Genomic DNA, 144,179 nt, shown 5'->3' on the forward strand with positions numbered 1-144,179 from the left:
CAATGCTGAGCTTCACTCTCACTTACTGAGAGGCACAAGGCACGGGAAGCTTAGTGCTTGGTGGCCCAGCCAATTCAATGGTCCTGCCACTGCGATTACACCGCAATGAGGTCACTGGGTCCTTTTTTAAAAGTGTGATTTCAATGTGACAGATTTCTTGTTTAGGAGAGTTGCAATACAGTTCCCCATCAGAGACACAGCATGTCTTCTGGTTCAACAGCAAAATCCTCCCTTAATTTTCTGGCTTTGCTGCAGGTCTGGAAGGCTTCACTACATTTGCAAATGTTGACGCTTCTGAAGTTTGCAGTATGTTGTTGCCTTTAGTATTTGAGCACTTCACAAAGGGCCCCAATTCAACGGTGTCTTTAAGCACTTTGCCCCTACATCGTCTTGCAAGAAGCAGCCCATCAGAGAACTATTAATACTTCCCCATTGCTGGCTGAAAGTTCTCTCGTCTACCAAACAGGAGGCAGAATCTACCAGCACCAGTGGAAACTCCTGAAATGGGACATTTAGGGACAGAGACAGGATGATAACTGTGCTATCATCACGTGATGACAATGGGCCCAATCAGGCCTAGGAGCTGCTGCAGTATGGGGATTTGCATTTTCTCCTTGCTCTCTCCTCCTCCTGCCCTGCTGGGGCTGTGGATGCAGCAATCTATCAAATCCCACTTCTGCTGACCAAAGATTACATATTGTCCAACTTTTCCAGAGCCAAAACCAGGACACGCATCATCCAGGTGAGTCACGTGACCTGCACTATGCTCTGAACCCCAAAAATGCTTTTTCAGGGCTGTGATTGCATGTGATGCCCCAAAACACGTTTTTCCGATATTTGGGGGGGGGGGGTGTTAGGCTGCCATGATCTTGCATGGAAAAACAGGATGTCCCATTTTTCCCGGGGCACTTGGGAGATATAAGATCAGGGTTACGGCCTAAGCTAGTAATGCTTTAGTCCTATTGAGATCAATGGGGCCTAGGTTAGTGATACTTGGTCCAACAAAATATTATCAAATCCACAGCTGGCTCAAAATCAATCTGTTCAATTTTTTTTAAGCAGCTCCAAAGGTTTTTCTTCTTCTGAATATGGCAGGATCACACCATTTAATGAAGGAATCACACTCAGCCTTGGTGCAATTTGAATAACATGGGAAGCCCTTCTTAGGTTAGTTAGATAGAGCCAATTATGGTAAGTGCTTCCTAACATTCCTGGTTGTGTTTGGAGAAATCACAATGTGTTTGGATGTCTACACTAGATATTTTAAGACACAATAATTAAGACACAAACCATTTATGTATTCAACAGCTATGATTTTATTGAGCTTAACAGCAGACATTTAAAAAATGGGTAAATTGATTTCCTAACAACAAAATTTGAATTAGGGACCGATACACATTGGAGCTTTTGTGTGTAAAGAAAGCCTTCTTTGACTACCACTAGACCACACTGTAGCTTTATGGGTTTTGTTAGAATAACTCATTTTCTTTTTTTAAAAAAGCCTGCAAACTACAAGATTGAATGGGATGGGGGGAAAGCTGCTGAAAATAGAGCTTTTGCTTTTGAGGTTAAACATTTGGCGACTTAACCATTAAAACCCACGATTGTGTGGATATTTCATTACTAATATCTAGTGCCCAAATTCTGCTCTATTAATCCTATCTTTAATGTGATATGTTTGCAGCCTAGCCGTTTTCAACTGCTTTTGTATCACTGATAGCCACATGAGATCCAAGTAGCTACACAATCAATGTAAATGCTAAGGCGATTGTTCCATCAAGCCTTCTGCCTTTCCAGATGGCACAATGCAGCTTCTCCTCCCCTGCTTCACTGTTCCAAGAGTTCTTCCAACCCCCCCTAGAGCCAATTTCGCAGTGTGCCCTGGGACGCAAGCCCCATTGTAGAAGCCCTTAGGGCTTCCATTGACAGGACTCACTTGCTGAATCTAGATTTTAGGTTTTATTATATGCTCAGATGTTATGACTGAAAGGAAGAAATAACCACCTCACTGCATGGAACAAAGTTTATCCTCGGTGTGCTTAGCTTTCCATGTGCATTAATGTGTTTGACATGGGTGAGCATGAAAACATGGAATAGTACAGTTTCATTTGAGGTGGGTAAGTCCTGGGAGGACTGTACCACATACATTACACGATCTTTAGAGCTGGCTTTCAGACACATGGGCTTATTGGTCAGTGTTGATGGTGACTGTATTCCAGCAATATCAGGAGGTCTTGGGTCCCTACCCGTCACAATTCATTACGTATAGTGCTGTACGGCTGACTCTGCTTATCACTAATTTGTGAAGTAGGGGAGTGATTCTGCAGACCACTCCTGCATAAGATGATCTCCAAATCTAGACCAGAGAGGCTGCAACTGACTTTCTATTTTTGAGAATGTATTTGCTGTTTGCCCCTGGTGCATCCTTCCACCACTGTTTACACCCTTAAAGAATGAAGACTGGCTTGTCTTATTTAATTTTACTATCTCCCCCTCTCACACAATGCATCTAATACTTCCCTGCTCTCACGTGCCTTTACTTTTCCTACTTAGCCCAACTTTCCTTCCTCCTTCTTTGATCCCCTTTCCCAAGGGTTCTGGAATGGAATGCTTGCTTCCATTTCACCTTTGAACCCTCCAACTGCTACAGAAGCAACAATTCCCAGAACATACGCTGCTTTCTGCTAAGTAGACATCACTCGAGACATGCCATAGCCTAGCAAAATGGCTGAAATGCAGCAAGAACATATCCCATTCTTCACTCATTTAATCATTATTCCTCATGAACAAAAACCATCAAAATATTCAATATACCATTACATTATTAGACTGGAGAGGGAGAAAGAGAAAAGATGGATTTTTCCCCCCTATCATGTGTTGTTTCCATGAAAGCACACTTAATTTTGCCTTGCTAATAGCCAAACCATGTGAAAGCTTTGATTTTCTACATTGCTTAAAACAAGCCGAGGGCTATATTTGTCCAATAGCATTGGTGAATCTCAGTGAATATCCTGGCTTAGAAATACAATCTCAATGTGGAAATTGTATATGCTTTTGTCTAGCTCAGATATCACCCAGGAATGGATTTTAGTCCATGCTAACATCATGCATTATACAGACGGCTAAGCAGCTCTGAGTCTGGTCAGCGCTTGGGTGGGTGACTGCCTGGGAACGGCATAGCACCACCTTGGCTTGTGATCAGAATAAATAAATATTGTCCCAATTTTATTTTTTCTTACAAACAACTTTCCTTGAGTGGGGGATTTTGATGTTAGATTAGGCAGGGACTGATATGTCATTGGAAAAAAAGAGCATTTAAGCACTTGTCCCAAGTAAACATAGTTTTTACGTACAGTATGTTTTGCAAGTATGGACGAATATACTTTGTGCTAACGTTTTGTAGGACCCCTCTAAGACAAGAGGGAACACAGCGTTCAGAAAATAATTGACTCAGGACTAGTTTGATAAGAGAACCTGACAAAAAATGTGAACATAGGACTGCTAGTTTTTGCAGTTGTCACAACTTACCTATTAAGAAACATGCACGTTAGTTAAGAATCAGTGCTTTAATGTCTGGGGAGCAGTGGAACATTGTCTTTCAGCAAAAGCAATGAAACACAATACACAAAGTATCTCCCAAATGCTAATGTTTATTTCAATCACTCAATTCTGTGCTTTTTTTCATGAACAAGCTCAGTCAATAGAGCATGAAACTTGGGTGAAAGATTCCTGCATTGCAGGGGGGTTGGACTAGAACTCTGTGATTCTAAGAGTGCTCTGAATAAAGACAGCCATTGGGGCTTGTTTTAGTCAAGAGAGAGAAAATGTCTATTTTAGGCTCCTTACTGTACCTATATTTTTTAGCACTTGCTACATTTTCACTAAAGGAATTGCTCTGTGTAAGTTGCATACTGACCCCTACTTGTGTGGATTGTCCCAGCAACATTGTTCTTTATTCTAAATAACACCTACGTATCACTATCAGAGGATGCAACTGCCATTTCCCACAGTCATTGGCAGTACTGGTTCTCCTGCCTAAATGTTTAATAATCCACTAACCCCACAATCCTATACAGGTCTACTCAGAAGTCCCACTGAATTCAGGCTTTGTCCCAGATAAGTGTGTGTATAGGATTGCAGCCTGCATTTCCCCCTAAGCCAGGTGTGGGGGACATTTTGCCCTCCAGATGTTGTCCCATCATCCCTACCCATTGGCTGTGCTTGCTGAGGCTGATGGGCATTGTAGCTGAGTAACATCTGGAGGGCAAAATGTTGCCCGCACTTGCCCTCAGCTGAAGAGAAGGCTATTGAGTTGAAATGGCTGAATCCCCAGATTTCTGTGGGTAAGCAAAGAGAAATCATCTGAGCAGGATGGAATACAAGATTAGAAGGTGCTGGAGTGGAGCGAAACAAGGTAGAAAGCTGCTACAGGTATGATAGAATTTGTTCTGGAACCAAAGGTTGGGCAAACAGAACCACAAGAAAATCAGAAGACTTCAGACCAAATGAGCTTTCATCTTGGAAGACTGCATAGGAGATGCTACAGTACATTTTTGGGTGGTTATTCTTGCTGGAGCAGAGAAATTGAAATACATTCATGCAGGGCTTTTTTGTGACAGTACTGACTGGTTTGGAGCACCAGCACCTCTCTTTTCTTTGCTGCCCATGGCAGCCATTTTGTGCTGGCACCCACGGCACTTTTATCAATTTATGAATACTGGCACATCTTTTTTTAATAATAGTAAAAAAGCACTGCATTCATGGAACCAGAAAGAGGCAGAGGGCATGAATCAGCCAAACCTAAGCACTTATGTAATGATTCAATACTTAATTACATGCTTAAACTGCTCAGTTGTGTTTTTTGTTTAATACTCAAGTTTGGCTTGATTATGTCCAGGTAGATTAAGGCAATATGTAGTTGTGCTATTAACACTCTGGTGTTTACTTCCTATATTACGTATCAAGGTTATAAAATATGGAATGTTCCTTTTAGTTCTGGAACCAGGGGTTTCCAGATCCTCAGTAGAAATGCTATTGAATAAAGTATGGTAGCTACACATACTTGGCGCCAAGTAAGATTTATATTACCTGCCAAATAGTCAAGAGGCACTGAATAGGCATTAGAAGCAGAAATAATTGCAATCTCATTAACTTTTAGTTAGTAAGGACTAACCCAAAATTTCACTGGGTGTGGGCAGCAAGGTGTCTTTCTACTAATGGCCCACTGGCATTTAAATGTGGTCATTAGTAGAAAAAGTGGATGAACAGTGTACTTTATTTACAGCGCTAGAATTGTCGGCAGAAAGTATAAGATCCATGAACTGTGGGAAAAGTCCCAGAAACCATCTTTGAAGATACATGCCTCATTCACATATCTCATGGTTCTGGCCCATTGAGCTGGCTCACTGAATAAACTGGTTGCCCATGAGAGCACTCCCAGAAACCCCTGGAAGCACGTTCTCATGGGTGTATTTATTTATATCCTGCCATTCCTCCAAGGAGCTCAGGGTAGTATATGTGGGCTTATTCCATTTTCTTCCTCGCATTCCTGTGATGCAAATTAGAGTGAGAGAAAATGACTGGCCTCAAGTCATTGCTGAGTGAACCTAGGCCTCCTCCACTGTCCCAACACACTTAATTGCTGCCCCAAGAGTGACCTGGGTATTTCCACATATGACCAACAGAATTTTGCATGGATGGCAAGAGGCATGCTTCCTAAATATCTGAGCTAGCTTAACTGAGGTCATGAGCTAGACAAGGCTGCAAAGAAGAAGGAAAATCACCTAAGGTGGTTGAACTATATAGCAACACTGTACATGAGTTGCCTGGGATCTTGTCACTGTTAATGGATCCAGAAACAAATCTTGATCTTTAAAGCAAGTCGCTACCGGCTGTAGAGAGTACCTTGTTTCATGACAGACCCTCAGATATTACATCTGAGACTAGAGGCAGAATGCTCCTGTGGGCCCAGAATGCAGTGGCCCAATTAAAGCCCACACACACGTGCAGCTCTGAATAAAGCTAGTCAGCTGCCCAGGCTGGAAAAAGTGGGGGAAGACTAAACAGATGGTGCCTGCTTCTCATCCCGAAGCCCGGTCTGCATTTGCCCTGGAACTGCATATGCGCAGACCTGACTGGTGAATCATGCATGCAGCAGCCATTTAAGTGCACCATCCCCTATCTGGTGAGGAGCACACATTGGAAAGCCTGCTTCCTTGCACACGTGGTCCCTAGTTGGATCAGGCTAGCTGACCCAGGGCGAATGGGAACTACACCCCATTGCAGAGAATGGGACAGAAACGTCAAGGCAAAACAAGTACGGTATATGGAATTTTGTTCAAACAGTGTGGCAACTGGAGAGAAAGGTCTGCATACATGTGCATGCATACATGGAAAGGACCAGCTCTGAGCAAAGGAGACGGACCTGGCCTAGCTGCTTGGACCTGGGCTTTAGAGTTCTCCTTTTGAAAAAGCCGAGAGCAGAGAATCCCCCAATGTAATTCTCCATTAGATTGGTGACAATATTTTGTTACTGGGTGGTGGTTGTTGTTTTTCAGAAACATGCTTCTGGCATTTATTGTCTCAGCTGGAGGCTAACAAGAGTCAGATGAGATGATCTCAAATGTCCCTTCCAATGCTAAGATTCTATGTAAGCCTATGATGCAAGGCCTGTATTTTATCTGAGTTTTGCATTCAGAGGCACTTCACAAATAATGAATATTATCACGATGATTAACTTATCTTGCCTTCCCTCCTCTTGTTTCAGCATCATTAAGGGGAAATGGGACCCAAGTCTGTTAAAAAGAGCCAGCCATGATTGTTTTGCAATTCAAACATCTGCAGAAGCTTGACTGCTTTGAAAAATAAAATCTGTGTAGATGAATCAAGTACCTGAGAGTCTGGGACAGTAATAATAGTAAGTAGTAAGTCTCAGGAAGAGGAACAGGAGAGTATCTCTGCCTATTTGCTTCTTCACTCACCCTCCCTTCTCAAAATACCCCCCCCCCAAACCAACTGGGCCAATTCTCAGCCATCACGTGTTCAGATCAGCGTTTTCCGTTCAGATTCTATGGACATTAACTGACCTGTCTGAAACCCTCTCTGATTTTAAATAGGTCCCCTGAACCCACCCCAGCATCAATTTTAAAATACAGGAAATTCCCTTCAAGCTGTGTACACAAAGATACACACTGAAATTGGACGATAAGAATACATATGTGAACACCCCCAGCCCCCAGTCCCCGCCCCCTTTGCCTAACACCTTCCCCTTTGTTGAAACCCAGCTTCATTTATGGAGGTAGGCATCCAACCAGAGTGCTCCAGATTTCTTTAGGGACCTGTGGAGGAAGAAGAAGAGAGGCATGGCATTCCAGTGTTGGCATGGTCTCTAGAGCCATGTTCCTGCATTTACTTGTGCGTAGGATACTCGCGTGTAGCAACGGGGTGGGGTCATGCTTCTCAGTCCTGTCTCAAGTGTTGCATTCCTGTCGCTGCACCCCCCCAACCTTTTCAGAGGACTGGAAGGCAAACTCTTCACACAAAGCAGGGCACACAATTGTGTGAGCGTCCTCTTCACATGCAGCCCCTCTGCAGGAGCAGCTGCTTGCATGAAGAGTCTCGCTTTCAGACCTCCACAATCAACATGGAAAGGTCAAGTATGGATGCAATGTCAACGGCAGTCCTGCTCCTCTTGCTATATATGTGTGCCCTAGGTAAAGGTAAAGGGACCCCTAACCATTAGGTCCAGTCGTGGCCGACTCTGGGGTTGCGACGCTCATCTCGCTTTATTGGCCGAGGGAGCCGGCGTACAGCTTCCGGGTCATGTGGCCAGCATGACTAAGCCGCTTCTGGCGAACCAGAGCAGCGCACGGAAACGCCGTTTACCTTCCTGCTGGAGCGGTACCTATTTATCTACTTGCACTTTGACGTGCTTTCGAACTGCTAGGTGGGCAGGAGCTGGGACTGAGCAACGGGAGCTCACCCTGTCGCGGGGATTCAAACTGCCAACCTTCTGATTGGCAAGTCCTGGGCTCTGTGGTTTAACCCACAGCGCCACTCACGTCCCTCCTTGCATGTTACTTGCATGGGTGCCTTACATGCAAGTAAAAACATGAATAAGGCTACACTCATCTTCCTAAATCTGGATTTATAGAGCATGTTGATAACAACCTATACTTAAATTGTGAATTCCAATAGTTATTTAATGACCAAGGCACATTGTCTTCCTGGACTGTTCTTCCAATGGATTGCACAGGAGCATTTAAATGCCTGTTAAGGTGCCTGGCATTCCAGTGCTGCCTCCTTTTCTCCTTCCATTACCAGGTTCCAGCATATATTTTGTTTCATAAACGCTATATTTGTCAATTTCATCTCGCTCTGCCTTTTCTCTTTCACAACAACCTAGCAAAGCTGGCTGGCTTGAGCAATGGCAACTACTGTGGTTTAAAAGGAATAGGCAAGGTAATGTCCATAGGCCAAGCTCACTTGCAGAGAATTCCCAGCTCTAAACATGTCTGTGGCAAATGTCTGCACAGCAGTTGAGTTGGTTGAAGGTTCTGCCAAGGATATGGGCTACAGGCCTTGCGATGTCTTGCCAGATTTTCTAGATGCGCTAGGTGAACACACTGAAAACCCCCGCCCGTTCTCTTACCCAACAATGTCTGAGAATGCTTTCATGATAGGTTTTTCTTCATAAGGGACATTGTACTTGGCACAGAGGGACCTCACCAACGGTGCTATCTTGTGGTAGTTGTGGCGCGGCATCGTGGGAAACAGGCTATGGTAAAACAGAAAGGAGAAAGCTTGAGGAAGGCCTCCATAGACTCCGTCCTTGGGGAAATGCAATGCACTGCCTTGCACGTTTGCTTACAGGAATAAGCAGCAAAATGGAGTAGTGGAAGAAGGGACTGTACCCACTTCAGACTACAAGTGTGTGGTCTCTGCTGGTAGAAAACTAGCATTGTATGGAGGAGGCTAGGTTAGAACCCTAGACCCTGATGCTGGGTTTTACTTGCAGTAATTTTTTAAACATGGGAAGGCATTCAAAAGTAGCTTCCTCATCTAGTAGCTTGAAGGTGAACATCTCTGTACATCCCTCAAGGCTCTGCCAACCCACTCTGCTGCCTGAGTGCATGGCTGGTGCTGGTGTGTGAGTGTGTGTGTGTGTTGTCAGTGCAGACAGTCCAGCACTGAAACATTAGCAGAAGTCATCCAAACATCATGAGCAACTGTTTTCTGCTTTTTGTATCTAACACGGGGTTTCAATCATATTGTAATGTTATGTTCTTTTGCTGTTAGGCACTGTAGCCACTTAGTGTGCAAGCGTGGGACAGAAATAATGATTTCAAAAATAACAACAAGGTAATAATTACCCTGCTTTTAGCCCTTCCTTTTTATGGGTTTCCAGTTCCCCCAGGGGGATTCTATTGTATCTTAGGGGTCTATTCTTTCTAGCAAAGTTCCTTCAGGCCCAAACATTGCATACTTACTGGTGCTCTATTTGAAAGTTCAGGTGTCCACTGAACCAGTCGTTGAAAAAGGATTGTTCAATGTTGCAGGTAGCTGCCAACTGCAGAATTCAAGGAGACAAAACAGTGAATCTTAATGAAGCCCAGACTTGGAAGCAGATCAAGTGGATTTCATAACAAGCACTGCTCTTCTGTCACTGTCTGTGGTTCTAATGCCACTCTGCCATCTTCTACTCTAAAGCCACAATCCAAGGAAGTCTCAGATTGCACCTGTTTACACAGGAATTTCCTTGATCTCTCTACCAGTCTCCGGTTTTAATTGCTGTGTTGTTTTAAGGGGATTGCTTTATTCCCTCTTTTAATTATGAATGTTTATATTTTAAAGTTCGTGTCACTGGTTTTTATATTTTCAAAATTGCCAAGAAGCCCATTTTGGCACAAAGAGGTTTAATAAATTAAGAAATAATAGTCATTGTGCAAGGGCTTCCATGTGGCCCTCTTGTTTAAATGAGGGCCATCTAATTTAAGCAAATGTTCTTCCCATGGCCACTGCAATGCTTAAACAGGCCCATCAGTTTTGGAAGCCTGAACCAAGAAATCTAACATTGGAAATAGTTATAACATGTGGTCTGGAGGCACTTCAAATATACCTTGTATAGATGGCAGCAAAGAACTTCATGGAAGTCTGTAGTGCAGTTGTCAGAAATATGACATTCACCCATATATCAATGGGGAATGGGCTATCTACCACCAAAAATGTAATTTTAAGGGTTAGTTATGGCAGAGGGTCAGGAGCAATTGGAGGGTTGCTGCTGCTCTGCACATGGCCTACCAGTAGCAGTCACTTATTGGGAGGGGGAGAAGGGAAGCTGCTGTGTGCTGTGTGGGAGCATCGACAGAGACCATCTGCCACTCCCACTGATCTGCCTGCACAGCACCAAACTTCCTCAGTTAGCTTTATTTTTAGAAGAATCCCATGACACGCACACAAAGGCTTAAGTTTTTTCCAGCATGATTTTAGAACCCTCACGGTGCAATCCCAGAAATCCCACCAAGTTCAACGGCGCTTGCTGTCTCATTAAGGCCGTGCAAGATTTCAACAGTTCAGACTTTAGCAACCCAGTTTACCTGAGCACTGAGCCAATCTCTGTGCTTGTCATTGTCGATTTCCATTGGGATGTGATTCATCTGTGTAACCCATACAAACCAGTGACTTTCCATGAACCTTAAAAAAGGACAAGGGGGGTGGGGAGAGACAAAACCCACACAAATTAAGCCTTGTATATCTGGATAGATTAATCCTTGGACAAAACTGTGCTCCGTTAGTGCAGGGGAAATGGAATTCTTGCCTGAATAATCAAAGGAGAGCCTCCCCCATTCTGTACAGACAAACATCTTAGCGGTTGCTAGGTTTTCCAGTGGAAAGGGTAATTGGCATTTTGCTCTGCCTTTCTATATTGTGAGACACTTTCCATTTACTTATTTAATAATTTGCATATTCATTTTCTATCCTAAGAAGAGACAAGACAGCTATTCATTTGGGATAAAAGAATGTTGTTGGACTTCAGCTCCCATCATCCCTAGCCACTGCCCATGCTGGCTGTGACTAGTGGGAGTCCAACTACATCTATTGGCCATCAATTCCCTGCCCCTGCTGTAGCCAGGTAGCCTGTATTTTAAGCAGCTCAAAGAAGAAGTGACCTAGCTATAAAAACCCCCAAATAATAGGCACCCCAGCTTCATAGCAGACTGTGTTTCTCATTTTTACTCCTGGCAACAGTACTGGGGAAGGAGGTGAAACTGGAATTTTCCACTGGACTGCTTGACTTTTTCTGTGTCTTCTCCAAGGGATTTTGTCAGTGCCAATTATAGTAGCAGAAAGGACTGGTTCGTACGTGATTATTTTTTCACTTGATAATGGGAGCTTATCTGAACAGCCTAACACAGATACACTGCCAGATTCCCCTCAAGCACAGGGCTGCTAAATGGAGGGAGTTCACCAGATTCATAGGACTGTCATTTATCCAACGAGTCTGAAGATATATTTTTTAATATACCCTGCATACTGTTACCTTAATAATATTACTGTTTGTCCTAGGATCAATTCAGAAATGCATAAATGAAGACAAATGAATGGGGTTTTTTGGAATGAATGTGAGCTATTTGCAAAGATTATCAGAGGAACAGTTGCTGATGGCTATCAGAAATAAACAGGATTTAAAATACCGGAGTATGGGATGGCAACACATTCCTTGGAAGAGGAATGTCACATTTCAGGAAAGTTGTACTCATTTGCCTAGAGGTACCCCAGTGGGGGCATGAAAATCCACGCAAAAGAACTTGCATTCTTAAGAAGAAGAAGCACCATGGTGAGGGTGGCAATGAAAAGACCTTGGAATCCTGAGGCCTCCCATGCAATCCCAAAGCCTTCTAGTTCAAAGAACAGATCCAAACATGCTTTGCGACCGTCTCTGGTAACTAAATCCCTGCAGAACATGTGTGAATGTGTTGAATGTTTGAGAGCTCTTGAATAAGTAAAACCAACGAAGCACTTTTGAAAACTCTGCACTCCTGCTCCTCTGACCTTGGGCTGCATTCACGGCACAGCATTTGGTGTACAGTAAACAAGCACAGGGAAACTTGCCCTCAGAAAAAGAGAGCTAAAAAAAGGGGGAGGGATAAGTTGGGAAGAGATGGGGTGCAGCAAAGCCTGAGGTAGAACAAGTCAGCAAAGATAATACAGCGTAGTAGACCAAAGATGGATGACTGAAAGAGGTAGAAACAGTGTGATTAGGCTACTCTGAAGATACTCCTTAGTTCCACTGTTGGAAAGGGGAGGTTCAGCAAGAGGGAAACTTTACCTGACAAAGGTGAGGAGACACAAGGATCCCAGAACTCCATAGAAGGGGATATATAAGGTGAAATAGCGTAGGTAGTAACTGAAGGCCCAGGCCAGGTCCTAAGGAGAAAAGGAAGAGGTTACGTGTTGCAAGGGGTGATGCTGCCTCCCTCCTTCCACCAGTGCTCACTTCCACAGAATATGCAGAGAGATGCCTCTTCATTTCCCCCAGGAAGATCTCCTTGGAGTGGCCCAGGCCATTCAACTCCAATGGAATGAATGGGTTTGAATGAAGGCAATGCAGGGTGTGGAGGATCTTTCACTTACCGCCCAGAATTTGTGTCTGAACATGGTCATGAAGATTTGCATTTGGAAGTAAACTGGAATGAGGAGAGGTGGAAAAACTGAAAGGAAAACCAGAAGGCATTAGAGGAGGCAGGCAGGCATGAAACATAAAATGGCACCCTGCAGCTGGACAGTGACCTTAACATGAAAGTTAGGGTCTGGAGGAAAGTGCTATCATTCTGGGAAAACATGGCAAGAGATTCTGTTTTGGTCTGTGTTCTATCCAACATCTCAAGATGTTAAAGTGACTAGGATACCTCTGTACCGTTCCAGAAAGGCCCAGTGCTTCTACTTACAACCAGTTCAGCTATTTAGAAAACAGCAACCACCCATTTTAACTAGCATTCTGAACCACTTCAAAGTGCAGGTGAGTAATGCCAAGTTTCAATTCTCCACTAGGACAAATGATTCCCCGTATGTAGGAACCAGCACCTCAGTTTTAGAATAGCTAGCTCTCTGGATACAAAGAATTTTCAACATGTGAAATACTAAAAAATTACACTCTAAAATGCTGTAGTCCCAGGAGGGATCTCTTGATGCTTCTTCCTAGTTTAACTAGAGTTTATAGACCAATAACATTTATTCTTCACAATGCAAGATCCTGGAAAAATATATGATGGAGCTCCATGTTTTCTTTCATAGAGTTGTGTGGAGTTGCATAACAGCTAGTGTGGTGTAGTAGTTAGCAAATTGGACTAGCTCTCCCAAGACCTGAGATCAAATCCCTAGTCAGCAGTGAAGATCACTGGATGTAGTCAGTCACAACTTCTCAGCCTAACCTACATTGCAGGATTGTTGTGAGGATAAAATGGAGTAGTGGGGAGAAGAACCATGTATACTGCTTTGAGTTTCTCGTTGGAGGGGTGGGATAAAAATGAAACAATGGCAGAAAGGATAGAGTCAAGAGAGAAAATATGTGGCATGGTTCTGACTGGATTCTATGAGTTTCCAAATATGGAATACAATGAACGCTCAGAAGTGAATGAAAGGAGATCTACCCTATTGCTGCACATCAGAAATGTAGCAGGAGGGATCTTAATACCTATGCAGGGTGGGGCTTGTTAGGAAATAAAGAATAACTGTTTAATCACAAAGGAATTACAAGCAGGTTCCTGCCTGCACCTACACGTAGGAAAGCGAAAGAAGGAAATGGAGATACTCACCAAAAAAGAAGTATTCATGCTGATGGTTATATGGGAAGTATTTCAGCTTCTTCTTTCCATACTAAGGAAAAAGAGGAAAAAGGGGCCTTCTCAGTGGTAGCTCCACAATTGTGGAACTAACTTTCCAGGGAGATTTGCCAAGCTCCCTTTCATTTTAGGTCTTTTAGGTGTACTTTGAAGCCTTCCTGTTTCAGAAAGCTTGTTAAGGTTGCCTTTGTTTTAGTGAACACCTATTTAAATTGTCATTGTGCTTCTTGTATTGTTGTTATATTGATTTTTTATTGTTTGAAATTGTTTTTGTATCAGATTAATATTGTAAGCTTTTTTCTGACGATAGAGGATTATATTCACTCATTTAAGCCCACTAGTTATTACATTTCATTTCTGCTATAATTCCCCCACCCCACCCCTGCAAGAACCCCTAATACCATATTTACATGAGCCATCGAATCTAATGCGCACCTCGATTTTCAAAACCTTGAAACAAAAACAAAAAAAGAGTATATGCTGGCAAATGTAAATGCGCACCTTAATTTTTGCATTGTAATTTGGCCAAAAAAGGTGCACATTCGATTCAAGTAAATACGGTATTTACAGTCAGGTTTTTAAATATCCACTTTTCTTGTCAGCTGTGGTAAGTAAAAATTGCCATCAGGCAACAAGTCATCATCACCGCCACCACCATAATCTTATTATTTATACCCCGCCCAGTGTATGGGAGGGGGGAATGGAAGGGGGGCCAAGGGAGGAGAATGTGTCCTCAACAATCATTCTGGGCTGCCAAAACCATGGTTTTAGCAAGATGGGATCTTTACACCTAGGCTCTATGCATAGTGTGGATGGCAGAACTCAATTCACCATTCTCCACAGTTCACTGTATGGTGGCTCTTTCCTCAATTTTTTGAAAAACTGAAATGACACCACTTTCTTTTAAAGGTTCGTAGTTGGAAAACAGCACACATATTTCTTGAGCCTGCTGGCTCAAACCGATTGCTTCGCCTTCGCAAACCGACTGCTTTGCCTTCGCAAAGGTCAGATAAATGCCAATTTTCTGCTTAGATGGACTTTAGACAAGTGCCAACTGGATGATATGCTGACAGTTATGTCCATGAAAGAAAGGAAAACCAGCCTCTTCCTTTTCACAAGTTTCTGTGTGCTGCTAAATCATTTTTCAGTTTTTATTGCTGTTGTTATTATGATCATAATCACCATTTATAAATAATGATATTACTTTTTAAATGTTGCATGTTGTACGGTCGGTGCCAGCAGGCTCACAATCTGATAGGTACAATGCTAAGAAGACCGCAAGCAAATTCAGGCACCTGTTGATAAGGCTACAATTATCAGCTTCGAAATGGCCCGGTGTTGAAGGTTGGCATAGCTCCATTGTTAATTTTGTTTGAACATAACGAACCAGGCCAAATCAAGCGGTGTTCCTCGAAGGGCACGCAGCGCTCTAGACACCATGATCAAACAGCATTCCTCTATGACACAAGGTACAACCTGTACACAACCATGCCCAGTTTGCCCCATCCTCTGTTTACTTTGAAAATATTCAGTGCACTCCTCCTGGCTGAGGCTTTGGATTTAACGGCAAGCATCTTCTTAGTATGTGATGCAACAGCACACAGAGGGTTGCCGTGGCAACCATTTTGCAGAGCTCCGCTGAAAACTATGTTTATTTCTGGTTATTACTGGCTGAAGATCATTCTTTGCACTTCTGAACCAGAGCAAACGTGTGTTCCAAGAAAACAACCCATCGAAAGGATAACATACAGCTGCAGCGCCCCAACATTATAAAAAAAAAATGTATCAAAGAATAACATCTTATTGCCCCCTTTTCTTTCCCACCTATAGGAGGTCTATTTCCTGTTTTCTTAGAGGTGGTTCTCATATTAAAGGTGCAGGCGTGCTCTTGCAAGTCACATCTTTAGCTGAGGATAAGTGCACATCTAAGAGTGGGAGAGCATCTGGCCTTGAATGCAAGAGGTCCCTGTTTAAACCCCCAGCATCTCCAGGCAGGGCTGGGAATATCCCCCATCTGAAATCTTGAACAGCAACTGCCAGTCAGTGTAGACAATATTGGCAAGATCCAGTCCTCAAAGCAGGCAGTGAGCTTTCCCTGTTTAGGGAAGTTTTTAATGTTTGATGTTTTATCACATTATTATTATTATTATTATAAATCTGTTGGAAACTGCCTAGAGTGGCTGGGGAAACCCAGCCAGATGGGTGGGGTATGTATGTATGTATGTATGTATGTATGTATGTATGTATGAATAAATAAATTTATTAGTGCAGCTTCATTCTAGGTGAGTCTTCTGCAAACCAGCCACGTAGAGAAGCCTATCACATGGAAGTATGATAGTAGCAAGGAAGGCCTCACGGTAGCACCAAATGGCCAGTTCCATACATGAATGAAACTGCCTTCAACATGAGATGTGACTGGTTTTTAGGAGAACTCTAAAGACTCCCCCCCCCCGGTCAGCTTTTGGATGAAGATAGGTCAGTTTTATTCTGGTGAAGCTGTGCCAAACATCATGTTTTCAGATGTGCTGTGCTGTAGATTATGATTTTATGGTTTTAATCATCTGTGTCTTAATGTGTTGTGATCTGCCTTGGGCGGGCTAGCCCTGAAAAGCAGCCTATAACTAATATAATAATAAAACCATTCTGTTGTTATTGTTGTTTGTGGATGGTATCCGAGTCATTGGCTCCGTCATCCAAATCTAAGGTTGTGCCTAATGAAGTCATCCCATTATTAGCACAAGGGGTTCCATTATGCAACAGGACTTCCTCCCCCTCCTCTCTCCTTGCATGCCCCCAATCCTCCAGAGCCGATGGGGGCGGGCAAGAGACTTACAAGGAGAGGAAGTCCCATTGCATAGATGGAAGTCTTCACACTAATGAGACAGCTTTGTTTGATACAACCCATAGCATTTAATTCATATCCAACTGGTATGAAATTCAGAGTCCTAAAACTGGTAGGGTCAGTATTAAGCCACGGATTAGACAGTTTTTTCCTACAAAACTTGACCAGTCACAAAGTCCATATAAACTGGCCTGTGAAAGAGTTTTGCCCTTCTTGTTTGCTGGTCACTGAGGTGCCACATAACTGCGCTGGGTTCCCATCCCCCCATAAACATGCAAAGTGGGTTCCCAACTTTTGGAAACAAAGAACTTCAGTGTAAATGCAACTTGATTTCACACCCCCTCTTCTTACCTCAACAGGCTGCGTGTCTCCCAAGACAAAGAGGTGCACCATGTTCACGTCCGGATCCTTCTTGAAGATGTTTGGTTTCGCATGGTGCTGGAAGTGACGGTGATTCCACCAGTTTGCTGAGGCGCCCTGCAGGAAGAAAAGATTTGCACGGTACATGGGGAACTCTGCTTTTTCAATGCATTCGTGTACACAAAAAGATGCCATGCAATATTATAATAATGAAAGGGGCTGGGAACTAGGTACAATAGTCAGTTTGGCTCCCTCGAACTCTTAGCTCCTTTTTCCTCTTGAGGTTTGAGTACCAATTTAAAGCGGCGGACCAGAAGGCCAGCTTGCTGCTCATCACTGGCCTGGTAGGCAAGCTGGCTGTTGGGGCTGCTCCAGATCGTTTCCAAAAACTCAGGACAGACAGAAAGCCTTTGCTCACAAAGAAGCTTTCAATTCCAGCCCCAGGCCATGTTTAAGGAAAGCAAGTACAACACCCTATTCATAGACCCTGGAGGTCCCAAGAGGAAAGCAAGGAAGCCTACAGCTTGGGGCAAACAATGTGGGCATTATCGAGAAATTAGCTAGCCAGTCCCTAAAGCCTTATCTGGGTTTTATGTGGCAAGGATAAACTGCTCCAGCCAGCATTCCTTACTGCTCCATGGTTTGTGATCTTGAATGATAATATGAAAGGAGGCACTCAAAAGAATGGCCATGAATGTCCATTCCAGGTGATGCTAGTCTTGCTGCTCTGTATCTTTAACAGTTGCCTGGTAACTGCAGCAACAAAGCTTTTCCTGACACTTTATCTCCACACCAGGAAAAGCATAATCTGCTTTCCATCTGTGTGTCAGGTTGCTGCTAAAGGCACAGGAGCTGGGGGGGCGGAGTTGACAGTCCTAGGTGACATACTACTGATTTTCCTGGAGTATTTCAAGTTGGTGGTTCTTAGCTGTGGTTGGCTGGCTAGATCTGTTGAATTTCTGCCTTTCAGGCGCAGGCCCTCAGTTGGTTAAAAAGGTGGTAACTATTATTGGCTCGATCCTTATCTTCTGCCATAGCTCTTCAGCCTATTAATGGATTCTTGAAAGAACTGATTTCCTCATCCTGTGCTCTTGAGCCTCTAAACTCATTGTATTTATTGTCAAATCTCTTGGACTCAGATCTTCCAGCTTCTGAGTTCTGAATTTATAAAATCCCGCACTTTGGGGTAAAACAGGTGAGACATGCTTTGATCCTGAATGTCACACACTGATTCCATTATTTTTTCCAATTTTATACATTTAAATGATTTTACAATCATTTTAATATTTCAAAACATGACTTCCTTCCCCCTCTTTCTGCAGTTCCTTAGATTTATTTTTAATATTTTCTGCATATCCAAATTAACTTAATTTGCTCACTTATTCATCTACTTTACATGTATACTCTTATAAAACTGCAAGTTATTACAATAATAATGCCAGTGTTCTTATCTGCTTACAGTTTATTTGTAAAAAGTTTGGTTTTATCTTTATTAACCTTAAAACCTGCTACCTCACCAATTTTTTAAAAATCTCTTGTAATACTTTCGGGATTGACTCTGTTGGATCTTCTACAGATATCACGTCGTCTGCAAATGCTTTTAATTTATATTGTCTCTGTCCCACTCTTATACCTTTAATATCTTGATAACATCTTATTCTTTGCACCAATACTTCCAAAACTATTATAAACAACAAAGGTGACAACGGGTAGCCTTGTCTTGTTCCTTTAGTTATTCTACCATTCTCCATCAGGATTCCTTAACAAACTTAAAGGGAATAATATAGTCATACAAGTTTGACTGTGGCAAATGGTTCAGATTTTGAAAGGATTTTTTATATATATACCGGTATATTGCTTGAGACACATTTATGTCAGTTCACAAGCTATATCCCTCTGTGGGCACAACAACCTGTTCATCTAGAATAGATTCATTTCAGCTTATTCCTTGCTAAAGCAATCAGACACAAGAGCTAGAATTTACTGTTTTTTATCACTTGGAAGAGTGAAGTAAACTGGTTTCCAGCTAAGACTGTGCTCTTTTTGTCCTGCTCCCTGAAAAGCTGCATGACAGGCAGAAATCCAACAGGCACAGCACTTCCCAGTGATGGGGAATGCATGATACTTGGGATCTTTGTCAGTTCAGAGGTTTTTAAAGACACAGTCCTGCCAGGAGAAAGATGGCAACCTTAACCCCATCATTTCTGACTGCAGTTATTTCCTCAATGGGAAATGACCTTACCTTCAAGTGACCAATCACAAACTTATGAACTATGTGGTTCCATGTAGACTTCTTAAACACAGAGAGGTGTCCAAAGTCATGCTGTAGCCATCCAGCCTGGGCCTTGGGAGGAAATAGAATGATCATGAGAGAGAAAAAAGGCACCCCTAAGAGAAACTTTATATCAAAACCTAACTATAAGTGCTTTCTCTTCAGTTTCCTTTACATCAATGGTTCCCAAACTTCTCCCCACCCTGAACCACTTGAAAATTGTTGCAGGACTTTGTGGACCACTTAACGATTTCCCTGCCTGTTCTAGCTATTGTAATGTGCTGTGTTAGATGCTGTATGGTTTTTTAAATTGTTCTTTTATTGCTTATTTTATTTCTTACATACTGTGTTTCATTACAATACAAATTGTAGGTTTATTTTTTGAGGGTATTTGATTCAGTTGTATTATAATATTGTAATAGGGAATGAAACACAACACAGTATTAAAGATGGCCCACCCTTCCGGTAACAATTGGCAATTATTAAGTTACAAGTTGTTTCATGCTATCTTCAGTGCCTTTTTGAAGCAGTGACAGTATGCAACTTTCAAGGCATGGATGAACTAGGAGGCAGGTGACTGCCCATTCAATATCCAAGGAACAAAGTTTCACCTGGGAAACTGCAAGGATGATAGCAAGGAGGAAGGTTGTAATCCAGTTAGTACCACAGTATGAAACCATAAGCCAAGCCAGAGCCTCCATCACAAGGATATGACCCAAGTAAAGAGAAAAAAACACAGGATCCGCTTGGAATAAGTTCATGTCTTCTGCTGTCTTCCTCAGGGCACGGAAATCTTCCACCAATTGAGACTGCAAAGTAGAAAAAAAAGGATATTAAAAGAGGTCCTCTTGATACCAAAGGGACTAAGGCACACTAATTTTTTCTGGATTGCAAATGATGTAAAAGAAAATTATATGCCAGCACTTTTGGCAACAGCAAGATGGCTCTCCCTCTCTGTACAAATGCATCTTTCTCGATGAGAAAGAACACAAAACAGACCCTCCCACACACAAACATCTAGAAAAGCCCATCCATCAGTGAAGGAAGTGCCTGCCATTTCCACACACCCACCCCAATTTATTTTGCCTATTTCCCCCCTCCTTTAAAAAACAATAATAACCCAAAAACTACACAAGAAAGGGCCATTATAACCTTGGCAAGGGTACAATGCTGAAGTTTCCTAAGGAAACTGGGGCGAAGCGGAGGGGAGAGGAGGAGTCTGTAGACAGTTATGCAAACTCAGTTCCGCAAAACCGACTGTGAATGCACCCTAGAGTAAGGTTACCAGATGTCCCCGTTTCCCAGGGACGGTCCCCGGATTTACAAATCAGTCCCCTGACAAATTCCATTGAAGTTGAAAAGTGTCCCTGGATTCATTGAAAAAAATCTGGTCTTCTGCTTTGCACCTTGCTAGGGGAGGTCAAGATTTCTTTTACAAAACCTGGTCTGCCATTACAGTACTGAACTCCTCATGGAAGAGTCTCTGATAAGCTTTCTAGGAAACCCTGCTGCCTGCTGAAATGTAGTCTGAACTGCTATTCCCTTTGGCATAGGAAGCCCTGAGCTCTGCAGAGTGGTGTTCCTGAGGGAAAGCAACTCACGAGGCACCTGCAGGTTAATGTTTAGACACTGGCTGGCTGTCATCAATGCAGCCATCCCAGAACGAGAGGCGGCAGAAAGGGCTTCCTTTTGCAATCAGCCAAGTGGGACGAAGTGCCTGAATAATTGATAGCCGGAGCGTTTGGGCTTTGAGGGATCCTGAGTGACACGGCGACGTGAGGCCCGATGGGAAAGGCATCTGTGGATCCTGTTTGCAAAGCTGCCCTCCGGGCCAGAGCTCAAAATTTCAGATTATGAAAGATCCACGCATGGCTGGTTTCCTATCCGTTTGGAATATATATGGACGACTGGTTTGGTTATGTGGCCAGTTGTACTGGGAACAGGCTCCTTACAGGCCCATGAAAATTTCTCTGGACATTTTATGTTCCTTGGTAAATTTACATTCAGGACTCTTCGTTTCTTTGCAACACTCCCCCTGCTCCTCCCTGCCTCCTCTTCTATACCTAGTTCTTGTGTGAGGTTTTTCTTCAGAATATTGATTCTGTGACATAACAGCAACTCAGCTAATCTTTCTCTCAAGCTCTTGTGCTCTCTTTCTCTCTCTCTCTCTGTGTGTGTGTAAAAGTCACAGGTTTATTTCCAGCGGGCTCCTTTTCCTGTCTCTCGTCTTCGTATGTCGTCTCCCTCCAGCCTTCCCATTTTCTGGTGTTTCCCTTTTTATTTTCTAATAGTGTCCCCCGCCCCCCGCTTCTCTCTCCCTGCTTGTTTCTTGCAGCCTGCTTTCTTCAGGACTACATTTATCTTTATCACACACACACACACACCCCAATTGTATGGCATTTGCATATATTTTTGTTTAATGTTAAGTCGCTTGGAGACCTTAGGGTGACTAGCGACTAATAAGCTTAATAAATAAATAATAAATTATCTGCACATTAAAGGCAGTCAGAAGCACCCCTGAAGCCACATGTCTCTGGAGATGTGTCCCTCCCCCGTTCCTCATTAAGGCATCTAACAAAACAGCTCATCTAATAGCTAGGGATGGCTTTCAAATGGAAAGTTAATTGCAAACTTGTGTTCGCCTCATACTTTATTCTTTACCATTCCTTTTCTTTCTTTCTTTCTTTTTTTACAGCCTGTGTGACCTTGGGTGGTGGTGGAATTATCATAATAATTTTCCATCAAATCATTCTTGTAGTTATTTTTGGAGGATTCTAAGATACAGCATTTATTAAGCAAAGTCAATGTTGGTAGGTTGGACTTACATTGTCCTAAGTGCATTTGAGAAAAGGGAAACCTCTAAACCTGAGGTTTACTAAATATTCCACCTTCCCTAAAACCTTTTTTTTTCTTTTCACATACAGCAAAAGGAGGTAGCAGTAGACTCCAGGGGCATAGTACCTCAGTTCAAATAAAGCAAAGGCAAGCTGAAACCCAATAAGTCTTGCAGTATCAGTTCTTCCTATTGGCCTACAGTGTCAAATATCCACCGTATTACAACCCTTGATACAGTTCTGGATGGTAGTATTTAATCCTCAGATGAATCAATGTTCTATGCTTTCTTTGACACCTCAATCCTATAATGTATTTTATGACCCTATAGAAATGTCTACACAGAAACCCTAAATCTGGCGTTACGGCATAATCATTGTGCTGATATTTTCTGTGTTTTCTACTGCTATCCTGTTTTCTTTCTTGGGTATCCACAGACTAGTTTAAACTCTGATCAGTATATCTGTGCGGTCTCAAGGTGGATTACTTTGCAGGAAAAATTCGAATTTGTGCCTGCAGCCTCCAAGCGCATGCCACTGTCACTGGTTCATGCCTATCCACATACAAAGAACTCCCAGAGCTTGTGAGGTAGGACTGCACTTTGCAGAAGCCAGGCGAGGGTTATCATATTTCAAAAAGCAAATGGCAGCCCTACTAATTCATCCTCGCCAAGTTTCTCCCATGGGATAAATAATTTCAGCTTTTAAACAGATTTGCCTCGGATAGGCTGGATTGTCTCTGTAAGATACTCCCCTTCCGACACTCAGTGCAATTCTTCATTCTCCAGTGATCGTTTGTCCTCCAAAGCACCACTTCAAATATTGTGACCCACTTTACAGAACTAGCTCATGAGATACTAATGTAGAGTAAAACACAAAAAGGAAAATTGACTCTAGATCAGGGGTGCAGACCCTCCAGCCTGTGGGCCAAACTTAGCCTGCTAGGCATCCCTATTTGGGTGGCAAGGTTGTTTTGGCACTTGACATAATATATGACATTAGGTGTGAGGCAAGTAAGGACAGAGCCTTAAAGGAACAATGGGCACTTTAAGGAGAACTCCTGTTCGCTCCTTTGCTGGAGCTAGACACGCTTTCATCGTCCATCAGTTGATGGGTGGCGGGAACATTGCTCCAAGAGGGGAAAGTGGTTTCCATTGAAACCATGGTTATGAAAAGCACTTCTCCCTCCCAGCACTGCTCCTCGAATCTCTGAAAACCAGAGGGCTGTTTGAAAGCCCTTCTGCAAACAGCTCAGTGCCATCCTTCAAATATTCACTGAACGTATAGGGAAAATTGCTCTTACTCACGTTCTGGCCTCTGTCTTGGCTGGGTTCTCCTGGGGCAAGTTCTCCAATCAATAATGGCTTAAGAAACTTTCTCACAAACACAGGATCAGGGTGAAAGGCCTTAAATGCATCCTAGAATGAAGAAATACACAATTGCTGTTCAAAGAGCTGTTACCCACTCTTCCTTATCTCTCATAATCATTTTCCCCTTAGAATCCAGAAACTTCTTTCTACATGCAATAATCCTTACAGATGAGCCAGTGCAGAGCAAATTCCCAGAGTGGTTTGATAACCAATCCCTCTTCTCTGGGAATTGTAGCTATGTGAGGGGAATTCGGGTCTCCCAACAAGTCTCAGCACCCTTAACAAAATACACTTTAGGGCAGGCATCCCCCAACTCGGCCCTCCAGATGTTTTTGGGACTACAACTCCCATCACCCCTGGCTAACAGGAGCAGTGATCAGGGATGATAGGAATTGTAGTTCCAAAACATTTAGATGGCCAAGTTTGGGGATGCCTGCTTTAGGGGAAGCCATGACTTTAAGGTGGTGATACAAGTTTATATGTTTTGTGCAGACAGGGCCTTATTGTAGGAATCAAACAATATTCCTTCTGATTACACATTCCCAAAACACACACACACACACACACACAGTATATAACATTGAAAATCTCCATCTCCCAGCATAATTATTAGTAGATAAGCAAACAGAAAGCAACGTGATATTTTCACAGCCAAAGAGTGAGTGGGTGGCAGATCTAGGAATCCTAATCTTGTGGTGCTTTATTCCTAGGGACTGGTCTGACTCAAGTCATTGTCTCTAATGAGTCCTTTGTTGTCCTTGCTTATGGAAAAAAAGGAAACCTTAATTAGTAAGATTAGCTTCAGCAGCTTAATTCACTTGGGGAAAGCACTGGAACAGGGGACAAGGAGAAAATAAATTAGAAAATGCTGGAAAGGAGAAAACAAGATAGGAAATAATATACAGATAAGGATAGCTATTAAAGCATAAGTGTGAGGCATCATGGAAATTTTATCACCAAATGTGATCTCTGTGTGCAAGCTGCTACCTGAATCTGCAGTCATCAAGAAACGGACAAGCATGTGCATAAGCCTAAAGGATTTGTAACTGAGGGAAATTTCCAACTCCTTATCTTCCCCTAGAGCCATATAAAATCCCTAACTGCTTCCTAATTCCCAGCAGACAACACTCTTGCTTAAAGTTGTGCATTGCTAATTCACCTTGCGGCAACATAATCTAAGGCTGGGCGAACCCAGATGATGAACATTTTGGTGTGCTCATTAACTTCCATTAACTTTCATCTACATGAAATGAAGGCTTCACCTTTAATTGGTACCAAATTTTTCCATGTGGTGAACAGGCGTTGTTGGGGGTACTGGAGCACAATTTTTCAGCCTGCAGCACAAAACTCCTACTGTCACTGCAAGAGGATCAGATGTGAGAGAGCTATCTGCACTGTATAAAGCCAAACAAGGAGAGTGTAGACAACCAATTTGTGGGCAGGCCCTTTGTGCCACTCCCTGTCAAAACACTGGATGCAGCATCACTGGACTTCTTCCTCCTCCTTTTGAAACGAGTATAAACCTGAAAAAAGCGAAGGAAATAAACCCTTCCCACATACTTCAGCCCCCTCTGATACCCAAAACAAATGGTACGGTAGCTTGGAAGGAAAATGAAAGGTTGTGGGATGGGGGGGAGCCAGGGAAGCTTGCTGCTGAGTCACACAATGCCCACCAAAGAAACAGCTAAGTGTTTAGGGAGATGACAATTGGCCTTACAAAAGATGCTGGATAAGCACTGTTTAATGCTAGGGAAAATTTGAGCCTCCTGGGAACTGACTAATGGTCTTCATTACAACCCAGTAACTGTACCTTGCTAGCACTGGATTAAAGGACCTGGCAAGCCCTCTACTGGGATCATATTCTGGGGTCATAGGCCTTTCTTACTTATATGTCATATACTGCATGCACACCACATTTTCTTTGCAAAGCAGCCATGCTATTTTGTTGAACAGATATCCATCTCTTTCTAGGTTCTTGAACACATTGCTAGCAGATGGCAAGCAACAGTGGCATCTCCTTGGGAAGCACTAAATGGCTTCAAAAATGCACTGTGAATGAAGTCACACTTGCAGTAAGGGTTTATGGCTAAACAGGAGACAGTCCTATGGTCTTGGAATTGGCTGGCAGAAGCTTCAAGGGCTCGATGTGACTTTGGGGCTTGCACTATCAGCTTCCTTGCTACCTGCTCAAACTGTGTGTGTGTGTATATATACAAGGTACCGTAAGTCTCTATCATTGCCTCATCCAAAATGAAAAACTAGCTTGCAACATCCTAAAGAAGGTGATCAGGCCTGTCACCACACTCCTGAAGTTCAAACAGAATTATGGTGGCAAGCAAGCAAGCAATGGTCACCTTCAACAATACACTTGAAAGAACATGATGCTGCAGATTTGGCTCTGTGTGTCCCCTCCCCCACCCACCATAAGTACAAACACTTCCACATGTGCTGGTTCAAGAGACTGATAGCTTTGTAGTGGATGTACAACATTTGGGAGAAAGAGCATTCATGAAATCCTAGAAGGGATGAAAAGGCAATGCAGCTAAACCAGTGACAAAAGCTGGGAGCCATCAAACTTGCTTCTGCAAGTTGGGAAACTGCAGGGGCCAGATTACTGACTTGGTCCAAAAGGTCTGAGCACATTACACTGATTCTGGCCTGACTGCACTGGCTACTGATGAGTTTCTCAATTCAATTAAGTGCTAGTTTTAACCTATCAAGCCATATGCGGCTCAGGATCACAATACCGCAAAGGCTGCCTCTCCCAATATGAATCCGTTCAGAGCAAACAATCTTCATCAAAGACCCTTCTTTATGTGCCTTATCCAAGGGAGCTGTGGAAGGTGGTCACATGAGAACAGGCCTTTTTGGTAGCGGTTCTTCCTTGTGTGGAATGTTCTCCCCAGGGAAACATGCCTGGTGCCTTGGTTTTTATGGGCCAGGCCAAGACATTTTTATCTGCCTAAGCCTTTGGTAGTTATACCAGCTTCTACTGTGGTGCTTACCTTTTACTGATATGAGATAGGTTTTAACCTTATTGTGTTGGATGAGCATTTTAATTATTTTGTATTGTACACTGCGTTTAAATTTCCTGGCTTTTATTTGACTTCATATATATATATTGTTAAGTTGCTTTGAGACTAAGAAGCACAACAATACATAAAATAAAGGAGGTAATTTGTTTTTAAAACGTTGCTCCACAGAATCACACAATCCAGACATTTCAGCTCATTGTGTCTCTTCAGTCTTCTTTTTAAATGTTGCTTTGAAAACCCCCACTGTGATTTAAGTCAACAAAGACAATAGAATCACTGTGTGTTTCAGTTTGGGAAGTTCAAAGATGAGTGGGAAATGAAAATTACAATGTAAATGATTTAACAATAAAACTTGCAGATTGGCAGGACATCTGGACCAATTGATTTTAATACATGATGGCTGTGTTTCGAAGAATGACAAGTTGAAAGCATGTAGTTCTTCCCAAGAACACAAAATGCAGCGAGTGCTTTATAGACAGTGGACAGAAGTAACCACAGCCAGAAACATGCAGCCAAGGTACCTGGCCAAAAACATCCGTTCTGGCTACAATTCTTGTTCATCCCGTATGACAGACACACACAACCAATGGAGAAGCACAAGAGAGACTTAATGGAGCCATGACTCGATACAGATTCACGTTTTCTCTATATGTGAAAGCCTGTGGCTGCTTTTGATTAACACAGCTGTTTGCAAATACACTCCTAGAAGTTACTGGTACACATGCTGTCTGACATGCATGTAGAAGGGTGGAGAACAAAAGGCCTACTCACCTGCCACCTCTGAAGGTGGACTTTGCTGCATTACATGAATGTGTGATTTCATCCTCACTTTTGAAGATCTGTTTTAGATACCGGGGCTTAGCCTGAGAATAAAGCTGGGAACCTGTAGCCCTCCAGGTATGCTGGACTCCCATCAACCCCAAGCAGTATGATCAATAGGGATTATGGAAAACAATAATGATGCTCTGAGTATTGCCAGGGTGCTTCACTTTCCCATGAGTGATCACAACCAGCTGTAACACATTTAGGATTTGTCCTCAGTGCCTCTCAGGTCCAGAATACTTCCCCTGCCCTCAGTTTCAAAAATAGGATGGAAGAAGAAAGTAGAAAACAGTGCCTCTGAGCACATGCAAAGAGGCTTTCCTTCATCATCAGGAAATTCACCTGAGGAAAGGTTTCCAGAGCAGAAAATGCAGCTGGAACACATTGCTGAGTCCCACCACCTTCTACGTCCCACCTGCTGGCACACAATCTCCCTGCATTTCCTGCTTCTCTTAATGGGCATATCCAGGTGGTTGAAATGATCAAAAGACCTCATACACCTACAAAGGGCTACCTTTGAAGGTGACCCGGAAACTACAACTCATCCAGAATGTGGCAGCTAGACTGGTGACTGGGAGTAGCCGCCGAGACCATATAACACTGGTCTTGAAAGACCTACATTGGCTCCCAGTATGTTTCTGAGCACAATTCAAAGTGTTGGTGCTGGCCTTTAAAGCCCTAAATGGCCTCGGTCCAGTATATCTGAAGGAGCGTCTTCACCCCCATCGTTCTACCCGGACACTGAGGTCCAGCACCGAGGGCCTTCTGGCGGTTCCCTCACTGGGAACCAGGCAGAGGGCCTTCTCGGTAATGGCGCCCACCCTGTGGAATGCCCTTCCACCAAATGTCAAACAGAACAACAACTACCAGACTTTTAGAAGACATCTGAAGGCAGCCCTGTTTAGGGAGGCTTTTAATGTTTGATGTATCACAGTATTTTAATATTCTTGGAAGCCGCCCAGAGTGGCTGGGGAAGCCCAGCCAGATGGGCGGGGTATATTATTATTATTATTATAATACAAAAGGCCTATCTAGTTCAGTTTTCTGTTTCCCACTGTGGGTCCTCTTGAACATAAATGGACCTTGGTATCTAAAAGCTTGCAGGCTCCTGGGGGAAGGCCAGCAGAAGCTGGGGAAATACCCAGTTCAGAATGAAATACCCCCAAATGGAATGAGAGTTTAAAAAAAAAAAAGTTTCTGGTCATTCAGATAGGGCTGGGATACAGCAAGATGCTGAGCATCCAGTAGGCCGTGATAGCCCAAAGGACCATGGGAGGGGAATGACCATGCCAAGCAAATCCACAGAGGATGCCATGTGCAGATATCGTCTCTAAGCTAGGATAGAGGAAGTGGGGTGCTTGGTTTCAAAAGCAATCATAGAATGGTGGGCATAAAGGAAGTCTGGTCAAATAGACCAGACTATTGCAGTATACAATTATCTTAATGGGATGCAGTTAGGGCAAACTTCACTTGAGGGAAAGTGATCAGGGGCGCATGCAAGCGGTGGACAGGGCTAAAGTCAGAAGTGAGGAGTAGCACAGCTTCCCCTCCTCTTCTTCCCTCTACCCTTCATCTCTCTCTCTCTCTCTCTCTCTCTCTCTCTCTCTCTCTCTCTCTCTCTCTCTCTCACACACACACACACACACACACACAACTTGTTTCCCACAGGCATCTAGTTGGCCACTTTCCCCAAACCTTTCTTCTCCTGGCGTAATCCAGTAAACCAGATCCTGGGTAGACAAAAGTGCTTCTTCAAAGCTTGTATGGTTAAACTATGGAATACTATCACAACATGTGAGAAGGACCCCCAACTACGGTGGCTTAAAAAAAAAAAAGGATGGAGACAAATTCATGGAGAATAAGACAGACTCCCTCCCGGACCAGCGGGCCTCAGGAGTCCAGTCGCTAGGGAATAGCAGCTGGGGAGAGCTGCAACTCTTGTGCCCATGTCCAGCCTGTGGGCTCCTCAGAGACATGATCTGACTGGCCACTTTGGGAAGCAGGATGCTGGGCGAGACGGGCCTTTGCTTTGAGCCGCATAGTTCTTAACACGCGACTACCTTCCCCGCGCTGTGCGTCCTGCCCGGAGCTAAGCCTCCGCTGGCCGGCTGCTCCCCTGCAGCTTGCGCTTTCAGGAACCGCAGCTACTAATCTTGCAGAGGCATCCTGGTTTTGCTCCTTCCCGCCGCCGCTATGCCTCCTCTGCTGCCGTTACTGAAACAGGAGCCCGGTTTGGGGGGGGGGTGGTGGAATGAGGCTAGCCAACCACTAGCTGCAGAAGCAGCTGCCGGGCGAGGGGAGGACGCCACCAGCTCCTTTCCTTACGTGGGGGGTGGGGAGTCTCAGGGGAAAAACCCCTTGCAGAAAGAGCCACCCGAGCGCAGCTCTTTGGCCGGCCTGCAGGCAAACCTCTCTCCTCCCCGCTCTTGCATTGCTACAATGCTCCTTCTGCAGCCTCCCAGCCGCCGGCAACCTTCCAGCTTGCAAGCACCCCATTCCCTCTTTGCATCCAGTCCCCGTTTCATGTCAAACGGCGGTTCCTGCCGGCCCTGCGGCTGCAGCGAGCTCCGCGCTGTGGATTTGCCAGCCCTGCAGCGGCTGCCGCCGCCGGTTCCCTCCCTTCTTCAAAGCAGCAGCAGCAGGTGAGCGGCGGCGCAGGAGCCGGGCGGCAGCAGCCATTTGCGCCCTGCCAGCGGCACCGGCAGCCGGAGCCTCCCCCTTACCGTGGCATCTTCGCCGGCGTAGTGGCTGATCACGCGCAGCCCCCCCGGGTGTCGCTTGGCCCATTGGGTGATGTTGTACACTTTCCGCTCGATCACCAGCCACTTGTCCGTGTGCACGTTGTGCTTCTGGATCTCCTCCCAGGTGTACGAGGGGCTCGGCGCCTCCCGCTCGGCGCACATCCCGCCCTGCTCCTCGCCTTTCCCCATGACCGGCTTCGGCGCGCTGCTTCGACGGCTCGGCTTCGCGCTTGCTGGCGATCCTGCGAAGCGAAAGGCTCCCCGCCTCTCCGCTCCGGTTTAACTCACCGACTGCCCGCCCCCCCCTCCACGCCGCCCCCTCCGCGTGCTCTTTGTCTTCGCCTTGCCGCCTGCCAGCCCTTGTGCAATTTCTGCCGGCTCCGCCGCCTGCTCTGAAGTGCCCCCTAGGCTGCAGCGGCGGACTTTTCCCTCGCAAATAATCCCTGCGCCAGCCAGCCAGGGGGGAACCTCAGCCTCTCCATCCCATTCCATGAATCACCGACGAGGATTCCGGAGGGTAATCAGCAGAGCTCCTCCTCCAATCGCCGCTCTCCGCCGGCCAAGCGGGGCTCTGCCATTGGCTGGCGCTAATCTTTCGAAGGTGAAGGCCGGCTGACCTCAGCTTAAAATTTGAAGAAGCCTTGATATTGTGAAGCGGGCCGCCGCCGCAGTGCTTGCGCGGGGCTCGCGGGGCTGGCCCAGGTCTCTTCTCAGAGGCGGCCCCGAGGGCGCCACCGAGGCAGCATCAGGCACGAGGAGCGAGCGCGCGCCTCAAGGAAAGCTTCGCGCCTTCCGCCAACGCGCCTATCTTTGTCTCCAAAATTGGCACGAAGCTGTCGTAACTCAGGACAGCCGGCTTCCTGAAAAGATTCCACACACACACAAAACGAAGAAGAGTTTTTACAATTATGCAGATTTGCCTACCCGCTATCTTCATCCTAAGAGAGTCCCAATCTGCTCCTCATGTCAGTGTCTTATCTCCCCAACTAGGAGATCTTGGCAGTTCTCCCAGGACTGTCTATCAAGAATACCAACTTGTAAAATATATCCTGCAGGGGGGCCCTTCTTTATTCAGACCTTTAGGTAGGTAACTTAAATCAAGATTTAGGCAATTTCAGTTCAGGATCCATAAATATTTTCCTGTATGTTTGCATAACAAAATGAGCAAGGTTGGTTTTATAGACATTGTTTTCTGATTGCACTTACATGAGTGAAACAAAGGGGTTTTCCCCCCCTAATTTTTTTTAATGTCAAGTTGCTTATATCAAGTACAAAAAGTGATAGGGTGCTGTTTTTTTCTGTTAAAAACGCATGGCCACCAGAAGGCTGTCACAACCATACCCATTTCCATGTGACTGCAATGTTATGTATTTTGCCATAAATACATGTCACATTGCAGCACCTCATGCATGTCTTCCCTGGAGGCAGGGGAGACGTCATAAATTCGGACCTTTGCCACTTTCCCAGGAAGGTAAAACAAATGTTTTCACCATGGATCACCTTTCATTTGTTGTCACTGAAAAACCTTTCCCTCACTTATAAACAAGCTATGAGAGGTAAAAGTGTAGTTTTAAATTGTTGATTAGGCATTTTGATCCCCACAGGGTCTTTTTCACTTTGCAGCTCACAAGGACAGGTTTGTTGGGTTTAAGGCTATGAAACTTTGCAGAGGAATCTCTGGTGTTACAGGTTTAAAGCTGAGGGAGAAAGAGAACCTTGCAGGCATGGAACATGCCATTCTTGTTCCACAGATCACACACAGTTCCACAGAGTCACAAAAACAAAACAAAAAAGCCACAAAAACGCTAAATAAATAGCTGAAACAGAGAGACCTCAACATAACACTGAAACAGAAGTGTGGCACTCAAATCAGAAGCGTAACAGTCAAAACGGAGTGCCTCTTTCCAGGTATCACTCTTTTGACAGTAATGGCTTTATAGAGATCAAAGCAGCCTTACCATAGTGCCGCATGCTCTGATGACCTCTTGCATAGACCACTGGAATGTACTCTAGGTTTGGCAACCATTGAAGATGATCCAAAAATTAAAACAAGGGCAGGATGTAGCAGATAGAGCCTTAACTGACACCACTGTGCAATGTCACATCACACTTATTCTGCAGGATCTGCACTATATGCACTGTATGTTTCTAGGTGCCAGCACCGATGTAAAAATGACATGGGTTTTCTTAGCACAAGCCCTAAAATCTGGCAGTGTCCTATACAGTCATTATATAATCCAGCCCTCTGGCATGTTTGTACCTCTCTCTCCAGTGTCAAAGCCTTGGGTTTGGCACTCATCCTCAGCCACAGAAAGGAAGACTAAGAAGGGGAATGAATTCACTGTATTTACTTTTGAGGATAGTGTTGGTAGCCAAATAGGCAAAAGGCTGCACATTGTAACTGCGGCTTGGGAAAAGAGTATGGAGTAGCTTTGATTAAACAAAAGATCCTGTGTATTAGAAAGCAAGAGAGGGGCACCGAGTTGGAGGATTATGTGTGGGATAATTAGGCTGAGAATTACAAACAGAGAGAGAAAATGAGAGGAAGAATGAACATACAAAGAGGAAAGAAAAATAAGATAGAGGAAATCAAATGTGGAGGTGGGGGCTGGGAGGAGTATGCTTAACAGATTTATTTGAGACAGGTACATTTAATCTCTAGAATTGAGGAATATGCCTCATACAGCCATGCTGCCTCATATTCAGATAGGCATCTCATTTTATTTTATTTTAAATTAATTTCAGATAGGCATCTCAGTCCAGCAACAAGTCTACTGATGTCAGAGGTTCTTATATGCAATCACCATGGGTATTTGCTGTGGCCTTCATGGCATAGTTGGCTACAATGAAACATTATTGTCCTAAAACTAACAGCTGTAAAGCTAAAGGTTTTTTTAAAAAATGTTTGTTTGTATGATACAAACTTTGCACATATAGAACAATTTCCCAGTCCACGATTATGTGTAACATGGTTGCAGTGTAGCAGAAGTCAGTTAATGGTAATAAATTTTACAGTGTAGTCAAATAGCCAATGTTAGCGACTGATTGCATGTTGGAGAGAATACCAGTTCAGATGTACTGTACAGAAGTTCAGCTTTTTCACATCAGCTTCCAGAATTCCAAACAAGCAGAGCTCTGGCTATCTGTATTCCTGTCTGCTTCTCCTCTTAATAGAAAATGGGGACAGTTTTCAGAGTTTCAAATGTTAGTAGTCTGAAAGTAGTCATTCTGCAGAGAAAACAAAACTAAAAAAAAGAGAAAAAAAGGGAAAGAATATAGAGTGGCTGGCTTGATAAACCACATCTCTCTTTTGAGTCACAGTAGTTTATTCCTATCACCTACTTTTCTACTGTCCTAAAAATTAAATCAACAGTGAATTTACTCAGAAGTAAGCCTCAGAGAGTGCAGTTTACAACTGTTGTTTTAAGGGCTTTCTCCTCTCCAAAATAAGCCAGAAGCCCATAAGCAATAATGAATGCACAAACAGCACATAAGCAAAGATAAACAATAATAAATCCAAGCCACTTAATTAATTGGTGGCACGGTAGTCTGTTACTTTGGATAAAAGATAGATAAATATATAAATCAATCAAAAATTTATATAATGTGCCACATGGGCACTTGATTGCATAAATTGCACAGCTAAGCTATGAGTAGAAAACTGCTTGAGATAGTATGTTTCTACAGAATGAGTAAAATGTTTCGCTTTACAAGTTAATTGCCAATATGCAGAAGCACCACATGGGAAATAGCTCAGGTGAGAAGTTGTTTTGTGCAAAACATGACTAAATAGAAGACTACTATGTATTTAAGACTACACAGGAGTATCAGAATTAATTGCCCTGCCCTTCAGATTTTTATTTTGCTCGTTTCTCTTATTTATCACGTGTCTCTTACCACAGAAGGAGATGCTTCCACTGAGCCTAGGGCTTGCCGATCGGAAGGTTGGCGGTTCAAATCCTCGCAACGGGGGTGATCTCCCGTTGTTCAGTCCCAGCTCCTGCCAACATGGCAGTTCGAAAGCACGTCAAAGTGCAAGTAGATAAATAGGTACTGCTCTGATGGGAAGGTAAGCGGCGTTTCTGTGCGCTGCTCTGGTTTCATCAGAAGCAGCTTAGTCATGCTGGCCACATGACCCGGAAAACTGTCTGTGGACAAACGTTGGTTCCCTCGGCCAGTAAAGTGATATGAGCACCACAACCTCAGAGTCGTTCGCGACTAGACTTAACTGTCAGGGGCCCTTTACCTTTACCTTTTTATTTATAATTTATCCCCCAGAGCTGCATTAACATTTGTCAAAAGGCAGTTTATGCATGATGGACCTTTTAGATGTTGGGCTTGTCCCCCCCCCCTTTCCACCTCAAGTAAATTCTCTGACCTCCTACTTTCCTTTGCATTGTCCTTTCTCACCATATTTATTGGGTAACCTATATGTATTGGGTAGTTGTACATCTCTGCCTCAAAGTTAAAATATGATGTTTTTGTACGATCTTTCCTAACATGTAAAACAGAGGTGGGTAACCTTTGGTCCTCCTGATGTTGTTTACCTCAAACTCCCACCAGCCCCAGTCAGTATGGCCAATGGTCAGGTTTTATGGGAATTGTAGATCAGCAATATGTGAAGGGTCACAGTTTCCTCACTTCTATGTGCACATCATCCACATGGATAATTATTTCCTACATTTCAAGGATGGGAGCTATTTCTATGACACCCTGAAACCAGATTCTCAAAACAACTTACAACAAGAATAAAAGGAAATCTAAAGTACATACAAGCAAAGAGCTCAACAATAATACATATTTAAAACGTATACAAACTAATTCCAATTCCTTTCTTAGGCCAATCAAAATATAACAGAACTGTGTTGTGAGTTTTTGAGTTCTCCAGAACTCTTCATAGATAGTAAACAGAACAAGGGACGGGGAGGAAATATTTTTGTCTGATGTTGAAGCCTTAATGACATTGGAATTTTTCTAAAGTGCCAACACCACTACCTTTACATTTTATGCTACATGGAAAATAAATAAAAAATGGCAAAGATTAGACCTGGAGCAGATTGAAATATATCAATCTGAAATGCTGTCAGCCAGGTGAGCCTCTACTGCTTTTTAGCATTTTAATGGAAGCAGCCATGGGAGTCCCATGATGGGTCAACTTTTCCTAAGTGTAGGAAAAAATAAATGTTAAAAATAGTTTTTAAAACAACAACATTGCACGGTGTAGTAAATGTGTGGGCACTCATTCCGCCACAGTTTTGATTTTAATAGGAGAGATTTAACACATCTTTCTCAATGAAATAAATGGTGTTTGGGTTGGAAAGTGCCAAATGAATGAATGAATGAATGAATGAATGAATGAATGCAGTCGGGGAATTCGGTTGTTCAAATGAGATCAGGCAAATACAAACGAAGGCATGAACCCCAGGATTTGAAGCTGGAGATATGATAATAATGGGAATCTGATGTTTTTCTGAGGCTTGTTCACACATCTTGTCAGATAGCTAATCATGGTATTGTGCTTGTTTTAATCAGAATGTGTCACAATGCAAAACATATGTGGTCTGTAGCAGCCATTCATCCTAATATTGCTCAGAAAATGTACTTTGCAGCTACATGCAACATTTTATAGATTTTGTCACATCGATGAAGTTATTCACATAGAAACTGAAAAAGTGTGAGCAACAGACTAGATAACAAGGCAATCAGACATTTTTTTGGAATAGCAGAGTTCAGTGAGTAGTCTGTTCGAGTATGTTTCTGTTAATTACCTTTCACCAGAGATGAACTCACTGTAAATGCAGATGGCCACAGCTGGATGCCAGTGAGCATATAGTAGCAGCTGCTTTTGCTTCTTATGTTGCTTTCATAACAATGACCTTATTCTTGGCTGTGTCAGGTCCTTTAGAGCTCGGTGTGTATTAAGTGTGAAAGAATTGACTCTTTGGACCAGTCTTACGAGTGTCTTCAAAATCCACTACACCTTTGGCAAAGGCTGTTCTCCAATTGGAGCACTTGCAGGCCAGTGTTTCCCAATTGTCGGTGCTTATCCTACATTTTTTAAAATTTGCCTTGAGAGAGTCTTTAAACTTCTTTTGTTGACCACCAGTATTATGCTTTCCATTTTAAAGTTTGGAATAGAGTAGTTGCTTTGGAAGACGATAATCAGGCAGCCAAACAACATGACCAGTCCAACGAAGTTGATGTTGAAGAATCATTGCTTCGACACTGGTGATCTTTGCTTCTTCCAGTACACTGGCATTTTTTCCAGACACACTGTTGATGGAATCTTTCAAGGAGTTGGAGAAACGTGCTAAGAGGAAGGCAGATTTGGCAAACCTTCACCATGATCAACTATGTTCCCACTGTGGAAGGACGTGTGGGTCCAGAATTGGCCTCTACAGTTACTTACGGACTCACTGTTAAGACTGTGTTCATGGAAGACAATCTTACTCGGCTATGAGTGATCGCCAAGAAGAAGAAAGAAGGAAAGAAGGAAAGAAGGAAAGAAAGAAAGAAAGAAAGAAAGAAAGAAAGAAAGAAAGAAGACTAGTAGCAAACTGCTCTAGATTGCCTACTAATCAAGGCCACTGTGCAATTTTCTCCTCCAGCCACCAGTTTAAGCACTGTTTATTCTGGCTGACTACTTACAACTAGCACCTGACATCTAGGCTGGGCACCTCTTCTATAAGGGGGTGCTGGCAAGTCTACGAAATGTAACATTTTCTCTCTGTGAGTGATATATATTTTCTGTCTATGCAAAGCAGTGTTTTTGGGCGTCATGCAGCAGATGCCAGCTACTGGTTTGTTGCAAGAGAGAAAGAGATTGGCTGCTGCGAGGAAATGAGAAAGAAGTCTGAAGATTTTGCAAGTGTATAATAGCCTTTTTGAAAATCAGGTGATGCTTTAGAACCAGCAATGTCACTCTAAGGTCAGTGCTTGCTTGACTCCCTCCTGCCCAGGCCGCAGGGATCAGGGTAGAGAAAGGAATTGCAGGGTAAACTTAATGGGCATCGGTGGAGGTAAGATTTGGATCAGCTGCAGTGGGTGCACATTGGTTTGCCATCAGATCAACTGTGCTGGCATTTTTTGTTCTGTGCTGCACATTGTATTGTTGCATGCCACCCCAATCTCCTAGTGGTGTGAGATTTCAGGGTTCTCCAGGCGATATAAAACAGTCATTGAAGCTACTGAAGGACTATGGACTTTCGTAGAAGCCACCCAGCCAGCAACCAGTTCTCATTTGCGCGCGCACCATCCCCCCCCCCCCCGCAGTCCTTTTTTATGTAACGTCTTGGCAAAGGCAAGGGCTTGCTAAATATCATCCGGAACGGGACCGGCACGAACAAAGACCATGGGATTACGCAGCCCGGCATCTGCCGGGGCACAGGCAGCGGCGAGAGGGGGGAGCGGGCATCCAATGCGGGCGAGGGATTTCCTGCACAATAAAGCCGGAGCTCTCTTTCTCCCAGCGAGCCGGCAGAGCCAATAGGCTCTCGCGAGCCGGGCGCGCAGGGTGCGGGGAGGCGTGTCCCGGGCGGAGCGCGCGGCCGGCTGGGCGCTCGGGGGTGGCGGCTGCTCGGCGCCGCTGGATGGGCAGAAGCGCTTCGGCCGCCCGGGGGTCACTGACTGTGGCATCGTGACAGCCGCCGGCGGAGATGGCAAAGGCCGAGATCCCCGCGGCAGCCCCGCGGCTCTTCACGTGGGACGAGATCCAGCTGCGATCGGGCAGGACGCCGGAGCGGTGGCTGGTGATCGACAGGAAAGTCTACGACATCAGCCAGTTCCACAAGCGGCACCCGGGGGGCTCCCGCGTGATCAGCCACTATGCGGGGCAGGACGCCACGGTGAGGGGGCCGAAAGAGAGCGGGGGCGTCAGAGGGGATGCCCCACGCAGCGAAGCCGGGGAGCTCCTTCCCGGGCGAGCGGTGGGGGCGGAGATGTTTCAGGGGCCGGGCTGGAGGGCGAGAGATGCCTGGAGGAATAAGGTTACTGGATAGGGCGGCATGTGTGTGGTGTTCTGCGCGGGCTTTACTGGAGAAGTGATCATTGTTGCGACCCGATCCTACACGTGTTTACTGGGACGCAATCACCGAGACTTAGAATCGTAGAGTTGGAAGGGACCACGTGAGTCATTTAGTCCAAGCCCCTGCAATCCAGGAATCTTTTGCCCAACGTGGGGTTCGAACCCGAAACCCTGAGATTAAGAGTCTCATTCTCTACCGACTGAGCTATTCAGTGCAAAGCCATGCTTGAAATTCCAACATCTGGAGCCCACTCAGCCACACCAAGGGCCCTGGAGTGGCCTAAAGATCCTGCAGGGATTTCTTCATGGAGAGGCTGTGCTTTATACTCAAAAGGACAGGAGTTGCCATAGGCAATGATGAATATTTAAACATAAGAAATAACTAACTGACCAATCACGTCGGTTCTGCACCCCCAATAAAGTCCCTAGCTATGCCCATGAATATATGGTGAGGGATGGAACCTGCATTACACTTTCTGACTGGAGGTAGAGAAAGAAAAATAACTCTGCACATGCTCAGAAACACTTATTTCACATGTCTCACAGTGATCACTTTTCTAGTTGTAAGAACATGCCGTACATTCACTATGCTACAGGGACAGATCACCTGTGGACCTCTGGGTGTTGCTGGCCTCCCAGCCTTCTTCAGCTTTATGCAGCATAGGCCATGTGGTCTGGGGTGGAGTTGGGAGTCCAGCAATGTTTAGAGGACCACAGGCTCCCCATCCTTTTTGTAGGACTCGTACAAAAATGAGAAGGCTATGAATGAATTTATGCCTATTTGTGTGAGAGAGCAGGAACTCTGGAAGAGAGGAAAGCACGGTGTCTGGCCTGTGTGCTTTGCTAGTTTGTCTGTCTGTCTGTACTATGTCTATCTATTTGTTGGTCTATATGCCTCACTCTTCTTCCCAAAGCATGTTCAAATAACCCCCATAGAAAACTAACATGGTCAGGGAGAGAGCTAGGCAGACCGTTTCTCCCCAATACATTTATTTCCCATGTGTACTGTCTTGTACAAGTACCAACTTGAGAATGAGGATAACTTTTCAAAATGATGACTGCAACCTATTAGGGCTGACCCTACCATTAGGCAGAGCAAGTCAATTGCCTTAGGTCTCAGAGGCTTGGTGGGGCAGCAGTGGCTTCACGCATCCAGCCATTTCTCTTGGACATTTTCCTCTGTTAGAGACCAGAGCTATGTGTGCCCCAGGCCAGTCATCCACCCCCATAACCATCCTGCTACTCTTGGTTGCACTGGAGGATGCTATCCTGTTGCAAGGATTGAAGTAAGATGCAGTTGCCAGTCTAGTCAGTATCTGGGTGTGTACGTATGTGGCAAATTATCCTTTGCTTCAGGCAGCAAAATGTGTTTGGGCTAGCCCTGCTTATTAGGCATCTATGCAGTGTTCTATTTGTGTTCGCATTAGAAGTGGCTCTCCTGATGGGGTGGAGCTACAGCACTAGCCTTCTGGCAGTGGGGGGGGGGGGGGAGGTGGCGGGGAGAATGGTGTGCTGCAGGCACACCGGTGGAGTCAGTCTGGTGCTCCTGCCGGTGGGTCTGCACCACACTGACCTCCACCCCCCTTCCTGGCAAGTGGCAGTGACATCTGGTATTGTGAATCTGCCCCACTATTTGCACGTACTAAATTTAAGTTTAGCATGACATATATGCAACCAGGAATCAGCCATAGCAAGCCTAATGTGCCTCCCTTTTGTCCCACCCCCTTTGCATAACCATAGCTTACCACGCCATCCAGACTTGGAATTATGATTAATAAAAACTTAACTTAGATAATTATGGTGTGAAGTTGATTTGCCTGGAACCAACCCTTAACCATAGTTTGGACCAGCAACAAACCATGGTTAACCATAAAACGGGAGCTTCCAAACCTTTCTGTGGAAAGAGAAGTGGGGAGCATTTGCTTATCTGCAGGACATTTCACACTTCATACTAAACTGTGATAGATACAATAAATACCTGTTAAGAGTCCAAGTGCTTGTTTATCTACACAAACTTGTTTGTAACTCCATGGGAGCGCTGTACTGGGGGAAATGGAGAAGCAGTAGGTTTGATAAAGGTTAAGTAGTCTCTGTGGCCTTCTGCCCTATCCCATCAGCTTTCCACCCCAAATCTCCTCCTCCAGAAATGGCTTCTGTCTAAAAGGAAGATGAGGATTTTGTTGCATGCACTGTGTGTTAATGTTAGTTAAGCTGTAAGTGTCAAGTCAAGTAATGCCATTTTCTTCTTGCACATCCTCATAACCACCTTGTGGGGCTGGCTGCTATTCTTTGTATTTTACCTTGGAGAGCTGAAGTGGAAAACCACAAGTATTTGATCTGGGTTTAAAACCCAACCACAGCATAGACTTATTGCAGTCATGGCTAAGCTCTGATTTGAACCTAAGTCATTACAGTACTGCACTTCACTGATGGGATCCCAGAACAGCAGAAGCTTGGATTAACGGACCTCCAGTTTACGTAGCATTTACGTGGCTGTACTTTTTATGGAACTCAGATAGTCCTGTGCTTACAGTGAGGTTTCTGTCTGAACCACTTCTCACAAACTCACATTTCAACCGGTCGTGCAGCCACTCTAGCCTTTTTAGAAATGATAGTGGTGGCATACTAAACGGCAATTTGTGTTTGTGATGAATGGCTCAGCTGTCTGACTCATCATGTACATAGCACAATCCAGACAGAAAAAAATGCATCTGGCAATGTGCATCGTGGCAGTGTGAATTGACTCTGAATAAGCCGTGTATTTTAGTCTGGATTTAGCAGCCTTGAGGACATGCTGAAAGCTTAACACTTGTGCAGTTGGAAACAAAGATGAAATACTGTTCATCTGGCAAAAAAAGCTGTTATAGGTCATATATATATATATATATATATATGCTTTCGTAGATTTTCACGGGTACAGGAATGCAGGTTTTGGTGTCCTCGGGTGTCTTCCCACCCCAACTTTTACACGGGAAGACACCCGAGGACACCAAAACCTGCATTCCTGTACCCGTGAAAATCTACAAAAGCAAATATCTCACCTCTACGGGGAGGAAACCTTCCAGCTGCATAGACACCCCAACTTTTACACGGGAAGACACCCGAGGACACCAAAACCTGCATATATATATATATATATATATATATACACACACACACACACACACACACACACGGAAAATCTAAAAAATGTAAGAAAACGAGAGGTTCCCCTTCTGCTTCCTGCTGCCCAGCTAACTATTCCAGTTCCAAGAAGGTGATTTACAAGGTCCCTCTCTATCGCCTCCCTCCTCTCCCTTTTTCATTACTGCCGGGTTTTTACAACAGCCATTGTGAGGATTGGCTGAATCTTATGGTACCACCGTCTACAGATCAGCCTACGAACCACCCCCTTTCCCCCTTCCAATGAGAAAACTAACAGGAAAATACCGTTCCCCACTCCCAGGATTCAGATAAACTTAGGAACAGGATACAATCTCTCTCTCTCTCTCTCTCTCTCTCTCTCTCTCTCTCTCTCTCTCTCTCGTACATCCAGCACTGGAAGTAGTTACATCAGCAGCATTTTAAAGCACTTTCCTGGCCAGCCTTAAAGGGCCAGCACCATCGAAAAGCACACAAATTAAGGATAGCATGTGTTGATCAGTATCGTGGAAAAGAAGGAAAGAATAAAAGCCAATACAGAGATTTTTTAGAAAGGGGACATTTTCGGTCTGAGGGGTGTCAACAGCAGAGGCATTATAGTAGACAAGAAGAAACCAGCTTCTTTCCTGAGGTCCTCACACCACTTGAACAGAAGAGCAACTGAGACTATGTCAGTGTGATATAAATATGTTGTTGTTGTTACTATTTATTCGATTTATATCCTGCCCTTCCTGCCAAAGGAGCCCAGGGCAGCAGACATGACAATACAGTAATAATAAAACAGCTTAAAACATGTTTAAAACATGCTATAAAAAGTGGATTATGCATCAAACCCAGGTCTGAGCACAAACTGGAATGGTTCCAGACAATCTCTTTCCTCCAATAGTGCTTTCAGCTGAACTAAAAAGACCCTCTTGAGCATTTGAGGCAGATTTAGGACAGTATGACCTGTTCTCCCCCACTGGGCACTGAGCCTAGTGAGTGCCACAGGGTGTCACAACTATGACATAGTGAATTGAGCAGAACGGAAGGCGAGAGGCGGGTGGGGTGCTTAATTTTGGCCTTGTACATGGCACTGCTGAAATTTGAATGACCAAAGTCCACCCCTGTGAGCACTTTTACCTCAAATGTGGGATGTTAGAAGTCTGGAGTACCCCCTGTCTACAAACCTGTTTCTTTGGGGGGAAGCGCACACCTTCCCTGGACATTGTGGGTAGGAGGTAGTGTGTCAGACCAGGGTTCAAATTCTTATTCAGCCTGAAACTCAGTGGATTGTTGCGAGGGGAGTGGAAAACTGTATACGCCACCTAGGGCTCCTTGGTCAGGTTGTGCACCTAATTATCACACTGACTTGAGGGCACAGGCTTGTTTAGGTGACACAGGGCAGGCCATGTGGTACACACAGCTTTGCCTACTCCCTACTCAGCATTTGCTGCCTGAGGTAGCTGCCTCACTCTGCCTTATGGTAGGGCTGGCGCCTTGTTATACAGACAAGCTAAATAGCACATGGAGAGGAATGTGAGGTTGCAGAAGTTTTGCTCTGCCTTCTTATATGTATCTGAATCAATATTAGATTAGGGTTGGGAGGCCTTTCAGTGACAGCCAGGAAAATTCACATGTTCTTATAAAACAAGGGTTATTTGCTGGTATTTCTACACAACCCGATCCCCAGCTTTGTCCTGTTTATAACACTCAGGGACTGAATGGATGGTTGGCAGATATCTATCAATTATTTATTGTATTTGATTAAAAGCCATCACAAATTCAGTTACAGGTCCAGCAAATGAAATAAAACCTATTAAAAGAGATCCAGAAATATACATCCATTTACATTAAATCAAATTAATGAATCCCTGCGCAATCTACAGAATTGTCTTTTATGTAGCCAGCACAAATACTTCTTAGCAGCTTTTGCAAATAAGGCTGTTTTATATGTGACAAGCGGGTCGCAGTCAGATAATAGCCAACATATTTTCACTTCGGGGTTCTGTCCCTGTAGCGGTGCCAACATCTGTTCCAAAAATATATCTCTGGGGTTTAGATAGAGCTGACAATGGAGTATATAATGGGGAATATCTTCTATTTCACCTACCCCGCAAATACAAAATCTTAAATGCCTTGGGAATGATGTGGGCTTTGTTTGAAAGCAGAGAGCTGTAAATGCAGTTCTCAGGGAGGGAAAGGTAAGTGTCTGGTTTATAAATGCAAACACATTTCCAGAGCGGCACCTAGTGGCCAGAAGGAATAACTGTTACCCAGGACTTTTAGTTGTCTTCTTGAAGCCCTTCAGAAAGTCTTGGGAACAAATGCCTCAAATAAAAATAAAAGCACAGGAACAAGGAAACCAGTGTCCTGGCTAGAAATCAGTCGAAGGACCATCAGTATCTGTGCCAATGCTACATGTGCCAGAATGTGAAGCTGCAGCCTTTAGAAAAACTCAAGTCAGAAGGTGAAAGAGGCTTTTTGGAAGAGGAGACAAAAGAACATTATTTGGATATGAGATAATAGTCAGGATATGACCGGCAGGTCTTTGTTTAGAGCAGGGATGGGGAACTCGTGGCCTTCCAGATGTTGGACTACAACTCCTGTCATGACTGGGCTGATAATTAGAGTTCAGCAACAACTGGAAGGCCTCTAGAGGAAATGATGAGAGGTTCCTACGCTGAAAAACTTGACCAATTCAAGGAAAAAGTTAATGGAAAAATGTGGCCATTTTGGATTGGAAAGTATATTTTAGGAAGTTCAGAATGGGACCAGCAAGCTTCACTAGCTAGATTTCCCCACATTGACCTAGGGATGCCAATATCATCATGCCTATTTCTTGACATTTTTTAAATTAACATTTAAATTCTGCTTTCTTGAAGCACCACTAGTTTACTCACTTCATTCCACTGTGGTTTTTCAGGATCCCTTCACAGCATTCCACCTGGACAAGACTCTAGTAAGAAAGTACATGAAGCCCTTGCTCATTGGGGAGCTTGCAGCAGATCAGCCCAGTTTTGAACCCAGCAAAAATGTAAGTTTCCTTTAAAAACAACAACAACAACAAAAGATATAGTAATAACATTACTGTGGAGATATCTATCGATCTTGCCTTATCGATGGGGCCGCGACCGGGGACAGCTTTACGATCCGCATCAATCACCTACAGCGGTTTATAACGGGTCCGGCACACTTCTTCACAGCTGCGCCACTGTTGCTCCCTTCAGGTCACGGCTTAGCAGAGTTGAACACAGCGTGTAAAGCAGTCTTGCTTCTTGTAAGCACACATAGACAGGTTCGTCTATTTACAGCTCTTTATTAAAACATTACAGCAAACAAAGTCCAGGGCTTCTTTCAGCCATGTCTCCCTCACAGATACACAGAGGGAAGAAGTGAAAGTACAGGGAAAAACTCCTCCTTCTGAGCTTCTAAAAGCTTCTGTCTCCGCCCAGCTTCTGTAAGCTGACGTAAGCAGGTGACACACACCAGGGGAATTTAACCAGATAAATTCTGAACCATAACACCCCCCCTTGTGTCCCTGCGTGATACCTGTGCAACATCTTCAGTAACACCTTGTGAGATCGATCCCTTCCCCAATGCCTTGTGCCCTCCCTTGGCAAACCTGTTTGGCATTTGTGAAACCACCTCACAGCTCTCAGAATCGCACTGTGCGAAACTTACCCACGCACCTGTGGCTTGATACCTCTCTGGTGGGATACCCTTCGTTGTGCGACTGGACCTCCTAGGCACAAACTCAGGTGTTTCCTCTGACTCACTTTGATCAGCAGGTGTATCCTCTGCATCATGGAACTCACCCTCTGACTTAAAGCGTCTTCGAATCCTCTCCATTACACTCACAGGAGAACTAGGCGCACTCTTGGGCAGTCTCTTAACAGCTTGTGGAGATGCCACATCCTGCTCTTGACCCTGGTCAGTGACCTGGTCGTCATCAGCAGCCTCAGCCCCTTCTTCCTCTGCCTCATCAGAACTGTCTTCTGGGTCAGAGAGACAATCTGAGAGAACATCACGCCTGACAGGAGTCTTTGACTTTACCTCCTCCTCTAAGAACTCAGCGTGTTTACTGATCAGCACCTTACTCTGATCACCTGATGGGTAAGCAAAACGCCATGCACGGGCATCTGGCTCATACCCACAGAAGATCATTTTCTGGACTTTGGCTCCATCTGGCCCTTGCAAAGCCTTAGGCAAAGCGACAAGCGCAGGAGTCCCAAACGTCCGCAGAAAGTGAACCTGGGGTTTGCGGCCATTTAACAAAGAGAACGGTGTGTCACCTACCAGTGAATTGTAGACCCGATTCCAGGTGAATGACACAGCCCTAGTAGCCTCCAGCCAAAACTCAGGAGGCAACCTGGCTTCTTTCAGCATCACCTGTGCAGCCTTAACCAGAGCTCCACTCCTCAGCTCTGCCACCCCCCCTTGCTGGGGTGAATTAACTGTGTGGCGTATCCCTCTCTTCTGCAAGAACTTCTGCAACGCAGAACCAGTGTACTCAGCATTTCTGTCACTGATGATCTCTTGAACCCTGGTGGAGAACCTCTGTTCCACCCCCTCAATCCAGCTCTTGATCAGCTGTGCTGCATCCTCCCTGGATTTGAGACCATGAGCCCAGGAACTCTGCGAGAAATTATCCAAAAAAGTTAGGAGAAACCTGGCCCCCCCTAGACTTGGTTCCTTGACAGGACCGGCCAAATCTATGTGTACCAACTCAAAAGGTTTAGTGGCCACACGTTCCACCTTTGGGTAACTGCACCCTCTCACCTTTGCTTGCTTGCAAGTGTCACAATCAATGGCACTTCCACAATTTTGAATCCTACACCCCGTGGCAACCTCGGGCAGAGTCTGCAAGTCCTCTACCGACCCATGAATTGTTCTCTGATGCCATACGCATGCACATGTAACATTATGAGCGGGAATTGTAGCACGCTGGTTGGGAACTGTAGCACGCAACGCTTGTGCTTTCTCAACCTTCCCCTCACCCCCAAGAGACGTCTTAAGAATGAAAAGATCATTCTGTCCCTTCCGCACTTTGGCTAGTAACCTCCCTCCTCTGGAGATTGTGCAGACATCATTTTCAAAACAAACTTTGAACCCCTTACTTAACAAATAAGGCACAGATAACAAACAGTGATGAATCTCTGGAACAATACAAAAATCCACCGTCTCCTGTAAAACAGAAAGAAAGACATTAGTGCATTTGCGAACTCTAGTTTTCTGTCCATTCGCGAACTTAATAGTTTGCCCCTTCGGAACTGCTGTGCAATTCCACCTCTCGACTGCAGGGATCTCTGGAACCATGTTGCGGTTAGCTGCAGAGTCAATTACAAGGCTGAGCTGGAAATTTTCCACTCCGCCGTCTTCAAACACTGCCATACTCGCAGAAACTTGATAAGACTCTTCCTGTTGTTTACCACGACCACCTGGCTCAGTTCCACGCCTGCCTGTCTTCCCAGGCCTGTTGCCATGGAAACCTGCCTGATTCCCATGGGAAAAATCTTTGCAAACATCCAGCCTTGGCACTCTGCTCCGGTGGGGGCAACTGCCACGCCGACGTTGAACTCCAGTGGAAAAACACTGCCCGGGGCTCCTCCCAGCTGGCCTGGCCTTCCTCCTTCTGGAACGGCTTCTCCCAGCAGCGTGGCCCCCCCTGAAGCTCCTCTCTGCTTCAGCACAAAGGGAAAGTTGTTTAAACTTGCCTTTGGAACTCTTCGCCCCCCCGATCTGCTCACTAGCGCTCCTAGAGGCTAAGACATCGGGAACAGGGCCTGCCAGTCCAGCCTCTCCAGGGCTTCCTCCAGGACTCTGGCCTTTCGCTAACGCCTCACACAAGCACGGTGCAGCATTAGTACAGCTGCCAGCAATAGTCCCTTCTGCCCCCTCTGGGGGCCCACAGCTTCCCTCAGCTGTGTGTTGACTCTCAAGAATGTGCCCAGCGCCATCTTGCCTCTCCCCTTCTGATGCAGCCGCATCTAGGCCATGGCGTTCCACTCCTGCTTCACAAGCCTCACGGAGTGCTAGCCATGCAACCCCAGGCCTCTCAGCATCTAGGACAATAGGCTTCAGCGCATCACTTACATTCTCTGCCAGAAATACTAGCACACACTTCTCAGCTTCGCTCAGCTCTGTTGCTGCTCCAGCCGCTTTCTGTAGTGGCTGGACTGCCTCCCAAAGGCTTTCTCCGACCAACAACAGTTCTACGTGGAGACTCCACGTCCACCAGCCTTCGCGCGTCAGCTTTTCACATGGTAGCTTAAGCTCAAAACCATGCTTCTGGAACTGCGCCATCTTCTCCCGTTCTCCCAAGGTGCCCCAAGCTGTACTTACTCCGTACCAGCTTCCTCCGGCCTTCCCTTCCGTGGAGAAACGATATTTCAGCTGCGTCTCAGCCCCCAGCTTTTAGCTGCTTTTTCAGCTCCAGCTCTCTGTGTATCAGAAGCTCTCACTGCCTCTCGGAAGCAGGCAATGAATCATCTGCTCTCCGGCACCCACGCTGACTTCAAAGCGTTCCTGGAGCTCACACCGACTGCTTTACGAGCGTTTTCTGACACTCCATAACCTGTTCGGAGATATCTATCGATCTTGCCTTATCGATGGGGCCGCTACCGGGGACAGCTTTACGATCTGCATCAATCACCTACAGCGGTTTATAACGGGTCCGGCACACTTCTTCACAGCTGCGCCACTGTTGCTCCCTTCAGGTCACGGCTTAGCAGAGTTGAACACAGCGTGTAAAGCAGTCTTGCTTCTTGTAAGCACACATAGACAGGTTCGTCTATTTACAGCTCTTTATTAAAACATTACAGCAAACAAAGTCCAGGGCTTCTTTCAGCCATGTCTCCCTCACAGATACACAGAGGGAAGAAGTGAAAGTACAGGGAAAAACTCCTCCTTCTGAGCTTCTAAAAGCTTCTGTCTCCGCCCAGCTTCTGTAAGCTGACGTAAGCAGGTGACACACACCAGGGGAATTTAACCAGATAAATTCTGAACCATAACAATTACTATTATTGTTGGTGGTGGTGATTTATTTTGAGACCACCCATCTAATAATTGCAGGTTGGTATACTACAATATCTAGAACCTTACATGATATTAAAATACTTAAAATCTTAAAACATCATAGGACATATTGGACTGGTCAGACTGATGGTCAGTCACTAGAACATATAATATATATAGCTTTAAAGTCTCAGTTAGCCCCCTTATAAAAATATGTGTCATCAGATGGAACTGAAAAAGGGTACCAATGGTATCTGCAATGGGACAATATCTCATAGTTGTAGTGCCACCACAGAGGAAAGCCTTCCACATGTTGCTGCCAAAGAGGCAATAACCATTGGTGGTACCACCAGTATGTAAGCAGGCTGTGAATTCCCTTAAGCATTGATGTTATATGATTCAGGCTATGATTGCTGTATAGCAGCCAGGCTGCAGCATTTTACACTAGCTGTAGCTTTTGATCCACATTGAGCGCATTACAGTAAACCATGGGTAACCGTGGCCAGGCTGTTATGATCCAGAAATAATCATAGCTGGTGAACCAGCTGCATCTGTGAATTAGCACTCCTTAGAATCCATGAGTGCTTTCAATTTACACACTGACTCTGTTGAGGCGAGGGCAACCCTATCTAGAACAGGTGAATTTCTCCTTATGCAATAGACTATTCTCCCCATTTCTTCCCTATGTATGTCTCCTAAATCTGTTCTGGGAGATCCTGCATCCCTCTGGAACAGATTTAAGGATGGTATTGGGGGGAACGTGGAATTCACATGGTTGTGCATGTGCAACTATCTCATTGAATACAGCCCATGGGTTTGAAGTCAAGCAAGATCAGTGAAGCCAGTGGAAAGGCATCTGGGTGGCCTATCAAAACAAGAGATACAGGAAAAGGATCTAGTTGGGGGTGAGAGAGGCAAGGACTAGTTGAAGGGCACTGCCAGAACACAAGAAAGAAAAATAATCACTACTGGCAAAGCTACTACTATCAAAATGGTAATGAAATAGTTTAAGAAATTATAATAAGAAGTATGAAATGTCCAGAGACATGTAACAATTTTTTAGAACATACCTTCTTCACGGGAAAAGAAATAGAACTTGGTACCTTATTTGGGCATAATTTTAAAAAGCACCGTGTCTCACTGCATGAAGTATCATACTTCATTGTATTCCTTTGACTTTGAAGAACATGTATCTTGAAACACGCGGCGCATTTCATATGCTTTACTAAAGTTTTCTATACCGCAGCACAGTTTTGAGGTTCTGCCTCCATATCTTTTGTTGTTAAGAACTGGTTTTTAACATGGTCGTTAAGTGTGAGAATATAATATGCTGAATACTGAACGGCCATCAAAACAATGGTTCAGCACCAGTACCCTACCGTATTATGATTTTTATAAAAAGTATACATTAGCACATATGTAGACAGAATCTATACTACATTGACCTTTCAAAGCCTTTTTGTTTACAACTGTTTATGTGTGTATTTTAAAATGAATTGTGAGACTATCTAGGTTCTGACAATAGGCTCACCTGGGATGGTTCTAGAGATAGAAAACCTGGACTTCAACATGCTCTCTGTAGGAGGTTGGATGAGGTCCCCTTCCAGAGGAGAGAAAACTGCAATGTGGTCTCTCTCCACAGAAACTGCATGTAGATGATTTTCGTGAGCTCCGTGCTACCGTTGAGAAGATGGGACTTCTGGATCCCAACCGCCTCTTTTTCTTCCTGTACCTCATGCACATCTTGCTGCTGGATGTGGCAGCTTGGCTCAACCTCTGGTACTTTGGACCATCCTTGGTGCCTTTCCTCTTCTCTGGATTGCTGCTTGGCACTGTACAGGTAACCCACAGATCAAATACAACAGAGCAATGAACAGGACAGGTGGTGGGACAGGGTTGACTACAGTTTTAGCTACATTAGGCTGCACAAGAGGAGGCAAGATACTTCTAGAAAGTGCCTATTTTCCTCCTGGCTTCTTGTAACCATTGCTTCTTCAGCTTACCACCCATGGCTGCCCAAAGGTTTCCTACCCTCAAACAATTCTTTCCGCTCACCCACACTCTGCTTAAGCCAGGAACTCTTTAAAGCACCTTGGGGATGCTATCTCACTCTCTTCTTTGAAATCACTCCATCAAGCTTTTGGATTAATTCCTCTGCCTTCGTCTCCAGTCACAACGAAGTCTATGCATATTGTTGTTTTAAAAAAATGTTTAGTGCCCTTCAGCTGAAGATCACAGGGTAGTTCACAACATAAAAACAAAAAATGAGAACACAAAAAAATACAACAAAAAGAAACCAATTATCCCCCACTCCCACAAATACATTTAAAGGGACATAGAACGTTAATCAACCAAATGCCTGGTTATAGAGAGATGTTTTAGCCTGGCACCTAAATATATGTAATGAAGGCACCAGGTGAGCCTCCCTGGGGAGTGCATTCCACAAACTGGGAGCCATCACAGAGAAGGCCCGTTCTCATGTTGCCAACCTCCAGACGTCTTGTGAAAGAGGTCTCTGATGATCATCACACAGAGTCTGGGTCGGTTCATATGCATATTAACGGCACTTTCTCTCCATATTGTCCTAAACCTCTCCCAGCCTTTGCTTTTCCCTTCATTGACAAACTTCAGTCATTGTGCCATTGTGTTTGTACTGATGTTTTCCAGGCACAAGCTGGCTGGCTGCAGCATGATTTGGGACACCTTTCGGTCTTTGGCAAATCTAAGTGGAACCACTGGGTTCACAAATTTGTGATTGGACACCTGAAGGTGAGTAATGGAGCTGGGGTTGTTCCTTAGCATGACTCCAGTGGTAATAAATGACAGAACCCCTTTGGCTGAGACTTTGCTGTGTGCTTTATTTGGGGCAGAGTATAAAGGTTCTAGTTTTGACCTCTTATTTATTTCTCTCTTCAGGGGGCACCAGCTAGCTGGTGGAATCACTGGCATTTCCAGCACCATGCTAAACCTAACTGTTTCCGCAAGGACCCTGATCTCAATATGCATCCTTTGCTTTTTGCACTGGGAAAGAAACTCTCTGTAGAGGTGAGTCTTGGAATATTTTTGAAATGGCAGGGGAATGGGAAGCATTGAAATTAGATTGGTGTCTCTGTGCATTTTTTGGTACTGTGTGAAAGGCCTGGGTAAGGCAGATTCCTTGCTTAAATTTAATTGAATCGAGGCAGAATGAGGTCCAAATGTTAGGGAGAGATTAGAATAAGTTTATAGTTTATATTCCACAGCCAAAGTGACATTCCTTTACGTATTTTTAAAGAAGTTATATGCATGCTCTTGAAGACAGGAGTGCCTGGCATCCTCTGGTCCATGGGTCACGAAGAGTCGGACACGACTAAACGACTAAACAACAACAATATGCATGCTCTAGCATTATATTGTTTTGAAAGGTTCACAGTTTTGCAATCATTAGCAGATTTATGGCCTGTTTCTAAGTATATTGACTCAGAAGTATATATTTGTTTCTGCATTGGGAAACAAGTTCTGGACTTGAGGCAGAAGAGATTCTGCTAAGCCTTGAGCAAATATGTTAATCCTGGTTAAGTGTTATTGCAATTTGAAAGGTTGAGTGACTTTTATTTGACCCCCTTGTTATGATTCAGAAGTTTCTACTCAATCTCATTTGAATAGTGGCTTTTTGGAGTATTTTTAAAATAAAAGTAGAGCAGGTAAGATTTTTCATAATAACCTATGCTGGGCAAAATTTTGAAAATCATCTGCCACTTAAAACCGAACTCATGCCAAACACGATTCTCTGTTATTTTACTGGTAGGAAGCCCTTAGTGAAATAAAATGTCAATATAAATACTTTTACAAATCTAATGGAAGCAATAGCAATCAGTATCTGGCTGATACATTTTGAAGAGTACATGATACATTGTCCATTGCATAACTCTACTGCAGAGCTTTCCAAACTGTCACAAAACGTTAGTGTGTCAGCTTCAGTGTCAGATAGGTAGCTGTGTTGGTCTGCCATAGTCAAAACAACAACAAAAAATTCCTTCCAGTAGCACCTTAAAGACCAACTAAGTTAGTTCTTGGTATGAGCTTTCGTGTGCATGCACACTTCTTCAGCTTCAGTGTGTAGCTGTGTTGCAGGACTACTCCCTGCGCTCCTCCTGGGGCTGGAAAAGGGTTAGTTTAACCTCCAGTTTGCTAGTTCATCTTGTGTTGCAAGATGATGCATGTCTTAAAAAAGTGTGTCACCAACATGAATAGTTTGGAAAGCTCTGCTCTACTATTTCTAGGATGCAAATATTGCACCTCTGATTTGGGGTACCTGTACCATCCTTAATTTCTCTCTCCCCGCCTCCAGAGTTTAACCACAACTTTGGGTTGCACGATTGGGTTAGACTGGGGAAATAACATGAAGAGGAAGGTTTAAGCACATGCTGCCTCCCACCAGTTCTGTACAAGTCAAAACTGAAATCCTCCGCAGCTGGTTTCAAGTAAACAAAAGTCCTGAGAAATCTGATAATTCGTGGATCTCTTGTTTGAAGAATCCTTCTTTTTTGTACGAAATCTGCAATACAATAATACAACAATACAACCTGTGCTGTGAGGAGCCTTTTAAATCAAAACACTATTTAACTCCTTGGGAAGTTTTAACTATTTATAAAAATGTAGTATCACATGTTATAACCAAGCTTGTTCATTTTGTTCCTTATCTTCTACTTAACATTCCTGGTAAAAACATACATACTGTATTTTCCTTTCTTTTCCTCCTAGCTGGGATAGGTTTTAGGCTTGAGACATAAATTGAACCAATGTACTAAAACTTATTCATTTTTAAAAAAACTTAGGAGAAGTATTAATAGTTGGACTATATTCAAATAGGCCTTGTTCAGTATTTGCTTAATTGATACTATAATCTAGGAAGTTGGAAATCATCTTGAACTAGGTTGCTTCCCTAATTAACAGGGCTAACTTTGTTTAAATTGCCTGACCCCTTCTCTGCAACTTCCATCATCCCCAGCGAACTTGGCCAATAATCTGGGATAATGTGAGTTGGAGTCCAACAACATTTGGAGGGCTACGGATTTCCTATCCCTGCCTTCTGTTAACTTGTCCACAGTTCGAACTCACTGTTTTGTTTGGATGCTATTGAACTGAAACCTTTCTTCTGGTCAGGACTAGACTGACAAAGGTTCAGAACAGAAGAGGTTTACAAGCTGACACTCTCTGAAGACACCACAGCTTCTTGAGTTCACCTTCTTATATGGAACATACACCGACTCTCTTGAAGTGCCACTTCAGAAGTCTTCCTCTTCTTCCAGGTCTTTCCTCATGAATTTCTACCTACATGAATTCTTTTGCCATCCTTTTCACAGTCTGAGCTCAGTTGTCCGTCTGCTGTCCCCTTTGACCCCTTTCAGATTTTCCAGTCCAGCTTTGCTTCAGCTTCTTCTTGACCCCAAACTTTCTCTTTTTAATATTCTCTGATATATAAGTGTGGCTTTTTATTCACTGCAACCAACTCCTCTCCCAATCAAAACTGTAGCCTGGCAGACTGATGGTTCAGTACACCAATAAGTGGCAATGGAATGCCCACCCATTCATCTCTCGGTGACAGACTTCTTATGCCCTTTTCAATGTCCACCTCCTGTATTACTAGAGGACTCTTACAGTCTCCCCTGACACCAGTGTGTGATAGCAGTTCCCTTTTCCTCTCCAGCATTAAAACATATTTGCTGCTTGGCAGGCTGTCAGCTGTGAATCTCACTATGACATTTCTATCTCAGGATTTTTACTGTTTCTCCAGGGGGAATAAATATAAATAGGATTGTTGACATAGTCTCATAATTTTTTATCTTAAGTGGCTTATTCACCATTTCCTTTTACTTCCCCTTGACCAAAAAAAGCCCCTATTAAAAAAATTCCTGTTTTGTTAGTGGTTAGATTATTCATGAAAGAATTCACCCAAATCTCTATTCACAGTAGCTCTATTCAAGCCCATGTTGCTTTGATTACGGTACTTAGGTACATGGTAGTATTTCAAAAGGCTCCCTTTGTCTGAGACATTCCTTTCATCCATTAAACTTGCTTGCTTGCCAAAGAAAGAAACTTCATAGCAAAGTATGCTGGTTGCTAGCTAGCAATCACCTTATTTCCAGTATGTGTCTTACTCCAACAACAACCAATGATATTATGCATTCCCCTCTTCACAGAACAGCAGAAAGTTCTACAGCCTGCACTGCTGTATTAACTGACTTTGATGAGGGAGACCTGGAGATTAAGGACTGTACTCAACACTGCAGTTCTGTTTGTGTAACAGACTTCTGTGTGTTCAGTGGAACTTCCCCTTCTTCTCCTGCCACCTGTAGCTATCGGTGCAGTCTCAAAACCTGCTCCAGAAGGTTGGGAGACCCTCCACAGCAAATTTTTTTGGGGGGGTTGCAGGGGGAGAAGAGGAAGTTCTGTTGCTGAGCAGAAATCCTCTTGCACAGTGCTGGATAGAGTCCTTTGGATGTTTTTGTAACATTTGCTTTATATGAGCAAAGTGGAGGCAAACAGGAGCTCACACAAGACAGACGATCCCCCAGAGGGAAACTTGTTCCCCCCTATTCCACTTTACAATCCCAGTTTTCCTCTATTAATAATAATAATAATAATAATAATAATAATAAAATTTAAATTTATATCCCGCCCTCCCTGGCCGAGGCCAGGCTCAGAGCGGCTAACATCATAAAAACAACACAATATGCATAAAAACAGACACCAGTGAATTAAAATATATCTTAAAATTAATTCAGACAAGTTAAAATTTGGGCAGGTTGCAATTATCAGGTTGGAACTGAGAGTGGTTAATACTTGCCAGGACCAACTTTCCACTGATCATACAAGGACCTGCGAGCAGGCTGTTGGGCCTCCTTCAGGCTTGTTTTATCCTGATTCACTCCATCTTGACCTTATCCATTTTCGTAGCTACTTCAGTGTACAATGCATTCTTCTCCTTATTTAGTTCTTCCCTACAAGTGCCTTCTGAGGTGAATCATGAATATTCCTAGTAATAACAAGCAGCAGCAGCAGCAGCAGCGGTGAGGGAGTGGGAGCTTGCACAGGCTAGGTGAAGAAACTGGGGAAGAAGGAGTGAGTGGTGAGGAGGGAGCCCAAGGGCCAGGTTTGAAAATGCAAAGGGGGATGTTGCAAAGAGAACAGAGCCTGATGCTCTTGTGCTTTAGGTTGGAGGTGGAGAGAAATTGCAAGCAGGGTTGAATGCAGAAAGGCTTGAAGTGAGCAGCAGGTGGAGCTGCTGGACAGGCACAGCAAGGGCTCAGCCATTGATAAGGTTGCCAGAATGTGGCAGTTAGATAGAAAGACTTGAGGAATTGGGCCAATGAAGAGCAAGCAATTAGCCAGTCTGACTCTCGGCAGAGCCTCCTGGGTTGGGGAAAGTGGCACAGTCCCATTTTGGAAGCCTATCATCCACTGACTCATGTAATCTATATTGAACTTGCAAAGGAAAACATCGCATACTGAGCCAGATCTAACTCACTACAGTATTACCTACTCTGATGGGCAACTGTTCTCCAGGATTTCAGACAGGAGGCTTTTCCAAGCCTGGCTGGGAAATGCCAGTAATTGACCATTTTGCTCACTTTACTACTGAGCAAGGTCCCTTCCCTTGTATCACTTCAAACTATAGGTGAGAGATTGAATGTTTCAGTACTTTCCCATAGAAAAAGCTCAGTGCACGCACAAAATTAGCATATAGTTGTACCTTGGTTTTTGAACAGCTTTGTTCTCTCTCTCTTTTTTAAAGATATTTATTGAAATTTTCCAAGGAAAAAGAAAGGAAAAAAAAGATACAAAAAAGAAAAAAAAGAAAAAAAGATTTAAAAAATAGAAAAAACAGTCAATTACAAACCTTATTTTCAATAACTTATTTCCATGACTTCCCCATGCCTCCCCTTCTTGCATTCCAATTCCAATTTTTTGTTCAACAAGTTCTTATCCCTAATTTTTTAACCTTATTATATTTAGTTCATTATTGTATTTCGTTCATTTTATATAACCAGTTTTAACTTATAAGCATCAATCTTGAAATCTTTTTCTAAGGTCGACCTCAATTCCCTTCCACGAATTCCCCAATTTTTATACTGATAACAAACCCCCACAAGAAAAACTAAAAACTTGATATAATTGTATACCCTTTGGATTCCCAATCCTCACCCCCCCTTTCCCGGTTTTGATCCCCAACAAATGTTCGTCAATCCAACTGCTATCAGCCTGGAGATCTCACGTCCGCGGCCCTTAATTCTCTCTCAGTTCCTTTCTGCCGGTTTTTTTGATAGTCCTTTATATTAAACACCAAGTCTCGGAGAAGCTCTGTCCCCATAATGTCCATTTTTCTTCCAGCCAGACCTCCATATTTAAGAGTGGAGCCCAAATGAACAGCTTAGTTCTCAAACATTTTGGTTCCGGTTTGCGAGCTATTTTTGGAAGCTGAATGTTTATCGTGGCTTCTGATTTGCTGCAGGAGCTTTCTGCAGCCAATCAGAAGCCGCGCTTTGGTTTCCGAATGTTTTGGAAGTCAAACGGACTTCCAGAATGGATTCTGTTCAACTTCCAAAGTACGACTGTATTGGGAAGAGGGGTTCTGGTATATGCTGATCATGTGATTTGATTTGGAATAAGGATGCTTGACAAATTAGAGACCTGTGAATTCTGTTGCCCCTCTGCACCTCCTGGATTAATATGTGGAACAGAACTTTGTTCTCCACCAGCTTGTGCCCTTCCCAAATGTTTGAGCATAGCTCTCAGCTAAAAAAATAATAATCAGCATAAGTTAACATGTGTTTTGAGAGAAAATATATTTAGAAATGCACATTCAAATAAGTGTTTGCATGTATTTTTTTGTGTATTTGAGAAGACTAGAGTAATGCAGAAATGGAACAGACAGGGACGAAATCATGCAAAAATGAAAGTGGAAATACAGTCATACCTCATGTTACGTTTGCTTCAGGTTGCGCATTTTCAGGTTGCATTCCGCGGCGACCCAGAAGTACTGGAAAGGGCTACTTCCAGGTTTTGCCACTCGCGCATGCGCAGACGCAGCAAATTGCGACCCATGTGTGTGCAGACATGGGTTGCGTTCTTTTCAGTTGCGAACGGGCTTCCGGAACGGATCCTGTTTGCAACCAGAGGTACCACTGTAAACTGATTCATCCATCTATAGCACTTTTTGTCACCATTTTCTCCCTCTTACAGCTTGGTGTAAAGAAAAAGAAGTACATGCCTTATAATCACCAGCATAAATACTTCTTTATCCGTGAGTATAATTTCTTTTCTGCAATGGCTTTTGGGATAGCTTCAGAAATGGTTTTAGGCAAATTTATGGACGGCAAGGCTGTGTGCTAAGTCCAGTTCTAGAGGCCGTATGTCTGCCAGTTTCTGGGGAGCGCAAGTGGGGAGCATGCTGTGTGTGAGAACAGGATGCTGGACTAGGTGGCCCCTTGGTCTGATCCAGCACAGCTCTTCTTAGGATCTTACCACATGATTTGTTATCAGAAGTCCACAAAAAACCTGCCATCTCACAAGAAGTTTTAGTAGTTTGCTTTCCTGTAGGTATCCAAGCTAGTCATCTGCAGAATGCAGAAACAAGGAACAAACCTTGCAGTAGAAAAGAAAGTGTTTGTGCTTGGTCACTTGTAGGTGATTCTTACTCTCTATAGGTGACCCAGGGGAGTGAAAATTTACTACAACTGAGCCAAAGTATTGCTCACAAGGGGGGGAAACTTGCAAAATTTAGAGTTCCCCCTCAGTGCCTTTTTTTTTTTTTAGTGTCTTCTGTGGTTGTTTGCCGTTATAATGATTAATTTTGCTTCCAGTGTTTCCCAATAGGGTGGGAGATGCTTGCTGTCTTTCTGTCTTGTGCCACAAGACTATCCCAACACGACCAATGCTAGCTCTTATTTATTTATTTATTTATTTATCTATCTATCTATCTATCTATCTATCTATCTATCTATCCATCCATCCATCTATTATTTTAAAAGGTGTATCTTACCTGTCAGTATTTCTGCTTCCAGAATGGTTATTGGGTAATGAAACGTAGTTTAAAACAAAGTACCATATTAAAAGTAAAGAGGGGAAAAAACACAGAATAAAGAGGTAGTAGAAGATGGCTCTGTGGGTTAAACCACAGAGCCTAGGGCTTGCTAATCAGAAGGTTGGCGATTTGAATCCCTGTTGCTCGGTCCCTGCTCCTGCCAACCTAGGAGTTCGAAAGCACGTCAAAGTGCAAGTAGATAAATAGGTACCACTCCAGCGGGAAGGTAAACGGTGTTTCTGTGTGCTGCTCTGGTTTGCTACAAGTGGCTTAGTCATGCTGGCCACATGACCCGGAAGCTGTACGCCGGCTCCCTCGGCCAGTAAAGCGAGATGAGCACCACAACCCCAGAGTCGGCCACGACTGGACCTAATGATCAGGGGTACCTTTCCCTTTCCCTTTTAGAAGATAAAATATAATAGGAACATCAGAAATAATACAATTTCAGACTATGAGGCAGAAGGAAAATATGGGGAAATAAAAATGCATTCACCTGGTAACGAAAAGCAGCAAGAGTGGGTGCCTGTCAAACCTCTTGGAGGAAACTGCCGTCAGGAGGGGTTCCACAACTGAAAAGCCCCTTTCTCCTACCCCTTTCAAGACTGCAGGGGCACCTAGAGAATATGAGCTGAGTAGGTTTGTGTGGAGAAGATGGGCCACTCATTTCTTTTGAGCCAACTAAGAATGTTTCTCTGAATTCTTCCCTAGTTGGACCACCAGCTCTGGTGCCTTTCTACCTGCAGTGGTACATCTTCTACTTTGTTGTCCAGCGCAAACAATGGGCGGTGAGTATGCCAGAGCCCAGCTTCCCCAGATCAGCTGGCCTGGCATCAACGGAACAGGATTGTTCCATGAGAGCTAGGAGCCCGTTGCACCAGACGTTTGTCAACGGGACACTTTGTAGGACTCTACATCTCTCTCACGCCCATACTTAGTTTCCCTGTTTCCAAAAAAATATATTGTCTTTCAGTCTGAAAAAGAAGAAGGCAAAACTATGGATTTGGTTTGTAAACTTGCTGTAGAGAGGGGAGATCTTTAGCACATAGCCATGTCGCTAAACTCACACAAGTTGCTTAGCTTACCTGCTTTCTGTTTTCTTAGCCTCTTTGTCGCTGAGGCTGCAACGCTGCACTTTCATTCTTTAAAAAGGAAATGAACTGGAACTGAAGACTTAAAGCTACTCTTCAGTGTTTATGCTAACATTTCCTCTACACTGGGCGGTTCTCAGTTTAGGTTTTTCCTCTTTCTAAATTAGTTTGCCGCTAGGTTTTTCCAGTTAAAGTTTAACCTCGGAAAGTCAAGGCTTAATTGCTACATTAGAGCTGAAGAACTGCAATTTCGCAACAGAATGACCTCTTCAAGAGTTATGGTTCAGTTCCTGAGATACAGTGCCCCTTTTCAGCTCTGGGTTATAGATTTATATAAATGGATATTACCTGATCACAGAGATGGACTCTCTTGAAATCCAGCCCTATTAAAACCTATTATAGCAGTAGTTATCACAAGGGTGAGCAAATCAGAGGTGTGGATTGCACATTCTTACAGTGTGGGCAATGGGATTAGGGGATTGAATTGTCCAAAGGCCACAGTTTGTTGGGTAGTATAGATATGCCTGCCTGCCTGCCTAAATAAATAAATATTTATTAAGGGAAAATAGTTAGGATCCTCTGGGAGCCAAAGAGTATGACCTGCTTTAAGCTTGGCTAAGCTTGCACTTTTCTAAACTTACACTTTATTACTATTGCTATTATGATTTATTAAATTGATTTACCACACTTCATCTGAAGATCACCGGGCAGTTTACAACATAAAAACACAAAATTCATAAAATAATAGCACAAAACAAAACCCCAACATATTTAAGAGGCCATAGAGTGTTTAATTAGCAAAAGGCCTAGTTGAAAAGGAACATTTTCGCCTGTTACCTAAAGAGATGTAATGAAGGCGCCAGGCAAACCTCCCCAGGGAGAACATTCCACAAGTTGGGAGCCACTGCAGAAAAGGCCCATTCTCATGTTGCCACGCTCTGGACCTCTCATGGAGGAGACACACGAAGCCTTAGATGATGATCGCAGGGCCTAGGTCAGTTTGTATGGGGAGAGCCAATGCTTGAGGTATTTGGGTCCTGAGCCATTTAAGGCTTTATAGGTCAAATACAACACTCTGAATTGGGCCTGGATGGGCAGAAAGAGGGCAGGATGTGGGAAGTGAAAGATTAGATGAGGAATAACAGGAATGCGTATAAGAAACTTCCTGACCGAGACAGGTTTAAGCATGTGGATATTTAAAATAGCTTTGGGAGATGTCTGGGCTGTTGCCTTTTCAATATATCAGACTGAGGGCGAGCACAGGTTTAGTGATGGGAGACTGCATAGGTGGCCTCTGAGACTGGTGCCCTACATGAGCAAATTGGTGGGGCAGGTCTGCAGCACTATGACATGGCCTTCTGCAGAGCATTCATCCTTTCCTTTGCGACAGGATCTGGCCTGGATGGTGACTTTCTACGTCCGTTTCTTTTTGACTTACTCATACCTACTGGAACTGAAGGGTCTCCTTGGTCTCTTCTTTCTACTCAGGTGAGTTTCATTTGGATGCATACCCTCACCATAACTGATTATTTGGGGTTACCATATAGTCTCTGCAAGTCAAAGATCTTTGTTTGCACTGCAGCGCCACATTCTGGCATGGTCAAGAAACAGAACTTTTCCAGGATATTGAGCCATGCATTGAGAAGGGCCCCATGGTGTGTGCGCACACAGGCATGCACACTGTGTTTCTGCATGCACAGATGCATTGAACCTTCCCCAGGGTCACAGCAGTCTGGGCTCTACCTGTCCACATCCCTCTGCCCACCATAGCAGCAGGTATTTTGTTCCTGCAATACTAACTTGAAGTAGCCACCCCTCCCAGAGGCCACTCTCACAGTCAGTTAGATTGCACTCACAAGCTTGCACCAGAAGAATGGACCCCACTGCCATACGCCAGCCATAAATAAGGTTTAAGATTTACTGATTTGTATCGACTAATGTTGAACATACATTCTAAAACAACAGCAACAAAACCCCTTTCTCGCTAAGAGAAAACTATATAGTTTTACTCTTCACCCTTCCTCTCTCTACTCCCCTTCAAGGTGTGTGTGTGTTGTTGTTGTTGTTTTAAAAAACAGTTTCAGTCAAGCATTGGTGCTTTTCAATAGGTTCAATACAGAGGCAAGTCTTCCCTCTGAAGAAGCTCAGTCCTGGCAAAGAACTCTTAATTATTGGCTCCGTCTAAATTTAAATCCACCCGGTCTGCTGCCCTTATTGACACAAGATCCCCATAAAAGTGCGTGGTTTAAAATTGTGCACCAAAAACTCCTATCCTGTGGACTCCACCCACATCAGCTTCTCATGATGGGTTTTGTTAAAGCAAAAAGGCTAATTGGACAGCATCTGAAGGACTTAGAGCAACAGAACAACCTGGACATTATAAAGAAATTCTGTCCTTGGTATGCCTTCCCCCCCCTTCTCAGTTTGATTCCCTGGCACCATATTTGTATAAATTAACTATCCCAAAATACAGACGTGCCTTCACACTGGCCAGATTGGATGTGATGCCCTCTGCCGCACTTGAGGGCAGATACCAAAAGATTCCAACTGAGAAACACTCTGCCCCTGTGCAGATGGTAATCTGGAAAGAGTGGCTCATGTTCTCCTGTCCTGTCCTCTTTATAAAGATCTGAGGAATGAAATCATTAACCCACTCTTACTTACCCTCCCAGGCCACCCATCTGAGGCCACATTGTTCTTTCTTTTATCAGCTCAAAATGATCCGACAACAGCAAAGGTTGCTAGGTTTATTGAGGGTGCAATGAGATTAAGGGCCACTATCTGAATGATAATCTTGGCCATTTGATTGCCCTTTTTACCCATTGCTGTCTTTTTTATTTGTATATATTTTATTTTTATATATTGCTTGTTTTATGTTGCTATGGCCGTTGGCTAATGCGAATAAAGTTTATCTTATCAATAGGTTGTGTGGGTTTGGTTGGATGGAAACACAATAATTTACTTCTGTGCTTTGTGCAGATTTATAGAGAGTCACTGGTTTGTCTGGGTGACACAAATGAACCACATCCCAATGAACATTGATTATGACAAGAATGTTGACTGGCTTTCAACCCAGGTAATGTGCACAACGATCCCAGCAGTTATGATCATGAATATGAGATTTATACAGGAGGTGTCTAGCATCTTAGGAGCTGAAGTATAATTGAGTGCCCGGAAGGGTTGGGTGTAACTGTATGTAAGAACTAATTGTGGAATACTAATAATGGGTTGGGGTGAAAAAGGACAGACTGTGGGAGTAAAAGAAGATTAGAAAAGGATTAACATGAATGCTTGCAAGTGTCTTCTTCTATACCTCTTGTGTAAACACATGGAACTCCCATCAATTATTGCTGCTTGAAGGCCCCATCAGGTTGAGTCCCATGTCCAGTGAAATCCTAATCCATCCTTCCTACCGCTCTCACTGCATTCATTATTTTGAACATGGGATTTTGTTATGGGTGGGTGGGGTGGCTGCTCACATGCTCCACATTTGGGCCCCAGAGGTCAGGCAATAATGGTGTTACTCTCTGTGCTGACCCTCTGTGGTTGACATGGGAACTGGGAAGGCACCGTATATTTCGCTCTATAAGACGCACCCGACCATAAGATGCACCTAGTTTTAGAGGAGGAGAACAAGGAAAAAAATATTCTCTCCCTCTCTGCGCAGCGCCTCTCCAGCAAAGCGGGAGGAGAAACTGAAGGGGCTCTGTTTCTCCTCCCGCTTTACTGAAGAGGCGCTGTGCAGCTTTCCCTCTCTGTGCAGTGCCTCTCCAGCGAAGCGAAGTCAGAACAGCAAGAGGGATCGTTGCTCAGCGAAAGCAGCGATCCCGCTTACTGTTCTGGCTTCTGGGATAGCCGTGCCAAGCCTCTTCAGGGCAGGGGGAGCGTTCCTCCCATTGCCCTGAAGAAGAAGAAGAAGAAGAGGAGGAGTTTGGATTTGATATCCCGCCTTTCACTCCCTTTAAGGAGTCTCAAAGCGGCTAACAATCTCCTTTCCCTTCCTCCCCCACAACAAACACTCTGTGAGGTGAGTGGGGCTGAGAGACTTCATAGAAGTGTGACTGGCCCAAGGTCACCCAGCAGCTGCATGTGGAGGAGTGGAGACGGGAACCCGGTGCCCCAGACTACAAGACTACCGCTCTCAACCACTACACAACACTCTAAGAGAGTTCGCGTGGCTATCCCTGAAGCCAGGAGAACGGAAAGCCTCCTGAGCGCAGCGGGAGGAGCGCTCCTGAGGCTTTGCGTGGCTGTCCCTGAAGCGCACTGATCCCTCTCCCTCTCCTGGCTTCAGGGATAGCTGTGCAGCCTGCATTCGCTCCATAAGACACACACACATTCCCTCTTACTTTTTAGGAGGGGGGGAGTGCGTCTTATAGAGCGAAAAATATGGTATATGAGGTGTGGAAGTTTTTTGCTAGCGTTCACACAGACATATATTGTACAGCCCTGTGCTCAAGCGGGCCCATGTGGGGCAAGGCGATCTCATAGGTAAACTGCTCCCAGTTGTTAGGTCCATCTATTTATTATTGTTGTTCTTATTCTAAGGACTAGGATGGGGAGATGAGGGTATGCCACAGTTCATTGGGGTGCCTAGCTAGAACTGAAACATGAATATCCTCATGTGGTGCCTTTTTAAATATATTTTCTCTCTCTCCAGCTCCAGGCAACATGCAACGTAGACCAGTCCCTGTTCAACGACTGGTTCAGTGGGCATCTCAACTTCCAAATTGAGCACCAGTGAGTATATTCTTCTTTTTTCACCAGTTGGAAGGTGTCTTGAGGATATCAACTAATATGAAGCCTAGAAAAAGAATGGGATCTATTTCCCCAAGAGGCTTATTTCATGCTGTAGTAATAAGTGACCTTGTAGGGGGCTGAAGAGGATGGAGGCCTCATGAGAAACCTAACAGTTCAAGAGCCTGGAGTCTTTTATGGTATACGTGTGATTCAGTAATGTGGACAACTGAGCTTGTAGGGGCTTCACGTGCTGCTGCTGAAGCATCATGTGGGTAGGCTTTTGGGTATACAGTGGTACCTACCGTTACGAACTTAATTCGTTCTGGAGGTCTGTTCTTAACCTGAAAACGTTGTTAACCTGAAGTACCACTTTAGCTGATGGGGCCTCCAGCTGCTGCAGCACCACCGCCACGCGATTTCTGTTCTCATCCTGGGGTAAAGTTCTTAACCTGAAGTACTACTTCCGGGTTAGCAGACTTTGTAACCTGTAGTGTTTGTAACCCGAGGTACCACTGTAATGAGGAAGCAGAGCTGGACAAGGGATATTACGAAGCTGAATTCCTGTGTGAAAACAGCCTTGGACCAGGGAGGCACCCAGGACATGATTAGCTTAAGCTGGCAATGCGAGATGACACAATTCTATGATTATAATTTTAGGATAAGGCCCTCTGCAACAGTTGTTTACAGAATAAATCATTAAGCTTGTAAGTGATTATTTGGCTTGGACAAGCTTCACAAAGAAGTATTGCACACACTAATGAGATTTTGGGAGGAAGAAGAAGGCTCTCCAGAGCTCCCAGGAAGCCATGAGATCTGGCAGCTGCCTCTCTCCCTCTCTCCACAGCCTTTTCCCCACCATGCCTCGACACAACTTTCACAAGGTGACCCCCTTGGTGAAGTCCCTATGCGCAAAGCACGGCATCGAGTACCAGTCCAAGCCTCTGCTCACAGCCTTTGCAGACATTGTACAGTAAGTATCAGTGAATGTGAAAGCACCAGCACCCCTTGCAGTTCCAGGAGGAAGGACAGCTCTCCTGTAGGGGGAGAGACATCAGACCGACATCTTGTGAAAGGGCACAAAAAGAAAAGGGAATTGGGGGGATAATATGGGACCCCCAGCCTCCAGCCGTTGCTTCCAATAATGTGAACTGGGAAGAATGCTCTGAGAAAACAATATTTGTTAATGTTCAGAGTTTCCAGCACTCTCTTAATTGTTCTAGAAATCATAATCAGGGCTGCATACATTCTGCTTGCCCTCCTCCTAAAAACACATCAAAACATTTCTGAGCCAAGTTTATGCAAAGTTTATGACATAAGTCAGGGATGGGAAACGTGTGGCCCAGCAGAAAACTCCCATCAGCCTCTGCCAGAAATAGCCAATAGAAATAGATACTGGAAACCACTGGAATCTAATGCCGTTGTTAAAAAGCACCTTGAACGCAGGTTGGGGGAGTTGGAATATGTTGGCACTGCCCGTGTTTTGGTTCTCCCCTTCAGATATTCCTGACCATAAGGCTTAGAAACAACAACACAGAGATTGGTGCATGATTAGAGCATCACTCCTACGCAGTATGCAAGGAGGTCTGTAGAATATGCACATCCCAGAAAAATGGACAGCCTTCAATGAATGAGCACAGAGTAGGTGGAAAGCTAATTGGGAAGGCTGTTGATATTAATGTTAATTTATGTACATAGTGTAAGTCTCTTTGAGTTTACTTTTAATAAAAAAGCTAATAGTCAATTCAGTAATAATCATAATAATAATAATAATAATAATAATAATAATAATAATAGCAGCTAGTGAAAGTAGTTTGCCTGAGCTTTTGCAAGAGCATGGTGGCAAAGTCAAAACAAGCATTTGTGGATTCTGAGCTCTGTGGGTTAGTTCACACATACCTACTGCATCTTTTGACTGCTTGGCTCCTCAAAACTTGCAGACAAAGTGTGCAGACTGAGCCCACTGAGAAGAACTGCTCTGAGATGACTTGAAAGTTCTGTCCTGTCTCACCTGGAATAGCTCATTCGTACAGCATTTGCTGCAGCAATCAGGTGGTGAGCCTGCATGTGTGAACCAGCCCTGTGGCTCTCTCCATGAGAGGGTGCTGCATCCTTCCTTGTGCTTTTAATGCCACCCCCCACTTGCTGCTCTATTACGGGTTTTTTCTTATCGTAACATGCTCACTCAATGACTATAGTGCCCTGAGAATTCCTGGCTCAATATCGAATCTCTTTTTCTGGTTTGTTTCTTCATGTTTCCTGACTTGACCCTTTTTATCCTCGTTCCAGTTCTCTGAAGGATTCAGGAGAGCTCTGGCTCGATGCGTACTTGCATCAGTAAGAAGCAGCTGACATCTCTCACCCTTGCTGCCTCCTGCCATTGGCATCTTGAAGAGCGCAGAGGCCTGGCTTAATCAACTGGCTGAGCTGGCAGCTGGCTGAGCTGAATGCTGGGACTGAGAATGATGTTTCAAGAAGTCTTGTTCCTTCCTCTTCACTCATGCGCCTCACTCTCCTTCTTTCTGCTCTTGGAAGATACTGCAACCTTTCCAGATGTGCACGTTCACCAGGGAGAACTCTTCAGGACCAGGAAACGATGCTCATTTATTTGCCGCCTTTTCACTTGCTTTGTATGTAGAAGGGAAATCTTACTTAGGGATCTCTTAAGGCTTCTGTCGCCCTGGGGCTGAGTTTGCCTGGCTCCCTCCTAGAGTAAACAAGGACCGAGGATGTGGATGTAGTCTGATGAGCGAGGTAGAGAGGAGAAGGCCTAGGGAAGGAGAAGAAAATGCAGGATCTGAGGAGCTGTTGGTAGAAAGATTAGGACACGAAAGCTTGAAGTTGGGAAATGAGGCATAGCCAGGATTAGAGAAGACAACAGATGCCAAACTGCTGTGCAGGTGATTGTGAGAAGAGAGCAGCCAAATACTGGTACAGGCACACATTCCGGGGCCAGGCTAGAGAATGGCCAGCCTATCTTAACTACAGAAAGCAGTCTGGGCTAGGCTTTTTGAGCTCAGGAGTCCAAGACATTCCTGGGTGTACTTTTCACAAAGACAAAAAAGTGCCTTAATTACAGACATGGCACTACTACCGCTCCACAGGGCCATCTTTTGAAAGGGGGATAATGAATGTCTGGTCTGGCTATTGCTCAAAGTTCCAGAGGCAAATTGGGAGTACGAAGATGCTCAAGTCTCTCAGCTTAGCTACTGATATGCCTCGAGAACAAATAGTATATACCTTCGCACAACTGGAACTGCACTCTTTCTGTATTGCTCAGTTGCTAAGGGCTGTTTCTAGATCACATACCTGATTAGACTAATTCTGTTCTACAAATAGGGCTAAACCTCTGGGGTGTTTGCTGCAACAACAGAGGGGGTGACAGCAACTAAAGCACAAGTCCAGAGCAGGCATTCTCAAAGTTTTCATAGTCTTTCCTTGTCTCTAAATCAGCCTTTCTCAACCTGTGGGTCCCCAGATGTTGTTGAACTGCAACTCCCATCACCCCTAGCTAGCAAGACCAGAGCTCAGAGATGATGGGAGTTGTAGTCCAACAACATCTGGGGACCCACAGGTTGAGAACCGCTGCAATTGAGAATGAGGGGAAGAAGAGTTTGAATTTTCTCATGCTTATTTCACCTGGTGTCTGATTAGAAGAGTTTGGATTTGATATCCCGCTTTTTCACTACCCGAAGGAGTCTCAAAGCGGCTAACATTCTCCTTTCCCTTCCTCCCCCACAACAAACACTCTGTGAGGTGAGTGGGGCTGAGAGACTTCAGAGAAGTGTGACTGGCCCAAGGTCACCCAGCAGCTGCATGTGGAGGAGCAGAGACGTTCCCCAGATTACAAGTCTACCGCTCTTAACCACTACACCACACTGGCTCTCTTAGTTGCGCAATTAGTTTTTATGGGGCAAAAGTCACCATGAGGTGTCTGTAATTCCTTCATGGCTTCTTATTCACACAGATGTCTTCCCTTATGGTGAAACTGGGAAGCATAGCCTTATCAACTTTCTCTAACAGCTAAGAGATGCATCTGCTGGATCATTCTGTTCTTCCTGTTCCAAAGGCAGATAGTAGGAAGGTTCAGATGCAAGTTGTTGCCTTGGGCTTCTCCAGGAGGAAGGGCGGGATATAAATAGAATAAATAAAAATAATAAGAAATAATTTAGTGAGACTTTGATTCTCCGAAGGAGAGACCATATGGAAATGTATCTCCCCACAAAATGGGTTTTGCCATGCAGTTCAATGATTGGGTTTACACAGTGCTATTTTTCTAGAAAAAGAGGTGCCAGAACTCACCATGAACGCCTCCCTTGTTCTCTTATAATGGCAATGGCAGCCACCTTAGAGGTGCTAGAACTGAGTTCCAGTGAGTTCTGGCTGGGAAAAAAGCCCTGGGTTTATATGCATAGCAGTGATTAGGAAAGAGGGACCTAAGCTGAGAAGTAGACCAGAAATCCATTCATAATGAAAATCTGTTAGAATGGAGTTGCCAAACCTCCCAGCGACTGGCTATTAGCTTTCCATATGAATGCCTGGTGCTTTGAGACAAGACCCATAGCTCTAGAGAGGAGCTGTCATCCACTGATAAGCTTTAAAACGTTAACATTCCAGCCCAGAGAGAAGGGTGATGCAGCCTTCAAAACAAGCCAGTATATCGCCTCTGGTTCTTTCTTGTATAATGTGCCTCTTAGGAATGCTTTTGGAGAAAAAGCATGCTGCCTTGGATTGCCACCATAGCCTTATGCTGCCATTTGATAGAATCTGTAGAACACGAAAAAGCACATTTGCCGAATTAGACATGTGGGGTTGCTCCTGGCATTATGTTCCTTTGAAAATGAAGCCCTAACATTGAAGCATCTTTCTTTTCTCAAACTCTAGTCTTTCCTTCCGTGAGTTGATGCCAACCTTTCTTCTTCCAATCTTCACTATCTGCTGATTTTATATAGGCAGCATGTGATGGCTCCCTTCCCTTCCCTTCCCGTAAACCTTTCCTGATTGCACATGTTGCCGTCTGCCAAAAACTGCCAATGACACCAAACTAGATGTGGTGGTGGAGAACCAGAACTGGATCATCAGTTTCTTTAAATTTTGACAAATAGGAGCTGCAGGTGTTTGTGTCCAAAATCTAAATGGGGGTCCACCCTTCACTCCAGTTGCTATTTGCCATTAGAGAAAAGGTAAATGTGCACAGGCTGCACCCATAAAGGGGCAATAAAAGCAACTGGAATGGCTTAATTCAGTGGGAAAATAGCACAAGTATTAACTTTTCAGGTAGATGGCTGCTATTTGTCAGTTTTTAAGAGGCATATCTCTGCTGCCTTGTCTAGTTTGGCCCTGCTTATTATAGAAGTGCCCTTTGCAGGGTTGTGGCATAGGATAAAAAACACCACTACCCCTGCGCTTATTATTAAGAGAGGGTGGAAAGGCTGGAGGCAGAGGAGTGTTTGTCTCCCCCATGGATGAAAACTCTGGACATACAGTATTCTCTTGCGTGTGAATTTTTTGGTGGGGATAACCATACTGTAAAAAAAGAAGAAGAAACCATAATGTGAGTGTTGAATAAATAAGAGTAGGTGAAGCAAACAGTGTGTGCATCTTTTTATCTTTTCCACTGTTCTGTTCATTTTCCTTCTTCTCTTGCTTCATACCATACACCCCGCTCCCCAACAAACACATGCGTTCATTGAGTGTGTGAGGAGGTGGGGCGATTGTGTCTCCTGGCCATGATCCTTTGGCAGACATACATGCATCACTAGCAAGAAAGGGCTCCTTTCTGTGGATGGTTTTGCCACTGGTCCTTCTGACCTGAGCAGGCTCTCTGAGAAGTTTGGAAAGCAGTATTTTCTGATGTTCACATTTGGAATGGCATGATACCATGGGCGGAACTGGAATTCAACATATCACTAAGTGAGGTATGCACACAGGGAACAAGGTCTGCTGATGCAATGGGACTTTCCCCTTTCTACCCCTGAGCTCTCCTTGATACTGTTCTGTGGTTCCCCCCCCCCCAAATGCCTAGAGCGGATTTAGGGGTCGTGGGGCACACATGGGGGGAAGAGAGAGAGGAAAGCCCTATTGTATGAGCAGACCTTATTGCGCGCATGCAGCAACTTAGTTGAATCCCATCCCACTCATGTGGGTTTGAAGCTGCTTGTGCCTATGTTTGTTTGTTTGTTTGTTGAGGTGTCCACACAACACCCTCCTCTTAGTGGCAGCCTGCAGTTCCCCTTTGCTAAATTTTGATTTTCCCAATTGTAGGATAATCTGATAAAGGAATAAAATCTAATATAAAATTGCATGTCACCTGACTGGACACACTGAAGTGCATTGTTTTCCTAATAAATACGTGTCCAAAAAGAGGTCATGGACATCATGCGCAGACAGTTTTTCTGGGTCATGTGGACAGCATGACTAAGTTGCTTCTGGCAAACCACAGCAGCGCACGGAAACGCCATTTACCTTCCCGCCAGAGCGGTACCTATTTATCTACTTGCACTTTGATGTGCTTTCGAACTGCTAGGTTGGCAGGAGCAGGGACCAAGCAACGGGAGCGCACCCTGTCGCGGGGATTCAAAACGCCGACCTTCTGATTGGCAAGCCCTAGGCTCAGTGGTTTAGACCACAGCACCACCCATGTCCCTAACTGCTACTCTAGCTGAGGCAAAAGATGTCTACATATTTCCTTAGAGGAACAGCTGCAGGAACCTTCCACTTTGAAATTTTGAAATTAACTATATGAATGCTGTTGCTGCTATTTATTTATATATCAACATCATACTCAAACCATCAAAGTCCCAAAGTTGGACTGTTCTCCAACAGAATGCAAAGGGGACAGTGCTGAATAAATGTCCTCTGCAGCATCCACATTTATTTGTATATTTCAATCTTTCTACCATTTAACAAAAAATAGGGTACATAGAGATTCCAAGCCCTCTCCCATCCAGGCTCTGACCATATCCAGACCTTGTAATACTACTACTACTACTACTAATTTATTTATACCCCGCCCACTGTGGGCGGCTTCCAACAAAATATTAAAATACAATAGTGCATCAAACATTAAAAGCTTCCCTAAACAGGGCTGCCTTCAGATGTCGTCTAAAAGTCTGGTAGTTGTTTTTTTCTTTGACATCTGGTGGGAGGGCATTCCACAGGGTGGGTGCCACTAGGGTGAGAAGGCCCTCTGCCTGGTTCCCTGTAACTGGCTTCTCGCAGTGAGGGAATCGCCAGAAGGCCCTCGGCGCTGGACCTCAGTGTCCGGGCAGAACGATGGGGGTGGAGACGCTCCTTCAGGTATACTGGACCGAGGCCGTTTAGGGCTTTAAAGGTCAGCACCAACACTTAGAATTGTGCCTGGAAATGTACTGGGAGCCAGTGTAGGTCTTTCAAGACCAGTGTTATGTGGTCTCTTTGGCCGCCCCCAGTCACCAGTTTAGCTGCCGCATTCTGGATTAGTTGTAGTTTCTGGGTCACCTTCAAAGGTAGCCCCATATTGAGCGCATTGCAGTAGTCCATGCAAGAGATAACTAGAGCATGCACCACTCTGGCGAGACAGTTCGCTGGCAGGTAGGGTTTCAGCCTGCGTACCAGATAGAGCTGATAAACAGCTGCCCTGGACACAGAATTGACCTGCGCCTCCATGGACAGCTGTGAGTCCAAAATGACTCCCAGGCTGCGCACCTGGTCCTTCAGGGGCACAGTTACCCCATTCAGGACCAGGGAGTCCTCCACACCTTCCCGCCTCCTGTCCCCCAAAAACAGTACTTCTGTCTTGCCAGGATTCAACCTCAATCTGTTAGCCTCCTAGCACCTTGTAGCACCTACAAGGTTTCTGCATGTTAACCAGGAAAAAACACCACTCACAATATTGAACTTAATTATTCGGCTCACAAAAGGCTTCCCATTTTATTCCACTTGGGTGTCTGAGAATGTGAATTCATGATACACTGATCAGGGGCAGAGGAAGGGGGGTGCGGTGGGTGCAGCCCACCCTGCGTGTCACCAGTGAGGGGGGTGACAAAATGCCAGGTGGCACTCACTGCGGGGCCTGCAGCGCTCCCGAGCCACGCATCTCTCTGCCCACCGCCTCCCCCCCCCAGCTGTAGGGCGGCTGAGTCCAGAGGCCCCATGGTGTGTCCTGCCCCTATGGGCAGCTTGCCCCACCCCTGGGCGTGCCTCCCCAGGCGCCTGAGAGGCTTCCTCTGCCGCTGACAGTGATCACCTAATGTGAACAGTCCCCAAACGCTGTCTGTTTGTGCACTTTCTTCATACTTTCTTGAGAATGTAAAAAATCACTAGTGTTCATTCATTTCCTCTATCCAGCCCACATCAGCCATATTATGTCTTAGTCCTCACTGAAGTATGGCTCCTTATCTTGAGAAAGCATGGTGTTTGCCATACATTAGGGAATGCTCATTGGGGACAGGAAAAGAGCTTGACTTTGAGTGGGGAAACTATGGTCCTCCAGATGTTGTTGGACTGCAACTCAGGGCTCAGGAGGTTGCGAGCCGAGGTTCCAGCAATAGCTCGAAAGCCACAGGTTCCCCATCCCTTAACTAAATCCCCCCTTCCTTCTGATGAGGATGTGTGTAATTTCCCAATATCCTCACTGGGGGCTGATTTTCTTCTGTGCACTTCTGTCCTGACATGGGTCACCTTAGAAACCTAGCAACCAAACAAATTGCTTGTATGGAATTAACAAGCAAGTTGGGTTTTTTTATGATGTAAATAAGAACTATGGGGAAGCTGCTGGATGAGGAGAGATTTAACACTTTCTCTCTCTGCCATGACAAAAATCTCCTGCTGAAGCTGCTTATTTGCATTTCAAGGGAAGCTCCATTGGAATTTTTGTAGGGACCATGGCAAAGGGAAGGCTGCTCAGACTTTCCTGTGCCTGCTATTCACAGAACAAAAACATGCACAATTGGTGCATTCATGTAATTGAGGTTGCATCCAGGGCCGGCCCTCCCAAGAAGCGGGATGAGGTGGTTGCCTCAGGTGGCAGATGTGGGCTACTCAGATCTTCAGTTAAAACAATTGTAGTAGAGGCCCTGTCTCTGCTTTGTATCTGGTGTCATAGCCAGGAGTGGTAGATTGGCTGCCAGTGCAGAGGTCACAAGACTACTGTAGTCATTGTCATTGATCACATGATTACGTTGACTATATGAAGCCATTGGGAGCATGTTGATGACACACAGCTCTATGCTCATATGAATCAGGAGAGGGTGTTGGTGCCTGGAAGCAGTGATGGGCTGGATGCCGGTCATTATTCTGAGGTAGAGATAGAGGTGATTTGGACAAGCTGTTTTGGACAAGCTGTTTTGAACGACCTGTTCCTTCAAAGTCATTCTCACTTCTGGGATTAGGAAAATGATCTGGATTAAAAGGATGATCTGGGAAGGGTTGCACTTCCTCTGAAGGAACAGATCTGTGCTTGTCTACAACTTCCTTCCAGCTACCTATTTATCCAGCTGCCTAGTGTGATCTTCTGTGAAGGTCAGCAGCTCTCAAGTCTCTTGGGAAGAGATATTTCACCTCATAACTACCTGATCCTTAAACTGGAGCTGCCAGGCCTTGAACCTGGGACATTCTACATACCAAACATGTGCTCTACCACAAAGCTAACATCCCTCCCTACAATAATGTAGTATATGATGTCATATCATATAAGAAGCACTGTCTTTACCACCCATGAAATACTACTTCCTCTCTAAATAGAATCAACCAGATGAACACATATTTATTCTTGGTATCACTAGTGAAAAGGGAAGATGTCTGGCACATAGCACCTTACATTTGGAAACCTGATGTTGCTAACACATTTGCAGATGACCTGATTTTCAGTCAGAGTTCCATATATAACAAATTAGTTCCTTAGCTGCGCAAGCGGTGTTTTGTTTTTTATTTGGGCAAAAGCAGAATAAAAACAGGGAGGTTGGCAAATGGCAAATAAGCTTTTAGACAAAGGGGGGGAGAGAAGGAAATAATGTATTTAAATAATACGTTTTGGGATATCTGTTTGTTTTATTGTTCCATTTTCTGTGGATAGTTTATTGTTTTTAAACAATTGTTTTGATGTTTGAGTCTGAACTACCACTTCAAGGCGATTTTATATTATGAAGCACCCTGATATCTGAGGACGAAGGGCAATAAACAAAGTTAGTTAGTTAGTTAGTTAGTTAGTTAGTTAGTTAGTTAGTTAGTTAATAATACAGCCCAATCCTATGCATGTTTACTCTGGTAAATCCTATTGAGTTCAAAGAGATTTGCAGACTGATCCTACCTAGTGACTCTCCTCTTTTTCCCAGCCTCCTCTCCCCTCCATCAGTCCATCCTACTACCTCCATTGTCCAGTGTTTTCCTTCCCTCAGTCGCTGTTCCTTTAAGGCTCTGCCTGACAGTGTGTGCCTCCCAGTGCTATTTTTCCAGAAAAAGAGGTGCCAGAACTTTCCATGAACGCCTTCCTTGTTTTTTTAGAATGGCAATGGTGCCCACCTGAGAGGTGGAAAAAAAAGGCCCTGGTGCCTCCAATGTCAGGTTGCCAGTCAGGACAGGAGAAAGGAGGTGAGCTAGGACCTTAATCTGCCACCTCTCCCAAATCTGCCACTGAAGTGTCCAACGTAGGCCCATTGTAGGCTCAAAGCAGTTCCTCTGTCATCTTAAACTTCCCCAAGCTGTTTAGAATATTGTAGTTCATTTCCTTAAAATATATTCTGGGAGTAAATGTAGAACATCCTACATTGAAATGCACAGTTCATGATGAAATCCTTAGTCTCAAAGCAGTTCCTATCTCTTTAATGAAATACTTGGGCCTGAGAAGGTTGCTCCTATCGAATCTTTTTAAGAGTCAAGTATCAGCTTGCAAGTCCATGTACCAGATTTCAGATATTCTCCTCTGTTTGCTCACTAGCTTCCTGCCTTCCAGCCACAGAGAAAATATATTTGCATGCAAGTATAAAATGAAGCAATGGCTTTTATGATAACTGAGTTGCAACACAGTTACTGCATTATAAAAGCCATTGTTTATTTTTTAAAAAAAGAATTAACAAACTTTATTAAATCTCATACATAGATATAGTGTGTAACATAAGATAGCAAAATACACACATTTAATAAATGTTCATATTATAATTATGTTATACTTAATATTTTACCACACAGAAAAACTTACGTATATTCACCCACATTTATACTTTATTTATTCTTCATAAATTCAATAAGAGGGTTGCATGTAATTTTATTTCTCTTTCTTATCTGCTTTCTCTCACTCTAATCACTTCCATACTGCTACCTCCCAAATGTTTGTTGCCCATTCTTTAACTCTTGGTGGTGACCTATTTTTCCATTTTTGTACAATGAACATGCAAGCAGCTACTATCAAATTCCATATTGACTCCTTATGGTTTATTTAATAATAAGTTACAATAACAATTTCTTATTTATACCCTGGCTGGGTTTCCCCAGCCACTCTGGGCGGCTTCCAACAGAATACTAAAAACACAAGAAAACATCAAATATTAAAAACTTCCCTAAACAGGGCTGCCTTCAGATGTCTTCTAAAACTCAGATAGTTGTTTATTTCTTTGACATCTTATGGCAGGGCGTTCCACAGGGTGGGTGCCACCACCAAGAAGGCCCTCTGCCTGGTTCCCTATAATCTCACTTTTTGCAGTGAGGGTACCTCCAGAAGGCCCTCAGTTTGTGGATCTAAGTACTCTAATAATAGGTCAAAATCAGCTCTTTGAATTGGTCCTGCAAACAAATTGTCAATCAGAGCAGTCAGGCCAGGATCAGTGTAATATTCTCAAACTACCTTGCTCCGGTGAGCAACTTGCCCGCTGAATTCTGCACTAGCTGAAGTTTCCAAACCATCTTCAGAGGCACCCCAACATATTTTTCATACATAACCACCCTTATGGGGGCAAGAAGACCTTTAACAGGATCCGCCAGTGAGACTGACAACGCACACCTGCTCTTTGCAAGAGTGCAACAGACCAGCAACAAGGTGAGCCATAGAACGCTAGGGAAGAACAAAGCATGTGGAACAGCACCACCCAGCAACACGTGCTGGGTACTCCCTTACTTGCTATGTATTCAGCAAGGCAAAAACAAAACCTCTCACTGCTCCCACCCCAGCACTAAGAACAATTCAAAACCTGGATGCCAGTAGTGAATGTCATTAGGGTGTTCAATGGAGAATAGTTGTGCACTCTGTACCTGCTGCAATTCTCTCTTCCACTCATCTGTTAAAGGTACAGGAGCACTGGCCTCTAAACTAGCTATTATAAATGTTGTGCTGTCACTGACCCTCCATGAGTGTCACCCATGGCTCCCTGTGACTGCATTTGTTCCCCCTTTTGGTCTATGGACCACAATAAAGCGCTCTCTCTGTGTGTGTGCACTGTTAGGACAGCCCCCCTAATTTCCATTCAGGTTTCACCTTGGCTATTATTTACATAAAGTTACATAGAACTTGGCCTGAAAATACAGTCCTCCAGAATTTTTTCCAGGAGTTCAGTGTTGCTTTATATGATGTACCGTCTAAGTACAGGGGTAGGCAACCTAAGGCCCGGGGGCTGGATGCAGACCAATCGGCTTCTCAATCCGGCCCTCGGACGGTCCAGGAATCAGCGCGTTTTTACATGCGTAGAATGTGTCCTTTTATTTAAAATGCATCTCTGGGTTACTTGTGGGGCCTGCCTGATGTTTTTACATGAGTAGAATGTGTGCTTTTATTTAAAATGCATCTGTAGGAGTGCAAATATCCAGAGTGTGGGGTCAGGTGGGATTACTATGAGGAATTATAAAATATGCATCAAGCCATTGTGTCCACGATGAATGCATTGTGTTGACTGGGTTTGATACATTGACAATAGTTTCTGATCAAATCCCACAATCCTCTGCATCTCTGGCCATTTTCTCTACTGCCCATTTTTCTCTCTTCATAAGTCACGTACACAGCCCAGTTGTGTAGACAGGCAGGCATCCTGGGTCATCAAAGATAGTGGGCAAGTTTCTTTGATGTAGCTTTCTGATATGTTATTATTAGGATGTTAATCTTAGGGCCAGGAAACAGATCTCACATGAAGGTGATAATGATCGCTATCCTCCTGGCCATCCTTCTTATCACATGTATTGCTTGTTTATCACCTCCCGGGGTTGCCAAATGTCCTCCTTTGTAGTTCGGTTATTTGTTTACCCCAGAAATATGTGTGCTTAATTAGTTTAACTTGTCCCTACTTGGGGTTTGTTGAAATGCTCAGAAGAAATCTGATTGGTTCTTACGAACGCTCTGTAAAAAGTTCTTTTGTGAATAAAACGACCTGGGCTGAGGGGTAGAGAGAGACAGACAGAGAGAATATTATACGCACCCTTCCCAGAGTCTTGCTGGTTCAAGTCTCTGTGTGTATTCTTATTAATCAGAGTTCAATCCTTCCTTTACTTTGTGAACGCCTCATGCATCTCTGGGCTATTTGTGGGGCATAGGAATTCATTCATTCCCCCCCCCAAAGTATACTCCGGCCCACCACATGGTCTGAGGGACGGTGGACCGGCCCACAGCTGAAAAAGGTTGCTGGCCCCTGCCCTGACTTAGTGGCAGGGTTATTTCCCCAAATGCCCCCGGGAGAGTGCTTTGGCTCAGAAGCTGAACACATCATTTGCATGCGGAAGTCCTCAGTTTCACTCCCTGGCATCTCCCGGTTAAAAAAAAATAATCATAGGAAGGGTGTAACTTATCCCTTTTGCAAAATCCTTGGCACTGAGATCAGAAACAGTGAAGTAATCACATTCTTCTGTTGAAATGGACAGCATTGCATAGGAAGTTTTGGTACTGCTAGGAAAATGAGCCAAGTAGTTTACAAAGTAACATGTGGCAAGCCTCCTTTCCATTGGCTGGGGCTGTTGTAGTCAAGAACTCCTTGAGGGAGGCACCAGGTTAGGAGGCACCCTCTCACTTTATATTTTTTTTATAAGATATTTATTAAAGATTTTCTTAATACAATAGAAAAAACAAACAAAATAACATATAACTTTACAATAGCCATATTTTCTTCGCTTCTTTGGACTTCCTCACGTCTCTCGTTCCTGCGTTCCAAGTTTATCAAACTTTACACAGCAATTTATCACCTTATTTCAATTCTTATTTTATAATTTTCCAATATTGTGTCCTTAATTTTAGATAATTTTACCCAAACCTTAAAAGCTTAATTTTAGCATAATATTTATCCAAAATTTATCTTTTCTTATATTTTCACTTATCTTCATATTCCTTTCAACTAACTTAATGGTGCCATATTATTTATAATCTTACATCTTTCTTAACACTCATACAATTTGCAATATTTTTGTAAATAGTCCTTAAATTTCTTCCAGTCCTCCTCCGCAGCCTCTTCTCCCAGGTCTCGGATTCTCCCAGTCATTTCTGCTAGCTCCATATAGTCTATCAGTTGCATCTGCCATTCTTCCAGTGTGGGCAAATCTTGGGTTTTCCAGTGCTTGGCAACAAGTATCCTTGCTGCTGTTGTTGCATACATAAAAAATGTTCGGTCCTTCTTTAACACCCTCTGGCCGACGATGCCTAAAAGAAAGGCCTCTGGTTTCTTAGGGAAGGTATACTTAAATACCTTTTTCAACTCATTATAAATCATTTCCCAGAAAGCCTTAACTCTAGGGCAGGTCCAACAGAGGTGAAAGAACGTTCCTTCAGTTTCTTTACATTTCCAACATTTATTGTCAGACAAATGGTATATTTTTGCGAGCTTGACTGGAGTCATGTACCACCTATATATATCATTTTCATAATATTTTCTTTCAAGGCATTACATGCCGTGAATTTCAAACCGGTGGTCCATAACCTTTCCCAGTCAGCAAACATGATATTTTACCCAATGTCCTGTGCCCATTTTATCATAGCCGATTTAACCGTTTCATCTTGTGTATTCCATTTTAACAGCAAGTTATACATTCTTGAAAGTACCTTAGTCTTAGGTTCTAGCAATTCCGTTTCCAACTTTGATTTTTCCACCTGGAATCCTATCTTTTTATCCAACTTAAAAACCTCTTTAATCTGAGCATAATGTAACCAATCTCGCACTTTATCTTTTAGTTTCTCCAAACTCTGCAGCCTCCAATTATCTCCATCTTTTTCTAATATTTCCCAATATTTCGGCCATTTGGCCTCCATTTTGAGTCTTTTACGGGCCTTAGCTTCCATTGGTGATAACCACCTTGGGGTCTTGTTTTCCAATAAGTCTTTATATTTTGTCCAGACATTAAACACTGCTTTCCTGACAATATGGTTCTTGAAAGCCTTGTGACTTTTAACCTTGGCATAGCACAAATATGCATGCCATCCATAAGCATTGTTAAACCCTTCCAGATCCAAAACATCAGTGTTTTCAAGAAGCAGCCAATCTTTCAACCAGCAGAAAGCTGCTGATTCATAATACAACTTTAAGTCTGGCAGGGCAAAGCCCCCTCTTTCTTTAGCATCAGTTAATATCTTAAACTTAATTCTGGGCTTTTTGCCCTGCCAGACAAATTTGGAAATATCTCTTTGCCACCTCCCAAAACACTCCATTTTATCCACAATCTGTAAAGTCTGGAACAAAAACAGCATTTTTGGCAATACATTCATCTTTATAGCAGCAATTCGGCCCAACAAGGAAAGTTTCAATCTTGACCAGCCTTCTAAATCCCTTTTAATTTCTGACCAACACTTTTCATAGTTATCCTTAAATAGACTCAGATTCTTAGCTGTTATGTTTACCCCTAGGTATCTTACTTTTTTAACCACGTTTAACTCTGTCTCTTTCTGAAACCTTTCTGATTCTGAAGATGTCAATTTTTTCCCCAATACTTTAGTTTTCTGCTTGTTGAGTTTAAATCCCGCCACCCAACCAAACTCCTGAATCAGTTGTAATACCCTTTTCATACTAGATTCTGGCTCCTGTAGGGTCAAAACCAGGTCATCTGCAAAAGCTTTAAGTTTATACTGTTTCGCTCCGACCTAAATTCCTTCCACCAACCGGTCCCCTCTAATCATATTCAAGAGCACCTCCAGGACCGAAATAAATAACAAAGGAGAGATAGGGCAACCTTGTCGTGTTCCTTTTTCAATTTTGAACTCTTCCGTCACCACATTGTTAACTATCAATTTAGCCTTTTGTTCTGAATAAATTGCGTCTATTCCATTCTCAAATCCCTGTCCCACTCCCATCCCTTCCAAGTTTTTCTTCATAAACTTCCATGAAATATTATCAAAGGCCTTCTCCGCATCTATAAATATTAACACTGCTTTTGTATTAATATTTGTTTGCAAAAGTTCCAAAATGTCAATAATGTTCCTTGTGTTGGCAAACAAATGTCTACCTGGGAGAAAGCCTGCCTGGTCCTTATGAATTACTTCATTTAAAACTTGTTTACGTCTACTTGCTAAAATGTCTGCAAATATTTTATAATCCACATTTAGGAGGGAGATGGGGCGGTAGTTCTTAAGTTGTGTCTTTTCAGTTTCTAGTTTAGGTATCAATGTGATGAAAGCTTCTTTCCACGACTCCGGTGCCTTCTTCCCCTCCATAATTTCATTGCAAACCTCCATTAATGGATGTATCAGATAGTCTTTCAATGTCTTATAGTATTTGGAGGTAAGCCCATCTGGCCCTGGAGACTTGCCCAGTTGCATATTCTGAATGGCTTCTTCAATCTCTTGTTGTGTTATTTTATAATTCAGGATTGTTCTATTTTCTTGAGACAGCTTTGGTAGACCATTCTTTATCAAAAATTGTTCTATCTCAACCTCATTTTGCGGCCCTTGAGTGTATAGTTGTTTGAAATATCTCTTTCTGATACACTTTCTGATCTCCACTGGATTCTGAATATTTATTCCTTCAATCTCTAGATTTGTGACCGTATTTAGTTTTTGTCTCTTTTTCAGCTGCCATGCTAACAGTTTTCCACATTTATTTGCCGATTCAAATGATCTTTGTTTCATTAGCTTAACCTTCCACTCCACTTCCTGATTTATCAATTTAGAATATTGTGCTTGATAAAGTTTAATTTCTCTCAAAATCTCTTTTGACTTCGGTCTCGATCTTAACTTCTTCTCACATTCTTTAATTTTCTCCAAGATCTTGTCTTTTTTCTCATTCTGTGCTCTTTTCTTTATAGTATTCTGTTGTATCAGAAACCCCCTCATAACCACTTTACTTCTCACTTTAGAACACTGTATCCCTGAAGAGCCTTTCTTGGGGTTTGGGGAACACTCAGGAAAAGTCTGGGTGACTGCTGTGGGAGGTAGCAGCGGTCTTCTTTATTTTTATCGTTTTTCAGCTGAAATGTTCACAGCTTAGTATCAAAAGGTTCTCACGAGTAACATCTCGTTACATTTATTTCACAATATTTAGCTTTCAGCGAAAGTGTGGGCAGAAAGTAGGTCTACTGCTAGATATCTGGGTAGTTTGAAGTACATCAGGGAGTAGAACTGATTCCTAACTGTTTAGCAGCAGAAACAATAAAATTAATCCCCTTCGTCCCTTACACTCCGTGATGTTAGTTGACTACGGCTGCCAAATTTCAAAAGGTGAAATCCAGACACAAAAGTTGAGGTTTTCTTTTTATTTTGCAAGCTATCAATAAAGAAAATGAAGTGTTTGAGCTATTTTAGTCGACCCACTATGCAACAGCCATGGAAAAAGCAAAATTCATGTTAGGGTCAAAAGGACTGAGAATAAAACTGCCGATAATCATAATGCCATGATCAAGGCTGAATCGACCCTGACCTGTTTAACATTATTAGAATGATATTTGATATATCTTTCTAAAACATCACAGGGTGTACTTGTAATTTAGATTGCTTTTCTTACCTCGTTGTGGGTTTATTTTCGTCAAAACGCTGCTGGTTGCTCTTAATAACAGATTAAGAACATTAAGAGCAATGCGTCCTTTGTCCTTCTGTGTTACCACAACCCTTCCTTAACTCTTTCCTAACGTTAAAAACATGAGTTTAGATCCACCCCAAGAACAACTCCATGAGGAAATGTTACAACATGGGGTAGTTTAGGAAAAAGGGCATGTTAAAGGCTTACTGGATTATGCTGAGAAGGTGGATAGGGAGACAATTCTCTCCCTCTCTCGTAATACTAGAATCATTCAATGAAGCAGAATGTTGGAAACTGAGGCGTTCTCAAAGTAAAGGAAGGATTGAACTCTGATTAATAAGAGTACACACAGAGGCTTGAACCAGCAAGACTCTGGGAAGGGTGCGTATAATAATCTCTCTGTGTGTCTTTCTGTGCCTCCAGCCCCTGGCCCAGGTCGTTTTATTCACAAAAGAACTTTTTACAGAGTTTTAGTAAGAACCAATCAGATTTCTTCTGAGCATTTCAACAAACCCTATGTGTTGACAAAGTCAGATCAAAAGAAATTCTTTTAACTACAAAGACTACTCTGAGTATGCATACATAATCTGAGAGTAAATAAAAGAGGACTAGTGAAACTCCGGAGATCACAAACAGGAGTAAACAGGAGAGGATGGAAGGATGGCAAGGAGATAGGCATCTTTATCACCTTCCTGGGAAACTATTTCCAGGCCCTAAGATAAACATCCTGAGATTAACATATTGGAAAGGCTACTTCAAAGAAGCTGCCCACTATCTTTGATGACCCAGGATGCCTGCCTGCAGTACGTGACTTGGCAAGAAAGAGAAATGGAACAGGGATGCAGAGGTGTGGCTTGATCAAGAATCATATCAAAATAGTTTAAACCCAGTCAACGCAATGCTTTCATTGCTGACACAGACGGATTACTCTATATTTGCTATAGTTCCTCATAGCAATCCCACCTGATCACTACAGGAAACCTCAGAACAAACAAAATAATTGTGTTGCTTCACACAGCACAGAATGGCTGCTGGTTGCAGCTGGCCCCATGGAGACAATTTACAACAATATTACATAAATTAATAATATAATACAATAAGACAATAGCAGCGACATTCAAAGAGCAACAGAGTTGGTGTCATTGGTTGCCCAAAGTATACATTTTTAATTTTTTTGCACCTGAAAGATTTTTTTGTTTTAAATAAGAGTATAGGAGGGAGTTTTAATCAGGGTTGCCTCATGGAGAAGGGCTGCCTCTGCCTGGTTGTTTTGCCACCATCTAACCTCTGAAGGCAAGTCCACCCAGAATAGGGTCTCATCCAATTATCTTCATGAACAGACAACTTCATATGCTAAGCTGAACTACATTATCATGAGAAGCAAGAACTTTAGTTTGGGAGAAATGGAAAATGGCTTTGCTTGCTGAAGATGCCTGCTTAGGACTTAATGGAAAGATTTCTGATAACCACAGAAAATTGGATCTTGCTTAATCATTGCTCCCTTTATTATGAAACTTGAATGACAGAGTGCTTATCAGTTTGGAAGCTAAATGTGGCCGCCCCCAAAATAAGAAAGTGTTTGATTTGTGCCGTGAGTTGTGTCATTGTGTAATTTGTCCCATTATTTGGAGGCAAAACCTCTGGGTTTACACTGTCTCCCCAAAACAGCAGCTGTCTTCAGTGCTTCGTGTCTTTGTTTCAAAGGAGCAGGGTGCTGCTCCAGATCAACAAAAGCTATGACACAATCCTGGATTTCTCCATTGAGGAGGAAAAAATGGAAAGGGAGGGCAGGGGAAAGAAGAGATTGGCCTCAGAGCTGGAAAGCCTACCAGGCGAGATGAGCGCCGCAACCCCAGAGTCGTTTGCGACTGGACCTAACAGGGGGTCCCTTTACCTTTACCTGGTGCTACTGCCTCACTCTGCCTGAAAGCTGGGCTGGCTCTAGGTCAACTCAGTAAATGCAAACCATGCTTTTGTTTGAGCAATCTGTGGAGTTCATTCAGTGGAACGAAGAAGATTCAATCTGGATGTTCAAATCTGACAGGAGCCTGAGACATTTAAAGGACTGTGCCAAGTCTACTAGAGGAAAGGATCAGGGTGTAAGGACTCAGAATGGTTGGGAGACTGCTTGTCCTAATATACCTTTGAAACTGTTGTTGCAGGTGGAAATACAGAGGAAGCAAAGCACTGTTTCCCTTTCCCTATCTCTTCATAAGGTCTCAAAGTAGAACAAAGGCTCTTTTTCATTTTTCATTCCCCCACAACCAGAAAGGGGCAAGACGGCAGAGAAGCCACCCTTCTCTCTCTCACTCACTCAAGTTCAGCTCCAGCCCCACCTCAAATTCCTAAGCTTCAGAGATCAGCAGCTCAAGGTGTGTGCGCCAGGGAAGAGGAAGAACAGGAGATCACAGTTCATCCCGAGGTGATTTGTCTCCAAAGTCCTCTCTCTCCTTAGGCGTGGATATAAGCGTCCAGCCAGTGTTCCCCAGACGCCTTCAGCGTGCTGCAGAGGAAAAAAGAAAAGGGCTCTCATTAATCCTCAGCTTAGTTTCAGCTCAGTGCTCGTCTTTCTTCCTTGCGCTGTTAATTTCACTTTTAATTTGCACACCGCCTTTCTGTATTACCGTCGCTGAGATTAGCTGAGATTCCTGCATTGCAGGGGGTTGGACTAGATGGCCTTGGGGTGCCTTCCAACCCTACAGTTCTATGATTCTCTATACCAGGCAGTGTAGAGAAACAAAAGGCAGTGCGAAGAAGCAACAAAGACTGCACACCTTATAACACAGTCTGATCCAATACAAAAGTGTCATAATAAAAACATAAAGCATAAGCAACTTAAGCCAAATAAAGTGATATTCGCTATTCCGTTAGAATATAATAGCATACAATATAATTAAATATCAGCAAATAATTATTGAACAGAAATTCACTCTCAGCAATTACAATAAACAATACCGTATTTTTCTGTCTATAAGAAATATCTACCGTATTTTTCGCTCTATAGGACGCACTTTTTCCCCTCCAAAAATTAAGGGGAAATGTGTGTGTGTCCTATGGAGTGAATGCAGGCTCCTTGGCTTCAGCAATAGCAATGCTAAGCCTCCAAAGCGCAGAGGGAGTGCTCCCTTCGCGCTCCAAAGGCTTTGTGTTGCTTTCGCTGAAGCCTGGAGAGCGAGAGATGTCGGTGGGCACCGACCCCTCTCTCTCTCCAGGCTTCAGGGATAGCCCGCGCAGCCCCTCCGGCAGGGAGAGGCTGCATGTGGCTATGGCTTCAATTGGCCCCGCACAGCCTCTCCCAGTAGGGAGAGGTTGCGTGGGGCTAAAGAGGAAGCCAAAACAGTGAGCGGGATGTATCCGCTGGCTGCCTTGGCTTGTGCCATAGCCGCCCGCAACCCCTCCGGCAGGGAGAGGCTGCATGTGGCTATGGCTTCTTTAGCTCCGCGTAGCCTCTCCCGGCTGGAGAGGTTGCACACAGCTAAAGAGGAAGCCAAGACAGTGCAGTCTTGGCTTGTGCCATAGCCGCGTGCAACCCCTCCGGAAGGGATAGGTTATGCGCAGCCTGTACGCTGCTCTTTGGGGCTGGGAGGGAAATAAGATTTTTTTTCTTGATTTCCCCCCCTAAAACCTAGGTGCGCCCTATGGAGTGAAAAATACGGTATTCTTTATGTACTCATGTATAAGACACCCCCTATTTTGGGGAATTTCAAATTAAGAAAACTTCCCTCAGCACTACCCGTGTATAAGACGAGCCCCAATTTTAATCCTAATTTTTTGGTAAAAAACCCCCTAGTCTTACACACGGAAAAATACGGTATCTGAACTATAATCAATAAAAATAACAGCAGACCATAGCCCGTATAACAACACAATACAAATTGAGAATCAATTTACACAACTTCTCTCTTCCCAGCTGGTTCTGTTGTTCCTAAAGTCAGGGTTTCGAAAAGGCTGCTAGGGCTGGAGGATGGGGGGGGAGTTTACAAGGCAGGTGGGAAAAAGCCATTAATTGAACTTACTGCAATATATCTGCAAAAGCCGTGAGCAGGGGCTTGCATTGGTACTTAATGCCATGCTTAGCACAGAGGGATTTTACCAGAGGAGCGACCTTCCAATAATTGTGGCGAGGCATCGTTGGGAAAAGGCTGTGGAAAGAGAACAAGAAACATGGGGAACCAGTGTGGTGTAGAAGCTAAAATGCCGCACCAGGACTTGGGAGACCAGGGTTCAAATCCCCACTCAGCCATGCACCTCGCTGGGGGAGGTGACTTGAGTCATTCTCAGGCTCTCAGCCTAACCTACCTCACCACCTTGAGCTCCTTGGATGAAAGGTGGGATGGAAATAATAAACAATAAACCAGTGGCAGAGCCTTCAGTTAGCCAAGCCATCCCACCTCTGTTGAAGTTCCCTAACCCTTTCCCACCCAATATGAGTGTGGGCTGTCATTTACATGAAGGCCTTTTCCAGACACATTCACACTGTGCCAGCGTCTCTCTTCCATATGTCACATACTCACTGATGCTCAATCTGGAAGTTCAGGTGTCCCGTGTACCAGTCATTGAACAGGGATTGATCCACATCACACGTCGCTGCGAGCTAAGTGAGAACGAGAAAGGAGACAGGCTGTTAAATGGCCCGGCAAAGGGGAACAGCTGCCTCCAGAACCAACCCCACCAGAATGTGACCATGGCGACTGGGCCATTTGAACCACTCTCTCTTCGACGGAAATGTAACCTTGCCCTTTCTAAGAAGGCCATGCACTTGAATGGATGGCCAAACCTATCAGATGAAAGAAAGTCATTGTCTCTGGGAGGAAGAAGTACATATTAACTCACCTGAGCAGACACCCAGTCCAAATTCTTATCATAATCGATAGTCATGGGAATGTGGTTCATCTGTGAGACCCAGAGAAACCAAGTGCTTTCTAGGAATCTGGGTAGATCAACACAACAACAACAATCACCATTCTGTCAGAGATTGGCCAATACCACCTCATACAGAATGAAAAGGGCTAATTCTTTCAAAGCAAGTTTTTTCTACACCCTCCTTCCGCTTACAAGGCCCTATTCCCTTTCTGCTCCTGTAGGAGTGATGAGAGTAAGTGAATAAGAGGAGCAAATGCCCCATGGGCCTTCATTAGGCTCAGCAGACTTACTTATGGGAATTTTCCAGTTCAGATATCTCTGGGATTTGTAGTTTTACCAAGGTCTCACAAAGAGCCTGGAAGACCTGGGAAACTACAGGATCTTTGCCTTGGAGCTGTCTGTTATTGTTTGTATTTCATCGAATTGGCACTGCTAACTCTAGAGGAGTCTATTAATAGTTAGGCAGCCTCTTATGTCACTGAATGAACCTTTTTGCCACGGAAGAACATTGCATGGATAATAAGGAAGCTTCCATTTTTAAAAAAACAACAACCACACACCAGATGATAAATATAATGCTGGAAACATATAGGGTGAGATCTCTTAACAAATGGAACAAATTTGTGCAAGGACGTCTGCTTGCACAGCAGCCCTTATGCCCCCGCAACATTAGCTGGGGGGGGGGTCAGAGGTAGGCCCAGAACAGCATGTGGGGGGAGGGGATTGTTCCATCTCACAAGGTGATGTACTTTGTGCAGACAAAATGTCTGTAATTGCATGGTGCTGAATTCCACCTATTTCTGTATTTTACTTTTCCACTATCTGAATGCAGAGTAGGGGGCAGAGGAATAGTTTCTCTTGGAACTGATGGACACTTTCTTGGACTGCTTTGCTAGGCCAGGCCAGGGGAGATCATCTGCATGACGGATCTGTTCACGCTGGTGGGATAATTTGAGATGCAAATACAGCACTTTGTACATGCACAGCCGCCCCCGCCCACCCCATCCATGAGCGTTTTGCATACAGATTATTTACCTGGCCAGCCAGTAGAATGCCATGAAGGTCTTAAATCCCATTAAAGGAACAAACATGAGACAAACGCGGATGTTGTAGAACACGATGAAAAAAAACTCCTGCCAAAGAAAACTGGGTTAAGGCAATAAAAAAAGATTGAAAACCGCTGCCTTTGTATGGTGCAATTATCATGGCTTCAAAGGCCATGATGCTATGTGACTCAGAGCAATGTTTGCATGTATGGAAACACCCTGGGAACTGCATCATGTTAAGAAGAACTGCCTCCATGGTATGGAAGGGGATCAGTATCAGTGCAGATGGGACACATGTTTCTGCACCGGGGTGGATATTATGAAAGGCCGTACAATTAACAAATCAAAGGAATGAACAAATGAAAATCTCATGGACATTGGTCTTCTTGATTACTGTAGATCTATTCTGCCCTCCCCAAACTGACATTGGCTCCAACATACACAGGCCAAGTGGATTTGTTTACTCTGTTAATTCACAAAAGTAAACTCATCCTTCATGTGACACAGGAATAAAATAATGATTTCTCCAATGCAACTCTGGCGGCTAGCTGCAGGCAGTGCGGACACAGGACATCTGCATTCCACCATTACATTATTATCCATAGGGGAAACAGTGCAGTTACAAGTTCACAGATGACTCACCATCCATTTTTTCCTCTGAATTGCGAAGCGTATTATAATCAGCTGCACAAATACAACGAAAGTCATCGGGGCTAAGACTATGGAGAAAAAGGAAAGCAAACATAAAACAAAGAGGAGTATTTTCCTTCAGTTGTAATAACCAAGCTATCCAAGCCCCTAGGTATTTCTGGGTATTTCTCAACTCCCAGGTAATTCTGGAGCAATCATACTGAGCTAAATTTAAGTTGGAGGGGGTGTCCATTCAAGATCCCTTGCAGCCCTGTGACTCTATAGCTGTCTGATGTGCATTTGTAGAAATGGACAATTTTTTAAAAAATGAAAATGGTCAAGCTTGGCATAATTAAAGAGCTGGCCTAGAGCAGGTGATTTGTTGCCATAGGAGCTCAAGGGTATTTGACTTTCATCCCTCCTGCCCTGGCTGGAGGTGAAGTCAGGAAAGTGTGTATCTGAGAAAGAGAACCAAAACAAAAACAAAAACCTCCAGAGTTTTGAAACTGAAGCTGAAAAGAGATGGAGCAGCTTGACTTGCTTTGTGGAATTGGTCCCCCCCCTTCTAATCTGCTGGAGTTTTGATGCTGTTAAATTTCTTTCTTATGCTCAGCTTGTATAAATGTGTGGGGAAATGCTACTCATCTCCAGGGATCTTCATTCTGCAGAAACAAACCCTAAGCTGGGAGTCTGAAGTCTCTCACTGCTCAGAGATTGGGGTTTGTGTAACACTAGTAAAGATAACATTTCTTCTATCTATCCATTTGCCTCTAGCATATTTTTTTTCAGAACCTCCAGCCTCTGATCTAACAAGCTTCGGTCCTAATCCCCAAAGAGACACAGCCTTGCTGATGGTAGCAGACAACTGAGAGAGACTCACGGATGAAGTATTTGTGCTGGTGCTGGTAAGGCATGTATTTCTTCTTCTTCTTCCCAAGCTGCGAATGGAGAGCAGAAGTAATGCGTTTAAACATAGGTAACAACTTTGCTGACCTTTTGTCACTGCACAGATTTTTCTTAGAGAATTAGATTCAGGAAAGAAGCCTGCGATATACGTTTGCAACATGAAATCGGCTTCCATGGCCATGTTTGCACGTAAGGCAAAACCAAACCATGGCTTTAACCTACTGTGCCTGTTATTCATGGTGTGCATTCCTCTGTCTACTCACCTCCTCAGAGAGCGGCTTCCCCAGGCTGAACAGGAGTGGATGCATGTTGAGATCTGGGTCCTTGCGGAAGCAGTTGGGTTTGGCATGGTGCTGGTTATGCATATGGTTCCACCAGCTGGGGGGCCCTCCCTGCAAACAGAATAAAAAGAAAATTCCACCAATTTTTCATTATTCATGTTGGTGGTGTTGGAGCAACTACGTTATGTGCTTATTCCTGACACACAAATAGGGGGGAAAAATTGTCCAAAATGACAACGATGAGAAAACAGAGAGAGACAACTTCAGCCTCCTAGGGCACTCTGATGCATAGCTGTCAACTTTTCCCTTTTCTTGCGAGGAATTCTTTTTGGAATAAGGGAATTTCTCTTTAAAAAAGGGAAACGTTGACAGCTATACTCTGATGTTGACCTGAGAGTCACAGTCATTTAACAAAGTATTTGACGAGAGTATCAAGAGTGAAGTTATTGAACTAGAATTTATCAGGAAGTTTGATTCTATTCCTGCTTAGCTTCTATGAGTTCTAAGCAGGAAAAACCCCACTCTCAATACTGGGCTCTTACTTTAAGTATTCCTGCCACAATGTGGTGAGCCAGTCTATTCCACTTGGGCTTCTGAAAGACGGAAACATGCCCAAGATCATGCTGAAGAAAGCCATACTGGATCTGGAAAGCAAAAAAGCAATATCAATACATGTTGATAGGCTATTTTCCACAGATGGGTTAGTAGGAACAAATGGCTCACTCTTTCACTAAGACTTGGGAAAAGCAACAGCAGCTATCCTACGCACTCTGCCCCTGTTTAGTTCTCCACACATTTGCAACGGAAATTGGCAGGAAGCCTGGGCACTTTCATCAGAAGGACAACTGGTTCCCATGAAGTTAGTACTATAGAAAAGGGCACTAGGCCTTCCTGCATGGGTATATAGGTTTTCTTTAGATCAAAGAAAGGTCAGGCAGCATAGTGCGTCCTGGCTTCCAGGCCCTGTTGCCGAACTTGCCTGGCTGTTTAACTTGCTTTGACACTTGTCCACTGGGGCTCCCTGCAGCTTGTGGAGCTGGCTCCTTTTGCTAGGTTGCTCTAAATCAGTGTTTCCCAAACTTGAGTCTCCAGCTGTTTTTTGGGACTACAGTTCCCATCAGGGCTGAACACTGGTCTTGCTAGCTATGGGTGATGGGAGTTGTAAATCCATAAACAGCTGGAGACCCAAGTTTGCTGGAGACCCAAGTTTGGGAAACCCCACTCTAAATTTATATGCCTGGCTAGTTCCTCCCAGCTGCTGTTGCAGTCAGTAAGGTCAGGTGCATGACTGAAATTCATGAAAGTGGGGATTTCAAAAAGGGAGTAGTAGTCTGGAACAGTGGATGTTGATTGACTGGACAATGGGCAATAAGATGACTACAAATTAGCTCCTTTGGGAAATTTTCTTATTATAAATCTTATTTTAATAAAAAAAAGTAGCTTTTGCTTGTTGCTGAGCAGAGCACGCTTTTAAAAGTGCAAGTTTAGCTGTAGTTTTAAGTGGTACCTTGAACTTCCACTATGACAAACTAGACCAATTTTCAGCTGGTAACATTAAATTTGTGTGTTCAGGTTCCCAGGTTTGATGCCTGATAACTCATTTAGTAGGGATGTGAAAGTCACTGTAGGCAGTATTTAGCTAATCACCATGATATGCTGAAATTCCACAAGCTATGCCAAATGCTTAGGGGGATGAGGATATAACAAAGCACTAAGACAGGTAACTGGTCCAGAATAGTCCAGACTGAATCCTGTTGCACACAGTAATGCAGACACATTTACCTGTGCAATGGTGAACAATGCTACACCAATGAGGAAAGGGGTCCAGGTTTTTCCAAAGTACCAGATGACGAGCCAGGATGCAATGTCTATCAGGAAAGCATGCAGGAACATGAAGGCGAAGAAGGGATAACTGGCCTTCAGGAGTCCAGATCTCTTCACTGTGCTGTGCAGCTCACGAAAATCTTGTATCAGCATATCCTGTGAGAAATGACGATGGTTAAGTTCCCCCTTCACAAAGTACCGTACATGAATCTGATTTGAACTGTAGCATTACTACACTTTCTCTAGAGAGATCACGATGGTAACAGAGAAGCCAAGCCAGCTGCTCAGCTCTCCTTCAACAGGGGGCGGGATGGGACAGGACTCTAAGATAAGAGGGGCGTGATGGTTTCAGGGCATTGTCTAACCAGGAGCAGTGGAAAACCTCTCTCTGTTCTTTCTCTCCACAGTAACTTCAAGGAGTGCAATGATTTTCTGTAAGAGCTGAGGTTTTTCTACCCAGATGCCTCCTGTGCTGTTGTTGGCATCTGTCTATCTCGAAAGACAATGGAATGCCCAGATGTCAAGACCCTGACTTCTCAGCCTCGCTGATGTGGTCCAAAGGAAAGCAGAGCAACACACTTGGCACCAGCTTGGTTGCTGGAGTTGCCAGAATGAGGCATCTAAGACACCATCCAACTATCTTAGGGACTCCACTCTGGATCTGTTTAGGGTTTACTCCTTAGCCTTTCCTTCTAACAAAGATATCCCGCAAGGCAGCAGAGGTTTAGGGCCAGAATTGCCCTTCTCTGCCTTCTTGACCATGAGAGCCACTTGTCCGTTCCATCTGCCAGAGCCTGTCTTCGCATGCAGGGGAAGTGCACTTGGCATGCTGTTGTTGTTGTTTAGTCGTTTAGTCGTGTCCGACTCTTCGTGACCCCATGGACCAGAGAACGCCAGGCACCTCTGTCCTCCACTGCCTCCCGCAGTTTGGTCAAACTCATGCTGGTAACCTCGAAAACACTATCCAACCATCTTGTCCTCTGCCGTCCCCTTCTCCTTGTGCCCTCCATCTTTCCCAACATCAGGGTCTTCTCCAGGGAGTCTTCTCTTCTCATGAGGTGGCCAAAGTACTGGAGCCTCAGCTTCACAATCTGTCCTTCCAGTGAGCACTCACGGTTGATTTCCTTCAGTATGGAGATGTTTGATCTTCTTGCAGTCCATGGGACTCTCAAGAGTCTCCTCCAGCACCATAATTCAAAAGCATCAATTCTTCGGCGATCAGCCTTCTTTATGGTCCAGCTCTCACTTCCATACATTACTACTGGGAAAACCATAGCTTTAACTATACGAACCTTTGTTGGCAAGGTGATGTCTCTACTTCTCAAGATGCTGTCTAGGCCTGTCATTGCCCTTCTCCCAAGAAGCAGGCGTCTTTTAATTTCGTGGCTGCTGTCACCATCTGCAGTGATCATTGAGCCCAAGAAAGTAAAATCTCTCACTACCTCCATTTCTTCCCCTTCTATTTGCCAGGAGGTGATGGGACCAGTGGCCATGATCTTCGTTTTTTTGATGTTGAGCTTCAGACCATATTTTGCGCTCTCCTCTTTCACCCTCATTAAAAGGTTCTTTAATTCCTCCTCACTTTCTGCCATCAAGGTTGTGTCATCTGCATATCTGAGGTTGTTGATATTTCTTCCGGCAATCTTAATTCCAGCTAGGGATTCATCCAGCCCAGCCAGCCCAGCCTTTCGCATGAACTTGGCATGCTAGTTGCATGTAAATCCTACAAGGAAGCAGGGCAATCTCACTAGGCTCCAACTCTGCTTTGCTATCCTCATCTCCTTCCATGAGGATGAAATCCAAAGTGTGGAATGCCTTTGCTCCTCACATGATCTAGATCCTCAATTTTGCAGGGTTCTAAATTGTGCGGGAAATCTCCCCATTTTAGACTTCACCCTTCAACTCATTGACGTTTATGGACAGGGCCATAAACACAACTATACTGGTGACCAGTGAAGAATGGGGCCGGTGCTTAGTAAAGGATCAAGGCAGAGAGATTTAAATATCCAACCAGATCCCACCACCACCTACCCAACTGCACAAGTTTATGGTTGTCTCTTCCATGGTGGCTGTGTGCAAAGCCATTCTCCTTCACATCTCTAACATGGGGACAGGGGGTGAGGAGCAATATCGAGGTTCTAAAGCATCATGAAAAGTGTACCTTTAGGGATCCATGGGGCCTAAGCCACCAAAGGGAAATCCAGCAGCTAAGTTCTTTGGTATCTACAGTGTGCTTTTGCTCAATTAGAACATGTAAAGCATTTTAGTCCAGCGGCTTTTGCCATGCACACCACATGGAAAACTTACTTTTTTGGTGGGTTCACAGCTTGGTTGATCAGGTGCCAGCTCCCCAATTAGCAGTGAGCTCAGGTATTTCTTTACTAGGTCCTCATCCTTGTGGAAAGCGGTGAAGGCATCCTAAACACACACACACACACAAACAAACAACAATGTAAAAGGATGTAGGGGTCTTAGTACACCACAAACTTAACATGAGTCAACAAAGTTATGCAGGAGGAGGAGGAGGAGGAGGAGGAGGAAGAAGAAGAAGAAGAAGAAGAAGAAGAAGAAGAAGAAGAAGAAGAAGAAGAAGAAGAAGAAGAAGAAGAAAGAGCTGATGCTATTCTAAGCTGGATGAACAGAAGTATAGTGTCCCAACCAAGGGAAGGAATAGTACTGTTCTGTTTTGCCTTGGTGAAACCCCACCTGGAGTACTGTGACTAGCTCTGGGCACCAGAATTTGAGGATGATATTGACAAGCTGGAATGTGAGCAGAGGAGAGCAACCAAGATGATCAAGGGCCTTATGAGGCAAGGTTGAAGGAGCTGGGTATGTTTAGCCTGGAAAAGAGCACACTGAGAGGAGATATGATTGCCATCTTCAGATAACTAAAGGGTTGTCACATGGAGGATGGTGCAAGCTTGTTTTCTCCAGCTCCAGAGGGTAGGACCTGAACCAATGGGTTAAAGTTACAAGGAAAGATATTCTGACCAAACACCAGGAAGAACTTTATGACAGTAAGTGATCACCAAGCTCATTCTGGGATGATCATTCCATTTTTATTTTTATTTTTGGACATTCTAGAAAGGACTATCTAGCAGGATATTCTTCACTGAATCCTATGATGAATTGAGATGCTTTTAATGAAAGGGCTGGTGCTGTGCTATTTATATTGTAATTATTGGTATGGTTTTAATAGATTTTATATATGTATATAGTTTTAATTTTATCAATGTTTTATGGTTTTTTAATTATTGTTTTTTCTATGCTTTTAGCGGTTCTTATTTTTTTCTTTAAGCTGCCTTGAGTTCCCTCAAGGAAAGGTGGGGTATAAATACATATACAACAACAACAACAGCAACAACAACAACAGCAGCAGCAGCAACAACAACAACAAATGAACAACTATATTTTATTTCTGATAAGTAAGTTTCATGTTTTGCTGTAAGTACTTGTGAAGCCAGTGATTCACAAATCAAGACTGGTATACAGTTCCTGTTAAATGAGTTAACAGAAACTAGAGGTCCAAGATTGATAGTAATGATCACCCATTATGATGTCATTTGGTCTGATCTTCAGGAAAGCACACTCTCCTTTTTTTATTTATTTTCCATGGGCCTCCTTGATTTTTGGTTCGGGCAAACTATAGTTTGCCATAGAATCCAAACCACGAACAATGGTTTGCGGTAGTCCTCTGGAGCAACAATTTGCAACCAAAGTTTGCTCATTCAGATGTAACAGGAAACTATGGAAGAGAACTGAAGTATACAAGGAGAGAAAGAGGGAGCACATCAGCCTAAGGAAGGTCAAGCCTTTGTCTAGCATTACATTTGAATTAGCCCTGTAAAGAGACTACCCTAATTAACTGCATTCAGAATTCAGCATCAATAGAATCTCAGTGGTCATTCAAAATAAACAAAGCAAGTGCCTTGACCTTGTGGCTGAAAAGAGCTCAGAAACATGTGTGCCTGGTGAGGTCTCAGAAGCCAAATGGGCTGAGCACAAGAAGCAATGCTGAGGGTTGAGGATGTGTGTGTGTGTGTGTGTGTGTGTGTGTGTGTGTGCGTGTGTGTACAGAGGCTGGATCTAGACACATCAAAGAAGCATTTCAGTTTGAACAGGAGAAACAGGTAGAGAAAAACAGGACTCCAGGCCGCTATCTGGTGGCAATATCACATATACAACGCATACAAATAACTTTTAATGTAACAGTCCAGCTGAGTCCAAAAGCCTTCAGGCAGTGACTCTTTGCTTATGACTGTGAGTTTCATAACCAGCAAGAAAGCTTCCACCCACAGATGAAGGTTTCTGTAGACGCCAGCAGCAGAGTTTACACAATTTCTCAAAGGAGCTTCCAAACATTAGAATGAACTGACTTTAAAATGAATCACATTTTATTGTACCCAATTCCTTTCTCACGTCACATTTCAGTTTCATCAAACACCTTTCCAGCTACATATATTACCAAAAGTTCAACAGATGGACAGGCAAGAAGTCTTTCCGTGTTTTCTTATTCCCTCAGAGGAGGAGACATGAAAATCACAGCTAAAGACAGAAGGCACTTGAAAAATCACTGAAGGAAGAACATACTTAGTTATTATTTTCTTCATAAAATGTATATACTGCTTGATTGTAGAAAAAACCTAAAAACCTCAAAGCACCCAGCAATGCCCTAAATGGCAAACCCTATGTTAGTTATAGTTTTGGTGGGTGCAGAGGCGTTCTGAGCACTGTCCCCTGTTGTCAACATGAGTCAGTGCACATCAATATCTTTCCCACCCGCATTGATTAAAAGGCCGATTTCTGATTTGGGGTGACAGCAGCAGTGATGTAAACATGGGTTCTCCTACCACACATGCTTCCTGCTTCCATCGGCCCATTCTTGTGGAGTACTCTGCCAATAGATACAGCAGTGTGTCTTCTGTGCCAACTTTTGAATACTTGTTCAAACCTTTTCTATTCTGCCAGGTCTATGCGGGCAATTCAAAACAAATCCTTTCGCAATGGTTGATGGATGTTTAACTTTTTATGGTTTTTACTGTGTGGTTTCATTTTTCGTTGCTGGAAACTGCTTTGATTTTTTTTTAAAAAATCACATAGTGGTATATAAATATGTTTAGAAGTAATATTCAAACAACCCAACACAGCATGCATCACCAGTCAGAAAACTTTTCCAGTGTTGTGCTTACGTGGCACATCAGATGGTGCCGTGATTCCATTATAGCCGCTTGCACTCAAAAGTGGTGCCAGGAATACCTTCTCCTATGTTACGTTGTGCCATTAAAACAGTACATTCCATCTTGACAACCCCTCCAGATGTCATTTCGTGATGATTTGTATTCATGATGATATTGGGGCACTTTTACACAGTCCTGCTTTCAATACTGTTTGTGCCTCCAAATGGTTTGGGGGCAGATAGCCTGTTTCATTTCCAATCAACACACACACCCTTTAACCACCTGCTGTAATCCTGGAACTTTTTATGCTACTGATGTTCTGGGTTTATTCTTTTCTCCCTCTTTTGGTGGTGCACTATAGGGTAAGCATATCCCTCCAGGTGGCAGTAATATAGTAACACTGGTGAAGCACTGGAGAACAACTAACCAAGTGGCATGGCGTGTGGATAGTCCAGTGTAAATTCACTACTAATGCACTATTATTGCATCAAGGACATGTTGAAGAATATACCCACAAACAACAACAAAACAGTCTGGAGGGGCCCATAAGTCAATTCATTCCAGCTTAAGACATATCAGACTAAGAAATGTCTAGCATGACCAGATGTCATAATTATGCATCAGCCTCTTGTTTATGCTCTCAGAAGCGATAAAATCTGTAAGCCTGGATATGGCCCAGGACATTTCTCTGCCTGAGGTAGAAAGCCCAATGATATCTCCTCCTTCACCCACCCAGTGTTGATAAACATATTGCAGCAATCTTAATATAAATGGTAATTTATAGGCTTTTAAAAATACCCTCCATCCTACTACCTGAGGCACGCTGCCTCACTTGCCTAATAGTAGGTGAAGCCTTAATTATTTCACTGGCATCTGAATCCAAGAGCACCTGTGGTTTGTGACACTGAAAGACAATCATGTAAGAACACAATGGAGTCCCAGGAATCTTTAAACAGCCCTTGTGGCCTAAGCCAGTCCATTCCAGTAGGAGGTACAAACGTGGTTTGAAGGCATATCAGATGAGGAGATTTCATGGGCATGGTGAGCACATGTCGTACTGAGGGATATTCCAACTTGTGGGCATCAGCCACGCGCCCATGTTGTAAGCCCAGAAGCAAGGATGGGGGAGGAAGTCAATATGTAATAATAGTAATTATTTATTTTGTGTACCCCACTCATCTGACTGGGTTAAATTCAGCTCGCATTTAAATTCAAACCTATAAATTCACAGTTTCCAAAATAATACGATAAACAAAATGCAGCTGTCCTTTGAAATTCACACCTATCTGAATACTGCGATGCCATTCTTTAAGCAAACAACATTTACCAAAATACATATATTGGGTTAAGGTGTGCATACAAATAAATATGTTCATGAAAATAGCACGAATAGTAAAATGACATTTTACTATGTCTTTATATGTGCTCCAGAGAGCCTGGAGAAATCCAGCCAGATGGGTGGGGTATAATAATAATAATAATAATAATAATAATAATAATAATAATAATACACAAATGCATCACAACATGTGTACATTAGTCAATGCCAGGGATTTTTCTCAGCCAGAATTCACTGGAATTCAGTTCCAGCACCTCCCAGGTGGGCGCCATTGCCATTTTAAGAGAACAAGAGAGCAGTTCATGTTGAGTTCCAGCACCTTTTTCTAGAAAAATGGCACTGGTCAAAACCACTGAAGAATTTTATGAGGATTTTAAAAAGAATAATTGTAAATTCCTGGAGAAATGTGGAGAATCGATTGGAAGATTGGAAGAGAACCGAGAGAACTGATATATTCCTCCCTCCCACCCCGCCCAGAAGGAATCCAGTGCATGTTTTCTGCCTGAGGTAGAGAAACCGATTGACACCTTCTCCTGCCCACACACCCTAATGTTGGTAGAAATATTACGGCAAACTAAATAATTGACACGTTCCAGCCTTTTAATAGTAGTCCTTAAATCTATAACTTGAGTTGGGCTGCCTGCCTCAATCTTCCTGGCATTGAATAACTCACTGGCACCTGCTGCAACTACTTCTGAGATCTGAAGCACTGATAGGCATGTGAGAACGCAGCTGATGTTTGCGACTCTTAGCCAATGTTTCATTCCTGTTCGTATTACCCTGTGGGTATTAAACAGGTGGCCTGGGACTTACTAGGGGGAAGGTTGGTCTGGCTACTCGCTTCAAAGAAGACACCTTTAGGCAGTGTAGCTCCACCACAACTTTCTGGATCCCTGTGAGGGTGGCTGTGCATGAATGTGAGCACCTGCGTTATTAGTTAAACCCTTTCTGTAAATTGCTTAAACGTCCGGGAAAATCCAGATGTATGGCAACCCATGTCAGAAGTCTAGACTTTTCCCATGAGGTGATGCTCAAATTACATGCTGGGTCAGAGCCCCTTTAGTTGCTGCATTTAAAAGACTATGGGGGGCATGATTGGACTAAAACGGGGGTGGGGGGAGGCATGTGAATTTCTCAAAGAACCCCACCCTTCAACTGGAACACTGCATACTGGCGCCTTCTTTTCTCTCTTTGTGCACCGTGGTATTTCTCCATCTCTATTTCTTTGTCATGGGAATTTCCTCACAAGGCAGATGAGAATTATCAGACAAAAATTGCACCAGGTTTTATGCAAATTAAGCTGCAATGCTGTACACCCTTTACCCAGGAGTGAGTCCCTCTGAAATCAGTGAGGCTTACTTCTGAGTAGACATCAGGGAAACGACAGCTTATCAGATTTAGGTAGACGTTAACTCTCATCAGCCTCAGTCAGCATGACCAGTCATCAGGGAGAATAGGTGTCACATCCCAGCAACATTTGGAGAGCCACAGGCTCTAGGATTGCCCCATGTCAATTAACACCAACTTCAGCTACATGTAATTTGAATAAACCTGTTTTTGTGGGTGCCAGAATATTCATTTGGTTAGGAACAGAAAATATATATGTAAAAATAAAATACCTTTAGTTTACTTTGACATGCCAGAAGTGTGCTAGAAAGTGTGCCCAAGGCAAAATGAGAAAACTTTAAATCACCAAGGTCAATATCCGGCTCATAACTGTTCAGTCAAGACAATCCCAAACACAACATCCTTTACTTACACTATTCTTAATCTCAGGTGGTGTTTTCTAAATTTTAATTTCAGGTGTACAACAGATTAGTATATTTTACACTTTGCCAATTTAATCTGCAAAGCTAAGACATTCTGCAGTGAAATATAAAATTGTGGCTGTAATTCTAAGTGTACTTACCAGGGTTAAACTCAACGAGAAGAGCAAAAACTACAATCCCAACAAATATCAGCAATGCTACATCAGTTCTCTTAGCTTCCTACCCCAACATTACTCAAATATTTTGGCTGAGGAGACATCCTCAGTCATAGTTTCTCACAGGTATGATAACTCTGCTTTTGAGTCCATATGAATTCTTCACACACCTGGGCTTCTTTAAACCACCTGGAAGTCAGGCAATGATATGTAGAAAGAATTATAACCAATTATCTTGAGAAGGAACTGCAGACTAGCTTTAGTCACCCATGCCAGCCAGAATTTAGCTTCCTCCTCCAGCAAGTTATTATTGGGTGGGCTTTTCTGTGCCTTCAGACCCTACTTCTAACTCTTGTTTCCTACAATAACAGAAAATTGCCAAGGAAACTTCATGAGCATATGAAGAACCTTGGTCCCTCTAGCCCTGAATGCCTACAGTGCTGTGTCCTCCAGGATGTCAGGCACAAGTCTTTTCCAGGTCTGCTACCTGAGAACCTTGGAGATGCTAGGGGTCAAATCTGGGATGTGGTCCAAGTAAGGCAGGGGTGGGTGTGCCTTTTTGACAGGGGAAAAAAGATATTTATCTCTCTCCACCCTTCTTGCCAACTTCAGCAGGTGGATGGGACCACCCATCTATCAATCTTCCGATGACCTGATGACATCAGGTGTCTGAGAGGTGGGTGATCTCAGAGGGCTGCAGGGATGGATCTGCTTTGCCAATGCATTCCCTGCATTGAACTCTCCCCTCTCCAGCTGTTGAGCAGAGGGTGCAACCCTGCTCTCTACAAGGGTCTGCTTTGCCAGTGTGTTTCTTGCAGGGAACATGCTGGCAAAGATGCACCCAGTAGGATCGAGCCCCATCCCCATCAGCTGATGCAAGCCAGTGATGTTAGACTGCCATGACCTCATGGACCAAATGGGATCCCCTAGCAGGTCTATGGGCTGGAGTTTCTCTACTCCTGATTCAAGACATGTGCTCTGCCACTGGGTGATGGTCCTTCTCCACTGCTCTCTGCCCCGCAATAAGGTCTCACCGTGGCATCTTGTCCGGAATAGTGGCTGATGACGCGCCTTCCTCCAGGGTGCCGCCAATAGAACTTGCTGACATCGTAGACTTTCCGGTTGATGACCAGCCACCTCTCTTCCTTGGAGTTCCCTTTGCCTGAGCGGAGTCCTATCTCCTCCCAGGTGAAAAGCTGTGGAGCATCTAAGCAAGGTTCCTTTCCTCCTAGAACAGTGCCTGACTGTGGAGGCATTCTGACTGACAGTGCAGCACTAGCTTCTCCAGCTAGTTACTGTACTCTTTATCTGGGTTGGAGCCACCTGTTTCATGTTTCAGACAGGTTTATATAGATACACACACCTGTTGCAGCAATCCAACCCACAACCCAGGACATTCTGTTACTTCAGGCATTCTCTTTCAAAACAGCTGCCTCTCTCCTGCTCCTCCCCTTGGCTTCCTTTCCCCATAATTCTGCAAGAGTTACCTTTCCGTCATGCCTGTGCATCCTTCACACCTACTAGACCTCAGAACTGGGAGAACGAGCATGTGAATCATTGTCGCTTTAATAAATACAGCCACATACATAGAAGTCATTTATCTTTGGGTGCTCTGCATTGTGCAAGAGTCATAGCTTCACCCCAACAGAAGTTTGATATTTACCAGCCACCATCACAGATCACTTCCAGAGTAATATTGCTTCCTTTTCCAAGCAACAGCATTAAGAGAAGAGAACATGGAGATATAATCACAACAATTATGCCACAGGGAGGGATGGGCGAGAAATTTAAAGTTTGTGTTTGAAGCCAAATCTTCCCGTTGCGAAACATTATGAGAATTGAAACATACTTTGATACCTGCAATTTTTCAAATCATGCAATTCAGTTCTCCAACCATTGTTTACGAAAATGGATATATTAGGGGAAAGTGTGCATGAAAATGAAAATAACAAAGAAAATTGTTTTATATTGGGGAAACTTGTTTGCAAACAATCGTATGTTAGTTAAAATTGTGTATAAAATTGTATTAAGAGTAATTCACATTAAATTCCACATGAATTTTTATTAGGATTTTTTTTAATGCAAGTTGCTGCAGAAATGTGGATAACTGGATTTAATAAGCACCAAATGAGAAACTGAGAGAATAAAAAAAAAACCTTATCCCTAGCCACATATTGCTCCAGTGAGTGGAAAAAGCTAAGTATGTGTTCCCTCAGAGAGCACGTAGCTTTTTCACTCACTGGAGTGATATGGGGCCACCTCCCATCCATTTGTTCTAGAAACCACCCACCTCAACATTATCTGAATTGAGCATCAGTTTGTTGGCTCTCATCCAATCCATTACTGAGGCAAGACAATCATCCACTGCCACACCTGTGCTGTGTGTCATCCACATATTGCTGACAACATAGTCCAAACCTCTGGATAACCCCACTCAGTGGTTTCATGTAGATGTTAAACAGCATGGGGGGTAAGACTGAACCCTGAGGAACATCACAGTGAAGACTCCATGGGGCAGAATAGCATTTCCCAAGCATCACCCTCTGGAAACAACCAACCAAATAGGACTGGGAACACCACAAAGCTGTGCCACTCACCCCTAAGTCAGACAGCCACTCCAGAATGATACCACTGTCCTGAAAGCCACAGAGAACATTGGTGAGAACTAACAAGGACACATTTCCCTTCTCTCTCTCTTGGCAAAGGTCATCATACAGGGCACCAAAGCAGTTTCTGTACCAAAACCGGGCCTGAAGCCCAGTGGCGGAGGTCATGCTCTGGCACCAGCGGGCGGAGAGCAGGCGGGGGAGTGCCTGGCGTGCATCCCGGGGTCATGATGCGCCACCTGTGGGGGTGTGGCGCCCAGCGCGGGCGGGGAGGGCAGCTGCGATGGCACTCCATCAAATCAGAAACCGGGACGGCTTCTCTAAATCAGGGATGTCCCTGGAAAATAGGGACATATGGAGGGTCTGACACACACACACACACACACATTTAGGGACACGTACAAAACTCCTTCATACGCATACATATAGGACATACACATACAGAGACGTCCCACCCACCCAGCTGATGCATGTAGGTCACTTAAGGAGGAGGCAATGTTCTTTCCATGCTGTGGGGATTTTCATTCCCATTACAGCCACAGGCTATGAAGAGAAGATTAAATCTCTTCAGCCAGCCTAGCATAATGAGAATGAGTGAAAGTCAGACAAGTCCTGCCTAGGTCTGCACCCTATTCTCCCTGTAGCATCACTACCACCTCCAAAATATTGAGTTTATGGCTCATGGGCCACCAGCTAAAGCTTGGTGGAGCAGATCAGGCCTTCAGACTGCACTTGTTCCAACTTGTTGGGTTCAGTGGGGCTTGCATCTGAGTAATGATGCTTCCAAAGAACATTAAGCCTTGGTTTTAAATACTACGACATTAACTTTTTATCCTCAACTCATTTTAATTAGCAGGTAGACCTTATGATCCGCAGGTTTTTCTCCAGGTTGCATGTTAAGGGGGCAGTTTTTTCAACTCACAATCCCCTCCATCCACCAAAAGGAAGAGGCCAATTGCTCTGGCAGGCTGCAATTTATCCTGTCCCAGGCCCCAGTGCCCCTATTGGTCACTTGGTCCTGCACCCAGGGGAACACCCAAGACCTCCTGCCACCATAGGTCAAATGCATGGCAGGTGGATGATCCAGCCTGCCATTCACCGGTTCACTAGAGTGGCTCAGGGCCTGTCCACAAAACTGTCTGCCTGGGAGGGCAAATGGACTTTCTTCAACCCACAATCCACTCCCTTGGTTCTGGACACCACTGTTCTCACTTGAGTACACTTGCTAGGAGAGTTACACTACATTTACCTCTGAAATGATATAGGAATCTGTGAATTACATTTTAACTAGATCTAAATTGTACATATCTAATCTGAAAGATAATGATTTTTATGGAAAATATGTTTTCATTTATAAGATGCAAATGACAGGTCCTATGTATCAGCCGTAATCTTATTTAAAAAGCTGTCTCATCTACTTTTGGTGTGTCTCTTTGGGATTTAAAAAAAATATCTGGCAGGGTAGATATATGTGGCATTATTTGCTAGATGGCTTTGAGCAATCACAAGGTTCCCTTTAGGCTTGGCATGTAGATCTGGATGACAAACAAGCTGGTGGGGCCATGCTTTGCTTGTCAAGCTCATATAGTCAATGTGGCAAGGTGAGGCAGTTGCCTCAGGATGGCAGGTTCTGGACAGCTAGGGGGCAGCAGATCTGACCTCCAAGGAGCATGCTGCTCACCTCCTTTCCCCCCTTCTTTTGCTGCATGCCTATGGCCCACCTGCCACCTGCCCACTGATGCCCATTCATCTCTAACCTCCTTCTACCCCCAGAAGGGCAGGCACATTGATGCGGGTGAGCTGTGGGTGAGCGGCCGGTGGGTGTAGAGGTTCTGGGAGTCTCCTGGCCCAGGCTGTTGTACTAAGAAGCGGTGGCAGTGATACTACCTTCTAGGGTTGGTTTTCAATTCTGTTCATTTGGCTACTGCTATCCCAGCAAGAAGGCTAGCTCCAAGGCTATTGGGAGCTGGTCCCCTGACATAGGGTTGCCATACATCCCAGAATTTTCCGGACATAGTCAGAATACTGCAGTTGAAAACAGTGTCTGTGTGGAAATTGCTTAAATGTCCGGGGAAATCCGGCTTTATGACAACCCATGTAGGAAGTCTAGATTTTGGCGAATTTCCTTAAAAAATATATCAACAACTTTGGGCAAACTTTTGTGTCCAGATTTTCACTTTTTGAAATATGGCAACCCTACTTGACAGCTGGCCACAAGCACAGTGATCTGAGGAAGACGTCCGCTGCATTTCCTTCCTGCTCTGGAGGAAATGCTCCTTTCAGTACAGATGGCGATCCAGAGAGGAAAAGGAGAAGTTGAGCACTCTCTTGTTTTATCAGCTGATCACTTGCCCCAAGGAAATTCCATGCACTTGACTGAATGGAATTGCAGGTCTCCAATGACAACCAGGTAAGCAATTAAATAGAAGACTCGTTGAGTTTACACTTAATAAAATAACAACAAGAGAATATTGAATATATATATATATATATATATGCTTTCGTAGATTTTCACGGGTACAGGAATGCAGGTTTTGGTGTCCTCGGGTGTCTTCCCGTGTAAAAGTTGGGGTGTCTAGGCGACGTTTCGACGAGGTCTCTCTCGTCATCTTCAGGCTGGTGCTTTCGGCTTCTTGTTACTGGAACAGAGCAGGATCTCAGTGTTTGAGTTCTTATAAATACTGTTGAGGGGGTGTGGTGTATAGCCTCCAATGTTCTGGGCAGAGAGGAAGTTCCCAGGCTAGTGTGCCTTTTCTTCTAACCAACACGTACTTCATCCACAATGGACAAAGATACAAACAGATAGAAGGAGCACCTATGGGATCACCCCTCTCACCGGTCATCGCAAACCTGTACATGGAACACTTTGAAACCAATGCTTTAGACAAGTCAGAACACAAACCCAAACTTTGGCTCAGATATGTTGACGACACCTTTGTAATTTGGCCACACGGGAAGGAAAAACTGGATAGCTTCCTCACACATCTCAACAGCCTACACCCCAAAATACAATTCACTATGGAAATAGAAGCCAACAACCAACTTCCCTTCCTTGACGTCCTAATCTACAAAAAACCTGATGGCTCCCTAGGACACACTATCTACCGGAAAAAAACACACACCAACCGCTACTTACATGCACAATCACACCACCACCCTGCACAAATAAACTCCGTAGCCAAGACTCTCATCTCCAGAACCAAACGCCTGGCTGACCAAGACCACTTGACAACTGAGTTACAGAATCTCTCAAATGTGTTAATTGCCAATGGATACCAGCAAAACAGGGTTATGAAGCTAATCCAAAAAGAAACACCCCCCAAAAACCAAGACACAGAAGAAAACAATGGCATGGCCCTCCTTCCTTATATCAAGGGCACTACAGATAAAATTAGCAAAATCCTCCATAAACACAATATCAAAACAGCCTTTTGCACCAACCAAAAAATAGCCAATATCCTCAGAAACCCCAAGGATAAAATCCAGTTGGAAAACCAAGGGGTCTATGAAATACCCTGCAAAGTCTGCCCAGCCACGTACATTGGACAAACAAACAGACGAATAAATGCACGTATCGCAGAACACAAGAATGCCGTCAAAAAAGAAGAAAAAACTTCCTCTCTTTTCCAACACATGAAAGAAACAGGACACGAAATTAATTTTGCAGATTCCAAATTGCTCTTTAACATGGAACATCACCACAAGAGAATAATCATGGAAGCCATCGAGATAGAGAAACACCCCCACAACATGAACAAGCGTGACGACACATCCCGCTTGCCAGACATCTGGAAATTAGCCCTCCCCACAAAAACTGACACCAGATCCAGAGGCACACAGAACGCCATCACCAATCAACCACACCAGACCCAAACCCAGACCCTCTCCACAGATAAATTACAGACACCATCCAGTAGCCAAACCATGGTGGCACCTCCGGATGCTGCACCCCCCTGCAATCCCTACACAGATCTGGCTGACACAGGCCACAAAACCACAGCTCGCCCCTATACACGAAGCCAAGCCAGAGCACAACTAAGTGCAGTACAGCCATCTTCTCAGAAAAACTCTTCACAAAGTTCAAGAGGTCAAGACACAAAGACTTTAGCAACTAATCCACACCTAATGACCCACCTAAGTGGTACTCAGGATATCACTCAAGAAATCACTCAAGATATCCCTCAAGTAATTAAGGAACAAAAGAAGAAAAGGCACACTAGCCTGGGAACTTCCTCTCTGCCCAGAACATTGGAGGCTATACACCACACCCCCTCAACAGTATTTATAAGAACTCAAACACTGAGATCCTGCTCTGTTCCAGTAACAAGAAGCCGAAAGCACCAGCCTGAAGATGACGAGTGAGACCTCGTCGAAACGTCGCCTAGACACCCCAACTTTTACACGGGAAGACACCCGAGGACACCAAAACCTGCATTCCTGTACCCGTGAAAATCTACGAAAGCATATATATATATATATATATATATATATATATGAATGACTAGGACAGTTGAAGAAAGAAAAACTCAGCAGGAAAACTATTGTTGTTCCTGGAGTCACATGACAGTAGATTATAAATGGGATTCTGATTTGACTTGTTTCATTCCTTTTTTAGCTACTCTCCCATAATTTAAATTGCAAATTTCATTATCCTGGACAATATCTCAGGTTCTGTGATACCACACATTAAGGCAAATTTAATGCTTTAAAAATATGTTCCTTGCCCTTATGATTTTAATAACAACACTGTTGTTAGTGTTTAAGGATACAGGCTCAGACTTGAAAACATCAATCCCAACTAGCATACATTAAATTGGTCACAAGCTTGTTGCTAAATATTAACTCTGAGATTGGGGCAATAACATGGGAAACAAAAGCTACAAAGATAAGATGTAGGTCCTAATGTTTAGATATACAGGAAGTCTTCTACATACTGGCTTCTGGACTGTTATCCAATCTTTTCTGAAGCTATAGAGCACAACACATTTACTCATCTGAATTTTATGTTTTCCATTTACCCTTAAGCATTTCAGAGAATGATGTTCCTCTTAGAGCTTGACAGATTATATTAGCTGTGTTAACTGACACCTAGTGTTTCATCTCTCTTGCTATTTGTGATAGACACAGAGACCCTGGCCACAATGCTTAGTGTTAGCCTGTAGATCGCAGGGTTGAAGGTCAATGGGTGTAATGGACTGGTTGGACGCAGAGGAATGGTGGGAGGAACCAGCTCAGGACAACAGTGAGTGGTGAGAGGGAGAAGAGGGAAAACACTGGGGAGAGGAGGTGTCAGAAGCTGAAGAGGTAACAGGGTTTAGTGAGCAGGAAGATCTATGGCAGAGAGCAGTCCAGAATCAGAGACAGAAGCTGAAACAGGAGGGTGGGAGGAGAGAGGCTAAGAGGCAGAGATGAGCGCAACTGGTGAAGAGTCATGGTTGTCTCCCCCTCCAGCTGCGACAAGCTCCCCTGTGGCTGAGGAAAGTTGGAGTCCAACATCATCTGGAGGGGTACAGGTTCTCCACTAAGGTACTACCTGTTTCCACAAGGACCTCCCCAAATGCTTCTTCGCATAGCGTTCTCTGCATACTCCCATGAAAAGAAGTGTAGCAGGGCAGCTGATTACAGGGAAAAGGGTATTTTCTGTGGGCATGCCCTCCTGAGAGATGCTTACCCACACAAATACCCTTTTATTTTCTCAGACCTTTTAATTTATTTTATTGCTCAACCTGAATCAGTTTTATCTCTTTCACATGGGGAAAAACACTTCTAATGGTTTTTAATTTGTTTACCCAATAGCTGTAGTGGGCAAGATGTGAATACCCTAAATATGTAAGGAAGGGGCTTCCTTATCACTGAATTTATCTAGCCAGAGTTCTGATAATGCTGCTTCACTTCTTCTCCAGTTCTTTGCCTTGCAAAAGTGTTTAGGCTTCTTGTCTCCCCAGGGAACCACTTGCAAGTCAGGGAAGGCAGTAACGGACTATGGTGCCTCCAGAATGTCAGTATTTTGCAAGAGAGATTCAAGTGCATACCAGATATTAAGGTATGCACAATTCAAGTGAATTAAAACACTGCCATTCTTGCACAACAAATCCAACTTTATTTTGAAATATGTTACGGTAAAATCTGGGTGCGAGGCTGCTCTGCCACCCAGCTTGTCGGACTAAGTCCGCAGGTCCCTGCGGAGGAAAATGAGCTCAGCCGGAGACAGGAGCAAGCTGCAGAAGATCCAAGTTTATTGCGCAACAGGTTCAAGGCGAGATTGAACAGCGAGAAAGGGGTGACATGAACTTTTAAAACTTCCCTCCATGTCCCAGAATACAGTGCAAAATACATCCCAATTACATCATGAATACATTAAGAAGAGGTTGGGTTACACAGATTACATCATGAATACTTTAAGAAGAGGTTGGGTTACACAGGATTAACATATGGAGGAGGGAGGGGGAAATATGCAGAGCTGGAGATATGCGCAGATAAGCACATCCTGAGTACCGATGATGAGAAGACAATGGTCCATGTACGCATAGTCTGCCACCTAGCATTGCCCGGAGGAAAGGCTTGGCAGAGTGATTTGACAGGATTAGGGTCTTGACACCTTGCTTGACGGATTATGGAGGACAGGGGAGGTGTCATGGAGTCCTAGAGAAATTGAGGAAATTGGCACATTGATTTTCTATGAATTTTATAGATTTTAGTCCCTTTTGACATTGACAATTGGAAATAAATGGATATATTGTAGCGAAGAAGAAAGTGAAGAAGACATGCCCCCCCTTCCGTATCAAAATTTAACTTTTTCTAACCAATCAGTAGGAAGATGTATAAATGCAAATCAGGATGAATAACCTGAATAAACTGCTTGCAAGCAGATCAGGATGAAGGCTCAACAAAACTAGATACGTTTTTCAACATTTTTAATCCTATTTGAGCTAACATTAATCCCTGCATTAGATGACACAATCATTTGATTCAGCATGAGGTTGTTGAAACTGTATGTGGGTCCTTATTCTGCCTAACTGTCAGTGGTTCCAAGCATAAATCAAATATCAGTGGAGAATGAGAGCACTCCTGTCTTGTACCTCTCTCCAAGCCAAACTGATCTGAAAGAATTCCATTTGCCCCCCCTTGTGATTTCAGAGAGTTGTATTGTGGCATCTGAATATAGACTGCATTTTTAATCAAGACTTATATTGGCTTATATCTTGATCAGGTTCCTAAATTAAATGGGCTTAGATTTTCAAAATGTTTCATGCCAGGCAGAAAAAACCTTGGCAAGAGGTTTTCTCCTAAGACAAGAGGGCCCCATTGATTTATGGTAGAAAAAACAATTCTCAAAGTCATAAAAAGGGAGAATTACATATGCTGCCCCAAGGCTGAAAAAACACTATTAAGAATGGGTAAATAAGTAAAATGATACCAATGGGCCTCACGTTAAACCTTGAGCTGAATTCTCTAAGGCCAGAAGCAAATGGGAAAAACATTTAGCTGACAGAAAAAAGAGAACATTTTTAGGAAATCTTCTAAAGCTGTTTCTTTCTCAAACTGAGAGAGTTAAAAAGGGCAATAAAATGTTGGGGAAAGGCAACTGGCTTGGCTGGAGAAGAAGCTTCTTTCTACTTTATTTTTAGGCTGGAAAGGGGGGTGAAAGGAGGAGTGTAAACTAAAGAGGCTTCTTTTAAAAGCTGTTTTTTACTGAGTTCCTTCCTTTTTACTTTGAGAAGCTTTATTCTTTTAAGAGGCTACCTATGATAATGTATGAAATATATTAGCTTAAATATATTGGCTTAAATGTAATTATGCAAAGGATTTAAGGAATGCTAGATTCTTATTTCATATGGTTGTAAGAGTTGTATTTATCCTGAAATTAAGTCAGCCACCAGCCTAGCCCCCCTGCCAGACAGAAGACGCCATCCAAGCACTCTTGATATATAGTTGTCAGGCATTTGTTTAGAAACCTTAAATGAAGGAAATCTTTCAATGTTGATGTGAACTCAAGATCCTTGACATCTGTTGAACATAAAAATGTAAGATTAAACATTTGTTTTAGAAGGCAATAGGGCAAGAGGTGAGCTGGTAATTAAGATTCCATGTAAGATATATTATTACTTATATGTCATATATATAGCTCTTTGTCTCCCTTATAAGGGCAAGGAAATGGGTGTATCTTTTGTGGGTGTATCTTTTGTGATTGGTTCTACCAAACAGCCAATAGGAATTCCAACCAGGCTGATTGGACAGAGGCAGCCACAGGAGGAGCAAAGGGGGCTGGATTAAGGGAATATAAGTGCTGGCCAGGATGGCAGGAGGCCAGGCCAGAGCTTGGTAACCATATACCACTGTGCCTCTCATTTATTTGTCTGACAAATAAATTATTATTTTAATTTCTCTATTGCTGCGTTGAATATTTCATTCCAGCTAAGCGTTAACCACAAGCAGAGGTGCTACATTTTATGGTGCCCTGTGACTCGGATAAGTGGTCTGCTGGAACGCAGCCCCTTCGCCCTACTGGGCAGGGTACAAGAGAGAGGACAACTGCTTACCCAAAGCGCGCACTGGTAAATTTTTCCAGGGGGAACGCAGAAGACTCGTCTGTCTGATACCCTGCTCACTGGCGGCGACGGAACCGGGGGAAACAGGGAATCAACCAAGGGTAAGTGCACAAAGGGATTTTTGGCCCTCCAATTAATTAGGAGGAAGAGAAGTCTTGATCAAACTTCTGCGTCTCAGTAAGGGGAAACTGAGTACGCTAGGTGGTTGGGTACATCAGATGGTGGTCTGGTGGAGGAAAAGGGAAAATTGGGAGGTAGAGTGTGGTGAAGTATCCAGCGCATTGTATGTGTGAGAAAGTACAGAGCAATCTGTAGCTGACCTGAGTGTGGAGTGGGCAGTACTTCGGTTCCTAGTAAGGCGACTTCACTAGGCAAGGAAACCCACAAAGCGTGTCTGTGAGTGACTGAGTGGATACTTCACAGGGCCATACAATGGGAGTTGGGGGTTCAAAGGGGGAAAATACACCTCTTGAGTGTATGTTAAATAATTTTAAGAAAGCCTTCTCAGGGGCATATGGAGTCAAAATGACGCCAGAGCGCTTGAGAACGTTATGTGAACTAGAATGGCCAAAACAAAATACTGAATGGCCATCCCAGGGAACCTTTGATATAAATTTAGTAAGCAAACTTTGGTCTGATATCGCCAAAGAAACTGGAGGGTGCCCAGAACAATTTCCATATATAGATTCCTGGCTGAGCACATTAAATAAAAATCCTCCATGGATAAGGGAATGCAAAGTCCAACGATGCAAATTATTGGCTGTAAAAGCTGAAGCTAGGAAAGGAATCTTGCCAAATAAACTTAAACCCATTTTTGAGGGACCAGAGGAAGAGGTGCTTCCACCTCCCCCCTATGCTCCACATCGAAGGGAGCCTAATCCAAACACTCCACCAGTTGTAACCCCGAGGCAAGAAAGTGGAATGAATAATGGGGGTGGAGTCACAGAGCTTGATTCCTTGATAGATTATGATAAATATCTTCAGGAGGCATTGGAGTCCTATAATAAAGCCCAAGCAGAAGTGGTTATTCCACCTGTGACTCCTAATAGACCTCCATCTAAAGTCTCCTTTAGTGGAACAACTGATTGCCCACCCCAAACCCCTGTACATCCAAGTCCTAGAGAAATATTACAGAAGTTACAGGGAGACCTTGATCGGTCAGCAAGCAATACAGCCAGGCGTATAAAGCTGCTAAAAGAACGCCTTGGAACAGATACCATCCCTTATGATTTGAGGCCCCTAGAGCAAAGTGAAGAGAAAGGTCACGTAGTAGCCCCTCTTAGAAGAGTATTTGATGCACTTGAGGAGCCTGCGCTGGTTAACGGGCAACCCGGACCACGGCCACCTCGAACTTCGACCCTGCAGTACATTCCATTCACAACTACGGATCTGATGAATTGGAAAACACACACCCCATCTTTTGCAGAAAAACCTCAGGCTATGATGGACTTGGTGACTTCAATAGTAAATACTCATAGCCCTACTTGGACAGATTGTCGCCAGCTCCTAAATACTCTTTTCACCACTGAGGAAAGGAGAGACATAATTGAAAAGGCACAGATATATTTGCGTGAGCAGGCCAGAGTGGGAAATATTTTTAATATTGACCGTCATCTCCAAGACAACTTTCCCTTGGAAGATCCTAATTGGGATCCAAACAATGCAATTCACCTGACCAGACTTACCACCTACCGCCAGACGCTTGTGCAAGGTATCCGCAGGGCATGTCAGAAGCCCACTAATATGTCTAAAGTTTCAGAAGTAGAACAGAAACCAAATGAGAGTCCGGGAGACTTTTTAGAGAGGCTGCAGGAAGCCTATCGTATATGGACTCCTTTTGACCCTGAAGCCCCTGAAAACAGCAGAATGATTACGGCTACATTTGTGGCCCAGTGTGCTTCTGACATTCGTAAGAAAATTCAGAAATCAGAAGGATGGGAAGGGATGCTGATGAGCCAAATTATGGCCATTGCACGCCGAGTTTATCGGAATAGGGATGAGGCTGAGAAACAAGAGAAGAAGAAGTGGCAGAAGGAAAAGATGGTGATGCTAGCCACAGCAGTGAAGCAAGACCACCGCCCCTTAAATGGAGGGAGAGGGCGAGGAAGGAATCCACCATTGGGAAGGAATCAATGTGCAAATTGCAAGAAGGAGGGTCACTGGAAGCGGGAGTGTCCTGAACCCTTGAGGTTGGAAGAAGTACGCCCAGGCCCAGGCCCAGGCCCAGGCCCAGGCTCCGGCCCAAGAAACCAGGGACGGGGACGGGGAATGATCCGAGATGGAAGATATCAGAGACCAGGACAGGGACGGAGTAGAGACAATTTTATTGGACTGGCAGAAGAGGATTTTACCCAAGACTAGGAACGACCGGACTCCATAAAGTTAGGCTTCCAGGAGCCCACGGTCACGATTCAATTAGGGAGCCATTTAATAGACTTTATGATTGATACTGGGGCTGAATACTCAGTACTCCCAGAACTATTGCAGAAAAAGGCATCCAAAAGTGTAGTCATTAAAAGTGCCACTGGACAGTCAGCTAAGAGGTCTTTCCTCCAACCTTTGGAATGCCAGATTGGGGGACATCGTTTAACCCATCAGTTTTTGTATATACCTGAGTGTCCAATACCTCTCTTAGGCAGAGATATGCTGTCCAAATTGCAGGCCCAAATCACCTTCACTCCTCGAGGTCCAGAAATGAAACTGCCATCAAAAGCAGCAGGAATAATTACCCTCTCAGTACCTAAGGAACAATCATGGCGCCTAATGTCAGCCTTGCAAGTCCAACCCACATTGGATACAGAATTAAACAAGCTCCTCCGAACTCTACAGGTGCCACCAGGAGTATGGGCCGAAAATAGCCCACCAGGAATGGCTAAGAATATAGCTCCAATTGTAGTAACCCTAAAACCTATGGCTACCCCTGTATCTGTAAAGCAATATCCCTTACCCCGGCGAGCAGCAGAGGGCATCCAGAAACATTTGGACCGCCTATTAAAATATGGTCTGCTTAAGCCTTGCCAATCAGAATGGAACACACCCCTTTTGCCTGTTCGAAAACCTGGGACAGATGAATACAGGCCAGTGCAGGACTTGAGGCTCGTAAACCAGGCTATCGAGACCTTGCACCCAAATGTACCAAACCCATATACCTTGCTGAGTTTGATCCCACCAGAAGCAACATTTTTTACTGTATTGGACTTGAAAGATGCATTCTTCTGTTGCCGGCTGGCACCACAGAGCCAACCTATATTTGCCTTCCAGTGGGAAGACCCTTTAACAGGAACAAAAGGCCAGCTAACCTGGACAAGATTGCCCCAAGGATTCAAAAATTCCCCAACTTTATTTGGCACTGCCTTGGCGAGGGATCTAACAAGTTACCCCTCAATACCGGGAGAAAAGGTAGTTCTGCAATATGTAGATGACCTTATATTAGCGGCAAAAGATTTTGATACCTGTAAAGAAGGGACAGAGGAACTGCTCCACTTGCTCTGGGAAGCTGGCTACCGAGTTTCCCAGAAAAAGGCACAGTTATGTTTAGAAAAGGTCAAATATTTGGGCTTTGACATCTCACACCAACAACGAGCATTGAGACCAGAGAGGAAAGAAGCTATTTGCCTTATCAAGGAACCTACCACAAGAAAACAACTTAGAGGATTCCTGGGAACAGCAGGGTTTTGTAGACTATGGATACCTGATTTCAGCAGTCTGGCCAAGCCCTTACATGAAAGCACTCGAGGTGCAGAAAAGGACCCATTCGTATGGGGACCTGAGCAGAAACAAGCCTTTTTAGTTATCAAACAACGACTTATGGAGGCACCAGCCCTTGGATTGCCTAATTCGGAAAAACCCTTTCAGCTGTATGTACATGAACAGAATGGGATTGCAGCGGCAGTCCTGACCCAGAGACTAGGAAGTTGGAACCGTCCAGTAGCTTATTTGTCTAAACAATTGGACTCAGTAGCAAAAGGATGGCCTCCATGCCTAAGGGCAGTAGCGGCCACTGCGAGCCTTGTCAAAGAAGCTGATAAATTTACCTTTGGCCAGACGATGTATGTGAATGTACCTCATGCTGTTCTGACACTCATGGAATATAAGGGTAGTTATTGGCTAACGAACCCAAGGATGGCTAGATACCAAGGCCTATTGTGTGAAAATCCCAGGATTCATCTACGAGTAGTGAATATACTCAATCCAGCGACTTTGCTGCCCCTACCAGAGGTAGATGATGAAGAATCACATGATTGTCTCCAAATAATGGATGAAGTTTATTCCAGTAGACCTGATCTGAAAGATGAGCCATTGAAAAATCCAGATGTTGTATATTATACGGATGGTAGCAGTTACCTGCATGAAGGTGCCAGACGAGCAGGATATGCTGTGGTCACCAATGAGGAAGTTGTGGAAGCTGAAGCTTTGCCTGCTGGCACCTCAGCACAAAAAGCTGAACTTATAGGCTTAACTAGAGCTCTGCAGTTGGCAGCTGGATGTAAGGCAAACATCTATACTGATTCTAAATATGCCTTCTTAACCCTGCATGCACATGGAGCTCTATGGAAAGAAAGAGGTCTAATCGGAGCCCACGGGAAGGCCTTGAAATATGGACCTGAAGTAGAAATCCTGTTAGAAGCAGTATGGGCTCCAGAACAGATTGCTGTAATGCACTGCAAAGGTCATGGACGAGGAAGGGATCCAATAACCAGAGGAAATCATGCTGCTGACAAAGCAGCCCGAGAGGCAGCCCAAAAGCCTGTGGGAGGATTTATAGCAGCCCTCATACCAGAGGTAGTTCCAGAAGAAGTTAAACCTCACTATACCCCAGAAGAGAGGAAGTGGGCTGAACAGGAAGGAGCGGTTGTGAAGGACGGTTGGATGATCCTGCCGGACAATAGGATTTATGTACCTCATCATCTAGCAGGCACAATTGTAAGAAATTATCATGAATCTACTCACCTTGGCGGTACTGCAACCAGAGAGAGTCTCAGTCGGAAGTTGTATATTATTAACCTATCACAATTAGCAACTTGCATTTCACAGAAATGTGTTCTTTGTGCTAAAAACAATCCCAGGCAGGGACCGGTACAACCTCCTGGAATTCAGCATGTGGGATACGTCCCCATGGAAAGCCTAATTGTGGACTTCACAGAGCTGGTCCCTTCTAAGGGATTCAAGTATCTCCTTGTGTTTGTAGATACTCTTACCGGATGGGTTGAAGCTTTTCCCACCCGAACTGAAAAAGCACGAGAGGTAACTAAGAGACTCCTCACTGAATTGATCCCAAGGTTTGGATTACCTAGATGCATTGGAAGTGATAATGGGCCAGCGTTCATTGATCAAGTAGTACAAGATGTATGTCGAGTCCTACAAGTAAAATGGAGACTGCATGCAGCATATAGGCCTCAGAGTTCAGGGAAAACTGAAAGAATGAATCGGACTCTGAAAACCCAATTGGCAAAATTAACCCAGGAAACGGGATTGGGATGGGTAGATGTGTTACCCATAACACTGTTTCGTGTTCGGTGTGCACCCACAAAAAGACTTAAGTTGTCACCTTTTGAGCTCCTGTATGGGAGACCGCCCTCCTTTGTTCAGGATATTCCAGCTGATCTTAAACAAATAGGAGACTATGTGACACAGGGACAAGTGCAATCTCTCTCCCGTGTTTTTGTTTCTCTTAACAGGTGGGCCCTCGAACGCACGCCGTGCAGCATTGCTGAGCCGATTCATCAGTTCCAGGCTGGCGATAGCGTATGGGTGAAAGAGTGGAAACGCGATCCACTTGCACCTAAATGGCGTGGACCTTACACCGTCTTGCTCTCTACTCCAACAGCGGTGAAGGTAGCTGAGGTGACCCCCTGGATTCATCACTCTCGTTTGAAGAAGTCCGAAGGCAGTTGGACATGCAAAGGTGACCCCTCTAATCCTTTAAAACTAACTCTCTCCAAAAACCCCTGTATCTAGCCCTACCGGGAACGGGCTAGGTCACGGGCAACATTTGACGACCGGCCTGCTGCAGCCACTACCTGGAAGCTGGCTGACCTGCGCACGCCTGAAGCTTGAGGAGCGTCTAAACCAGCGATTGTGAACGGGAAGATTCTCTTATACAATCGATTGACTGCCCCCTTGTGGAACAATTATAAGTGATATTACTCATTGGGGATCCTCGGGATATATGTTTTGGTCTTGGTGGTTCCCCATTTCTGTCATTGGGGGAATTATATTGGGGCTAATAATTATTTGCTATCACCATAAGGTAATCTTTTGTGGAAGGAATGCATATGCTAGACATCAACATGATTTCATTATTAATCCTGATCCCTTGGGAAGGGGAAGGGTCCATGAATCTGACCAAATTTGCTAAATATGGATTCCGCCATGACCACAATATGTGGGTAGGCTTAGCTGAGATGGTAGCCAATGTTGCAAATAGGACTAATTGCCTTGTTTGCTCTCTTGGGCCAGATGATTCAGAGGGAGGTATGCCCTTATTACCAATACCATTAAGTGCCATTGGTATGGTAAGCGAAATGCCACACCAAACAGAAGTACAGAATTTCCCCGGATGGAACTCAACTAAACCAATACGAGTTATACCTGTGCAAGGGGAAATCTGTGTGCATAAATCATCAGATGCAGCTGATCCTACCATGATAGGCTCTTCTCATTGTCACTATACTTGGGATTATATTAAGAATAGTCAAACCTGGGCAAACGGTACTACGTATCGAACTCGGAATACCTTGCCCTGTGCACCTCCTTTTATTCATGCATGGAAAGTGGTGTGGAACATAACTGTGACAGAAAAAGGCAATCTAACATACTGCACTGTGAACTCTCTACCCCTTTTGATATTTCGCCTTATGCACTCCACGTACCAAAAACCTCAGACCCGATGGTTGTGGTGGATATGTGGAGAATGGGCATACAAGAAACTCCCTTCCAAATGGAGTGGGACTTGTTTCTTGGGTTGGGTATTACCACCAATGTGGATTATGCCCACTAGTTCGGCCAAGCGTACACGAAGAAACGCTGATATTTCTCATATAGCAGGAGGAAGTACCCAAAGTTGGAGCGGTACTGATGATTGGCCGCCAGAGCGCATTATAGCCTATTATGATCCTGCCTCCTGGAATCCTGGTGAGCTCATACAAGGGGCACGGGATCCTATTTATAATCTAAATAGAATAATTCGATTGCAAGCAGTAGTGGAACTTGTAACCAATGCAACGGCCCAGAGTTTGAGACTTATTGCACAACAGTTGGATGAAAGTAGAGCCGCCATTTTGCAGCTGAAAATGGGAATGGATTATGTACTTGCCAGGCAGGGAGGCTTATGTGGAGTCTTGAACTTGACAGGGAATGCCTGTTGCTTTAACATTTCAGATAATGGTGAGGCAATCCGTGTGTTGGCTACAAAGATGGAGAATATAGCACATGTCCCAGTACAAACATGGGAAGGATGGGATATGGGATGGCTCACCAATTGGTTACCTAATGTCACAGGACTTAAAGGGATACTATTGTCTTGCTTGTTTTTCTTGACAGTAGTGGTAATGGTTTTATGTATGATGCCATGTATCATTTCATGTTTTAGAAGTACAATTAGCAAGATGGTTTCAAATGAAACTCTACCTCATATCATGGCCCTATACAGAGCTTTACCTCAGGAATATGATGAAGGTCAAGCTATCAAGGACACTTGGGATGAAGGTCCTTGAGCTTGAAAGGGGGGAATGTGGCATCTGAATATAGACTGCATTTTTAATCAAGACTTATATTGGCTTATATCTTGATCAGGTTCCTAAATTAAATGGGCTTAGATTTTCAAAATGTTTCATGCCAGGCAGAAAAAACCTTGGCAAGAGGTTTTCTCCTAAGACAAGAGGGCCCCATTGATTTATGGTAGAAAAAACAATTCTCAAAGTCATAAAAAGGGAGAATTACATATGCTGCCCCAAGGCTGAAAAAACACTATTAAGAATGGGTAAATAAGTAAAATGATACCAATGGGCCTCACGTTAAACCTTGAGCTGAATTCTCTAAGGCCAGAAGCAAATGGGAAAAACATTTAGCTGACAGAAAAAAGAGAACATTTTTAGGAAATCTTCTAAAGCTGTTTCTTTCTCAAACTGAGAGAGTTAAAAAGGGCAATAAAATGTTGGGGAAAGGCAACTGGCTTGGCTGGAGAAGAAGCTTCTTTCTACTTTATTTTTAGGCTGGAAAGGGGGGTGAAAGGAGGAGTGTAAACTAAAGAGGCTTCTTTTAAAAGCTGTTTTTTACTGAGTTCCTTCCTTTTTACTTTGAGAAGCTTTATTCTTTTAAGAGGCTACCTATGATAATGTATGAAATATATTAGCTTAAATATATTGGCTTAAATGTAATTATGCAAAGGATTTAAGGAATGCTAGATTCTTATTTCATATGGTTGTAAGAGTTGTATTTATCCTGAAATTAAGTCAGCCACCAGCCTAGCCCCCCTGCCAGACAGAAGACGCCATCCAAGCACTCTTGATATATAGTTGTCAGGCATTTGTTTAGAAACCTTAAATGAAGGAAATCTTTCAATGTTGATGTGAACTCAAGATCCTTGACATCTGTTGAACATAAAAATGTAAGATTAAACATTTGTTTTAGAAGGCAATAGGGCAAGAGGTGAGCTGGTAATTAAGATTCCATGTAAGATATATTATTACTTATATGTCATATATATAGCTCTTTGTCTCCCTTATAAGGGCAAGGAAATGGGTGTATCTTTTGTGGGTGTATCTTTTGTGATTGGTTCTACCAAACAGCCAATAGGAATTCCAACCAGGCTGATTGGACAGAGGCAGCCACAGGAGGAGCAAAGGGGGCTGGATTAAGGGAATATAAGTGCTGGCCAGGATGGCAGGAGGCCAGGCCAGAGCTTGGTAACCATATACCACTGTGCCTCTCATTTATTTGTCTGACAAATAAATTATTATTTTAATTTCTCTATTGCTGCGTTGAATATTTCATTCCAGCTAAGCGTTAACCACAAGCAGAGGTGCTACAGTATAAAATTCTGATCCATTTTATAAATCCAAGCTTTTCCAAAACACGAACTGCCAATATAACTTCCTCAAATGCTTTTTCAGAATATAAATAAATAAGTGCAGCCAGATGCATTTTATGACTATTTCGGGCCACCAAACTGGTTACGTTTCTTAGATGACTGGCGGCTGTCCTGGCACTTGTGCCTCCTAAGCTCCTTCTTGATGCTGTCTGCCACTCCCTCAATGCTCCATGGTGTGTGCCCTGCCACTTACAGCTCATAATAATAATAATAATAATAATAATAATAATAATAATAATAATTTATTATTTATACCCCACCCATCTGGCTGGGCTTTCCCAGCCACTCTGCGTGGCTTCCAAAAAAATTTAAAATACTGTAATACATCAATTAAAAGCTTCCCTAAACAGGGCTGCCTTCAGATATCTTCTAAAAGTCAGATAGTTGTTTATTTCCTTGACATCTGATGGGAGGGCATTCCACAGGGAGGGCACCACTACCGAGAAGGCCCTCAGCCTGGTTCCTTGTAACTTGGCTTCTCGCAGTGAGGGAACCGCCAGAAAGCCCTCGGTGCTGGACCTCAGTGTCCGGGTAGAACGATGGGGGTGGAGACACTCCTTCAGATATACTGGACCAAGGCCATTTAGGGCTTTAAAGGTCAGCACCAACACTTTGAATTCTGCTCGGAAACGTACTGGGAGCCAATGTGCTTTCAAGACCGGTGTTATGTGGTCTCAGTGGCCGCTCCCAGTCACCGGTCTAGCTGCCGCATTCTGGATTAATTGTAGTTTCCGGGTCACCTTCAAAGGTAGCCCCACATAGAGCGCATTGCAGTAGTCCAAGCGGGAGATAACAAGAGCATGCACCATTCTGGTGAGGCAGTCTGCAGGCAGATAGGGTCTCAGCCTACGTACCAGATGGAGCTGGTAAACAGCTGCCCTGGACACAGATTTGACCTGTGCCTCCATGGACAGCTGTGAGTCCAAAATAACTCCCAGGCTGCACACCTGGTCCTTCAGGGGCACAGTTACCCCATCCAGCACCAGGGAATCCTCCACACCTGCCCGCCTCCTGTCCCCCAAAAACAGTACTTCTGTCTTGACAGGATTCAACCTCAATCTGTTAGCCGCCATCCATCCCCCAACTGCCTCCAGACACTCACACAGGACCTTCACCGCCTTCACTGGTTCTGATTTAAAAGAGAAGTAGAGCTGGGTATCATCCGCATACTGATGAACACCCAGCCCAAATCCCTTGATGATCTCTCAGCGGCTGCACGTAGATGTTGAAAAGCATGGGGGAGAGGACAGAACCCTGCGGTACCCCACAAGTGAGAGCCCAGGGGTCTGAACACTCATCCCTCCCCACCACTTTCTGAACATGGCCCAGGAAGAAGGAGTGGAACCACTGTATGACAGTGCCCCCAGCTCCCAGCCCCTCAAGACGGTCCAGAAGGATGTTATGGTCGATGGTATCAAACGCCACTGAGAGATCCAGCAGATTCTTATCTTCTGTTTTCTTATTTATAATATTATTGTTTTACTATTTACTGCATTTATTGTGTTGATGTTTTCTGCTTTATTTTATGATTCAACTGATTTTTTTAAAATCTGATTTTTTGTTGCCTTGCTTTTCAGGTCAAAGGGTGGAATATTATTATTATTATTACTATAATTATCATCAATATTTCAGAATTCAGCAGCCAGGTTGCTCACTGGAGCAAGACAGTTTGAGCATATTACACCGATCCTGGTCCGACTGCACTGGCTGCCAATTAGTTTCCGGGCCCAATTCAAAATGCTGGTTTTGACCTATAAAGCCTTAAATGGTTCAGGACCACAATACCTCAAGGACCATCTCTTTCCATATGAACCTACCCAGACCCTGAGATCATCTTCTGAGGTCCTCCTCCATGTACCGCCTCCTCGAGAGGTGCGGAGGGTGGCCTCTGCGGTGGCTCCCCGTCTGTGGAATGATCTCCCCAGGGAAGTTTGCCTGGCACCTTCATTATACTGTACACCTTTTAGGCGCTAGGCAAAAACGTTCCTTTATAACCAAGCCTTTGCCATTTTAAAATGTGTTTTTTTGGGGGGGGGGTGTTATTGGGCTGTTGTTTTTATTTTGATTATGTATTTTGTTTTATATTTTGATTTTATTCTGTGAACCACCCTGAGACCTCCGGGTATAGGGTGGTATATAAATTCTAACAACCACCACCACCAAAGTCCCAGGGCAGACTACAACATGGAAGCACAATATTTAAAACAGTTGAAAGACAACTTACAATCACAGAAATAAGGTGGGTATACATTCCACAAACAAACAAACAAATGCTAGATAGTTTCATCAGGAAAATCCCAATCATTTGAACAGGTTTCTTATGAAGCTGAGAAAAGAGATTAGAGAAAAGAGACTATCTGAGGACAGGTCAAAATGCATAACTGACTTTGCAGTATTAAATCTCTTTGGATTAAGGAAGTATTCAATATCTCATGAGCTATAAGAACTCACATCAACAAAGCAACTTATGATTTGGTCTGGATCTTGCAATTAAATCTATTTACTTTGCAAGGCTCTGGAAGCTGGTTAATTGCATCTGTTCTATGGATAGAAATGGTTTACAGAGGTACCTCTGGTTGTGAATGGGATCCGTTTTGGAGGCCCGTTTGCAACATGAAAAGAGCGCAACCTGCAGCAGTGCGTCTGTGCATGTGCGGCTTGCGAAATGCTGCGTCATTTTGTGCTTCTGCGCATGCGTGAGTGGCGAAACCCGGAAGTAACCCTTTACGGTACTTCTGGGTCGCCACGGGATGTAACCTGAAAGAACGTAACATGAAGCGGACCTAACATGAGGTATGACTGTACTGGATAATTCTTCAAATGGCTTAGGAACACCAGTCCCTCTCTCTGTTTAGGAAAACAACTGTTCATTCTAGTCTTGAACCTGCTAATTGTCATCTTTCATTTCTCAATCCTGGTCTGGGGATAAGAGTTCGTAGAGAGCCTCCTCAGTCTCTGCTGCATAGTTTGGATCTAGGCGGAACTTGGGGCCCTTTAGCCAAGTTGATGCAACAAGATGAGATGCTGGAATAGAACGTGTTGCTTGGCAGGAGAGGTGGGCACATAGCTACAGGGAATGTGCACCATCTGCAGGCTACCAAGGGAAATTCTCCTGTTATATATATGATTTTAAATCTTATACATTTCAATAATTTTACAATCATTTTAACATTTCAGAACTCGACTTCCTTCCCCCTGTCTGCGGTTCCTTAAATTTATTTTTTATATTTTCTGCATATTTCACATTCACATAGCTTAATCATTTATTCACCTACTTTAAATACATACACTTATAGAACTACAGCTTATTATATATAATCTTACCAATGTTCTTATCTGTTTACAGTTTGTTTGTAAATATTCAATAAACCATTTCCATTCTTTTGTTAAAAGTTCATTATCTTGATTTCTTATTTTTCTGGTAACTTTCACCATTTCTGTGTATTCCATAAGTTTTTGTGCCATTCTTTTTTCGTTGGGACGTCTTCTTCTTTCCATTTTTGGGCAAATAACATTCTTGCTGCTGTAGTTGCATACATGAATAGTTCTGCCCCTATAATTCTCAAAAGGATAGTTCTGCCCTGGGTAGTTCTGCCCCTATAATTCTCAAAAGGAAAGCTTCTGGGTTTTTAACAAATGTTATTTTAAACATTTTTTCCCCAATTCATTATATATCATTCCCCAGTAAACTTTAACTTTACTACAAGACCACCACATTTGATAAAAATAACCTCCTTTTTCTTTACATTTCCAACACTTATTTGATTTTGATTTATACATTTTTGCCAATTAATTTATTTTTACTCTCATCATTCATTAACCAAGAGTTTGGTTTTACCTTTATTAATCTTAAGACCTGCTACCGCCTCAGTTTTTTTAATCTCTTGTAATACTTTCGGGATTGACTCCATTTGCTCTTCTACAGCTATCACAACATTGTCTGCAAATGCTTTTAATTTATATCGGCTCTGTCCCACTCTTATACCCTTAATGTCTTGATTACATCTTATTCTTTGCGCCAATACTTCTAAGACTAATTTAAACAAAAAAGGTGACAATGGGCAGCCTTGTCTTGTTCCTTTAGTTATTTTACAATTCTCAGTCAGGACATTGTTTAATGCAGATTCCAGTGTATAAGACGGCTTTTTAAACCTGGAAAAGAGGTGGGCGGCGTGGAGCGGAGCCTGCCCCCCCCCCCCCCGCTGCTGCGGCGTCGGCTCCGACGCCGCAGCAGCAGCAACCAGCAGGCTCAGCTCCGCACCGGGCTGCTTTCTCCCGGCACGGAACTGCCCAGTGTATTAGGCGACTGGGCTTATAAGACAAATCCCCAAATTGCAGCTGCCAATTTGGGGGGTCATCTAATATGCCCAGTCGCCTAATACGCTAGAATCTATGGTACTATAAATTTAGCTGGTGGTTCAGTATATATTGCCCTGACTTCTTACTGGACATTTTTAATTTTTTAAAATATATTTTGACTGCATCAGACCAACACAGCTACCTACCTGAATCTATTGAATAATAATCATTATTCAACAAAGATATAGGTCAATAATTATTTAGCTGCTCAGAGTCCCTGTCTTGTTTAGGAATGAAAGTTATATATATAAGCATTCTTCCAAGATTTTGGCCATTCAACTGTATTTAAAGTCATATTCATAATGTCATTTAATGGTTGTATTAGGCAATCTTGCAACTTCTTATAATATATTACTGAAAGTCCATCAGGTCTGGGTGCTTTTGAAAGCTTTGCCTGTGAGATTATTTACTGTAATTTCATTATTGTCACTGGTGCATTCAAAATTCTTCCTTTATCTTTTGGTATTTTAGATATTCCACTATCCTCTAGATATTTTTGCATTTCATCTATATTACTGCGTTTAGCTCGATTTAATTCTATATAGAAACTCACAAATTGGTCTGTTATTTCTTTGGGATTTTCCACAACTTTACCTCCTATATTAATTTTAGTTATACAGGATTTATCTTGTGTTTTAAAAAAATTTGCCACGCTAATAATTTCCCTTGTTTATTAGCCTGCTTGAATTGTTTCTGTTTTAAATATTTAATTTCCCACTCTATTTCTTGATTTATTATCATTGAAAACTGCATTCATAATATTTTAATACCCTGCTTTACTGTCTCTTTACTTAGAGATCAGGAAATTACTAAGAAGGCCCAAAAAGCTTTGAAGGACTATTTTGAGATAAACATGAACACTACTGTGGAAAAAAGAACCATCTGGGACACAAGTAAAGCTGTGATGAGAGGGTTCCTGATACAACAGAACGCTGTGAAGAAAAGGACACAAAATGAGAGAAAAGACAAGATTCTGGACAAAATAAAAGAACTAGAGAAGAAGTTAAGATTAAATCCGAAATCACAGTCGACTCTGAGAGAAATTAAACTTTATCAAGCACAATATTCTAAACTGATAAATCAGGAAATAGAGTGGAAGGTCAAATTAATGAAACAAAAAACGTTTGAGTCGGCGAATAAATGCGGAAAACTGCTAGCCTGGCAGTTGAAGAGAAGACAAAAATTAAATACAGTCACAAATTTGGAAATTGAAGGAAGGAGCATTCAGAACCCTGTGGATATTAGAAAGTCTTTCCAGAGATACTTAAAAAAACTATATACTCAAGGGCCGCAAGATGAGGTAGAGATTAAGCAATTTTTGGAAAAAAATGGATTACCAAAACTCTCACAAGAACATAGAACAATCCTGAACTGTAGAATAACACGACAAGAGATTGAACAAGCCATTCAGAATATGCAACTGGGCAAATCTCCAGGGCCAGATGGGCTGACCTCCAAGTACTATAAGACATTAAAAGACTACTTGATACAACCATTCATGGAGGTTAGCAATGAAATTTTGGAGGGGAAGAAGGCGCCGGAGTCGTGGAAGGAAGCTTTTATCACTTTGATACCAAAATCGGAAGCTGAAAAGACACAACTTAGGAATTATCGTCCCATCTCTCTCTTGAATGTGGATTACAAAATATTTGCAGACATTTTGGCAAGTAGATTTTAAAAAGTTCTAAATGAAGTAATCCACAAGGACCAGGCAGGCTTTCTCCCAGGTAGACATCTGTTTGCTAATACAAGGAACATTATTGACATCTTGGAACTTTTGCAAACAGATATAAATACAAAAGCAGTTTTAATTTTTATAGATGCGGAGAAGGCCTTTGACAACATTTCCTGGAAATTTATGAAGGGTAATTTAAAAGAAATGGAGGCGGGATTGGGTTTTGAGAATGGGATTGAGGCGATATATTCAGAGCAAAAAGCTAAATTGATAGTTAACAATGTGGTTACCGAAGAGTTTAAAATTGAAAAAGGAACACGACAAGGCTGCCCCATCTCCCCTTTGCTATTTATTTCTGTACTGGAGGTGCTCCTGAACATGATTAGAGGGGACCGGTTGGTGAGAGGAATTCAGGTCGGAGCGAAACAATATAAGCTTAAAGCCTTTGCAGATGACCTAGTTTTGACCCTGCAGGAGCCAGAATCTAGCACGAAAAGAGTATTACAATTGATTCAAGACTTTGGTCGGGTGGCGGGATTCAAACTAAACAAACAGAAAACTAAGGTATTGGAAAAGAACTTGACAGATACAGAGTCAGAACGGTTTCAGAGAGAGACAGAACTAAGTCTGGTCAAAAAAGTAAAGTACCTAGGGGTAAATATAACAGCAAAAAATCTGAGTCTATTTAAGGATAATTATGAAAAATGTTGGTCAGAAATTAAGAGAGACTTAGACAGTTGGACCAAATTGAAACTTTCTTTGTTAGGCCGAATTGCTGCGATCAAGATGAATGTATTGCCAAAAATGTTGTTTTTATTTCAAACACTACAGATTGTGGACAAGACGGAGTGCTTCCGGAAGTGGCAGAGAGATATCTCTAAGTTTGTCTGGCAGGGCAAAAAGCCCAGAATTAAGTATAAGATATTAACTGATGCGAAAGATAGAGGGGGCTTTGCCCTGCCGGACTTAAAGTTGTATTATGAGGCCGCAGCGTTTTGCTGGCTAAAAGATTGGCTACTTCTGGAAGACACTGACGTATTGGATTTGGAAGGTTTCAACAATGCGTTTGGATGGCATGCATACTTATGGTATGACAAGGTTAAGATCAATAAGGCCTTTAAGAACCATATTGTCAGAAAAGCAGTGTTTAATGTCTGGACAAAATATAAAGACTTATTGGAAAACAAAACTCCAAGGTGGCTCTCACCTATGGAAGCTAAGGCCCGAAAAACACCCAATATGGAGGCCAATTGGCCAAAATATTGGGAGATACTAGAAAAAGATGGAGACAATTGGAAATTGCAGAGTTTGGAGAAATTGAAGGATAAGGTGCGAGACTGGTTACATTACGCTCAGATTAAAGAAATTTTTAAAAATGACAAGAAGTTAGGGTTCCAGGTGGAGAAATCGAAATTGGAAACAGAACTGTTAGAACTAAAGACTAAGGTACTTTCTAGAATGTATAACTTGCTGCTAAAGTGGAACACCCAAGATGAAACTGTTAAATCCGCTATGATAAGGTGGGCGCAGGATATTGGGCATAATATCATGTTTGAGGACTGGGAAAGGTTGTGGACTACTGGGTTGAACTTCACTGCATGTAATGCTCTGAAAGAAAATATAATGAAAATGATTTATAGATGGTACATGACCCCAGTCAAATTGGCAAAAATATACCACCTGTCTGATAATAAATGTTGGAAGTGTAAAGAAAGTGAAGGAACATTCTTTCACCTCTGGTGGACCTGCCCTAAAGTGAAGGCCTTCTGGGAAATGATATATAATGAATTGAAAAAGGTATTTAAGTATACCTTCACTAAGAAACCAGAGGCCCTCCTCTTGGGCATGGTCGACCAAGGGGTGGCAAGGAAGGACCGAACCTTTTTTATGTATGCAACAACAGCAGCAAGGATACTCCTAGCGAAGCACTGGAAAACTCAAGATTTCCCCACACTGGAAGACTGGCAGATGCAACTGATAGACTATATGGAACTGGCCGAGATGACTGGCAGAATTCGAGACCTGGGAGAAGAGAGGACGGAAGAAGATTGGAAGAAATTCAAGATTTACTTACAAAAACATTGAAATTTGGCTGAATGTTAAGCAGGATGCTTAATCATAAATAATTGGGCACCACTTAATTAGATAGAATTAGGAAGACAAGTGAGACTGAGAAAATGTGAACCATTCGGAGAACTACTAGATTATAAACTAAGCTTGTGGGACATAAAATGTAAATAAGATGACAAATTGCTGGAAAATTCTTTTTTTTATGATGAAAATGGGAGCAGGAGATGTGAGGAAGTCCAAAGAAGTTGTGAAAATATGTCATGGCAGATATTGTATTGTGAGCCAACTATGTATTTTTATTGAAAAACTTTAATAAACATTAAAAAAAATACTGTCTCTTTTCGAGGGGAATTTCTCAATTCTTTTCCTTTTATTTCTTGTAAAATTTCTTTTTCTACTCTCTTCTTTTTTTGGTATGCACTTTGCTGAATAAACATCCCCCCCACCGCATAACTGCCTTACTCGCATCCCATACCACTTTCAAATTTGTCTCCTGATTTAAATTAATTCTGAAACAATCCTTTAAGATCCCTCCTTTTCTAATTTTTCTTGATCATTTAATAAATTCTCATTTAATCTCCATCTGCATAAATGAAGTCTCAACGCCCCATAGCATTAGTCAAGCCGTTCCCAAACATGCTGGAGTGCTAGTCCTGGTTCATCCACTAGAGCTGCATGGCTACATCTTGCCTGCCCTGACGAAGCAGGCCCTAGCCATGTGGTCAGCTCCTCCTCTGTGGGCAATCCCTTGTCTTGGATGGCTTGCAGAAAGATGGCTTTCCACGGTGGATAATCTTTAGGACATCTGTGAATTTCTGCACCCCTTTGTCCGCTAAGTCTTGTCTGTAATTCCACGATGGAAGGTAGACGAAAGTGGGCATTGTGGGGTATCCAGTTTCAGCTGTTGTGAGCCGAAGCCATCTGTGGGGGTAACGTGTGGACTGGAGAGGCAGTGAAGTGTACAGACAATTTGCTGATGGATGAGTAGGTGTGAGAGCTCCCTGTTAGCGAGGAATGGCGAGAACGAGGAGAGCGTTTGTGCCATGAGGAATGGTATCCTGAAGTGACTACTGCCGAACCTGCAATGGACATGGTTGTCAGGAGCAAGACCTTAACAGTAGAAGGTTGGAAAGGAGTAAAGAAGATAAGTGCTGGAAGTAAGCCAGGAGTCGCAGCCAGACGCTGGAATGCTTTTGGTTTTGGAGTGGCAAAATGGAGTTGTGGCATACTTAGAAATGAGCTTTCGAAGGAGGGACAATGTTGAAGAAAATTGATTGATTGCAACATGAAGGAAAAGGAGAAGGTAAACAAATATTTAACACACAAACTACAGGATATAAATTCCCTCTGCAAATTAATGGGTATGGATTTATTAAATATGAACAAAAGTCATCACACCAGTAGCTGCTAAAACAAAGGATTAAGATCGGAATTGTGGAATTTGGACTAATTAAGAGAATTGGAGCAGGACCAAGGATCAACATCAACGCCAGATAACTGGAACACGGGAAGTCATCCAAAAACATTGAATTCGGAATTAATTGGCCTTTTTGATTGTATTGTGATTTGGCATGATTTGGTACTGTATTAATGTGGCTTCCATTTGGATTGTTATTAATGAAAAAATAATAAAAATTAATATTTAAAAAAAGTAGATGAGCTTGGGTCGCTGTCTTGAGAATGTGGCTCTGGCTCATCAGCAACCTTGTCACCTGGATCCTCATCAGCCTCTGTGAGAAGCACTGCTTCTTGTTCCTTTATGCACTTCTCCAAAGCGTCCATGGCTTCATGGAAAGTGGAGTCCCTCTGGTCATTCACCTGCTTGAAATGCTGCCACTCATTGCAGGTATCACTAGGGTATAGTTGCGCAAAAATGGAGAAGCAATCTGTGTAAGGTGTCCATTGCACCAGGTGTTTGGCCAAGCGGGTCCTCTGGTGATACTTATCCTCCAGGAGTGTTACAACATTAGTCTCCAGAATGTCTTTCTGCAACTTTTCCCAGGCTCTGTCGGATCGCCTTAGCTGATTTGCCATTCTGTTCCTCTAAGGTAGCTCTTATCTTGGGGGCCAGCTTGCTAAGTTTGTTTTGACCTGAAGACTCTGTGCCGCCATTAGTTGTATCAGAAGCTACTCCCTGTCTCATCCCTTGTTTGGCTACGTTTTCAGAATGGTCTCCCATTTTCTTTATAAATTTGTTCAAATATACCATATTGGTTCAAACATAAGCTGCACTGCCCCCCCCCCCAATTCCAACCTTGAAATGTTAAAGTGTGGCTTAAATTTGCGACCTTACAAAAACTGGCTGCTGAAAGAGACATACAGTAAAACAGAACGGGTGTGAGTGCCTGCGGAATTTTAAGGGAGCGGCTTATATTCGGGTATTGCCTTTTTTTCCTCTCCCCCCCCCCAGCCTTGAATTTTAAAGGTGCAGCTTATTTGTGGGTGCGGCTTATATTTGGGCCAATACGGTATTTAAATTGGAAGGCTGCAGTACCACGTTTCAACACCAGATAGTATTGTCCCGTTGGGTGAGATGGCTGCTGCAGAAGCCTTCGTGAATTTAGAATATAAATCCGTGATAGTAGTCTTGAGATACAAGACGGTTCTGCTGCCCAAAGTTCTTGACTCTTTATCTTTTCTTAAAGGGCCAGTGTGGTTATTCCTTCTACCTAATACTAATACACAGATTAATAACTGACCCTTGTGGGGGCACAACAGTTTCAGTTTTCATATAAGGAGATTTCTTTATCTATTTTGTTGTTAACTGTTAGACTTGAAACAATAAGTAAAATCCCTCTAGCACCACGGAAATGTGTTGCAAGTTATCAAACATGGGTGGAGTGTAACTTTTACATTTCAGGTTAATGCACAATAGAGAACCTCACCCCAAAGTGTGCGCACATATGTAGCTATCTCAGGAACTTCAAGCCACACCGCATGTCCTAATTGCATAATTAGGCATTCTTTGGGTCCAGCAGATATATTATCCCTGCAGCCATTTACAGATACAAAAGCCAGTTCCCAGCTTTTCAAGAGTCTCTCAAGATATGCCATTGCAATGTGACTTAAGAAACAGAACTCCAGGTAGGTGTGGTTTAATTCCCCTGAGCTGCTGCAGTTGATTACCAGGGGACAAACTAAGCAGGTCCCAGCTGAGGATCTAGTTCAGAGGAAGCAAGACCTGCATCTCACTTCAGGAGCTGTGAACACAGGGAGGGGAAACGTTTATCTTCCATCTTGACCGAGTCTCGGTTGCATGCATTTATTGCATGCATTTATTCCTGCCAAATAAGTGAATGCCCTTGATTTATTCTGATGGGAAAAGTGAAGCATTGCGCAAGAGGACAACAGAGAGCCACTATGCAGTGGTTAGAGTTTAATTAATGAAAATGAAATTGGGTCATATACAACCAAGCGCCCCATCAATGGTATGCAGTGCAAGGTCTTCTGCTTGCCCAAGGGAACATTCTCCCCCTCTCCAGGGGCAAAACTAGGCTTACTTTCACCCAGGTCAAAGACTCAGTTCAGCACCTCTCCCCCCACCCCACTGTGTAGCCCAGTCCTATGCAAGTTTAACCAGAAGTCCAACTGAGTTCAATGGAGCCTGCTCAAAAATAAATGTGCACATGATTGCAATCACAGTGTCAAAATAATATATTCTCTAATATGTATAGGAACTTAAAATGTTCTTACCAAAGAGTACTGTACAAGAACCTAAATCGCCTATAACTCATGTGCAGGACCAAGAAAGCAAAACTATGAAAACTTATTTCAGTAAAGTACATAGAAAAGGCTTTATTTCAGTCTAAACTGTTCTCTAAAAGCACTATCTATACCACACTGAAACCAATGAGAGTGTTCCAATTAATCTTAGTGGGGAGTAGTAACATGTCATTACTCTAAAGGCTCATGTCAACCAATCTTCTTATAAAATGTTACTATCTCACCCCCCCCTTTTTTTGAAGATGCACACATGTGTCACACTAGGTATGATCTTTCAGAAGAGGTCCTCCTTCCTCTGTGTAATAGAAGGAGAAATGCCTTGCCCTCTCCTAAGATGAATTCAGAAACTTTCAGTTTTGTAAGTACTTGCATTTTAAAAGGATGCATTTTTAAAACCAGGGACACCACTCAATTAATCTAGTAACAGATTAGATTGATAGATCAATCAATTCATCTACCGTATTTTTTGCTTTATAGGACGCACCGGACCATAGGATGCACCTTGTTTTAGAGAGGGAGAACAAGAAAAAAAAAACTCCCCCTCTCTGCTCAGCGCCCCTTCAGCGAAGCGGCAGGAGAAACGGAGCCCTTCCATTTCTCCTCCCGCTTGGCTGAAGGGACACTGCACAGCTCTCCATCTCTGCTGAAGCCAGGAGAGTCTTGCTCTCCCGGCTTCAGCAAAAGGAACCCGAAGCCTGCGGAGCGCAGTAGGAACTTGCGCTGCGCACCGACCCCTCTCACTCTCCAGGCTTCAGCGAAAGCAACACGAAGGCTCCAGAGCGCGGAGGGAGCTCTCCCTCTACACTTCGGAGGCTTCGCGTTGCTATCGCTGAAGCCAAGGAGCCTGCATTCGCTCCAGAGCACACACACACATTTCCCCTTAATTTTTGGAGGGGGGAAAGTGTGTCCTATAGAGCGAAAAATATGGTATTTGTTGTTGTTGTTTTATTATTACAACATGGTCTGATATCTGTTTAAGGATTAGCAGTGTATCTCATGACATTATGTGAACAGGTATATTTAGCTTCTGAAACCACAAATTAAAAATAGAAATTATGGTGAACCAGAAATTAGGTAAAGGTAAAGGTACCCCTGCCCGTACGGGCCAGTCTTGACAGACTCTGGGGTTGTGCGCCCATCTCACGTAAGAGGCCAGGGGCCAGCGCTGTCCGGAGACACTTCCGGGTCACGTGGCCAGCGTGACATCGCTGCTCTGGCGAGCCAGAGCTGCACACGGAAACGCCGTTTACCTTCCCGCTGGTAAGCGGTGCCTATTTATCTACTTGCACCCGGAGGTGCTTTCGAACTGCTAGGTTGGCAGGCGCTGGGACCGAGCAGCGGGAGCGCACCCCGCCGCAGGGATTCGAACCGCCGACCTTCCGATCGGCAACTCCTAGGCGCTGAGGCTTTAACCCACAGCGCCACCTGCGTCCCGAACCAGAAATTAACCAGTGGTTAATCTAATAAATGCAGCTGCAAAGCTCTAGGAGAATCCCTCTAGCACTAGTGACCTGTTGCCTTCTTGGGCCTAGAACTGAAGGGTGTAACTACTTCTAGTCTATTTGGATGAGACTGTCTTTCTGGCTTTCTGGACCCATTTCAAGCTATTTTTAAGCCTGGTTTTTGATATGGAAATACCCTGGCTATCTTTGTGGATGTCCTATGTTAGGTCTAGAAACCGCACATATTCCATCAGTTTAAGTTGCCATTCTTCTTTAGTTGGGACCTCACTCGTTTTCCATTTTGGGGCTAACAAAACATGGGCCGCAGTAGTGGCATACATAAATAACCTTTTTTGACACCTGTGAATTTCCGTCTGAATTATCCCCAACAAAAAAGACTCTGGTTTTTTGTGTTTTTTTGAAAAGTACTTTTAAACATTTTTTTCAATTCATTGTGGATTATTTCCCAATACTCTTTTACAGGTCCACCACATGTGAAATAACGTTCCCTCAACTTCATTGCATCTCCAGCACTTATCTGATTCAGTCTTTTGCACTTTAGCAAGCCTACTTGGAGATAAATACCATCTATAAATCATTTTCAAGTAGTTCTCCTTCAAATAATAATATGCTGTAAACTTCAGATCGCTCTTCTAAAGTTTCCCCCAGAGATTAAAATCTATATAATGTCCTATATCTATTGCCCAATGTGTCATACAGGCTTTGACAAGCTTGTCTTTTGTTTCCCAATCTAATAACAGATTGTACATTTTAGATAAAAGTTTTTATTTGTTTTGTAGAAGTTCTTTTTCAGGTTGGGAGCTTCACTCCTGCTCATTCTCCTGTGCCTACTGACACCATTAATCGTGGTACAGTATATTTCTGGATAACTCATGTCATATGCAAAGTAGTGAATGTACCAGAAGGAAATGGACACATCTAATGTAGGCTACAGGTATTAAAACACTACAGGTATTAAAATACGACTTAGAGAAATATTTTGATTTATGAAACCAGAAAAACTTGTTGAATTTCTTTAATAATTATTTAGGGGCATCTGAAGATAACTTCAAGGTTTGGAGGAAAAGGGTCTTTATTCAGAAAAGTAATGGCACAGGCTTGGCAACAGACACAGTGCTCAGAAGTTCAAAAGCAGGGCAAGATGTCCAGAACTGAATGGAAGCGATGAATAAAGCGCTTTGAGGTTTCTTCTACAGTCCAGTTGTATATACATTTTATGGAATAAATAACTAATGATGTTTCAATTTTATGGAATAAATCACTATTGATGCCCCAAGAAGTCTCCCTGTTATACCATCAGCTTTTAAATATGAGTTGTGTTATGCTCACTTGCAAGATCCTCTTGCATTAAGGGCCTGTGGGATCCTTCAGCGTATTGTTTTGTGTGTCCCATCCCCCCCCCCACCCATTCGGGGTTCAATGTCACCAATATCCTGATGACATCCAGCTCTTATTTCTTCTAAATCCAAGGAAGCTGTCTCAGTTCTAAACTGGTTCTGTCATCACTAATGGACAGGACCAGGGTGAAGAAATTGAAACTTTCTTGGCTGGAGAACTACATTGCAAAAATCGAAAACATGTGAATTTGAAGGATGGCTGTGTTCTGGTTCTCACTTTGTTTTGGAAAGTGTGAATTGGGTAACTTTGCCCTTGAATGCAAACTGAATCAATTTTCTCCCCCATCCAAACAATTTTTGTGAGTTGCAGACTGCTGTCGAGAAAATGGATTTACTAAATCCTCTTAATTTGTAGATGCATAGTGGTCAGTCATTGGGAGAAATGTCCTGCAGATGTTTCTGGACCACAACATGAGCAATGGTCAGAGGTGAACATCTACGCACTAAACACAGCTTTTGATATCACACTTTAAGGGATTTCCCCTCCTTAAAATATATAAAGCCACTGGTTTACCATAAGTACTGATAACACAATTCTCCAAAACTGGAAAAGGAGCTTCACACTGGTCTTATTTCTTTGCTAATTTAGAACACCAATTTAATTCCCTTTATTTAAAAAAATTCATCTGATTTGGATTCAGTGCCTGCAGGCTGAGCTTTATCTTTCAAAGCACAAGGTGCTTAGTATATTGCTTCATATGTTGCATGTGCTTACATATTAAAAGGTGGTGATGTTAATTCATCGCTTCTTTTTGAAAACTATAAAAACACCTGCAAAGCATTCTTAAATGCATCCAATCATCTTCTGCCCTCGATAAAATTATTCATAAAAATAAAGTGATGCAAGCCTTCACTTTTGAATAAAGGCAAGATACACCGCCTGCCAAATCAGGCCACCTAATGTGTATTGTTGGGTGTGGGTTAATGCACACAAATTCTTGCAAGAAATCAGGCCGTAGTCATTCCAGAAATGAAGCAGCCCTTTCGTTAGGTTTGTTTCAGCTTTCAGAAAATGAGAAGTTATTTAAGTGATGATGAGATTTTATTTATTTATATGAACTGAATAGTTTATTTGCCACTTAATACCAGAGTTTCTAAGTGGTATCCAAGAGGGATGCAAAACGGATACAACATAACATCTCTTAAAAATATTAACATAATCTGTTATTTATTTCTGTCTTGGAGGTGCTTTTGAACATGATTAGGGAAGACCGGTTGGTACAAGGAATACAGGTCGGAGAGAAACAATTTAAACTGAAAGCTTTTGCAGATGACCTAGTTTTAACATTACAGGAGCCAGAATCTAGTACGAAGAGAGTGTTAGAGCTAATTTATGAATTTGGCCGAGTGGCAGGCTTCAAATTGAATAAGCAGAAAACTAAGGTTTTGGAGAAAAACTTATCACTTAAGGAAATAGATGAGTTCCAGAAAGAAACAGAGTTAAATGTGGTTAAAAAGGTGAAATACCTTGGGGTTAATTTGTCTACTAAAAATTTGAATTTATTTAAAGACAATTATGAAAAATGCTGGTCGGAAATTAAAAAGGACTTAGAAATTTGGTCAAGATTAAAACTTTCCTTGTTGGGTCAAATTGCAGCTGTAAAAATGAATGTATTGCCTAAAATGTTATTTTTGTTTCAGACCCTCCAGGTTGTGGACAGGGTGGAGTGCTTTGGAAAGTGGCAGAAGGATATCTCTAAATTTGTCTGGCAGGGCAAAAAGCCCCGAATAAAATTTAAAATACTAACCGACGCAAAAGAAAGAGGGGGATTTGCCCTGCCGGACTTAAGGTTATATTATGAAGCTGCTGCTTTCTGTTGGATGAAAGATTGGTTATTATTGGAGAACACCGATGTCCTAGACCTGGAAGGGTTTAACAACGTTTTTGGATGGCATGCATATTTGTGGTACGACAAGGTAAAGGTTCACAAAATGTTTAAAAACCACATTGTCAGGAAAGCAATTTATATGGTTTGGACTAAATACAAAGACTTGTTAGAGAGTAAAACACCGAGGTGGTTATCACCAGTGGAAGCCAAGGCCCGAAAAAAACCCAATATGGAGGCCGGCCGGCCGAAATATTGGGAAATCATAGAAAAAGTTGGAGACAATTGGAGGCTGCAGAGCTTTGAAAAATTAAAAAATAGGGTGCAGGACTGGTTTCTGTTTTCTCAAGTTCAAGAAGTTTTTAAGTCAGACAAAAAGTTAGGATTCCAGGTGGAAAAATCGAAATTAGAGACGGAACTGTTAGAACCTAAGACTAAGGTACTTTCGAGAATGTACAACTTGTTGCTTAAATGGAACACACAGGATGAGACAGTTAAATCAGCTATGATAAAATCTGCTCAGGACATTGGTTACAACATTATGTTTGAAGACTGGGAAAGGTTATGGACCACCGGATTGAAATTCATGGCATGTAGTGCCCTGAAAGAAAATATTATGAAAATGATATATAGGTGGTACATGACCCCAGTCAAACTTGCTAAGATATACCATTTGTCTGATAACAAATGTTGGAAATGTAAGGAGGCTGAAGGGACATTCTTTCACCTCTGGTGGACTTGCCCAAGAGTGAAGACCTTCTGGGAAATGATATATAATGAATTAAAAAAGGTATTTAGGTATACCTTTCCCAAGAAACCAGAGGCCTTTCTATTGGGCATTGTTGGCCAGAAGGTGTTAAAGAAGGGTAGAACTTTTTTTATGTATGCAACCACAGCAGCAAGAATACTTATAGCTAAGTACAGTAGTGCCTCGCAAGACGAAATTAATTCGTTCCGCAAGTCTCTTCGTCTTGCGAGTTTTTCGTCTTGCGATGCACGGTTTTCCATAGGAATGCATTGAAAATCAATTAATGCGTTCCTATGGAAACCGCCTTCCCCCGACCTCTTCTGGCGGGCGGCATTTTAAAATCGCCCGGGACAGCGGAGGACTTCTCCGCTGTCCGGGGCGATTTAAAAGCCCCTGGGAACGCAGGCAGGGGGGACAAAGGCTTTCTCGCCCCGCCGCTCGGCTTCGGGACATCGTTCCGATGCCGGGCGGTGGGGGGAGGCTTTCCCGCCCCGCCGCCGGGCTTCGGGACATGGTTCTGAAGCCGGGCGGCGGGGGGAGGCTTTCCCGGCCGGCCGCCCGGCTTCGGGACATCGTTCCGATGCCGGGCGGCGGGGGGAGGCGTTCCTGCCCCACCGCCCGGCATCTGAATGATGCCCCGAAGCCGGGCGGCGGGGGGAGGCGTTCCTGCCCCACCGCCCGGCATCGGAATGATGCCCCGAAGCCGGGCGGCGGGGGGAGGCTTTCCCGCCCGGCCGCCCGGCTTCGGGACATCGTTCCGATGCCGGGCGGCTGGGGGAGGCTTTCCTGCCCCACCGCCCGGCATCGGGACGATGCCCCGAAGCCGGGCGGCTGGGGGAGGCGTTCCTGCCCCACCGCCCGGCATCGGGACGATGCCCCGAAGCCGGGCGGCTGGGGGAGGCGTTCCTGCCCCACCGCCCGGCATCGGGACGATGCCCCGAAGCCGGGCGGCGGGGGGAGGCTTTCCCGCCCGGCCGCCCGGTTTCGGGACATCGTTCCGATGCCGGGCGGCTGGGGGAGGCTTTCCTGCCCCACCGCCCGGCATCGGGACGATGCCCCGAAGCCGGGCGGCTGGGGGAGGCGTTCCTGCCCCACCGCCCGGCATCGGGACGATGCCCCGAAGCCGGGCGGCTGGGGGAGGCGTTCCTGCCCCGAAGCCGGGCGGCGGGGGGGGGGGAGGCTTTCCTGCCCCGAAGCCGGGCGGCTGGGAGAGGCGTTCCTGCCCCGCCGCCCGGCATCGGGACGATGCCCTGAAGCCGGGCGGCGGGGGGAGGCTTCAAAAGCCTTCCGGGGGCTTTTAAATCGCCCCGGACAGTCCCGGGGCGATTTAAAAGCCCCCGGTTAGGCAGGCTTCAAAAGCCGTCCGGGATAGCGGGAAGCGCTTCCCTGCTATCCCGGACCGCTTTTAAAATGCTGGCGGTGGGGAGCAAAGCCTTTCACCCCCGCCGGCCTTCCTGGACCTCTTCTGAAGTCCGGAGGGGGGGGAAAGGCTTTGCTCCCCACCGCCAGCATTTAAAAAAAGGTCCCCGAGATTTCCCTATGGGCTTTCGTCTTGCGATGCAAGCCCATAGGGAAAATCGTCTAGCGAAGCGTCGCAAAAACCGAAAAACCCTTTCGTCTTGCGGGTTTTTCGTCTTGCGAGGCATTCGTCTTGCGGGGCACCACTGTATTGGAAGACACAAGATCTACCCACACTGGAAGAGTGGCAGATGCAACTGATGGACTATATGGAACTGGCTGAAATGACTGGCAGAATCCACGACTTGGGAGAAGAAACGACGAAAGAGGACTGGACTAAATTTAAGGACTATTTACAAAAACATTATAAGTTGTATGAATGTTAAAATGCTAAACTGTACGATTTGGAAGTTTTTGCTTCAGCGATTAGATTTTTGAGATTGAAATTAAGTTAAAAGTAAGAAAAGGAAGAAATTTAAGGTATCATTAAAGGTGTTAAAGGTTTAAATAATTGACAAAGAGTATTTTAAATTAAAAATTATTGGAAAAGTATGAATTAAAAAATAAGGTGATAATTTGCTGACATCCTAAAGAGTAAAGAATGCAAGGTACGGGAGATGTGAGGAAGTCCGATTGGTCATGTAAAAATATTTTTGAAAGTGGAATGGTTTGTTTATTTTTTTCTTTTGTAAGTGAAATCTAAACTTTTGTTTGTGTACTTGAAAATCCAATAAAAATATTTATTAAAAAAAATATATTAACATAATCAGATTTAAAATATTTGCTGAAATAGAAAAACCATCACCAAGTGCTGGAAGTTCAACAGGGTGGAGGTTGTCTTATATTTTATTGTTTTTATATGTGATAGAAGCTGCCCAGAGTGGCTGGGGAAACCCAGCCAGATGGGCGGGATATAAATAAAATCATCATCATCATCACAGAGGCGGAGAAAGATGGGTGCTGTGGGTGCGGTCTGCCCCAGGTGTCATCCATGAGGGGGGTGACATCGGTGCCCTGCCCTCTGGGATGTTTGGCGTGGGCGAGGCACCCCTCGGACACCCCCCCCGGGACACTCGGCATGGACAGCGTGCCCCTGAGACGTGCACCCCTTGGGATGCTCACTATGGGCAGTGCACCATCTGGGATGCTCGCCCCACCCCCCTGGGATGCTCACCCCCCGGATGCTAGCCCCGCCCCCCGGTACACACCGCTCCAGGAGCCGGAGCAGCTAGCTCTGCCATTGCATCATCATCATTTCCTCAGACAGGAGGGAGCTCCAAAGAACTGGGCCCACAAATTGAACACACAGCTCCTGGTGGTTGAGAGCCATGTTTCTAAACTATGGGGACCACTAACAGCAACTCCCCCAAGCGCTCAGTGATTGGGCAGGGATATGAAACATCAAGCAAACCTTAAGGTACCCTGGCCCCAAGTTGTTATGAGCCTTGTAAATTATTACAAGCACCTCAGATTTGTCCTGGTAGCTTTTAAGCACCAGAGTTATGTATTATTATTTTGTTCAGGGGAGTAGTCTGGCCCCACCAACAGTCTAGCTGCAGCATTTTGCTACAGTTGGAGCTTCCTCCCAGTTTGCTAGGCCTTTGCAAACTTTCACAAGTAAGTCTCAAAAGTTTTAGTCCTTTCCATGAGTTATCGAAAAACGGTCTGAGGGAACCTGAGCCCAACAAAAATACCTCTCTGTTGAAGGTATTAGCAGCACTACTCTTGTCCCTTAGAATCATAGAATCATAGAGTTGGAAGAGACCACAAGGGCCATCGAGTCCAACTTCCTGCCAAGCAGGAAACACCATCAGAGCACTCCTGACATATGGTTGTCAAGCCTCTGCTTAAAGACCTCCAAAGAAGGAGACTCCACCACACTCCTTGGCAGCAAATTCCAATGTCGAACAGCTCTTACTGTCAGGAAGTTCTTCCTAATGTTTAGGTGGAATCTTCTTTCTTGTAGTTTGGAACCATTGCTCCGTGTCCGCTTCTCTGGAGCAGCAGAAAACAACCTTTCTCCCTCCTCTATGTGACGTCCTTTTATATATTTGAACATGGCTATCATATCACCCCTTAACCTCCTCTTCTCCAGGCTAAACATGCCCAGCTCCCTTAGCTGTTCCTCATAAGGCATCGTTTCCAGGCCTTTGACCATTTTGGTTGCCCTCCTCTGGACACGTTCCAGTTTGTCAGTGTCCTTCTTGAACTGTGGTGCCCAGAACTGGACACAGTACACCAGGTGAGGTCTGACCAGAGCAGAATACAGTGGCACTGTTACTTCCCTTGATCTAGATGCTATTCTCCTATTGATGCAGTCCAGAATTGCATTGGCTTTTTTAGCTGCTGCGTCACACTGTTGGCTCATGTCAAGTTTGTGGTCAACCAAGACTCCGCTAGATCTCCTAGATCCTTTTCACATGTACTGCTCTCAAGCCAGGTGTCACCCATCTTGTATTTGTGCCTCTCATTTTTTTTGCCCAAGTGCAATACTTTACATTTCTCCCTGTTAAAATTCATCTTGTTTGTTTTGGCCCAGTTCTCTAATCTGTCAAGGTCGTTTTGAAGTGTGATCCTGTCCTCTGGGGTGTTAGCCACCCCTTGAGAGGCATGGTTATTCTAGGCTTGCCCCATGTTTTCCCCAGTGCATCCTACAGGACACAAGCCTGCCAGGAAGTCCTATTAAATACCTAATAGCTTCCCATTTTAATGGTGTGATGTGGGCTTATGAACTAATCAAGGAAAGGCACTTGGTTCATACTCAGGGTTCACTATTATTATGAATTCTTTGGTTTCAAGATTGAGCCGATACAATGGAAACAGAGTCTGAGGTTAACTTATAGTGAACTGTATTCCCATATCTATATATTCCCCTCTCTTTCATGGATTACTCTGATATAGAAAAATAGGGGTTGTTGGCTTTTGCTGCCCAACTCCCTTAGGGGACTGAGTCCCCCAAGTCCATGACTCGTCAGAGATGAATAGATGAAGGCAGGATGCAGCGAAAGCAAGGTAGATCTTTATTTTTTTGTTGCAACATACCGGTAGTTCCCTCCCCTCCTAGCAAGGAGGCAAGAGAGACTCAGAACCAAGAAGAAGCATCTCTTTTAAGGGTTTGCATTTTGGGGTGGAGAAGAAGGACATCCACTCTACAAAGAGTCAGAAATTACATCACACATAAGGCGGGGTTACTGTGGCTCAGGCAAGTCAAGGTGTGATATACCTGAGGATTCAGCACGTTTTACAGAGTTCCAAACACAGTTTACATAAAACATTAGCATTTGATAAGGCAATCAGGATGCCCGTCAGCCATCCCTCAGCGATGAATAAAAGGTGAAGGTAAAAGGCCCCCTGACTGTTAGGTTCAGTCATGGACGACTCTGGGGTTGCGGCGCTCATCTCACTTTACTGGCCTAGGGATGTGGCCAGCATGACTAAGCTGCTTCTGGAGAACCAGAGCAGCGCACGGAAATGCCGTTTACCTTCCTGCCGGAGTGGTACCTATTTATCTACTTGCACTTTGATGTGCTTTCGAACTGCTAGGTTGGCAGGAGCAGGGACCGAGCAACAGGAGCTCACTCTGTCGCGTGGATTCGAACCGCGGATTCTGATCAGCAAGCCCTAGGCTCTGTGGTTTAGCCCACAGCGCCACCCGCATCTCTCAGTGATGAGTATCTGACAATTAATGCAAAGGAGGTTCACAGATATAGGAGAGGAACCACTCAGGAACTTCTCCTGATTGCTATCTGCCTACATGTTCTCAGGCAAGGGGGATTAAGGAGGCAGAGGAAATATTTAGTGTCTTTAGATGGCTTTTGGATTGCTCTCCTGTACTATTTTAGAAATGTGGCTAATATACTTATGTACAGTGATACCTCGGGTTACAGACACTTCAGGTTACAGACTCCGCTAACCCAGAAATATTACCTCGGGTTAAGAACTTTGCTTCAGGATGAGAACAGAAATCGTGTGACGGCAGTGCAGCGGCAGCTGGAGGCCCCATTAGCTAAAGTGGTGACTCAGGTTAAGAACAGTTTCAGGTTAAGAACGGACCTCCAGAACGAATTAAGTTCTTAATCTGAGGTACCACTGTATGTGTGCTTACCTTGTGCAATTATCAACATATGTTCTGTATTTGAGCCCTTAGAATTCCTATAACAACTCCCTGCCTCTAAGGCTCCCTGTGCCAATGAGCACCGTAATATAATTAGTGATATATTCCTCTACGTGCCAGCTTCTTCTAGATGTTTTCCAAACTGTTTTGTTGGCTTGCAACAGAACCAAGCTGGAACAACTTCACTTACATCCGCCCTAGAATCAGAACCAAACGGGGAGGATGCAGGGCGGGGGGGAATGCCCTGGGGCAGTACCAATGGTTTCCAGAGGTATGGAGCAACTAATGAACATGGGGAATAGATGAAGAAACCTGACTCAAGAATTGTAACTCAAAGTGTCCAATAACATAGAAAGCATATATAACAATAGCAGAGATTACTGATAACCCCGGGATAAAAGCCAATTAAACATTTAATTAAAAGATGAAAATCTAAAGGAATGATTCAAAGAGCTGTAGCCGATTTGATGCTACATTGTCTTTATGATTTATTACAAGGTAATAGTGATGTGCAGCCCAGCCCCTTATACATACCTGCTCAGAAGTAAGTCCTATTGAGTTCAGTGGACCTTTATTCCAAGTGGGTACACAATTGCAACCTTTGCCCCAACCAACTAAATGCACTCAGCAAGTTGCAGGCTCAACTTGATAAAATATTTAAGGGGAATTTTATAGGAATTAATATGAACAGCCCTGGAAAAGTGAAATAAAATGTGAAGACTATTAACAATTAATTGATTAGCCATAATTAATCAAGATTAAGAAATGAGTTGTGGGTAGCCCTTAGGACTGTCAAAGATAGTCTTTAATAAATCCTGGGACAGAATTATGGAAGAAGATATATACACGAATCACTCCCTCATCGATGAAAAATATATTTTCCAGCAATCACCAAGTCCTCCTTTCACTAGCGGGTGCAGAAACAACATTCCTTACTTCCGTTGGGTGAACAAAAAGGGTGTGGCGCTATTATTCTCACTGTAATCCTGCAGAGACAACTCTAAAGGGAGGGGAGCCCTTAATATCCAGCCTCAGCAATGTAGCTCCAGGTCTCTTCAGG

General features: G+C 43.8%; 3 protein-coding genes and 2 long non-coding RNA genes across 5 annotated transcripts; 3 read left to right on the forward strand and 2 right to left on the reverse strand.

The window, feature by feature from the left end:
* Positions 1-4,744: 4,744 nt before the first annotated feature.
* On the reverse strand, positions 4,745-30,840 carry LOC309380731 (acyl-CoA 6-desaturase-like). Its single transcript, XM_081930858.1, has 12 exons — positions 30,097-30,840; positions 23,454-23,564; positions 19,927-20,124; positions 19,286-19,387; positions 17,035-17,160; positions 13,815-13,875; positions 12,634-12,710; positions 12,329-12,426; positions 10,596-10,692; positions 9,489-9,568; positions 8,651-8,776; positions 4,745-7,337 (listed from the first exon to the last, which is right to left on the reverse strand). Exons 1-12 carry the CDS (start codon positions 30,301-30,303, stop codon positions 7,286-7,288), a joined length of 1,335 nt encoding a protein of 444 aa, XP_081786984.1. The 5' UTR covers positions 30,304-30,840; the 3' UTR covers positions 4,745-7,285.
* A 6,820-nt stretch (positions 30,841-37,660) lies between these two features.
* LOC309380747 (acyl-CoA (8-3)-desaturase-like) lies at positions 37,661-67,574 on the forward strand. Its single transcript, XM_081930859.1, has 12 exons — positions 37,661-37,958; positions 44,184-44,294; positions 49,917-50,114; positions 50,942-51,043; positions 51,191-51,319; positions 57,500-57,560; positions 59,049-59,125; positions 60,819-60,916; positions 62,408-62,504; positions 64,089-64,168; positions 65,013-65,138; positions 66,455-67,574. Exons 1-12 carry the CDS (start codon positions 37,770-37,772, stop codon positions 66,504-66,506), a joined length of 1,320 nt encoding a protein of 439 aa, XP_081786985.1. The 5' UTR covers positions 37,661-37,769; the 3' UTR covers positions 66,507-67,574.
* A 15,618-nt stretch (positions 67,575-83,192) lies between these two features.
* On the reverse strand, positions 83,193-101,371 carry LOC309380704 (acyl-CoA (8-3)-desaturase-like). The gene is made up of 12 exons (XM_081930856.1): positions 101,075-101,371; positions 93,908-94,018; positions 91,559-91,756; positions 90,319-90,420; positions 89,759-89,887; positions 89,470-89,527; positions 88,602-88,678; positions 87,949-88,046; positions 86,884-86,980; positions 86,565-86,644; positions 86,067-86,192; positions 83,193-84,553 (listed from the first exon to the last, which is right to left on the reverse strand). The coding sequence occupies exons 1-12, from the start codon at positions 101,294-101,296 to the stop codon at positions 84,502-84,504; spliced, it is 1,350 nt and encodes a 449-aa protein (XP_081786982.1). The 5' UTR covers positions 101,297-101,371; the 3' UTR covers positions 83,193-84,501.
* On the forward strand, positions 94,029-95,730 carry LOC309381029. The gene is made up of 2 exons (XR_014173268.1): positions 94,029-95,643; positions 95,678-95,730. It is a non-coding gene; the product is annotated as an uncharacterized lncRNA (long non-coding RNA).
* Positions 101,372-131,410: 30,039 nt separating the features above from the next.
* On the forward strand, positions 131,411-134,577 carry LOC309381067. The gene is made up of 2 exons (XR_014173285.1): positions 131,411-131,474; positions 134,356-134,577. It is a non-coding gene; the product is annotated as an uncharacterized lncRNA (long non-coding RNA).
* The last annotated feature ends 9,602 nt before the right edge of the window (positions 134,578-144,179 follow it).

The sequence above is a fragment of the Podarcis melisellensis genome (genome assembly GCF_964234715.1).
Source record: "Podarcis melisellensis genome assembly, chromosome: 1".
NCBI lineage: Eukaryota > Metazoa > Chordata > Lepidosauria > Squamata > Lacertidae > Podarcis > Podarcis melisellensis.

What these genes read in the sequence shown, in the direction of transcription:
- LOC309380731 (XM_081930858.1), bottom strand. Translation starts at nt 30,303, where the DNA reads ATGGGGAAAGGCGAGGAGCAGGGCGGGATGTGCGCCGAGCGGGAGGCG. An exon ending in GCATGAATACTTCTTTTTTG is followed by an intron (nt 12,711 to 13,814) that starts GTGAGTATCTCC and finishes TTTTCCTTTCAG; the next exon opens with TTTTTCCACCTCTCCTCATT. An exon ending in TGTCTCCTCACCTTTGTCAG is followed by an intron (nt 10,693 to 12,328) that starts GTAAAGTTTCCC and finishes TCCTTTTTTAAG; the next exon opens with GTTCATGGAAAGTCACTGGT.
- LOC309380747 (XM_081930859.1), top strand. Translation starts at nt 37,770, where the DNA reads ATGGCAAAGGCCGAGATCCCCGCGGCAGCCCCGCGGCTCTTCACGTGG. An exon ending in GTTTTGAACCCAGCAAAAAT is followed by an intron (nt 44,295 to 49,916) that starts GTAAGTTTCCTT and finishes CTCTCTCCACAG; the next exon opens with AAACTGCATGTAGATGATTT. An exon ending in TTGTGATTGGACACCTGAAG is followed by an intron (nt 51,044 to 51,190) that starts GTGAGTAATGGA and finishes TTCTCTCTTCAG; the next exon opens with GGGGCACCAGCTAGCTGGTG.
- LOC309380704 (XM_081930856.1), bottom strand. Translation starts at nt 101,296, where the DNA reads ATGCCTCCACAGTCAGGCACTGTTCTAGGAGGAAAGGAACCTTGCTTA. An exon ending in TTGTGGCAGGAATACTTAAA is followed by an intron (nt 89,888 to 90,318) that starts GTAAGAGCCCAG and finishes TTCTGTTTGCAG; the next exon opens with GGAGGGCCCCCCAGCTGGTG. An exon ending in TTCAGAGGAAAAAATGGATG is followed by an intron (nt 88,047 to 88,601) that starts GTGAGTCATCTG and finishes TTTCTTTGGCAG; the next exon opens with GAGTTTTTTTTCATCGTGTT.